The 117933-nt window shown below is 48.6% G+C and overlaps 1 protein-coding gene across 1 annotated transcript; it reads left to right on the top strand.

Annotated features, from left to right (window-relative positions):
• The first annotated feature begins 31980 nt into the window (after positions 1-31980).
• Positions 31981-85933, top strand: LOC144269923 (alpha-2-macroglobulin-like protein 1). Its single transcript, XM_077826037.1, has 36 exons — positions 31981-31988; positions 39796-39979; positions 41781-41925; positions 42675-42727; positions 44489-44509; positions 44962-45130; positions 45815-45899; positions 46916-47039; positions 48546-48660; positions 50260-50369; positions 51396-51560; positions 53533-53766; positions 54261-54324; positions 57006-57151; positions 57387-57533; positions 58522-58710; positions 62445-62559; positions 67096-67216; positions 67845-68070; positions 68752-68878; positions 69007-69128; positions 69447-69498; positions 69877-69960; positions 71193-71369; positions 72164-72245; positions 72369-72525; positions 75314-75388; positions 76979-77141; positions 79592-79797; positions 80230-80445; positions 82163-82287; positions 83377-83467; positions 84315-84383; positions 84617-84719; positions 85365-85406; positions 85908-85933. The coding sequence occupies exons 1-36, from the start codon at positions 31981-31983 to the stop codon at positions 85931-85933; spliced, it is 4338 nt and encodes a 1445-aa protein (XP_077682163.1).
• The last annotated feature ends 32000 nt before the right edge of the window (positions 85934-117933 follow it).

Raw genomic sequence — 117933 nt, 5'->3', positions numbered from 1 at the left:
CCAGAATCCCCAGTGCCTGCAGCCAGAGGCGACACTGAAATATTTCTAACGTTGGCGCAGTTCAGCCTTCCCAGTATTGGAGTGACTCACACTGGCCCTGGACAGCTCTGCCTCTGGCTCATCAGAAGGACACTCTGGTCCACGGCACAGACGCTGCACAGGGAGCCCGGGGTGGCCTTCACCTGGAGGCAGACAGCCGATCGTGGGAGAACCATCTTCTCCGAGAAGGATAGCTTCACCTAGAATGGCACAAGGGGGAGGCACTCAGCAAATGGAGAGAGAAAGACCACGGAGGAGAGAGGCTGTATGGATCTTCCCTGTGGTGACCCTCTTTCCCAGGCAGGTGACAGGCAACGAATTGTCCATTCCACGTGCTTCCCTTCCCCATGTTGCACTCCCAACTTACGTTGTTCCTGAAGCACTTGGAGACCTTCACACTGGTGCTGTCGGCAACCACCCGGCCTTGGTTGAAAACAGAGTAAACAAATATGGTAGCTGAGGGCAAGATGGCATTGATAGGAAGGCTGACGTTGAAGGTCCCTTTATATTGAGCTGCATGAAGAAGGAGATCCAAAAGAGAGAGGGAAGTTTAAGGAAACCATTATCCTGCTGGGAAGTCAGTTATGGCTCCAACATTGTTTGTAGCTCAGGTCTCAGTGCATAGCTGGTGCAAATGGTCCTAACACCCCTGGACTTGGTCCATGAAATCTTCAGCCTCATATGCTGCTTACTTGAATACACAGGCAGAAAACTAGGTTGAGGGACCATTAAGTTGACACGAGTGTGCAAAAGTCAGGAAATGCCAGCACTACAGTTGTATGCAGAGAGTTCAAGTTCCTAGAAGGGACAATGAGACCATCCAGTCTGACCTTCTGTATATCATAGGCCACTAAATGCCAGCCAGCACCCACACACCAAGCTCAACAACCGCAATTAAACCAAAGTACCACAGCCCTCAGGAGACTAACTATTGTGTGACAGGCAGAGAATATGAGGGGCTTAGGTGCACCAGGGCCCCGAAATAGTGGAGAAATGATTTAGTGTAATATACCCAGATGATCCTGGCGAGTGACCTGTACCCACACACTGCAGAGGAAGGCAAAAAACCTGAGGGTGACTGCCAATCTGAGCTGGGGGACAATTCCTTCCCAACCCCACATATGGCCATCAGTATGACCCTCAGCATGTGAGCAAGAACCAGCCAAGCACCTATGAGAGAGAGAATGCTCAGTGCCACTCCAAGCACCAGCCCACCCCATCCAGTGTCCCACCTCCAGCTGTGACCATTTCTGATTCTTCAGAGGAAGGAAAATCCCCCTCCCCCAGAATCCATGGGGTTGAAAAGTTCCCTTCCTGACCCCCTCCCTCCAGGTGACTGGCTGAAGCCGGAGATCTGCCTCATTCCACATATATGTTAATGCAGTCTTTACTAACAGAATCATGCATGATTTCCAATACAATATACCATCGCACCATTTTTATTATAAACATAGATACATGTAGAATCTTGTAGGAATTGTTTTAGCTCGTGTATGCTTACTCTGATTTACTTGCCATAATTAGAGCTGAGCAAGGAATTCATAAATAATAATTTATTCAACAAGTGTCACCTTTTTCTGTCCACAGAGAGATCAAAATTTTCTTGATTTTACTTTTACTCCAAATAGCTTCTTGGGAATAACTATTGGCCTGCAGGGCATTTGTGACAACCCACTGGAAATGTTAGACATTCGAAATCGGAGCTATTTTGATTGGACACATAAGTTACATGGTATGTGTCTGTCGCTTGACTGCATGAGTGTAACTCTGCTGGGGCGCAAATGCTTGAAATGACAAATTTTGCTGCATTTGTTTAAAATTTGCTTTTGAAACTCGCTTACTGGGACATTCATGGGACGTGAACACAAACAGGGGCATGTGAACAGCTGAAACTAATTAATTAAAAAAAACACAAGTGAATGTCCCAGCAAGCAAGAAAGTTACAGCACAGTCCATCCTGGTCAGCACTGAGCCCAAAGCCCTGTCCCTGTGACCTCTCTTTGTCCCAGTTCAGTTGTGCCAGGACTGCTTCCCACCGCCAACACTTAACTTCCTCCTTATACCCCCACAGTCCTTTGATCCTGAGCTGGGAGATGCAGCTCAGCCTCCTGGCAGAGAGGTGGGGAATCCATATCCCTCCATGGTGTTGCTTGTTAGGTGTCCATGTCCAGGCAATTGGATTTGCCATTGTCCTCTCAAGAGCGCCACTGATATGGAACCGTAGGCACCATTTACACCTGGCCTTAGCTGCCTTGAGAACAAACAGTCTCTTTTCACCCAGTAGGTGACTGCAGCACATAGGGGAAACTGAGGCACGCATAAGCTTCATAAAAATATTACAGAAAATTCCCACTTTGTCACACAAAGTTGCAGGTTAGCACTGCTCCTGCAGAGCTTAGGATCTCAGCAGGGATCTCCTAACATGCAGTGCTCCTGACTGACCGAACTGCTGTGGAGCTGCAGACGAACTCTGCTCCTGAGGAGATTAGGAACATACTGGCTGGCCCTCCTAGCTACCAGCTACAGGCATGTTTCCCCAGGGCAAAGGGAATGTCTTTAGATGGAGAAACTCACAGGAGGAGAATCCCTGTTGTCCTGCCAAGTTGGGGCAATTCAGGGAGTAGGCTGTTCACTACGCAGCTCAGATTGCTGCATGCAAACGCACACTGGGGTCTTCCTTAAGTGTGAACCCAACTAGGTTAGCAAAAGCATCTGCTGTGCATGTATAATATGCATTTTCCACATGCTAATGATCCAGCCAAACCTAATTCAATTTCCTCCTGTACAAGGCTGTGCACTGCTCCTTGAAGGGCTATTGCTATGCCAAATGGCAAACCACATTTAGGCACTAGAGTCCATACTGACTCAGAGGGGAGAGCTCCCCATATTGAGTCCCCCCACCCTGCAGCACCGCACCCCCTCGCGCCACACTGAGGCATTGGGGTCAGCACAGACTTGATAGGAGAGTGCTCCCTAAGGAGTCACCCTCACTAGTTTCTACATCACCCTGGCTTTCCCCTGGGAGGTCTACCAGCCAAGAACTGACCCAGGCCACGGCTGCTTCGAATGTGCGATCTAACAGGATCAGAGTCCCACAAGTTGGTCGGGGGGGAAGAGAACAAAAGGAAACAAGACAGAATATTTCTGCTGCCCTGGGGCACTGCACGCACCTGTAACTTGCTGTTCACTCCTGTACTTCTATGCCCTCCCTGCTCTCTTTTGTTCCTCTCAGGCTCTCTGATCTCTGCCCTCTCCTTACAAATAACTAAGAAGGCACAGATGGAGAGTTATTTTCTATAAGCTCCCTATTCTGTTACCCAGAAAGTAGCTGGGACTTTACCTAACTGGGCATCAAGAGGGACTGTACTCTGGCCATGAAGAACAAGGGAGCCTCTGGCCAAGACCTGAGAAGAAACATACACAGAAGTGGGCTGAGGGTTTCACGTCTCCATGTTTCGCTGAGGCAGTAGCTGGGAAATCCCCAGGGGAGGGATGTGTTGCCCCCTGTGCTCACTGCCACTCTGTGCGCTCACCAGGTGGTAGAACTTCACCGGGGCAGCCCCCTCTTCCAGCTCCTTTGCCAGGACAGGATAGTGACCGGTGATCTGCTGCATGCCCCCATAAGGCGGCATGCCCTGTGCAGGGTAGATCTTCACTGCGTTATTGGTGGACGAATAGAAGGGCCTCAGTGAGCGGAAGGCCATGCCATAAGATGGGACCACCTTCTTAAAGCTGTACCTTGGATCTCCAGCGTGGACTTCGCCTGGGACAGAGAAAGGGCAGCGGTGTGCTTTGAAGGTCCCTCCCAGTTCTTGCCCAGCCCGGCCTGATGCTGTCCACAGGGTGGACTCTGCACTGTCTCAAGTATTGGGGCTAGATGTCCACCTGACAAGGCTGGATGGAGAGCTGTGGGTCTATCGCCGCCCTTCTGCATAGAGCTGGCATTTCCCACACAACACTGTTCAACAAGACATGAGCTGATCCACATCTGGCTGGTATCTAGCCTACTGCCACAATGGGTTGCACCATGGCAGTGTCCCTCCTCTCACTGGAACAGATCCAGACCTCTGGACTCTGGTATCCTGTCTCCTGAGTTACTAGATAAGACCTCTTGTCCTTCTACTCCCGTCTTGTGTATAGAGGCCAAGGCTAGATGCTTATGGGGAAGGTATAAGCCACCCATAATGCATGTCTCTGTGCAATGCTCTTTCACCTGGACAAACACTGACCTCATCACTCCAGCAGAATCAGCTGGGGATCACTTTACAAACTAAAGCATGAGGAGTGTAGGTAATACCTTACCTTCCTTAACAGGGAGGAGGTAGCAGGTTTAAAACAAACACAAGAAAGTAATTTTTCACGCAATGGCACGTCAACCTCTGGAACTCCTTGCCAGAGGGTGTTGTGAAGGCCAGTACTATAACGGGGTTCAAAAGGGAGCTAGATAGATTCATGGAAGATAGGTCCATCAATGGCTATTAGCCAGGATGGGCAGGAAGGGTGTCCCTAGCCTCTGTTTGCCAGAAGCTTTGATTGGGTGGCAGGGCATGGATCACTTGATGATAACCTGTCTGTTCATTCCCTTCGGGGAAGCTGCCATTGGCCACTGTCAGAGGACAAGAAACTGGGCTTGGAGGACCTTTGGTCTGACCCAGTATGGCTGCTCTTATGTTATTATGAGTGACAGCCCTGGTAGCCTTTGTCCTAGTGGCAGCTCTTCCAATGTTCTTACCTGCTGGAGACTATAAATATTTGTATTACAGTAGCACCTAGCAGGGCCCAAAACCAAGATCAGAGCCCCATTGTGCTGGGCACTGAGCACGCAGAGAATAAGAGACAGTCCCCGCCTTTGAGAGCCTACCATCGAAACAGCCAAAAGATTGGAGAAAGGAAGTATTACCACTTTTTACAGATGGGGAAGCAAGGCACAGAGTGGTTAAGGACCAGATGCCTTGAAGATACTTAGGCTCAGAACCTTGAAAGTATTTAGATGCCTTAGTGCCTTCCCCAAAGCCACAGAAGGAGTCTGCAGCAGAGTCAGGAACTGCACCCGTCTCCTGAATCCTGAAACAGAACTGTACCCACAGGGCCACCTTCCCTCTCCTTCACTGATAGCTTCGGAGCTCTTTACCTCAAGTCTACTCTGCAGCAGCAGGTTCCCCAGTCTGACCAGACATTCCAAGAAAAGCATTGTCTCTGCTGTGTTCTACACCTTCTGCTTCTTACGTCTCAAGGGCCTCCTTGTTCTGCTGTTACAAGGACAGCATAGGCTGTACCCCCCCATGGGCCTCCTCTACCCCATTCATCATTTCACACACTTAGAATCATAGAACCATAGAATCTCAGGCTTGGAAGGGCCCTGAGGAGGTCATCTAGTCCCACCCCCTGCTCAAAGCAGGACCAATCCCCAACTAAATCATCCCAGCCAGGGCTTTGTCAAGCCTGACCTTAAAAATATCTAAGGATGGAGATTCCACCACCTACCTAGGTAACCCATTCCAGTGTTTCACCACCCTCTGAGTGAAAACGTTTTTCCTAATATCCAACCTAGACCTCCCCCACTGCAACTTGAGACCATTACTCCTTGTCCTGTCATCAGCTACCCTGTCTCCCCTTCCCATGCAAGATAGTCCGGCTCCCTTTAATCTCGCCAGCTGGCCAAACCCAGAGCCCTTCCATGCCAGCCCAGGAGAAGTCACCACCTGGATGCCCCCAAATCACTGACTTGCAGGAGAGAGGTGTGGTGTCTTCCCCTCCCCCCATGACACATCACCCCAAACCCTAGTTTTAGTGATGCCTTCCCATTTAGAGACAGCTTGGCCTATGGCACTACACATGGAACTAGAGACCAGGAATTACTCAGTGCCATGGACTGGCTCTGTAGCCTCCAGCAAGTCACTCCACCGCTCTGCCCTGCAGTTTCCTCCTCTGTATAAAGGGGCTAATGACACTGGCCTGCCTCACTGTGTGGATCACTGGTTAATGCTTGCACAGCCCAATATAAATGCAAAACATTATTCTTCAAAAGTCGGGCTTCACCTGTAGTGAGACCTTGTCGCTGTCCTTCCACGGCGAAGTGTCCAAGTGAAAGAGGCCACCCCTGTGTCATCCGTGAGGTAGGTCTCAGTCTGCATTTTGCTCCTGTGGTATACAGTGAGAAAAACCTCTGCGTTCTTCAAGGGCATCCCAGTGGCACTGCTGAGCTTCAGCTGCAAGAAGAGAGAAAGGAGGCAGGACATATAAATGCATAGATTTGACCAGCCATCCCCTCCCAGCTAAAGAATCACCCTGCAACAAGCCCCATAACCCTTCCCAACGACTGATCTCTCCCTCTCCCCCCATATCCCCCGCCAGGCTGACAACCCCACGTGCTACTCCATGAACAAATCCCCTAACCCACCCCCACCAGTTCTGAACAGTGTGACCAGCCTTAACATCCTCACAGAGGGACAGAGTAAGATATAAAGAGAAAAGCTACACACAAGGCGGCTGTGGCAGCTCAGAGCAAGGTCACCCCCTTTAAGGGCCTCACGACAACTGCATTCCCTTAGCCCCTGAGGTTGGACTTTCCCCTTCTTTCCTAGTATCTTCCCAGCTCACTTACCCTCCCATGGTATGGCACTCCTGGCAGGTAGTAGATGTTATTATCCAAAACCTGGAGCATAGTGATGGATGAAGTTACCCTGCAGCTCTGAGTGGCATTGAACTCCAACCCTGAGAACAGAGAATGTGGGGGTGTGCATCATGTGACTGAGAGAAGGCAGTCAGATTAGATGCACACGGTCTCATGGTTTATGAGATGGTCTGTGGGCTTCTCCGTTCGCACCTGAGAGCCATTTTCACAAGGCAGCAGAGCTAGAGCCTGCTCTATGTAGAGCCGGGATAGTGACATGGATCTGTAGGGTGTAAGCCTCGAGGAGGACGGGGAGTTCATCAGTGGGGCTCAAAGCAGGGGAGTTAGATGGAATGTGATGAAATTGAGCAAATGGGGAAGATTCTAGGCTGGATAATCAGGAAACATTTTTGATCAGTGAGGGAGTCTATGAGGTGGAGAAAGAGCCTCCCCAAGGGAAGGGGTGGACACCCCATTGCTAGGGACATGTAGAACTAGCACACAAAGCCCCGGAGAACAGCCGGTATGGAACAATCCTGCATTGTTTGTGTTGGGGGAGGGGAGGGAGGGACAGACAAAATGCAAGCTCCCAAATAACGCACAGCCAATGCCTGCGGAGTTTGTGGGACTGCTGAAAGTATCATGGGTCTCCTGACCTATTCCCTCCCTCTCCCATGCCGAATGTCCTTTCCCAGATTACAGTAAAGAACAAAAGAATCCAGTCAGGTGTGACCTAGCTTCCTGTACATTTCTAATGCACCCAAAGTAAAAGAACCAACACCTCTGTCCAAGCAGAAACATCCTCTCGATTTGCAGGCTTTGATCCAGTCTGACTCACCAGGGAGTCAATGGCAAAACTCCCATTGGCTTTAATGGGAACAAGCTTGGTTCCCTGGGGAGCCTTGTGGGAGAATATGCAGCGCAAGGAAAAACATTAGGTGAAGAGACCCTCAGTGGAGAATCAGAGCCCTTCCTCCGAGTCTGGAATCCTTCTCGTACCTGTTCCACTTTCTTCCAGGGAAGCCACAGCATCTAGACTGAACTGGTAACTGTTCTGAAGAGTCAGGTTATAGACTTCAGTGTCCACCACCGTAGCAAGGCAGCCATCCCTGTTCATCTGGGAGACAGGAGAGTGCCCTAATGAACCAGCCACGAGTGCAACAATCCCAGAATGGCTCACCAGCTGTGATTGAATCCAGGGGCTAGAGTACCAAAAGCCCAAGCCTTAGCCCCAACCACTTGAGTTATTGCAGAGACACTTTCATTTTTTGAAACTAACACACTCTTATAAGAGCATAAAAATGGCCATATTGGGTCAGACCAAAGGTCCATCTAGCCCAGTATCCTGTCTTCCAACAGTGGCCAATGCCAGGTGCCCCAGAGGGAATGAACAGAACAGGTAATCATCAAGTGATCCATCCCATCACCCATTCCCAGCTTCTGGCAAACAGAGGCTAGTGACACTATCCCTGCCCATCCTGGCTAATAGCCATTGATGGGCCTATCCTCCATGAATGTATCTAGTTCTTTTTTTAACCCTGTTATATTCTTGGCCTTCACAACATCCTCTGGCAAGGAGCTCCACCAGTTGACTGTGCATTGTGTGAAAAAAATACTTCCTTTTGTTTGTTCTGAACCTGCTGCCTATTAATGTCATTGGGAGACCCCTAGTTCTGTGTTATGAGAAGGAGTAAATAACACTTCCTTATTTACTTTACTTCCACACCAGTCATGATTTTATAGACCTCTATCATATCCCCCCCCTTTGTCATCTTTTTTCCTAGATGAAAAGTCCCAGTCTTCTTAATCTCTCCTAATATGGCAGATGCTCCATTACCCTAATCATTTTTGTTGCCCCTTTTCTGAACCTTTTCCAATATATCTTTTTTGAGATGGGGCGATCACATCTTCACACAGTATTCAAGATGTGGGTGAACCATGGATTTATATAGAGGCAACGTGATATTTTCTGTCTTATTATCTATCCCTTTCTTAATGATTCCCAACATTCTGTTCGCTTTCTTGACTGCCGCTGCATATTGAGTGGATGTTTTCAGAGAACTATCCACAACAACTCCAAGATCTCTTTCTTGAGTGATAACGGCTAATTTACACCTCATCATTTTATACGTATAGTTGGGATTATGTTTTCCAATGTGCATTACTTTGCATTTATCAACACTAAATTTCATGTGCCATTTTGTTGCCCAGTCACCCAGTTTTGAGAGATCCTTTTATAGCTCTTTGCAGTCTGCCTGGGACTTAACTATTGTGACAAAGCTCTGTCCTTGCCTCCGTGGGTCCCGCATTTCCTGGCAGATTTTGCTAGCCTCAGAGGTTCACTGTGACCCTCCACGTAACCCTTTTTTCCCCTAGAGACAAGGGTCACAGTCTACTGAGCCATTTTCATCATAAGCCAGTGAGGGAGGTGAGGAGAAGTTATCCTTCCTTGCACAGTCTCTGTTGTCTCCCAGTCTCTGTGATTAATCAGGGGCAAAGGTGGGATGGGGAGGAGCCCGGGCCCACCCTCTACTCCGGGCTCCAGCCCAGGGACCCTAATTGTATCAGCTATGATAGCTGACCTTTTAGAAACATGACATGTACAATTCCCTGGGCTACTTCCCCCACAGCAGCCCTCACTTCCTGAAGCTCCACTTCACCCTCACCTCAGGGCCTCCTTCCTTGTACCTGATATGGTGTGTACTCCTCAGTCTCTCCAACACCACAACTTCCTTCCACAGCTCCTGACATGCACACCCACCTGACTGGCTGGGAGGCTTTTAATTAGTTTCAGCCAGCCCCTGATTGGCTTCAGGTGTCCCAATCAACCTAGCCTTCTCCCTGGCTTCTGGAAAGTTCTTAATTGGCCCCAGGTGTCTTAATTGACCTGGAGCAGCTTCCATTTCACTTAACCTGGTACCAGGGATTTGTTTAGCCTGGAGCTAATATATCTATCTCCCACTACTTTTCTATAGCCATCTGGCCTTGCCCTGTCACACTATCTTGAGCAGTTTTGTATCATCTGCAAATTTTGCCACCACACTGTTTACCCCCTTTTCCAGATCATTTATGAATATGTCAAATAGAACTGGGCCCAGTATAGACCCATGGGGGACACCACTATTTGCCTCACTCCATTCTGAAAACTGACCATTTATTCCCATTTATTCCCTGTGTTTCCTATCTGTGAGAGGACCTTCCCTCTTATCCCATGACAGCTTACTTTGCTTAAGAGCCTTTTGTGAGGGACATTGTCAAAGGCTTTCTGAAATACACTATCTCCACTGGATCCCCCTTGGCCACATGCTCTATCTGGTCCAGTCACTAGTGGGAGACACAATCCCACATGCTTAGCTCATGTCTTACATGTTCACTGAGATGCCGCTAGTCAGACATTGGGTACCAGCCCTCTGAGGGTGGAGGAGTCTGTAAGAAACACACTCATTCCCTACTCCCTTCAAATACCTGCCACAATGGCCCTTACCATATTCCTCTACATTGAAGGTGTTCTTGAGGCCAGGCATATTGATGGTGTATTCTCCTAAAGGTGCTTCTGCAGCCAATGGGAAGGATAGATCCACAATGCCTCAATATGGGGTCACGTTCAACCACTGACCAACGTGATTCCCTTTGGGGTCCTGCAGAGATGGGAATAAGGGATGGTTATTGCCAATAACAGTCATCATTATGATGTACACCAGGGCCCTTGGAACTTCACAGAAGCATCAGGGATAGAAATCATATTCTCCTGCTCCAATATGAGCTAAAGGAAAATCTCCATTAGCTGCTAGCAGTGCAGGGCCTATGACACAAATGAGTTCTTGTTCCATCCAACAGAAGGTAGGATTCTCTCTCTCCAGCTCACTCCCACACACATACATAGAGCCAGTTTATTACACCATTGTTCTCTGTATTACATGCTTCGTGCAATAACGTAGTCCAGCAACTAAGGGGCTACCAGGTTCTGGTTTGGAAGCACATGGACTAAACTGGAAGCAGCTGTGTTCCAGATTCCCATGCTTACTGAAAGGGCAAAGTTAGTTACAACTCCACGTCTGTAGAAATTGCTCTAAAATGTTCGAACAGGTTTCAGAAGAAACTGTTTCTGTAGCATAATAAACTGTCTAGTGGGTGCTGATATGGGTGTAATATGCAAAATGCACACACTCTACGACCCTCAACTGGCTGGAGTTAGAATTACTCTAAATTGGTATCATGAGCCTTTTGTTGCTAACAGCGATTCTCCTTTAGCTCAAGTGGTCAGGCCCCATACTTTGTCCATACTCTGAAAAAGAAAGATAATATAAGGAGAAGAGCTGGGAGCTGCTAAAGGGAGCTTCTATTGTTTGTCTTATTGAAGTATTAATCTCTCAAACTCTTTCACTGTTTCTGTGTTAAATAAAGTTCACCATTTTCTTAAGGAAACTCAAGTGCGGGAGGGGTTCATGATTCCCCACTTCACAACATACTCCAGGATAAAATGTACATGATACTCTTGAAATGCTTGCCAACCAATTGGCTGCCGTGCAGTGAGACTCACCAGTCATTGACATGGTTCACGAAGAGATGCCTGAATGACAGAGATCAAGAAGAGATGCCTCAATGGATACCAGACCCTCCCTGCAAAGTTGTGGGTGACAAGGGGAGGAACTGAAAGAAATCAGGGGCTGTCACTGTGCATCTTGGCATAAGTGGCTGTCCCCATGTAGCTCCTTCCTTCCCTCCTCACCAAAACACCTGTTTCCTCAAGGTAAAATGTGATCATTAAAATCTTTCAGAATAACATAGCTTACCTGCAGCTCCACCAGGTGGTGCTATGGAAAGGAAACAACAAAGCAATTGATTAGATGCTTCTGAAATAAATTCCCATCCCCAAATTTTCAGATCTACTGAACATCCAGAAGTCTCCCTTGAATTCTTTCTGGTTCTGAGCAACTCAGCTTCGTGGCTGAACTGGGCATGCCTGATGAGGGGTTGGAATCACTGAACTATGAGCAAGGGACTGGAGCTACTGAGCTCTCCTGGCAGTGCAGAACACTAACCCCTGGGGTCCTGGACCTGGCCTCTGGTCAGTTTCATGCTTCTAAAGGTTCTTTCCTCCCAGTCTTGCCGATTCATTGCTGGCAATAAAGTTCTGATCCAAGGTTATAATTCATGCCTTGACTGCAAATCAAAGGAAAAAAAGAGGGATTGGGTGAAATTTCGTCAAGCAAATTATTAATAATAGTTATTAATGACTAATAAAGAAGGATCCTGAACATCAAGATGCATGCCTGGCTTATCGAAGAGGGAGTGGCAGAGCCAAGGCCCACCTCACCTGCTCTCCGGCGTGCATGCAGGTAACCTGACAGGTGACAGAGCCAGTGCTCTGAGCTGTCCAAGCTGCTCTGGCAGGACTAATTGCATCTGCTAGGCCACCACTTGCTGTTCATGCTGGCACTGCAATGCTGCAGAGTAACACAACAGTTAGCTTGCTCAGAGCAAAGGCAATCCCAATATTGGGATGACCGACTTTGCCCCATTGACGGCAGTTGCGGGTGGGGCTGCGGAATGGGTTAGAGGTGTGCTGAGAGCTGCGACGGTGGGGGTTGCAATGCCATAATTCTTTGTTGCAGAGAGAGTCATTTGGATCTTGCCTCCACTGAGCGCCTTAGGGAAACCTTGCGCTGTGGCTCAAGCCCTGGTGCAGCTCTGCCAGTGCTAGCAATTATGCAGCTCGAGTATAGACAGACCACTTACATTGCTATCACCATGTCATCTGTCCTGACACATCAGTAGAGACACCCAAGCCCTGTCCACACTAGCACTCTTATCATTGCTAGCACTGATGGAGCCGAACAAGTGCTACAGCAACAGTGGGGGTGGGGAGCAGAGGGAGTTCCCAAATATCCTCAGAGCAGATATGGCATTGGAGGACCTGAGGGAGACATCTCTGTTGTAGCCTGTGCTGACAGCACGTCAGCCTGGCCTGTGACCCAGGCCCATCTTAGCTGCATGTCCAGGGAGATGGTGGATATGCCATGATGGTAGGGTGAATTTCCTGCTTTCTTTCCCAGGCCCCTGGCCACACCTGTCCTTACCTATCCGTCCAGGTTTGTACACAGGTTTGTCCGTCTGTACAAAGGTCCTCTTCACCACAGGCTTGATCAGGACATTCTGTCTCTCCTGAAACTCTGAGCCAGCCCCGAAGCCTGTGACCTCAACAAAGGTCACTTCCTCTGAACTACCCACAGGAGAAGGGACCTGCAGACAGAGTCACAAACCAATCATAGCTAATGGGCAGAACTCTAGGGGTTTCGGTAATAAACATAATAATAATGAGGAAGAGGACTTTTTTTGCTCCAGCTGGTCTCATCCTGGAGCTCAACACTCGTTATGTAAGGGGACTGTTGCCCCTTTACTAATGTTGGGGACACTGGGGCATGGCCACTAGGTAACTGGAGGGGATGGAAGACCACGAGTGTCGATGAAGCCCCCTCGCACTAGGCCCAAGTGTCCTTGCCCCCTCCCCCCCCGAGCCTGGAGGCACTCGCAGCAGCTCTGCGTACTAGGTCCAAGTGTCCTTGGCCCTCCCGCCTGGAGGCACTCACAGCAGCTCTGCGTACTAGGTCCAAGTGTCCTTGGCCCCCTGCCTGGAGGCGCTCACAGCAGTTATGCTGAGGATCTGCAACAATATGTTGCAGAGTCAGACTGCCTGAAACTAAGAAAGGCCAAACAGGGCAGATATGGAAGAACAATGCTGAATAAAGCAGCTTTATGTATGGTTTAAGAAATAATACAGAGCACAAGGGCACTAGCTGGGAACTGGATTGGCTGGCTATATGGATACTTAGGGCAGCTTGCAATTAAATAAGTATGCTAAAAAAAAAAAATGTATAAAAGCCTGTGTAAGTTCCTGCTCTGTGTGCAGGATTTGAGATTTTATTCTCCCTGTACCTTTTCGCAGCTGCAAATAAACTTTTCTGCTTCTCCACCCTGTTGTAATTATTGGGTGTAGCATACCAGGTAGCGAACCAACCCCTGCTGTTGTTTAGCCTCTCGGCACTGGGTGCCGGCAACAGCTTTTGGCGTCCCTGGGTGGGCCACAAGGCTGCAATTTAGCCTTGCCCGGACCCCTCCTGGAGGTCGAGGATTGCGGCAAGAACCAATGCCCAGCGCGCACCGGTGAGTTCATCGGGGCCTCGGAGGAGACGCAATTTGATCGACCCCAGAGGGCACAACGGTGCAACGCACTCATATAGTGGAGAAGCAGTTGTGGACGACGGTGAAGAACCGGTCCCTTAGACATAGGGGAGGAGCAGTTGTGGACGAAGGTGAGGAACAAGTCCCTTGGATAAGGTAGGAACCTTTTGAAATCCGGATTGTATGCTCTGTTGGAACCTGGGGACGCCCAGAGTTACCCTGTAGGTATGGGACAGGGACAGAGCTCGGGGGTTAGGGCACAGTGTACGCCCCTAGAGTGCATTCTAGCAAACTGGAAGGTATTTGGTGCGAATTCGATAACTAAGAGCCAATTAAAACAATTCTGTACAGTTGACTGGCCTCAATATCAAGTAGAGGACCAGGAGTGGTGGCCACAGGGAGGGTCAATTAATTACAACACGATCCTCCAATTAGTTTTGTTTTGTCAGTAATGGGTAAATGGAATAAACATTTGTATGCACAAGCATTTATAGCTTTAAAAAATAGAACAGAGCTGTAATTCTGCAGAGTTGTAATTTGACTCCGACTGGTTCGGTAGCAGGTGTTAGTCCCCAGACCCCCACCCCCACTGTAATGGCAGAGCCGGTGTCCCCTTCGGCCCCCACCTTATAAGGGTAGTATGCCTCGGGTTACAGAGATTGCCCCCTCGGTGGGACTCTATCCTTTGATTACCGAGACTGTTGTGGCTTGCCCAGGGACAGACGGACGTCAGGCTACCACTATGCAAGTTTTCACCCATGTGCCATTCAATCCAATAGACTTAGTAGCTTTTAAAACACAGGCTGGGGAATTCTCAACAAACCCAAGCAGGTTTATTTCAGTCTTTGAGGGGTGCCTCAGTAGTCACAAGCCAGATTGAGATGACTAATATCCTCCTGAGAACCCTGTTGTCTGAGGTGGAGAGGGATCAGGTTACAGCTAAGGCAAGGGGAACGTCAGCGTTCAAGCAAAAAAAAAAAAAAAGAAAGCTATCTGTCAAGTTCCTACCCCAAGTAATTGTAAGCAGCTCAGGGCATTTCTGGGTATGGCAGGCTTTTGCAGGATATGGATCCCAGAGTTTGAACTGTGGGCTAAACTCCTGTACGACTGTGTAAAAGGAGCAGATCATGACCCCTTCTATTGGACCCCAGAGGCTGACAGGGCATTTAAAATCCTAAAAAAAAAAATTAATGGAAGTCCAGGCTCTGGGCCTGCCGGATCTCTCTAAGCCATTTCAGTTGTATGTACATGAACGAAGGAGGGTGGCCCTAGGAGTGCTCACACAGCTGTTAGGAGCATGGAGACGTCCAGTGGCTTATTTTTCTAAGCAACTGGATCAGGTTGCAAAGGGTTGGCCGGCACGTTTACAGGCGGTCGCAGCTACTGCCCTAGTGCTTGAGGAAGCCGAGAAGCTAACGTTGGGAGGGGTTATGCAAATCTATACTCCCCGTATGGTCCGAGCCTTACTGGATGCAAAGGGAGGGCTTTGGCTCACCCAGGCTCGGATTGCTCGATACCAGGCTAAGCTCTTAGAGAACTCTGAAGTCACCTTACAGCCTTGCCCCTCCCTTAACCCAGCCACCCTCTTGCCAGAAACAGAGGAACAAAAACATGACTGTTTAGAGATCATAGATGCCCAATACTCCAGCCGTCCGGATTTAAAGGATGTACCCCTCCCAAATGCAGATTATAAATGGTACACTGATGGTAGCAGTACTGTAATAGATGGGCAAAGGAGGGCGGGTTATGCTGTTGTGACCCTCCATGACACTGTGGAAGCTGAAGGTTTGCCTGCTGGGACCTCTGCCCAGCTTGCCGAACTAATAGCCCTGACCCGTGCACTTAAACTGTCAAAAGGAAAGCGGGTCAACATTTTTACTGATTCAAAGTATGCTTTTGGTGTGCTACATGCTCATGCTGGCCTATGGAAGCAAAGGGGAATGCTGACAGCCCAAGGCTCCCCAGTCAAGTACGGGCCCCAAATCCTCCGGCTCCTAGATGTCATACAACTTCCCTTGGGAGTGGCGGTGGTACACTGTAAAGCCCATCAAAGGGAGGATCAAAATGTGGCCAAAGGTAATGCCCGGACAGATAGAGAGGCTAAGCATGCTGCCACCCTGCCATCCCCTCAGACTAAGAACGCCCATATGCATGCCCTTATCCCATCAGTAGGGGAGCTTCCAACCCCTCAGTACTCTGGGGAGGAGAAACAGCTAACTGACAAACTCGGTCTCCGGGAAAAGGAGGGATGGCTCCATTCCCCGGAAGGGAAGGTCCTCTTACCAAAGGGCCTGATCCGGCCAGTGCTGCAGAAACTACATCAAACCACTCATGCTGGCAGGGAAGCACTTATCCAGCTAATGGGAAAATACTTTATCACTTCCGGACTCTGACCCCTGGCTGCCCAGGTACAAGTGAACTGCTTAGTCTGCCAAAAAAATAACCCCCGACCAGGACATCCTGTGCCACCAGCTGCCCTAGAACCCACTCCGGGCCCCAGACAAGTGTGGCAAATAGACTTTACTAAGTTTCCCCGGACCCAAGGGTTCAAATATCTCCTTGTCATAGTGGATCGGTTCAGCGGATGGCCAGAAGCCTTCCCATACCGTAATTGCACTGCCAGAACAGTGGCCCTCAAGTTTGTTAAGGAGATCATTCCTCGCTTTGGACTCCCCCTGTGAATGGAATCTGACAACGGGACACATTTCATGTCAAAAATCATTCAAAGCATCTCACATGCCTTACAGATCCCCTGGAAACTCCATACACCCTGGAGACCACAAGCCAGTGGGGTAGTGAAGCGTGCCAATCAGACCCTTAAACGGCATCTCTCAAAAATGTGCCAAGAAGCCTCACTGCGATGGCCTGATGCTCTGCCCCTCGTCCTACTCCGTATCCACGTTCTCCCTAAGGGTAGATTAGGGCTTAGTCCCTTTAAAATTATGTTTGAAAGGGCATGGCCTATGAATGGCACCCCAGTTCTGTCAGGGGAATAAAAGTTGTGTAATGTTTTTTTATCACAGTATATGTGTTCCCTGTCTGCTGTTCTCTTGTCTCTTCACAGGTATACCAAGGATTCCCAGCCTCTCCCCTTGGACTCTCCCGTCCACTCCTTACAGCCCAGTGACTCTGTGCTTGTTCATACCTGGAAAAACAAGCCTCTCCAAAAAAAAGTGGAAAGGACCCTATACCGTCCTGCTAATCTCCCATACAGCGGCAAAAATCAAGGAACACAAGAACTGAATCCATCACTCTCGTCTGAAGGCAGTACCCGCCCCCTCGTCAGCAGAACAGTGGACCGTCCAAGCTGCTGACTCCTCATCTAGTGACGATCTTGGGCTAAAGCTACTATTTAAAAAACACAAATAGTGGGCACCTTAACGCTAAAATGAGCCCACCCAGGTACTAAAGACCCTGGGTTAAAAAAACTCTGGTAATAATTAATTGGGTAACGTTATTCTCTGTATTGGTATTTCCAAACTGTGCATATCGGGAGCATAACTCCTTTGTTTTGCTTGCGTACCATGTTGCTACTTTAACAAACCAGACTGATTGCTGAGTATGTGCTCCTACTCCACTGTCCCCCAAAATGGGAATGCCCCTTGACATGCTGCCCTTGACCCTAGCAGAATTAGCCGCCACCAAAAAGCAAAAAAAAAAAAAAAAAAACAGACTCGCCGTTCTGAAATAAGACCTCTTTACAGCAAGCCACCTATCAGGACCAGGAGTATTCAGTTGCAGTACTCACTGAGGGAGTATTATGTTTTACCCGAAACCAATCTAATCACTATGGGCGTCCTGAGGGAAAAAGCTCCTGTGTTATTACACAATAGGCTAATAAATATTAAATAAAGACCAAAAGGGGAGGCCAACAGCATGGGTGTAATGGTTCCTCCCCTTTTAAGGAAACTCTTGCAAATACTCCTACCACAAAAAAAGGGTTTGAAAATATAACTTGGCGTCCAGTTAATATCTCCAATGTAGCAAGCCAATGGTGGGTTTCTAGTGGTCCCTATGGTGAGTGTAATTTAAACGGCACAATTAGAAACGCCCCCACTTGTACCCAATCAGGAAAATAAAATGCCCCCTTAGAGGCATATGAACTGTTTAAAAAAAACAGCCTTAAATATCCCAGGAATCCCCTTAAGAAACAGTCCTTACTGGGCCCTACAGGGTCACTATTTTGTATGTGGCCGAAAGGCTTACAAGGTGCTGCCAGCCAACTGGACAGGTAGCTGTTATATAGCTCATGGAGTTCGTCATCTGTCAATAACTGCCACACTGCCCAAAGGAAAGATTAGAAATGCCCGAGACACCTCTGTTGAGTCACAAAAAAAAAAAACAAAAACTCTGTGGCAACCGACTACAGCATTGGAGGGCAATATAAAAAATTCCCTCACAACCGAGAAGCTTGTAAGGTGCTCTGTACTGGGAATAGCGCCACTGTTTACCGGGCCAGCCATGGCATGCATAGGCCTCTATGCTGTAAGGCTGCAAATGATACTTAAAAAAATTGCCTTAAAGTTAAAAAACTCGGTTAGTAATTTAAAATCAGCAATAAAAACATTAAATAAAAAGGTACAGCAGCTCAGGATGTTTTCCCTCCAAAACAGGCTGGCTTTGGACTATCTCTTGGCATCACAAGGAGGGGTTTGTGCCCTTGTCGGGCCCCAATATTGTATATATATATAAATAATAGCAGTTATAAAATCTATAAAAAAGTGGTACAGGCTAAGGCCCATGCCCAAGCCGAAGCACAGGTTGCCTATACTGCCCCAGAGAGCGATTGGTTGCAAACCTTGTTTTCTGGCTGGAGTTTGTCGTTTTGGCTTGGTGGTTTATTTAGCCTGTTATTAAAACTTCTTTTTCCTGTATTGCTTGTATTACTGGTATTATGCTGTGCAGTATCATGTGTCAGGGCCCTTTTGCAAAAGTTAATAAGTCATTCTCTTCAGGGCTATCACAAAGTGCTTATGCAAAGTCCTATTATAAAAAAATAAATAGCCCAAGTAAAAAAAACTCAGAGCCAAGGTTGTTAAGTTTCAGAGTAACAGCCGTGTTAGTCTGTATTCGCAAAAAGAAAAGGAGTACTTGTGGCACCTTAGAGACTAACCAATTTATTTGAGCATAAGCTTTCGTGAGCTACAGCTCACTTCATCTCAAAGAAGGGAGTTGTTGGGGACACTGGGGCATGGCCACTAGGTAACTCGAGGGAATGGAAGACCACGAGTGTCGATGAAGCCCCCTCGCACTAGGCCCAAGTGTCCTTGGCCCCCCCTCCCGCCTGGAGGCACTCGCAGCAGCTCTGCATACTAGGCCCAAGTGTCCTTGGTCCCCTGCCTGGAGGCGCTCACAGCAGTTATGCTGAGGATCTGCAACAATATGTTGCAGAGTCAGACTACCTGAAACTAAGAAAGGCCAAACAGGGCAGATATGGAAGAACAATGCTGAATAAAGCAGCTTTATGTATGGTTTAAGAAATAATACAGAGCACAAGGGCACTAGCTGGGAACTGGATTGGCTGGCTATATGGATACTTAGGGCAGCTTGCTATTAAATAAGTACGCTAAAAAAAAAATCTATAAAAGCCTGTGTAACTTGCTGCTCTGTGTGCAGGATTTGAGATTTTATTCTCCCTGTACCTTTTTGCAGTTGCAAATAAACTTTTCTGCTTCTCCACCCCGTTGTAATTATTGGGTGTAGCACACCGGGTAGCGAACCAACTCCAGCTGTTGTTTAGCCTCTCGGCACTGGGTGCCAGCAACACTAACATTCAGTGGGGGTTTTAGTTGCTAGCTCCCAGTACCAAAAAGGGGGAAGGGTCGATGGGGAATCAGGACCCTGAGACTGACAGCCCCCAGGAACAATGGGGAGAGGCCAATGCTCCAGGTCAGCCTGAATGACAGGGTGGGCAGGCTAATCAGGGAGTTAGGAGGCCAGGGAGGTCCCGTCCTCCGTGATAGCTGGATTTGCCTGGGTCAGACAGAGTGGGGCCAAGCTAAGGAGAAAGCAGGGGCCCGAGCTAAACTGAGGAGCAGAGCTGTGCCAGATCCAGAGGGACCAGAAAAGCAGGCCAGAGAGAGCAGACCCTGTCTTGGGAGCAGAGCTGCACCCCCAAGGCCAGAGGCACAGCACAGACAGAGCAGACCTGTCCTGGGAGCAGGGCTGCAGCAACCGGAGCCAGAGGGGCCAGAAAAGCAGCCCACGAAGCACGTCAGTGCTGGGAGCAGAGTCACAGAAGCAGCCTGCAGAGCAGACCTGTCCTGGGAGCAGAGCTGCAGCAACCAGAGGCAGAGGGGCCAAAGAAGCAGCCCAGGGAGCTGGAGGCAGCAGCAGTGCAGAGACCGAGTGGTGCAGCTGGGGCTGGAGCAGTCCGGAGCTGGGTGCAGTGAGCAGCTGGGGAGAGCGAGGGGGACCCTGGGCAGCGGGCCCAGCACAGGGAGACGCCTCAGCCAAGAGGCTCTGCAGGCCATGCTTGGATCATAACCCTGACAGGGCGGGGGCGACACTGGGAAGAAGGGTCCTACCACTTAGAGCCTGAGAGCATGTGGCCACCACCAGAGCAAGTGTCCAATCCACAGCATCCCTGCAGCACAGCCAGGGCCTGAGAAGAAGGCCTGGGACTTACAAGGAACAGTCTGTGAACTGTCCTGACATTCCAGAGACACTGTTTGTGATGTTCCCTGCCACAGAGCGGGTTGATGTGTTTCCTTTCACCTTTCCCATTTTCCCTTATTCTTTTTAAAGTTAATTGTTGATTAAATAACTTGCATTTGCTTTAACTTGTGTGTAATGGTCAGTGGGTCAGAGAAGTGCCCAGTGCAGAGAGTACCCCGGAGTGGGGACACCCTAGCCCCTGTCCTAGGTGACCACAGCAGGATTGGGGGTCGAGCCCCCCAGGAATCCTGGGCCCAGCCTTGTTGGGGTTACGAGGACTCTGCCAGACAGGAGAGTGGAAGGGGAGTCCTCAAGGGCAGGGAGGCCACTGGGTAAAGGAAGTGGGAGCAAGGACTCAGATCCTTTCACTAGCCCACTTCACCGAGGTAGTGCAGAAACCAGGAAAGTTCCCCACAAGAGTGGGACTGTTCCCCCGTTTACATTTACAAAGTCTTTTATTAAGAAGAGAAGAAAAATAAGGAAGTGCTTGTAGGTAGCATCCCTCCGACCCAGAGGGGGAGGGGCTGCCCCTTGTGGCTGGAGCCAGACCAGACTCGCCCTCCTACTGGAAGTGGGCTGGGAGAACAGACAGTATAAAAGGTGAAGCCTCCGTCTCAGTTGGGGCTGAGACAATGAGGGAGACAGATGCATCCTGCTCGCTGCTGACCTCATTGCTGAGCCAAGGGACACCCTGCCGCAGAGGAGCCTGCGTTCCCAGGTGAGCTGCTTGGACTGCTGTTGCCTACCTACCCCGAGGAGGCAGAGGACATCCACGGAGCTGAGTACCAAATGCCAGGGTAGTAGGAAGTAGCCCAGGGACAGCCGACTCTAGTCTGGCTGCATTGCTGCCTGAATCCAAGTTAGCATGTTGTGGCTAAATTCCCCGCTGACCCAGTGGTAGAACACGCCTCCACTGTTTGGGCCCTGGGCTGGGACCTGGTGGAGTCAGGGGGGCCCAGGTCCCCCTACGCTGCTGCTGCCAACCCCACCCTTGGGCTGGCAGCCTCCCCACAAAAGGCCAAAGGCCTGCCTTGATCTGCTGTCCGCCAAAGCTATGATGCCGGACAATGTGGTGCTCTTCCCTGCCTGAGGGCCTGAGCCCCTAGACTGCTCCTTAACTCTGCCCTGCCTGAGGGCCAGAGTCTATAGACTGTTTGGGATTTCACCCCATTAGGATTGTTGGGGTGGGATACTAACACCTGGTGTTCTAATTTCCCTTATACAAGGCAGTGATCCCAGCGACCTCATGAGGCGGTGTGGTCTCCCTCTGACCTGGGGGGAGGGACGGCCGCTACACCACTACAGCGCTTCAGAGCAGGATCAAGGGGTGTTGGCAGTGGTGGGTCGGGAGCTCAGGACTGTAATAGCAGGGGACTGCAGTGCAGGACTGATGTGCATTTGTACAGCTGTCAAGAGGAGCTGGGAGGCTCAGTACTTGAAAAGCAGGAGTGCAAAAGCAGGGGAAGGCTGAGGTATCTGCATACACAATCCTTGTCTACCTGCTTCAGCAATAGGAGAACCTAGTAGGTGTTCTCCCAACCCCATGTTACTGTGTTTGCAGCTCCAGTACATGGTCTCTCTGTTGCTCACTTGGAAGCTGGTGCAGTCAAAGAAGCTGGGCTGGTAGACAGAGCGTGTGATCAGTGTCTGATTCCCGTTTTGGTTTGTAGAGTTACAGTCACCTGGACTGGGACCCCTTGACCTCTGCTGACCTGGATGCAGACTGTCTCTGAGGAGGGGTAGAAGAGTTGAGCTGGTATCGCCACTGCATAGTTTCTATCAGAGAGAAAGGCCCTACCTGTGATTAGCTTTCATAAGAACAGTCATACTGGGTCAGATCAAAGGTCTGACTAGCCCAGTATCCTGTCTTCTGACAGTGATCAATGCTAGGTGCCCCAGAGGGAATGAACAGAACAGATAATCGTCAAATGATCCATCCCCTGTCGCCCATTCCCAGCTTCTGGCAAACAGAGGCTAGGGACACCATCCCTACCCATCCTGGCTAATAGCAACTGATGGACCTATCCTCCATGAACTTAGCTAGTTATTTATTGAATCATGTTATAGTCTTGGCCTTCACAACATCCTCTGGCAAGGAGTTCCACCAGTTGACTGCGTTGTATGAAAAAAATACTTCCTTTTGTTTGTTTAAACCTGCTGCCTATTAATTTCATTGGGTGACCCCTAGTTCTTGTGTTATGAGAAGGAATAAATAACACTTTCTGATTTACTTTCTCCTCGCCAGTCATGATTTTATAGACCTCTGTCATATCCTCCCTTAGTCATCTCTTTTCCAAGCTGAAAAGTCCCAGTCTTCTTAATATCTCCTCATATGGCAGCCGTTCAATATCCCTAATAATTTTTGTTGCCCTTTTCTGAACCTTTTTCAACTCCAGTATATCTTTTTTGAGATGGGACAACCACATCTACACACAGTAGTCAAGATGTGGGCATACCATGGATTTATATAGAGGCAACGTGATATTTTCTGTCTTATTATCTATCCCTTTCTTAATGAGTCCCAACATTGTTTGCTTTGGTGACTGCCGCTGCACGTTGAGTGGATGTTTTCAGAGAACTATCCACAATGACACCAAGATCTCTTTCTTGAATGGTAACAGCTAATTTAGACCCCATCATTTTATATGTATAGTTGGGATTATGCTTTCCAATATACATTACTTTACATATATCAACATTGAATTTCATCTACCATTTTGTTACCCAGTCACCCAGTTCTGAGAGATTCTTTTGTAGCTCTTCGCAGTCTGCCTGGGACTTAACTATCTTGAATAAAAAGAAAAGGAGTACTTGTGGCACCTTAGAGACTAACCAATTTATTTGAGCATAAGCTTTCGTGAGCTACAGCTCACTTCATCGGATGCATACTGTGGAAACTGCAGAAGACATATACACAGAGACCATGAACCTCCCATCCCACTCTCCTGCTGGTAATAGCTTATCTAAAGTGATCACTCTCCTTACAATGTGTATGATAATCAAGTTGGGCCATTTCCAGCACAAATCCAGGTTCTCTCACCCTCCGCCCCCCGCCCCCCAAACTCACTCTGCTGCTGGTAATAGCCCATCCAAAGTGACCACTCTCTTTACAATGTGTATGATAATCAAGGTGGGCCATTTTCAGCACAAATTCAGGTTTTCTCACCCCCCACCCCCCCTCCAAAAACCCCACACACAAACTCACTCTCCTACTGGTAACCTGAAGCAAATACTCACCAACAACCACATACCACACAACAGAACCACTAACCCAGGAACCTATCCTTGCAACAAAGCCCGTTGCTAACTGTGCCCACATATCTATTCAGGGGACACCATCACAGGGCCTAATAACATCAGCCACACTATCAGAGGCTCGTTCACCTGCAAATCCACCAATGTGATATATGCCATCATGTGTCAGCAATGTCCCTCTGCCATGTACATTGGTCAAACTGGACAGTCTCTACGTAAAAGAATAAATGGACACAAATCAGATGTCAAGAATTATAACATTCATAAACCAGTCGGAGAACACTTCAATCTCTCTGGTCACGCAATTACAGACATGAAGGTCGCTATCTTAAAACAAAAAAACTTCAAATCCAGAGTCCAGCGAGAAACTGCTGAATTGGAATTCATTTGCAAATTGGATACTATTAATTTAGGCTTAAATAGAGACTGGGAGTGGCTAAGTCATTATGCAAGGTAGCCTATTTCCCCTTGTTTTTTCCTACCCCCCCCGAGACGTTCTGGTTAAACTTGGATTTATGCTGGAAATGGCCCACCTTGATAATCATACACATTGTAAGGAGAGTGGTCAGTTTGGATAGCAGGAGAGTGAGTTTGTGTGTGTGGGGGGGGGGGGGTGAGAAAACCTGGATTTGTGCTGGAAATGGCCCACCTTGATTATCATGCACATTGTAGGGAGAGTGGTCACTTTGGATGAGCTATTACCAGCAGGAGAGTGAGTTTGTGTGTGGGGTTTTTGGACGGGGGGTGGGGGGTGAGAAAACCTGGATTTGTGCTGGAAATGGCCCACCTTGATTATCATACACGTTGTAAAGAGAGTGATCACTTTAGATAAGCTATTACCAGCAGGAGAGTGGGATGGGAGGAGGTATTGTTTCATGGTCTTTGTGTATATAATGTCTTCTGCAGTTTCCACAGTATGCATCCGATGAAGTGAGCTGTAGCTCACGAAAGCTTATGCTCAAATAAATTGGTTAGTCTCTAAGGTGCCACAAGTACTCCTTTTCTTTTTGCAAATACAGACTAACACGGCTGTTACTCTGAAAACTATCTTGAGTAGTTTTGTATCATCTGCAAATTTTGCCACCACACTGTTTACCCCTTTTTCCAGATCAATTATGAATATGTTGAATAGGACTCGGCCCAGTGCAGGCCCATGGAGGAAACCACTATTTACCTCTCTTCATTCTGAAAACTGACCATTTATTCCTACTCTTTGTTTTCTACCTTTTGACTAGTTACCGATCCATGAGAGCACCTTCCCTCTTATCCCATGACAGCTTACTTTAAGAGCCTTTCGTGAGGGACACTGTCAAAGGCTTTCTGAAAATCTAAGTACACTATTTCCCTTGGATCCCCCTTGTCTACATGCTTGTTGACCCCCTCAAAGAATTTGAGTAGACTGGCGATGCATGATTTCCCTTTACAAAAACCATGTTGACTCTTCCCCAACAAATTATGTTCATCTATGTGTCTGACAATTTTGTTCTTTACTCAGAGCCGGCTCCAACTTTTTTGCTGCCCCATGCAGTGAAGGGAAAAAAAACAAAAAACCAAGCCTGGTTGAGCTGCCGCCGAAGAGGAAGAGAGGGACTGCAGGGCTTGTCGCCGAATTGCCGCCGAAGAACCGGACGTGCCACCCCAATGACGGACGGAGTGCCGTCCCTTACTATTGGCCGCCCCAGGCACCTGCTTCCTTCGCTGGTGCCTGGAGCCGGCCCTGTCTTTACTATATGTTTCAACCAGTTTGACTAGTACTGAAGGCAGGCTCTCCAGCCTGTAAGCGCTGGGATCACTTCGGGAGCCCTTTTTAAAAATTGGTGTCACATTAGCTATCTTCCAGTCATTTGGTACAGAAGCTGATTTAAATGATAGGTTACAAAATACAGTTAGTAGCTCTGTAATTTCACATTTGAGTTCCTTCAGAATCTCTTGGGTGAATACTCTCTGGTCCGGGTGACTTATTACTGTTTAGTTTATTAATTTGTTCCAAAACGTCCTCTAATGAGAGCTCAATCTGGGAAAGTTCCTTAGATTTGTCACCTAAAAAGAATGGCTCAGGTTTGGGAATCTCCCTCACATCCTCAGCCGTGAAGACCGATGCAAAGAATTAGTTTAGTTTCTCTGCAATGGCCTTATCATCCTTGAGTTCTCCTTTAGCATCTCAATCATCTAGTGGCCCCACTGGTTGTTTAGCAGGCTTCCTGCTTCTGATGTACTTAAAAGAATTATTACTTTTTGAGTCTTTGTTGTTCTTCAAATTCTTTTTTGGCCTTCCTAATTGTATTTTTATACTTCATTTGCCAGAGTTTATGCTCCGTTCTATTTTCCTCACTAGGATTTAATTTCCACTTTTTAAAGGATGCCTTTTTGCCTCTCACTGCTTCTTTTACTTTGTTTAGCCACGGTGGCACTTTTTTGTTCTTACTATGTTATTTTTTAATTTGGGGTATACATTTAAGTTGAGCCTATGTTATGGTGTCTTTAAAAAGTTTCCATGCAGCTTGCAGGGATTTCATTTTTGGCGCTGTACCTTTTAATTTCTGATTAACTAACTTCATTTTTGTGTAGTCCCCCTTTCTGAAATTAAATGTTAAGGTGTTGGGCCACTGTGGTGTTTTCCCCGCCACAGGGATGTTAAATTTAATTATATTATGGTCACTATTACCAAGCGGTCCAGCTATAATCACTTCTTGGACCAGATCTGGTGCTCCAATTAGGACTAAATGAAGAATTGCCTCTCCTATTGTGGATTCCAGGACTAGCTGCTCCAAGAAGCAGTCATTTAAGGTGCCAAGAAACTTTATCTCTGCATCCCGTTCTACGGTTTCTAGTTGAAATCCCCCATTATTATTGAGTTTTTTATTTTTATAGCCTCTCTAATCTCCCTGAGCATTTCACAGTCACTATCACCATCCTGGTCAGGTGATCGGTAATATATCCCTACTGTTATATTCTTCTTATTAGAGCATGGAATTACTATCCATAGAGCTTCTATGGTACTGTTTGGTTCATTTAAGATTTTTCATTTGATTCTATGTTTTCTTTCATATATAGTGCCACTCCCCTACCAGCATGACCTGTTCTGTCCTTCTGATATATTTTGTACCTTGGTATTACTGTGTCCCATTGAGTATTCCAACAAGTTTCTGTGATGCCTATTATATCAATCTCCTCATTTAATATGAGGCACTCTAGTTCACCTATCTTATTATTTAGACTTCTAGCATTTGTATATAAGCACTTTAAAAACTTGTCACTTTGTAGCTGTCTGCCATTACACGATGTAATTGAATGGGTCTTTTTTTCATTTGACTGTTTCTCATCAGATCCTACCCGTATTTTATCACCGTCCATCCTCTCCTCCTTACTAGGACATAGAGAATCTCCATTAATAGATCCTCCCCTAAGGGATGTCTCTGTCCGAACCACGTGCTCCTCTGCACCTGTCGGCTTTCCCCCCAGCCCTTAGTTTAAAAACTGCTCAACAACCTTTTTACTTTTAAATGCCAGCAATCTGGTTCCATTTTCGTTTAGTGGAGCCCATCCTTCCTGTATAGGCTCCCCCTTTCCCAAAAGTTTCCCCTAGCTCCTAATAAACCTAAACCCCTGCTCTTAATTATTATTTTATTTATCTGTACTATAGTAGTAGTGCCTAGAAGGCCCCAGTCAGTGGGGGGCATTGTGCTAGGCCCTGCACAAACTTATAGTAAGAGACAATCCCTACCCCAAAAAGCTTACCATCTGAACAGACAAGACAGGCACAGGGTGGGAGGGCAAACAGAAACTGACCGAGGGGAAGAGACTTGTCCAAGGTCACACAGCAGGTCGGTGGCAAAGCTTGGAATACAACACAGGTCTGCAGAGTCCCAGTCCAGTGCCTTATCCTCTGGACCATGCTTGCCTTTCATCACTGGCTTGTTTGGTTTGGTGTCTGGCCTCCTGTCACACTGAGAAAACTCAGAAACAATCAAAGTTCCTATAGACATGATAACAGCTCACCAGAGGTCACTCATCAGCCTTATGGGGCACTAATAGGCAACAGTCTTTCCAACCCTTCCCCGTGGACAGAAGGCCCTGTTTGCTGGACTGGAAAGAAGGTCCAAGCTCATTTCAAGCTCATTCTCTTATACCAAAAGGCCCTTCTTTGTCTCTAGTCTCTGGAAAACACAGCCTGAACCAGTCTATGCAAACCACTTTAGGGAGTGGCAACTCTCTTGCAGTGATTTGCCTTAATCACCTCCCACTGTTTTTAGTTCTTGGAGGAGCTGTGGTAACCCTCCCCATGGCGTAGGACGCAATCCTGCATAAACTATCATAGGTTTAATTCAACCAGTATTGAATGCCATTGTTAGATCTGTCGTACCTAAAACTGGGCCACATTTCACAAAAAGAATCAGATTTGATGACGCTTCTCTTAGCCTTAATGCCTCCCAGTTACCTCTATCAGACTAGATGGGCCAATAGATAGATTTGGGGCAGTAGGAGAGATACTGGCCCCAGCTTGTACTAGAGAAGGCCAGGTATATGAGAAGGTGGACCATTGGTCAGTTTGAATATGGCAGCTTTTACGTTGTGGCTTAATACCCAAGCAGGAGTGAGCTGGTATCCTGTGTGGCATCAGCCTCAGGAACTGGCATCCAGTTATTACCAGTATCTACAGAGATGAACTGAGAATGGCTTTCTCTGTTTGTGATGGGTTGTTTTTTTTTTGTTCTGCTACAGTGGTGGCATTCATGGTCCTCTTCTCTCTGGGCTGTGGGAAGCAGATGGGCAAACAGGAGCTATTGCATTGATTTACTGGATCATGTAATCCCTTTGTGACCTCTGTTTATTGGAATCTCCCCCTCCCCCGCCCCCAATCATTACTGAATCAGTCCTTAGCATGAGATGTAAAACCAAAGTCCTACTCTTGGCTACCTAGGTCATTCAAAGATTGCATGGCATTTTCCCCAAGAGAATTATAAATCCATGGTACACCCACATCTTGAATACTGCATGCAGATGTGGTTGTCCCATCTCAAAAAAGATATATTGGAATTGGAAAAGGTTCAGAAAAGGGAAACAAAAATGATTAGGGATATGGAGCAGCTTCCATATGAGGAGAGATTAATAAGACTGGGACTTCATCTTGGAAAAGAGACGACTAAGGGGGGATATGATTGCAGTCTGTAAAATCATGACTGGTGTGGAGAAAGTAAATAAGGAAGTGTTATTTACTCCTTCTCATAACACATGAACTCGGGGTCACCCAATGAAATTAATAGGCAGCAGGTTTTAAACAAAAGGAAGTATTTCTCCACACAACACATAGTCTGTGGAACTCTTTGCCAGAGGATGTTGTGAAGGCCAAGACATTAACAGGGTTCAAAAAAGAACTAGATACATTCATGGAGGATAGGCCCATCAATGTCTATTAGCCAGGATGGGCAGGGACGGTGTCCCTAGCCTCTGTTTGCCAGAAGATGGGAATGGGTGACAGGGGATGGATCACTGGATGATTACCTGTTCTGTTCATTCCCTCTGGGGCACCTGGTATTGGCCACTGTTGGAAGAGAGGATACGGGGCTAGATGGACCTTTGGTCTGACCCAGTATGGCTGTTCTTATGTTCTTAGTAAGCGTGTTTCACCAGTCAATCTGAATCCTGCTTTGATGAAGCGAGCATTAGCACTCATAAAGGACAGCTGGCAACTTGTCAAAGCTAAGAGTATTAGAAGCATGCAAGACTCTATTAAAGGAGATTTTAGACTGAATGACAGCAGAATCTTATCGAACAGTGAGGTACAGCAGGTTGTGGGGTAGTCTCCCAGGGGAAGGGATAGCAGTGCTTGGAACATTTAATACTAAACTGGCCAATATACCAGATGACGCACAGTAGGAAATGATCCTGCACTGGCTGAGACCCAATGTGTTTTTTTTCTTCTGTAATGCAAGCAGAGCTGTGTTTCTGTTCAGATTTACACAAAAGTCTCCCTCTCAGGGCTCTCCAGAGGGTGACCTCAGCTACACAAAGCCAATCAATTATAGCAGGACCATGAAAAGCAGGCAGAATTAAGCTTTGTGTTCCCATTGAAGTTGGCTAAGAGACTTGCTGAGCTGCGACATCTAAGTGTCCCGGTTGGAGATTTAAATGGTGACTTGTGGCTCTGGGAAGAATAGCACAACCCAGAATAAAATGTTTCCTGGACCACAGTAAAGTGTGTGGAATGTTGGCAGGTCTGAGTGAAACAGACACCTGACAGGACAGGCGCTGACTTGGATCTTCCCGCAGAACTGCTGTCTATGCGAGGTTTCCCAGGACACAGGAAGCCAAAGAAACTCCAGTGAGCCAGAGCAATGCAGCAAACGGAGGCCCAGGACTGAATGAAACAGAGTAGATCAAACACCCTATGGAAATACCCCTTTGGTCCCACGAATCCCATAACAAGCATTTGCCACTATAGAATCCCCCCGCTCTGACGCATTCCCCACTAATCAGCATATAGACATGAAACAACCAGGGCTCTTACGTCATTGCAGAGGTTCCAGCTGTGAGAGGCAGGAGGAGGACACAGCTCCACAGGAGAGCTGTGCTTTTCATATCTGAGTTCTGGAGGAATCAGACTACAGGGATGTGTTCCTGCTCTACACCTCTCCTTCTCTGGCTCTTCTACTTCTTCCCCTGCTCTCAGTCTATACTGAAGCACCACCCATGTCCCTCCCTGTTATGGTATCTGTATCTGGCTCTTTGCTTTTAATCCAAAGGGTAGAAATCAGGTGGCATATGACTGCCACTGGGAAGTGGCCAGGTGAACACTGCTAGGACAATATTTACAAACCCACATCCTAGGCTCACTCACTTCAAGGCTTTTGCTGGGTTTGCTAGTGCTTCTGTGGGAAGATGTCTGCTCTGTTCTTTACTTCCTTGCACCATTAAAGGCAGCTGGAGACCACAGCAGGAGCTCCACTAGTGTTATTAAAGGGTGTATTTATTAAAAGAACAGTGGGGAAAATTCATCCAGAGCTGAATTGGTTCAGTACTATTTTTCTTTCTAAAGAAAATTAACACAAGTGAAAGCTCAGACAAATGGAAATAAAGGGGTAAAGTTTTTATGTCTTAATGAAACCCCAATCCTGCCCTTCAGCCCCCCAGCTATTCCAGTCCTGGCTCCCTACACAGCTCTGCTGACACCCCTCAGTCCTGACCAGAAGGAAGAAGGGAGTTTACCTTCTTATTATACTTCCTTTCTTTATCCCCCAGTGTGATGGTGCTGCCTGTGGGAGCCAGCTGAGATCACTCAATTAGGGTGAGCTGTAGACAAAATGGTGCAGACAAATCCCAAACGCTGATGGATATTCCAATACTTAGATCTACCAAGCCAGCACAAAACAACTTCTGTATTATCTCACTGGTTACTCAGAAGTCCAAATAATGCAGTTCCCTTAAAGTACCCAGCCTCAGGCCTCCATCCAGACACACATGTCAAACATATGATGATAAATTCTGAAAATCTTATTTCATCATATAAAAGAAAAGGTTCTCCTGACCCCAAAGGACCAAGCCCCAGACCCAGGTCAAATAATAACTTAGATCTTACCCCAAATACATGCTTATAGTCAATCCTTATTAACTAAACTAAAATTTATTAGAAAAGAGAGAGTGTGCTGGTTAAAAGATCAGTATCCAGACAGACTTGAATTCAATTCTTGAGGTTCAGGTACATAGCAGAGAGGAGCCTGTATTTGCCAGAAGTCCTTTTAGAAATAGTCCATAGGTTACAGTCCAATGTCCATATTCAGGTGACTCCAGTCAGTGACTGGGGATCTCAATCTTTATGGCTTAAGGTTTCCCCTTCTTGAAACCCAAAGCAGATCTGAGATGAAGAAGGATAGTATCCCAAGGTTTTTATACATTTCCAGCAGCCTTTTGGCTTGAGAAAACAATAGGCTTAACTTTCCTTCTCCCAAACATCATGGCAATTAGCACAGGATAATTTATCCATTAAACAGTTCTGATACAGGTTATCACAACCTTCAAAGAGACATAGACAATAATACTATTTCACTCAAGTGTCTTCTTAAATGTTAATATTCCTTTTTTGATCTTTGAATCAAAGCTATAGCCATAGACAAGACTTGTTTGCTTACATCACAAGACCTGAGCAAACAGCTACTCTTCTATCTCTAACAATACAGGCTGCATTTCAAAGCTCTATTCATTTACATCTCTTCCTAACCAGTCTCAGAAGTTCGGCCATGGGTGGGTGAGTTAATTAACTCTTTCTGGCCCTGTCACCTTTCAATGTGATATATTACACTCCTAATGTCACACCCTGATAGCAGAGTGACTAACCAGAGAAAGGGAGCCAGGGGGAAGGTTTCTGCAGCAGATCAAGGGCTGATGACTGTCCACCCTATCCCACTAGTTCAGCCACTCATTGAGGGAAGCATGAAGTCTAGAATCATCCGAGTCTGTATAAAATGGTGCCAGGACACTGATATGCCTCAGGGTCACGGACGTACAGTGCTTTGAGCCCATATATTGATCTGCCCTTCTGAGCTGGTTTAAACATCAGTGTGGGTCTGCTATATCAGGCCATGGGTACAGGGAGTGGTTACTACACGCACACACACACTGTGTCAGAGTAAAGCCTAGACACTGATTTAACCAGGAGTAAATAGAAGGCAGAGAACTAAGTCCCTCAGTCTCTTAGAGTGGGGTTGGTGGAAAGGCCCTGCAGTGCAGTTGAAAGTTTGACTGATATGGAAGGATAGGCAGGCCACACCATGGGAGTGGCTCTTGTGGATGGGCAGAGGGAGGCAGCAGTGAAGCTAGTCTAGGTGGACGAGCGGTGATGAGTTGGTGTGATGATTTGGGGAATCTGTATGACATATGAATTATTCTTTTTGGAACCATTCTGCCAGACGCAGTCCGCAGCAACAAGGGCTGGGTTCCTCTTTCCAACACAAACCAGAACCGGCTCGAGCCCCACCCAGTACCCTGGGGAAACTAAACAGCATTCCCGGGCACCTCTAAGAGGCAATACTTCCCCTCTCACAAGCACTGAGTCTGTGTAACGAAAGAAAACTTTGATTAAAAGGGAAAAGGGGAGCCAGCATTAATCTGGGAAAACACCACAACAATCATTCAAAAGCATGTGACCATAAGCAACATCCATCCCACCGTACACTGGGCAGTGTCCTTTGCCTCAGTTTCTCACCTTGTGGTGTGAAAGTCCAAGGAACAAAGGTTCCTTTAACATGCCACTCCCTGCACTATGCCCCACTCCCAGTTGTCTGTCCTTGGTCAGCGAAGACCCAGAGTTCAGAGATGTGTTCCCCTGGATTCACCTCCCACCCCTGAGGGGGCAGGGATCAAGTAATGCCGTCTGCAAATGGCTCGCAACTACTGCTATTTTCTCGGTGGCCACTGGCGCGGTCTCTCTGCCATTATTATCACTACTGCTTGCTTCTACTTCTGCAGCGCCCAGCCTGAGGTTCTACCAATTAACCCCACTGCTCGTGAGCTCAGCAGATAACAGGAAACCTCACCACTCATACAGGCTCTGCAGTGCCTTTCACTGCAACAGTGTCTCCAGACCTGGCCTGAGGCTTAACCCTGCTAGACTTGCTCACCAGGACTATCAGCTCTAGTAATCACTAAACAGCAACAAGGACTCACAAGTGAGTCTGATCAGCTGTCTTTAAACACTAAAGAGAGGTGTGTGTCAAATAGTATCCCCAAAACTCATTCAGCAACACCACGCCCAGCCTCACTGGGCTTTGGCACCCCTACCCCCTCCTTACCAAGTAAGGGTCAGTGTAAGGTGACCCCCTTCCATCCATATATGCTAAGTGTAGTTCCACTGTCCTTTACTCATACAATAAGGATAACAACATTTCATTACCTCTGCATTCAAATGCTTCAGTGATTTGTAACCCATAACCAGCCAAAATTGATCACTTTGGCAAAGCAGCTTCCTCTGCTGCACATCTAGGCAGAGTAAGTGTGTCTATGCAAATACAGTCTGCTCTTGAAGTCTTTCCTCTCAGCTTATCACTAGGTGTCAGGGGAGAGCCCACCTAGACCCTGGTATCTGTGACAGATGGCAGAACTCCATTTTGGATGTGCGGTTCTTTATCCACTCTGTTGCCTCTTCACCTCCATTTTAGACTAATGTCCCAACAGGGCAGTGGCATAGGGCTGAGAAAAGAGGGTCATTAAGTCCATTGAAATACAAACAGGCTAGATAAGGGACTCACTCGCTTCACGGGGAGAGGTCACCTAGTAACAAAGCTACTGGTAGGAGACTTGTCGAGGCTGATCAAGAAGTGGTCTGACAGAGGAGACTGGAAGGTTATAAAGGATTGGAGCAGCCTTGTGCATGGGGGGGATGTGACGGGTTGGATCACAGAAACCCTCTTGGAAACTGCCAACTGATGTGCCAAGACTACTTCTGCTCTGGCTTTCCCTGCCAATTTGGAACTCCAGAGCCCTGCCTGGTTGTGCCAGACATGCTTGCCGGCTACAAACACAGACCCAGGTCTGAACCACATCCCACAAACTGCAGGCTTTACTGAAAGCAGCGTAAGAAGTGTTCCTGTCTCCAAGACTCAGATGCCCAACTCCCAATGGGGTCCAAACCCCAAATAAATCCATTTTACCCTGTATAAAGCTTATACAGGGTAAACTTATAAAATGTTTGCCCTCTATAACATTGATAGAGAGATATGCACAGCTGTTGCCCCCCTCCCCGGTATTAATACATACTCTGGGTTAATTAATAAGTAAAAAGTGATTTTATTAAATACAAAAAGTAGGATTTAAGTGGTTTCAAGTGATAGAGAGAACAAAGTGAATTACCAAGCAAAACAAAATAAAACACACAAGTCTATGCCTAATACAGTAAGAAAACTGAATACAGATAAAACCTCACCTTCAGAGGTGTTCCAGTAAGCTTCCTTTTACAGACTAGTCTCCCTCTTGTCCGGGTCCAGCAATCAGTCACACCCCCGTGGTTACTGTCCTTTGTTCCAGTTTCCTTCAGGTATCCTTTGGCGGTGGAGAGGCTATCTCTTGAGCCAGCTGAAGACAAAATGGAGGGGTCTCTCAGAGATTTAAATAGACTTTCTCTTGTGGGTGGACACCCCTCCCTCCCCCTGTGTATAATCCCAGCTACAATATGGAGTTTTGGAGTCACATGGGCGAGTCACATGTCCATGCATGACTCAGAACTTACAGGTAGCAGCCATGGTTCACATGCTACCTTGAACGTCCTCAAGCAGACTTCTTATGTAGATTGGAGCCTTCCAAGATCCATTGTCCATTAAGTGTTTCTTGATTGGGCACTTAACTTGCAAATTCCTTTCTAAAGAAGCTGCCCAAGGCTACTTAAAATCAAACCAGTACTCAGCCAATATTCATAACTTCAAATACAAAAATGATACATGCATACAAATAGGATGAATAGATCCAGTAGATTACAACCTTTACAAAGATATGTTACATGGTATATGTAGCATAAAACATATCCCAGGTATGTTATATATACATTCATAAGCATATTTCCATAAAGCCTTATGGGGTGCAACGTCACAGGATAGTGACAATTTGGCCATTTTCCACCAGTTTAAGTTGAGGGAAGCAGGTGCAGGAACCAGATGAGGCCGGGGGTACCCCGCCTACCTGAATACAGGGAGTTCCCCAAGGACTCCCCAGGGAAGGGTGAGCTAGCGAGGGACACTGTCTTCAGTGTGTGTGTTGTTTTCTAAGTGATCTCTGCTCTCATGCTTTATTGCAGAAGTGAAGAGCAACGGTGTTAGAACCCGATGTACAGTGTCCATGCGCTATGTGCCACACCTGTGCAATGCCCCCTGAAGAGGTAACACAGAAGGCTCACACCTTTGGGCAAGATTCTGAATGAGGATGCGTTTAAGCTGTGGGGCATCTGAGGAGGCAGCACTGAGCTCAGGGATGGCAGCTGGTCCACGTGTTTCTAGCTCTCAGGATGGGGTGCTAGACAGAGGGCTACTGAGTCACAGAGTTTAAGGCCAGAAGGGACCATTAGATCACTGAGTCTGACCTCCTGCACCACGCAGGCCACTGACACCACACAGCACCCGCACACTAAGCCCCAAAACTGAAATGAGACCCAAATAAATGAGACCCACAGGAGACTAGACTATTATGTGCTACAGGGAGAGAATAGGAGGGACTGAGGCTGTGGCAGGGAAATGACTAAGTGAGATATACCCAAATAATCCCAGCAAGTGACCAGCACTCACGCCCTGCAGAGGAAGGCAAACTTCCTCCCATGCAAGGTCCCCACTAATCTGGGGGGAAATTCCTTCCCAACTCCACACATGGTCAGTGGTTAGACCCTGAGCATGTGAGCAAGACCCAGCCAGCCCAGTACCTGAGAGAGAGAATGCTCGGTGCCACCTCAGAGTCGCTGGCCCACCCTGCCCAGTGTCCCATCACCAGCCATGGCCAGATGCTTCAGAGGAAAGAGATAAAAAACCTCCCAGAATACACTGCAGGAGGGGGAATCCCTTACTGAGAATGTGCCTAGGGACCCAAAACTGCAATAGTGCTTGGGCTTCTGTTCAGCCTCTGGGGGATTAAAACACCCAGGTATGCAGCCACTGTCTCCTCACAGCAACCTGGTGGGCTGCCAACAGAGGCAGCCTGATCAGATCTGTGACAGAGGGGAGTGGCAAGATGGATGACAGCCTGCAGCGGATCTAAAGGTGCTATCTCCCTGAGGTGGGGATGAGGTGGATTGTTGTGGAGGTGAACGGACAGTGGCTGCACTTCCCCCTGTAGAAGAGCTGAGAACAGGGGATAGGGACTGGTGTACAACCTTAACTTTCACTGCATGCTATAGTCACGTGCCGTGCCAGACACATGTGAAGATTCTTACTCCCATTATACCTACTCACTCTGTATTACAGCTCACCAGCTCAGGGATGAGATCCATAAGTCATTATCAAAGACTTTTTACACACTTGGTCACAGACACATTCCAGAATGGGGTAGGAGGAGGTCTGGTCATATGTGGCCTTTGCCAAGTTCCTAGTGGAGGTGGGTAAATATTGTCAATGTAATTAGCCCAGGGGAGATGAGATCCCTATACCCTATGGGTCAAGCACCCTTTGGACTTAGGAGTCTGTGTGGTGATATTTAGAACTCAACCCCTGGAGTCGATAGCCAGCTGCTCTAGATTTAAGTGTGGATCTCACCAGCTGTGCGTCCCAGCCCAAGCAATGCAGGGAGTATCGCTCCTCTGGGCCCTGGCTCTGCTCCCAATTGCAGCTCCAGAAACTCTGAATCCGTAAGGTTTTCCACTTTTGTTTGCTGGGGCTCAGTAGACAAAAAAGTCATTGTGGGGAGAGGAGGAGAGGTGGCTGAATTGGCTAGATTCCAGGTGCTGAGCTACTGGGGGCCTTATTTTCCGAGGTGCCAAGCATCTGCAGCTCCCAGTGACTTTAATAGGAGTTGTGGATGCTTAGCACCTATGAAAATGAGCACAGCTGTAACTAGGCATTTTAGCATCCAGGGCAAGCAAGCATATTTGCGCCACCTTTTGGGGGTTTTGGGGGGTTTTTTTGGTCATTTTTCCACCCCTGCAGCCTTGTACCCTGGGTGGCTGCCCCACTTGCCCCACCCTGGTCATGGCCCTGAAAATGAGATCTTTGGTGTTGGCCTTGTTCCCTTTTTTCACACCATTCATGATTTTATAGACCTCTATCATATCCCCCCTTAGCTGTCTCTTTTCTAAGCTGAAAAGTCCCAGTCTTATTAATCTTTCCTCACATGGAACCAGTTCCATTCCCTTAATCATTTTCATTGTCCTTCTTTGCGCCTTTCCAATTCTAGTTTATCTTTTTTTGAGATGGGGCAACCAGATCTACATGCCGTATTCAAGATGTGGGTGTACCAGGGATTTATATAGTGGCATTATGATATTTTCTGTTTTATTATTTATCCCTTTCCTAATGGTTCCTAACACTGTTAGCTTTTTTTGAATGCTGCTGCACACTGAGTGGATGTTTTCAGGGAACTATCCACAATGATGCCAATCTCTTTCTTGAGTGTTAACAGCTAATTTAGACCCCATTATTTTGTATATATAGTTGGGATTATTTTCCAATGTGCACTACTTTGCACTTATCAATATTTAATTTAATTTGCCATTTTGTCACCTCATCACCCAGCTTACAGTCAGCTTTGAACTTAACTATCTTGAGTAATTTTATATCATCTGAAAATTTTGCCACCTCACAGTTCACCCCTTTTCCAGATCATTTATGAATATGTTGAACAGCACTGGTCCCAGTACAGACCCTTGGGGGACCCAGCTCCATTCCCCTCTCCCTTCTGAAAACTGAGCAATTATTCCTACCCTTTGATTCCTATCTTTTAACCAGCTACTGATCCATGAAATGACCTTCCCTCTTATCCCATGACAGCTTACTTTGCTTAAGAACCTTTGGTTTGGGACCTTGTCAAAATCTTTCTGAAAGTCCAAATACACTATATTGACTGGATCACCCTTGTCCACATGCTTGTTGTCCCTCAAAGCATTCTAATAGATTGATGAGGCATTTTTTCCCTTTACAAAAGCCGTATTGACTCTTCCCCAACATATTGTGTTCATCTATGTGTCTGATAACTTTCTTCTTTACTGCAATTTTAACCAGTTTACCCGGTACTGAAGTTAGGCTTACCAGTCTGTAATTGCCAGGATCACTTCTGGAGCCTTCTTTAAAAATAAGTGTTAATGTATCCTCTAGTCATTTGGTACAGAGGCTGATTTAAGGAATAGGTTACATACCACAGTTAGTAGTTCTGCAATTTCATATTTGAATTCCTTCAGAACTCTTGGGGCTAGCTCAAAGGGACTCAAAGGGAATACCACCTAGTCCTGGTGTCTTATTTCTGTTTAATTTATCAATTTGTTTCAAAACCTCCTCTATCAACACCTCAATCTGGGACAGTTCCTCAGATTTGTCACCTAAAAAGAATGGCTAAGGTGTGGCAATCTCCCTCACATCCTCTGCTGTGAAGACTGATGCAAAAAATTCATTTAGCTTCCCTGCAATGACCTTGTCTTCCTTGAGTGCTCCTTTAGCACCTGTGATCATCCAGTGGCCCCCAGGCTTCCTGCTTCTGATCTACTGAAAAATTGTTTTGCTGTTAGATTTTGTGTTCTTAGCTAGCTGTTCTTCAATTTCTTTCTTGGCTCACCTAATTATACTTTTACACTTGACTTGCCACCGTTCCTTTCTATTTTTCTCATTAGGATTTGATTTCCAATTTTTAAATGATGCATTTTTGCCTCTAATCCCCTCTTTAACTCTGCTGCTTAAGCATGGTAGCATTTTTTGGTCCTCTTACTTTTTTTTTATGAGGACCTAAGGCATGGACTAGAGCAGTGATGTGTAAACTGGGGGAGGAGGGTGGAGTGGCAAGAAGTTCTTGGGGGGTGGGAGGAGGAAGAAACTGGGATCCCGTGGGTCCCACAGGACCCAGTGCCATAATAGCAGGAGCAGGCTAAAATTAGAGTGGGTATTGTGAGGACGGGACGGGAGTGGGATTAAAACAATAGTCCTCCCACACCGCAAACAACGTGAATGCCCTGGCCGGCAGCAGCTGCCCTCCGGTCACCCATATCTGAAGGCAGCACTGCCGCCAGCAGCAGCACAGAAGTAAGGGACTACTTCAAATTACAAGTGGGGGGGGGCATGACAAATTCTGTGAATGGTAAGGGGGGTGCAACTGGAAAAGTCTGCACACACTGGGCTAGACTGCTCCTGCCCTGAATCAGACACCCATCTCCTGGGTATGATAGATCTATGCCAGTGTATTGTGCCATGCTCTGATTGCATACTTGGCACACTGCCTCCTGCTGGGTTGGGAAGGGAAGCATACCACAAGTTCCTCCACTCAGGGTCTATAAAATCTCTCTGATCCATGCTGGAGAAGTAGAGAGGTCCTCCCTTGGCCTGCCCACCTGAGACACTGAATTCCCCATCCCCCATTTCCCCATCTCCTCTCTCTCCTCCTAGTTACTATGTGGTAGTAATCCCAGCCATCATTCACTATCCTGGCCATGAGAAGGTCTGCATCCACCTCAGCTCCCTCCCTGAGACTGTCCACGTGGCTGTCACCTTGGAGATGCAAACCCAGAATCACACCCTGGTGGAGAAGGATGTGGAGAAGCCAGGAATCTTTGAGTGCATCAGCTTCAAGGTGAGCTCAGGTGCTGCTCCTGATTCTATAGGGAGCACTCTTGCCTCCAAGTCAGAAATGAGTCCTCTGCCCCTAGTGCACTCTATGCTACACTCCACTGCTGTGTGCGATGCTACCCTGAGTTCTCTAACCAAGCAGGTTCAGTCCACCCCTACCACCCCTGGGCAGAGCACCCAACAGTCTAACTGACTAGAAAGGATTTCCATTATTTAAACCAAAATTTACTACTTTGCTCAGTTTCATGCCATTTAATCCTAGTTAAACCCTGCAGGAAAACCAGACCTCTTTTTCCTTGGTGTTTACACTGTTCAAGTATTAGTAATTCATTAACCAATCTAATGTATATAGACTAAGTTATTTTCCTCTTTCCTCATAAATCAGTCACTCTAGTTTGTTTAGAGTGTGGTTCTGCCCTAAAATGTGATTAGGTAAAATGGTTCCCTTCCTACCCAGTAACACATGAGCTTCTATGTGCATTCAGGGTCATGGTTCCTGACTCTCCTGACACATTGGTTTTGCTCCCTTTCACACCTGTTCTTCCCACAGAGTCAGCCCAGTGAGAGGGAGCTGGAGTTTGGTCTGATCTGTGTATCAACAAAAGAATTACTAAGTTCTCATTGCAGAGCCTTATTGCAGGTGATGATGTGGGTGAAGGGGAAAAAGCCCAGTATGACTCTCAGAGCCCAGGGGGTGTATGCAATTAGAAAAGACCTTTCTACTTGGAAACTGAGTCCCTTTGAGCTAGCCTGAGAGACAATAAACATGGAGCCCAACAAAGTCATTCTTACAGAGTCATTTTTCAGAGTAGAACTGCTCTTTAACCATTTGTGGTGCTCGTCACTGGATGTCCCTGGGCTTTATTGATATCACCCTGGTGCTGAGGTGCACTGAACTGTGTATAGTATAATGGTCTTTCCAGTGCTGTGTTAGTTGGCTCCACATCAGACTACACAAGGCCTCTCTTAGTCCAAGAATACTGTCTGCAGCGTCCATTTTACAGGTTGGTCTTCAAGTGGTGCAACCCTACAATAACAAATCAAGGATCATCACTGCACCACCTCCCACCATGCCCCCTCCTGCTCCTTATCCTTCCAAATGTTTCCTTTAGGATCAAGTTGGCTAGAAATGGGCTCCAGCCACAGAATTTGGATCCAGATCTCCAATGTCCTGCAGTTTTGGGGTTGTTTAGCTCTGGGGCCATTTACCATCCTGGTGTGTGAGAAATAAAATCTCACTGATGTATTTGTTTTCTTTTTTCCTCTTGCCTCAACTCACCCACCCCACCCCCATTCTGCAGGTGCCAGCCTTCGTTCCTAGGGAAAAACAGTTTAACGAACCAGTAAGTCTCACATCTCCCAACCCCCTTTGTTCCCACAAACCAGAGGGCTCCAATCCACCCCAACACACACACACACTTCCGGGGACTAGCACAGCTAAATGGAGGGAGGAGGAGATATGGAGGCTGGCATGAGACAGGGGAAAAGGAGGAGGAGGGAAAATGGGGACCTTGACAATAGGAGAAGGATGGGCAGAGGAGGGGCAAAGGGGAAGAAGGGGAGCCCAAGAATGGGTATGGGAGGGAGAAGAGGAGGAAAAAGCCTATGGAGGGGGAGGATGAGAGAGATAGGAGGAATGGGGATGCGTTTTAATCCATCATCTCCTGGGAACATAGGAGATGGCAGATAAAGGCCTGTCTCCTAGGACCTACCCTGGGTGGGTAGGCAGAGTAGCTTCCCCACACAAAGTGGCCTCCGGATCTCAGTCCTGCCACTGAGGCACCAGTTTCTTTTGCATCTCTCAGGCAGATGAAGTGGCCTCTGTGCATGCAGTGATCCACAGGGGGGAGAGGGTGAACTACGAGGGCCGCAAGAAGGTGCTGGTGAGAGGACAGAATGCAAGGATTGTCATAGACACAGACAAGCCCTTCTATAAACCTGGAGAGACAGGTACAAACGGCAAGAGGCACATGGAGCTTGGGGGTGGGGACTCGGTGGCTGTCCACAGCAGGGGATGGTGATCTCCTCAGATATAACAAGCTATGCTGGATAGGGCCTGAGGGAAAACAGATCCCTAAGTCACCAGGTGCTGCAGGGAGTGGGGTGGGTGCGTCACTACAAGATGCTGACCCCTCTGAGTCAGCAGTGTCCCAGTGCCCCAGTGTGGTGCTCAGGGGCACCATGGTGGTGGAAGTACTATCTCTCAGGTGGGACCTGAAAGAAAGGCCATGGCTACTCAGGTCATGGGACATCCCCTAGAGCTTTTGCCAGAGTATTATTATGGTCTGTATTAGAGCAGCACCTAGAAACACCACACCAGATGTCATTGTATTGGCTGCTGGGGAAACACACAGTGAGAGACAGTCCCTGCCCTCAAAAGTTTACAGTTTAAATAGACCAGACAGAAAACAGGTGGGAGGGGCCAAGAAGAGTTGCTGTTTTATAATAATAATTAAATAAATTAAATTAAATCATTATTATTATTATGCCAGGACACATGTAATGAGTTTACCAAGCCTCATCTGCGTATAAACCATCATAGGCAGAAGTGTGTTATTGCAGGGGGTCTTCAGGAAAGGGTCAGTAGCTCTGAGGATAAGAACAGGGAGAGGATATCTGAGAATAGGAAGGGAGGTACAGAGCTATCCAGGGGTCTGTTGCACACTGAGTAACTTGCTGTGCTTTCTGTATTTCTTCAGTGAAGTTTCGAATTGTGACCCTTGATGAGGATTTTAAGGCCATAGATAAAGTGGTGAGTATCTCTCTGGCTTTCCAGGAAGTAGGGGCCATCAATGTGCTGAATGTGCCAAGTCTCAGCAGATAAACAGAGTGATACCCACAGGAATTACACTTGTGAGAGACACCTAACCTGCCCCGTGTGCTCGCTATTAACAGAGAACAGGGCTGGAAGAGCTCCTATTGTTTTAATTTAACTGGAATAAAGGGGCCCAGAGAGTCGAAGGTGTTAGTGTAAACAGTGTCAAGCAAGGTTCAGAGTTTGGCATACGGACACCTTGCTTATTACCAAGGCACACACCATTAAAAATCCAGCTAACCTTTCATTAAAGATCCAGAAAAGAAGGAAAGACAGTTAATGCATTTTAAATATAAAGTATTAAGTAAGGCTTTCATTTAAATAATATCCCTTGTTCCCTTTCCCTTTAGCTGTAGAGAGTTTTTAGAAGGAAACCCCCCTTCTGACAGGCTTTTAGGTAGCATCAAAGATGGTAATAGCTGTTCTTTTGGGGGGAAAAGAGAAGTTAGTTGAAATGGGCTGGAGCTGTTGCTGCTGCTGTTGTTAAGAAGAGAAAAGACCAGCAAAGACAGAAAATGCAGCTTCTGTCTCTGAGGTTGACTTTCACTTGCAACCTCACTGCTGGAAAAACACAGGCCTGGCACATGGGTTTGTCAGCCACTCCCAAGACCTGGCAAACTTTTATCAACATCAGGCTTTTAGTTGCCTCTTTCTGGTCACAGGCTTACAGCAGTGCTGCAAAAGATACAGTCTTGGCCAGTTAAGCCAGACTCTGAGGGTGTGTCTATGTTGCAATAAAAGACCCGTGAAACAGCCACAGCTGGCCTGGGTCAGCTGATTCGGGCTCACAGGGCTTGGCCTGTGGGGTCTTAAAACTGCAATGTAGACACTCAGGCTTGGGCTAGAGCCCAGGCTTTGAGACCCTGTGTAGAGGATGAGGCTACAGCCTGAGCTGAATGTCTACATTGCTATTTTTAGCCCATGAGCCGGAGTCTTGCAAGCCTGAGTCAGCTGACCTGTGTTCTGTGACTCAGTGCCATGAGGAGAGGGGTAGGAAAGAGAAGAAATAAGGTAGGCAAGGAAAAGAGCACACAAAGGGGGCGGGGCACTGGGGGTGGGGGTTGTGTGACAAAGTCTCACATCCTAGGTTGTGTTTGGGATTTAGCTGATGCTGGTAGATGTGACAGTGTCATCTGGCTTCCCTTTTTGTCCCAGTCTGGTTAGGACTTCTCTCAGGATTAGAATAAAGAACGTCCAGGGTCCCAGGAGACAGTGAGGATGGCAGCCATGATGGTGAAGCTCACTCCAGTCACCAATTTTTCTCTCCAAAAGGGAGCGAGGGGTAGAATAGCCTCTCCCCTATTATTCTGTCCACCAGTTAGGTCCAATTTCCAACATACCAATTTTGGTTCATTGATTTTCGGTCTCACTGTCTTGTTTACCAAGCATGATCTTAACAAAGTGCCTGAATCACTTCACAGTTGAGCTCACAATTAGGGTACATTTGTCAGTGCAATGACCACAACAGGGCCTGGGACTCCATGGGGAACACACCTCTGGGGGTCACCTCCCCAGCCCCTCCATTCCTGTGGCAAAGGGAGCAGAGACCTTGGTGTGAAATGGGGACTATTTGGGTCTGAGTTTAGGGGCAGGCTCTCCTGAGGTGGGGCCAGTGGCTGGGTGTTAATGATGCTGGGGCACGTGGACGTTGTTGCTCTCTACCTAACAGTGATGTTGTTTCTCTCTTGTGTTTTGCAGTATCCCCTGGTGCTGTTGCAGGTGAGTGACCAGGAGCTGACATCTGGGAGCTTTCTTCTCTGCTCCATCATGCCCTTTGTACTCCAGGAGGGCGCCATGCCCTAAATTGCTATATCAGAGATAAGATATCTGCATCTTGGCTGTACCCTGCCCCAACACCCTGCCCCTGCAGTGTTACCAGCAGTTAATGGCCCAGGGCGAAAGTAGAGGCATGACTTGAAGCAACAGTAAATGAGGGGAATGTCCAGCTATCCAAAAAAAAACCAAAGAGGATGAGGAGACTCAGGGTGGGCTGTGACCGCCTCAGACAGCCTGTGCATCCGGGCAATGCATGGGGCTGTGATCCCTGGTACTGTCCTCACTCATTCTGTGTGTGTGTGACTGTGCTTCTGAGAGGGTGTGCATGCATACGTGACTGTTCGCAGCAGTGCATATCTGAACACATGTGATTATGCATGTGTGTTCCTGCACAGGATCCCAATGGGAACCGGATTAGCCAGTGGGTGGACGTGAAGCCAAGACAAGGCATTGTGGATCTGTCCTTCCCCTTGGCCTCTGAAGCAGCCATGGGGAAATACACCCTCAAAGTGGACGAGGATATGCCTCGAGGGCTTGAGGCAACCTTCAAGGTGGAGGAATATGGTTAGTCTTGGAAGGAAGTGTGAGACAGCATTAGGAGCTGGGGAATGAAGTCTGTAATGGGAGCCTCCCTGCTAGAGTCTATGTTTCTATTCATTGGATTTCTCCACTTAGGTAAACTTCAGTTTTGGGGTACAGAGTCCCCTCCCCTGATCCAGTCCTTAGTGCTTTCCATCCTGTGCTTCACTTACCCAGCCACACACTGCTCCCCTGGTGGCACCCCAGTCCCACCCTGGAGGGAGAGAGTGGAATTCAGCTCCAATGTGCATTCAGTCCTGAGCTCCAACTACACATATGTACCAGTGCACAGACCTTCACCATGGGGCCCTAGCCCTGTACTGACAGCTCCTCCAGCAATTTAGTCTCCATGTTCATTCAGGCCAGGGCTTTGCTTTCATAAAATCGGTGCTCCCCTAGTCTGGAGGGACCCCAGTCTCCTGGGAGTGAGGCAGAATTCAGTCACCATGTTAACTCAGTCCTGACTTCCTGCTCCCTTCCACCCCTCAACTGCTCTCTCCACGGGACCCCTGGCCTGATGGTACCCATTCCCTCCTAAGGGTGAGTTACTCTCCATATCCATCTAGTGCTGGGTCAGTGTTACAGAGATTATGCTGTGGATGCAGAGGGTGAGTTCCCCTATTTGGCTTATGCTCTCAACCTGCCCCCCTTCCCAACTCTCTTCTGCAGAGCTGCCCAAGTTTGAGCTGGTGTTTAACGTTCCGCCACTGGTCACCACTTCAGAAGAGGAATTTCAGTTCACGGTTTGTGGCAGGTGAGTGGCACTGCTCTGTCGCTGTCCCATCCCCCACATCAGAGAGTGGCCTCTTGCTGCCAATGTACTGGCAGCAGCGTAAGGTCCTCCAGTGGTGTCTTCTCTCTCCTAGTGGTGGGGGCCCAAATCACAGCAAAGAAAAGATTCCTCCAACACCCAATCATTAGATATGTCTGAAGAGGCACAAAGTAGAGGTGTTCGGAACCTGGAATTCCTGAATTTAAAAAAAAAAAAACCCACACCATTGTTCCAAAACAGAACAAAACCAATCCTGAATTTACCACAGAACCACAGCTTCCAAATGTGGTTTTGACCATTTTGAAACATTTCCAAGACTCCCCATGCTGCCCTGAGCCCTGACAACCTGCCAGATAGGGAGCCAGACAGCTTGGAGATGCTGGGAGCTTGGAAATTGGGTCTCCCAGGGCTTCTGACAAGCCAGAAGCTTGGAAACCCTGGTAACCCCAGGTCTGCAGCAGTCCACCTAGCAGGTGTCTCTGGAGCTGGGGAGTAGGAGCCTGTAAGGCTGCCCCTGGCAGCTTGCCAGGGGGGCTGCAAAGAAGTGTGGGAGCCAAAATGCTGGGAATGACTTTCCAGTGGAAAAATCAAAATTTTCCTGACAATTGAAAATTTTCCACAGAAAATGCCTTTATTTGCAGAAAGTGAATTTTCCATCAACAAAACATTCTGACAGAACTGCCGACTAGCTCTCCCACAAGGGCTACGTGGGGAAAGCCCAGACCTCAGTGGAGATACTGATTGGGGAGGATCCTTTCATACAGATCCTGTTCCCCATTTAAAGAGGATACAGTGCAAGTGAGGTGACTTCCAGGGGTGTATATCCTGCAGACATCTCAGGCCCTCTTCCTTATTTCAAAGGGGGTGCAGTGGCTGGAGAGGTAGACACTTTTAATATCCATCTTCTCCCTCGGAAGGGGTTGCTAGTGCCCTTCATTCTACTCTTTTTGCTGAACTATCTGATACATCTGTCAGTGTTTTCTGTCCTTCTGATCCAGGTACACCTATGGGAAACCTGTTCAGGGGAAGATAAAGGTCACTTTGATTTGGAGCCTGATGGATCTCCTTAAACAAGAAGAAAACAGGATATTGTCTACGAGAATTGGGGAGTATATGAGCCAGGTGAGCAGATGAGGAAGGAGAGATGACAGTCACCTCCAAGAACAGAATGTCAGTCCATATAATGTATCTAGGCATTTCTAATGTGCCCTGGTCCAGCTAGTCTGATTATTATTTCTCCTGCCTCACCGAAGCAGATCATAAATAGATCTGTCCTGTTATCTTGCCCCCTGAATTACTACATTAAAGCACTGGTCCTGCTCCTCCTGTCTCCCATAACTGACAGAAGCCAATGCTGAATGGTTGGCGGGGGGAAGTATTATACGGCTGGCTTGCCCTGAGTAATTGGACATGGGTGAGGTCTCATTTCTTGGGAGACAGGATTAGGGAAGTAAATGGACCAACAGCCTGGAAACAGAATGTCTGTGTTTGCTAAGCCCTCTAGAATGTGCAGCACTATCCCACAGGAGGAATTTCTTCTTCCAGTACCCTCCGTCATATCCCATGGAAGCAGATCACTGGTCTCTCGCAGCTCATTCCTCATTAAACCAGATCAGACCACCAATTATTCCATGTATTCCGGGGGTCTGTTTCCTCCCATAATCAAACAGATTATTGATCTAATTTCTGCTGTCTGATATCCTGGTTCTGACAGGGCCAGCACTGGATGCTTCACAGCTAACCCCCATACACAATTTGTTCCATATTCTTCTTCTCCCAATGACTCCAGATCCTCCTCACTCAATCTACAAGTCAAACGAGGATTTTCTAAATGTCAGTACTCAAAGCTGAGACCTGAAAGTCCAACTGGGTCTTTGCAGCACTAACAACCCAACCAGCTGTAAAGGCTCTGCAGCTGGAACCCCATCACAATTCTGCCAGTGAGGCACAAGGCAGGTTGGATTCCAGCTCTCTGCTGTATCCGCTCTGCAGGGTTAACAGGAGCAAAACCATGTGTGTTAGACACAGAGCACAATAACAATACTATTACCTCTCTTCTGCATCGGAGGGGCTGAACATACCCTCAGAGAGGGTCAGAGATTTCCAAAGCCGGACGGGATCACCAGATCATTTAGTCTGATGTCCTGTATATCAAAGGCCACCAACACCACCCAGCACACACACACTAAGCTCAACAACTGTACTGGAACCAAAGTATTTTGGCCTTAAAAGACTAAACTATTATGTACAACAGGCAGAGAATAGGAAAGACCCTCTACCAATACTAGCTGGCTGAGCTCGGCCTAGCTCAAGTTGTCAAAGCCTGTGTTTTTACAGCTAAGGTCATGGGGTTTAGTCCCAGTTCTCTCTAGGGATGTGTGTGATTTCTCTAATAAACATACCTTTTGTCTGCAGCCATGGATATATCATTCATCGGTGCCTGTCTAATCAATGTCATTTCTCCTCTCCCTAAGTGAGGAGTCCACCAGGGGGTTGATAAGATGTACGTGGTTTTGAACTTTTAAGCAGTCATGGGACAGGGGGGAGGATTTTTAAGTCTACCCAACATCTATAAACCACAGCCTCACTCATGCGTCTTTCTTTCTCTCTCTCCATCTATGTCCCCAGGCGAACAGGAAAGGCTGTGCCAAGTTTACAGCAGAGATGGACGACCTAGAAGTAAACAGCACTGCCTTCAGGAGCTCTTTTTTCATTGCAGCAGAAGTGGAAGAAGACGGAACAGGTGCGGGGGAGGGGCGGACGCCAGGAGGGGAAGAGGAGAGGGGAGACGCAGCCAGCGGCCTCTGCTACTCTTTTGCCGTGAAACCCTTGACTAACTGCATTTGTGTTTGGTTCCCTCCACACTTCTCCATTTCCAGTACAGATTGTTTTTTTAACCTCGTATCTTTCAGCCAAGCCTCAGCCACTTCCAGTTTCTGGTATCTTCAGGGGGACTGAATTCCATTGTGTCTTGGTTATGTTGTGTATTAGGGCTCACTAGTCTTCTGCCATACCCGTGATTAGAATTCCTCTTTCTAGGCTCCCTGCTCACTAGATTTCTTAGTTCCCCAAATAGTGTCCAACAACAGTCACCAGCCAGTCACTAAAGTAAGCTCCAGCTCCACAAAACGTGACTCTCAATCAGCCACAGAACCATAGCTAGCCGTAGGCTAAGCAGCCTCTTATCCTTATGTCCCCAGTCAGGCATAAGAGTCTTTCCCCCACAATTAGTCCCTCACCACAGTCTCTTTGATAAGTTCCTATGCTAAGGACTAGGTAGTCTTGTTCACATATTCCTGTCCTCCTTCTGCTCTCTGGCATCCCCAATACCAACACTGTTTTCTTCTAATCTGCCCCAAATGCCTCCTCATCCATCAATCAGACCATAGCACGCCACGCTCCAAACCCCCACCAGCTGCCCCTTGCGCACTGTATCAAGCGCTAGCTTTACTCCCCTGCCTTTAGGGCTTGATACAGCTCCACCCCAGCCTACAGCTCTGACATCATCTCCTATTGTGTCCTTCTTTGTTCTGTCTGAGCCCTCCACGTCCCCCCTCTGCCATCTCTATGCCTTTCTCCGTGCTGTCCCCTGTGCTTGGAATAACATCCCATTCCCAGTCTGATTGCCTCCCAACCCTCTCCTCAGTCAGGTCCCTCCTGAAGACTTGCTTCTTCTGCATGGTCTTCAAACACTAACCTTCATCAGTCATAAGTCCTCTCCAGGCCAACTGCACATGGGAGGGAAGACATGGGAGAGTAAACAGAGCTTGACATATTTTACTAAAGTAACACAGTCCCTTGGCTCTCCCAGTGCATCTTATCAGCCAGTAATCAACTGCCTCAGTTGGTGTGACAAAGTCTCCCCATAGTGACTGGCTACAGTAACCAGAGCAGCCTCCTCCCTACCCCCAAGTAACAGAGCTGCTCCTTTGGCTCTAGTAATAGTGGCTGGTGCTGAAAGTTGTGGGTTCAAGTTTCAGTGTCCATATGGATGTGGCTCAGGCTTGTTACGTAGCTAACATTTTGACTGTAAGCTTCATGGGGAGGTTTCAGAGTAACAGCCGTGTTAGTCTGTATTCGCAAAAAGAAAAGGAGGACTTGTGGCACCTTAGAGACTAACCAATTTATTTGAGCATAAGCTTTCATGAGCTGCATCCGATGAAGTGAGCTGTAGCTCACGAAAGCTTATGCTCAAATAAATTGGTTAGTCTCTAAGGTGCCACAAGTCCTCCTTTTCTTTTTGCTTCATGGGGAGGACACTTGCCTTATTTTTTGTCTCCTCTAGTGCGGAGTGCTTAACAAATGAGACATCTGTTAAATGCTGACTCCTCTCTCCACCCAGGAGCCACGAACATGGGAATAGTCTCAGCTGCTATCGCTTCCAAGATGGTGGAGGTGAACTTTGTCAATCTCAACCCCTTTTACAAACTTGGATTTCCATACATGGGAAAGGTAACACACGTTCCCCCCTTCCCTTCCCAAGGCAGTGACCCCTCTTCATACTTGGGAGGCAGGCATGGGGGAGAGGCAAGAATAATATTGCTGGGAATAAACTATGTGGAAAATGCTCAGCTGGTGTAAATTGGTGATGCTCCATTGAAGTCAATGGCGCTATGCTGATTTATGCCAGCTGAGGATTGTCCTCTCTGTCCACCTTTATGAGAAATTCTGACACACACACCCCCCCCCACACACACATTCCCTCCTCTCTCCTAGCAAGTCACCAAGTATGGGGAGTTAACTGTTTGGAAGATGGATTCTGTGGTCTCTGGAGTGCTTGTAGGAGCATTTCTCAACATTCTCCAAGAGTGATGTACTCTTCTGCTCTTAAAGATCTGTCTCTGTAAGGACATGCATGCAGGGGATGGTGTTATCTTTAGAAAGGTCTTTGCACAGTCACGTCAGGCCTAGCATAGACGACTGTGTAGTGATTTGACAGCAATCACGTCTGACCCCAATGCCCTAGTGTGGTGCTAGAGAGCATGGTACTGCAGCAGGTGGCTCAATAGGGGATACTTTCCCCTCTGGGTCAGTACGGACCTAATGCCCCAGTGTGGGCTAGGAAGAATTGCGCTGCTGGAGTTTCAGATGAGATTTAAAATTGAAGTCCTAACCATTTCCAATCTTTAAGGACTAACTCTGTACTATTATGTAAAGGAAAAGATGTGTTAAACTCTGTAGCCAAGATAATTATCTTTCTTGTCCTTAAAATGCCCCCAGTAGTCTCTCCCTTTCCTTCTTGTCCAAAACTCCTGCATATTGTTACTCTGCTGCTGATGTTGTTTCAGCAATGGACATTAGGACCCCTATATTCTGCCTGTAACCTATCAAGCACTTTGAGCCTTTATGTGGAAAGGGTTAGTATTAAGTGCCAGAACTCACCTGATTTCCAGCACGTAGAGGGTATCATGTCTCCCAACCCCCCAAGCACAGCGATTATTGGAACAGGTGGTGTTTATTTCCCTTTCTTCTCTGCAGATGTGCTTTACCATCAATGATGTTCCCGTCAAAAACCACACTGTCTACTTGACTGTGGATGTCAATGATGTGGAGACGCACCTGCCATACATCACAGATGAGAAGGGTGAAGTCCACTTCTCACTAGACACTGCGAAATGGAACAATACTCTGGTTTCTCTGAGGGTGAGTCACAGAGGTGGACAAAGCAGGGTCAGAGCTGCGGGGGGGGGGGGGATCTGAAGAAAGATCAGAGGAAGTGGAAGCAGGCTGTGGAACCTTGGACTCCTGGCTCCCAGTACTGCACATTGCTCTGCCTGCCTTGGCAGCTTTAATGAGCCCTTCCTGTTAGCTGCCTGCCTTGACCAGGAAGACTCATAGCTCCATCGCAACAATTCAGCCCAACGTCCAATGTCCCAACAAAGGAAGTGCTTCCCTTGGGCAGGAGGAGCCTCCTTAAGTACAATTATATCCCTCTGCAGTCTCCCGTTTCCCTCCACTATTTGTAACCTTGGCAATATCTTTTACTCTCATTGCTTCTGAGGCAGATTTTAAGATGTGTTTTAAGAAATGCTATCACCTACATACCTGTCACTGAAGGGGCACCAGTGTCCCAGAGGCATATGTGCCAAAGCCCCTTTCCTGATCCCCCACTGCCATCCATTCCCCACAGCCTGGGAGCTGGATTGGAACCAGTGCTCTACAACTGAAGTGCTCAACATTGTCTTCCCTGACACTCTGGCTCTGTTCTGTTCCCCTGACACTGCAACCAGTGAATGACTTCCCAGTGAAAGTCTCCATAGCCTGTTCCCAGTACCGTGGCTATGTATTCTATGTACAAAGCATCAAGTGCTCTGCAGCAAACTGGGCCTAAATTCTGTGGCAAGGCCCCATTGCTTCCTCCAGCACTTTGAGGCAGACAGCTGGAAATATCAGGGCAGCTGCAGGTCATTTTTAGACATGGAAGCTTTGCTTGACATAAATATTGAGGATGAATAATGCAACCCCTGGAGTAGCCCATGTCATTCATTGTTATAGCCTTGCTGAAACTGGTGAGGTTAACGGACGCCCTTTGTTTGGGTTCAAAGAAGAAACAATAGTGGGCCTAACCCAAAATGCAGGCCCACATCACCCCCAAAACAAAGGCATCTATCACTTTGCCCAGGAATTACAACTATGTGGATGGAGAGCTTTGCTGGGTACGGTTTTGGGGAGACGTGTGTGTGGGAGAGAGAAGCAGGAACAGGAGCCAAGAAACTGATAGAAACAGGCAGAGAAGGAGGCTACAGATGTAGCTTGGACCGATCATGGAGTGGTGGCCCTGGGAGAAGTTTAGAGAAAGGTGTTGGGTTGGATTCTGGCTAAAAGGTTTGGGGCTGTGAGCAAGGAAAGTATCTCCCGTGGTTTGGTTCCTCCTGTGCTCAGAGAAACTGGACTTTGTACATTCCTTGTAAACACAAAACATTGCATCAAAGAAATGCCTGACTCTAGTTTCTGCTCCCCACCGGAATACACTACAAGACTCCACATTTTTGGCTAGCTGCTTGGGTCAAAAGGGGTAACATTGTTTTCATATTAAATTCAATTTATTTTACTCTGGCTCATAACTTTCATTTTTCAATCTGCTGCATATTTTGGTACTGAGGACACATAGTTGCATTATAGATGTTAGAGAAAGCTAGAGGTTTGGGCAGTTGAGCAGGGGATAACTGGGACTTTTGGCACCTGGGGAAGTGCAGAAGGCAGGCTGGGATTCTGGGACAAGTACATTAACTATTTCACTGCAGAAATATCCAGCTAACAATGTTGTCCTGTAACTGTTATCTGTAGGTTTCCAAGTTAACACATTATTGCAATGAATGGGCAGTTCATACCTCTCTGGCTGTCTGCAGACTCAGGCAGGCATTACTGACTGCATGCAGTTCACATTTAAGTTCTCTGAAATCATGAGTGTTCAAAACAGAGTTGAAAAGAAAAAGGAAGCTCATATCCTGGAGTTCAGTTCTGCAGCTGGGGGTAGATTCTGCTGTAATTTCTGCCTCTGTGGATTACATGGGGCCCTGGACATATAACTCTGGTGGTCGCACTGCGTATTTCCCGCATTTGTAGGCGCCTCCATTGGTTAATTGACAGCTTGCCATGCATTTTTGCTCTGAAGGGCAGATACTCCATTGTGAACATAACCGAGGGGGATCTCTACACCATTGCAATAGTGCACCAGGAGGCTTTCAACTGGCTGAAACCTTTCTACTCCGAGAGCAACAGCTTCCTAGAGATCCAGCAGGTGGAGGAGGAGCTGCCCTGTGACCAGGAACAGGAAGTGCGGGTGGATTATATCTTGGACCGGAATGAGCTGGACCCTGGGGCAGATCATGTGGATTTCTATTATTTGGTGAGCAGCCAGGGCAATTGGATCACATGATATTTCTACAACAGTGGCATGCAAGAGGGGTAACTATTTATGGGTCTATAGGCCAATTTGCGGGTTCCATTTTACGCTTGTCTTTGTAGAGGTCTCGCTACCTGGAATACATGTCTCTGAAATTCCCCTCGCCAGCCTCCCAGCATTTTGACAGCCACCCCAGGTAGCTCATCCAGCTAGGAATGTCTTGAGCCAGCCTTGGGGGACAGGCTATTTTCCCCTGTTGCCAATCTGGCCTGACTCTGTGTGTGGTACCGGAAGGCATGGCTGCCAGTGAGCACCTTGGCAGCCTGGCCTTGGATTTCCCACAGGTCCCATTGTTCAGAGGAAATCTGAGGCAGCTGGTCCCTTGTCCATTAACAGTTTAAAGGTAAAGCACCTGTGACTGTCTCTTCCAGTCTCTCTCTGCATTTTCTCTTCTCAGAACCCTGGCCCTCTGACAGGCTGTTGTATCTCCTCCGCAGGTTGTCTCAGGAGGCAGGATCGTTCTCAGTGGACAGACGCAGGTGCCAGTTGGCCAGGATGAGAGTAAGTGGAAAAACCCAAGATGCACATGAAATAAACTCCATGGAAATCATCATAATGGATCAGGCTATTGGGACATCTTAGTATGGTTAGGCAGGCTCCAGCCATGCCAGGCTATGGGCAATCTAGTCCAGCATCCCACCTGCTGCCTTGGTCTTTCTAGTGTAGTATCCTCCCCATTATGGGAGGTTTTTAAGAACAGGTTGGACAAACACCCGTCAGGGATGGTCTAGGTATACTTGGCCCTGCCTTGGTGCAGGGGGATGGACTAAATGACTTCTTGAGGTCCCTTCCCATCCTATGTTTCTATGATTCCTTGACTGGCCCATGGCAGATGCTGTCATAGAAAGGCATAAAACTCACACCTCACCTGTTCAGCAGTCTTCCATGAGGGAGGAAGGTTTACTGACCCTGAGACAATGAGGGGTCAGTATATCGGGGGGGGGGGGGGGAAGGTGTCAATTTTATCCTGGTGAAGGTCTCTGTTCTTATCCACATGTCACACTATCTAGTGTGGCCAGGGCCAGTGCAAGGATGTTTTTGTCCTAGGAGAAACTTCCACCTTGCACCCCCCCTCCCGCCTCGAGGCTCCCCCCCCGCCCCCCGCTCAGCCTGGGGAGCCGTGCAGCAACTCCCCGCCCCAGCTCACCTCTGCTCCACCTCCTCCCCGAGCATGACACTGCTTCTTCCACCTCCCAGGCTTGCAACACCAATCAGCTGTTTGGCACGCAAGCCTGGGAGGGAGAGAAGCAGAGTGGGGCAGCACGCTCAGAGGAGGAGGCAGAGAAGAGGTGAGCTGAGGCAGGGAGTGCCACCCCCAGTTACTTGCTGCAGTGGGCCCTCCCTGCGCCCCTCTGCCCCAGCTCACCTCCGCTCCACCACCTCCCTGGAGCGCACTTTTGGCTGCCCCCAACCACTTGGTGCCCTAGGTGACTGCCTAGTTCACCTAGTGGTTGCACCAGCCCTGAGTGTGGCTCACAACCATGAGTGCCAACCTCAGGGCAGACTGCCAAAAAACAGGGCAAACACCCCAAACTGGTAGTATGTTCTGTGATTAGATTTCACCAAGCCAGTAGCAGGTGTGAACTCCCAAAGCCCTGTAATAGTCTGACCATGGAGTCAGACAGTCCCCTTAGTCCAGCTTGCCTGGGTGGCAAGATAGTCTGTCTGATAGATGGTCACTTTACACCAAAAATCACAATAATATTCAGATTACTCCTAGTCCCAAAGGAGTAGTCACTTACCCCACATCAGTTGTGATCAGATCTCATACCAAAGACAATGTCTATAGCTAATCCTGTCATAAATGAACTTAAATGTATTAAGTAAGAAAAGAAATAGAGTTTACGAGGTTAAAACTGGAAACACACATGAGTTACAATCTTAAGTTTAAAAAGGTAATATCTTCTATAACAAAAAGCTTTAGATGTTCACTAGGGCTGACCCATGCCAAGCAGCATGGGGATCTCTTGCAGATGTTTAGGAATCTTTGCCTCTCTGAACCCAGAGAGCATAAAAGGACTGGTTTCTCCTTGTCAAGGATTTTTATCCCCTTTGTACCAGAATCCAAGCTGATGGGATGAGTTCATATGCAAGCTTCCTCTTCCTGGAGGGAGTAAGAAATGGAATCAACAAGGTCTCTGTCCTTTGGTGCTACACAATGCCTCATTTGACTTCAGTGGGCCATACTGTGTGCAGGACAAGCAGTTTACCTTAATTAGTGCTTCTTTTCCTGTTTGGTGAGTGTGACAGGGTGCAACTCACCACTGCAGTGCCTCCTGCTGGCTCTCTGGGGAACTAGCACTACACTCTCTGCTGGTGGTGTCTCACCCACTGTCATCTCTGTTCCTGGACCCATGTCACTCCCAGGAGTGAGGCATCTTCTTCATAACACTGCCCTCCAGCTGTGTCACACTCCATGTTCCCCCCTTCCAGGGGACCTGCAGTCCACTGTCTAGCCACTTCCTTCAGTGGCCCCAGCACCCTCCTTGCCCTTGTATCAGGGCCTCAGTCTGCAGATCTGTCTTTAGGTTCCTAGGTCTCTGTCTGCAGCACTGCTTTGCCCAGGGTGCTTGCTACCCTTTGCCTGCAAGGCAGTCAGTCCTCTTCCCTTCTCAAGCTCCAGGGAGTAACTGACCCTGTGCTGTTCTGCAGCCCTTCTTATACAGGCCAGCCCGGCCCTGATTGGCTTCTCTTATTAGCCTTTCTATGATTGGCTACCTCCTGCGCAGCCTCCCTAGGGCTGCTTTTAACCCCCTTTCTGCCAATGTGGGGCAGATGCCCCATCACAGTGAGTTACACAATTAGAGAGGTTTATAATGCAAACACTCAATCTAACTTTATACCATGGAATACAGATATTATAAGTAGGATTAATACATGTAGGATCCTACGAACATTCCATAAAATCTAAACACTAAACACATTCTTATAACTCTAGTATCTATTTTAACAATACTAACCCTCAGGTAAGCCAAATTAGTTTCCAGCTGTGCATTTGTCAGTGTTCAGTGAGACCTGTGGCCTTGGCATTAGTTGGCACTGGTCTGCCAGTGTCAAACCACATGCAGGAACCATGAAATCCTCTGCCTCAATAACATCCAGCAACAGTAAGTTCCACCCTTTTTTTATGTTTCACATGGATCTAAATAAGCATTTCCTTTGCTTCCCACTCCTTCATACAGCACTGAAGGGCTCCTTCTCATTGACTCTGCCCATCAGCTCTGAACTTGCACCCTCTGCCAGGCTTTTGCTTTACGCCATATTCGCTGATGGAGAGGTGGCAGCCGATGTGGACGTGTTCACAGTCAGCAAATGCTTCAAACACAAGGTGAGTGTCGCCCAGGAAGTGGGGGAAATGGGATATGTGGCAGAGGGGCGATCTGGCTGGGATGACATACACTCGACAATCCCTGTGCCCTTCTGTCTGTGTTTCTAGCAGGCTCTTTCCACCTCTCCCTCCCTCTCCCAGTCTCTCTCTCCCTCTCTGTCGCTCGTGGCTCATACACCCTCATTGTCTTGTGCCCCTCTTCCATTTGATAAACCCATCCTGTCTCCTCCCATAGGTGACACTGGGTTTCTCGGAGGAGGAGGACCTCCCAGGGTCGAAGGTCAATCTGCATCTGAAGGCCGACCCTGGCTCCCTGTGCTCCATCCGTGCCGTGGACAGGAGCGTCCTCTTGAAGGATGATAGAGTCATGACACCAAAGAGTGTGAGTAAACCTGCTCTGTCCCAGCCACACCCTGGCCAGACTAACCCCGCAGGAGGTACCAGGCCAGAGGAGAACTCTGAGGTACTGGAACAGGGCAGTCACATGAGGTGGGTGCACCCAGCCAGCACCAGCTTCTCCGACCCCTTACATTATGCACTGGTTGCCAACAGACCTTTATCTCACTCTGTCCCCTTGCCAGGCAGGTGGCTGATTCCTCCTTGTTCCCACAATGGCTGCTCCAGGGGCCACCCTTGGAACGAAGGCTGTGGGGGCAGCAGGCAGAGAGATGGAAGGGGTAGCTTCACAGGAGCAGTGGGAGCTCCCTCCAGGGAAGGTGTGGTTTGGCAGTGGGTTTGCTGCTGGCCCTCTGCTTGCCCAATGTGGCATCTCCTGCTATTTCACCTATGCCACATTTCTCTGCCATGAGGGGGTCTGGGCCAATGGTTATATCAAGGGGCTGGGAGCCAGGACTCTTGGGTTCTAGTCCAAGTTCTGCCACTGACTTGCTGGGTGACCTTGGCCCTTGGGTCACTACACCACTCTGTGCCTCAGTTTCACAACCCGCATACCAGATGAAAGGGAGACTTAATTCACTGATGCTCATATGCTTCTGTGAGGCCCATGTGTGAAAAGCTTTGGAGATGGGCAAAATAGTATCCTAGAGTAACAAACCTGTGCTACCCACGACTTTCTTTGGCACTGTGCTGCAGACTGTGGCTACTCAAAACTTCATGCTGATAGCAGGGGTAGAATTTAGATCTCCCTGCTCCAAGAGGTCTTGAGGGAAAAGAGAATCGCCATGAGCTTTTAGTAGTATGGGGCCTATGATGCAAAAGTTGAGCTGTCCTGCTCCTTGCCGGTAAAGGACTATGGTTCTCTCTCTCTCTCTCTCTCTCTCACACACACACACACACACACACACACACACACACACACACACACACACACTAATCAGTTCAGTGCAGTAACCTCTGTTTTCCCATTCCAGGTGTATGAGCTGGGATCTGAAGAGGATTATATGATTGGCGGCCGAGGATTTCCTTATCGTTTGGAAGACTTTGAGCCATATCCTTGTCTGCTCCCTGTCTTTCCCCTCCTCCCTACTCCCCGGAACAGACGCTCCTTGATGGGAGCTCCCTGGTATCAAAGTGAAGCTGATGTCTATAGTCTGTTTAAGGTGGGTACCTTCTTTGCTCCTGCACAAAACTTCTCCTAAGCCTGTATTGGTCACTGGTATGGCGTATTGTACATACATGGGAGTTTGTAAGGAAAACTAGAATTGTGAGATTTGCTAACAATCCTCTGTTCCCAGGACCGAATTAAGTTTGATGGGGGCCCAGGGTTCTTATAGATTGGGGGTCCTTCCCTTTGCTGTTTTACCACTGCTCAAAGCCAAACACTCTATTTTTAAATTCCCGTGGTTATTTCAGGCCCGGTTTTGAAAGGTGGTATACCAGTTGTAAAGCTGAATGAAAGTTAAAACAAACTAAACCATTTTAAGTCCATCACCTATTGGTGATGAATAAATGGACACAAATCAGATGTCAAGAATTATAACATTCAAAAACCAGTTGGAGAACACTTCAATCTCTTTGGTCACTCGATTACAGACCTAAAAGTGGCAGTTCTTCAACAAAAAAACTTCAAAAACAAACTCCAACGAGCGACTGCTGAATTGGAATTAATTTGCAAACTGGATACAATTAACTTAGGCTTGAATAAAGACTGGGAGTGGATGGGTCACTACACAAAGTAAAACTATTTCCCCATGTTTATTCCCCCTTCCAACCCCCCCCCCGCCCCGCACTGTTCCTCACATGTTCTTGTCAACTGCTGGAAATGGCTCATCTTGATTATCACTACGAAAGTTCCCCCCCCCCCCGGCCCCGCTCTCCTGCTGGTAATAGCTCACCTTACCTGATCACTCTTGTTACAGTGTGTATGGTAACACCCATTGTTTCATGTTCTCTATGTATATAAATCTCCCCACTGTATTTTCCACTGAATGCATCCGATGAAGTGAGCTGTAGCCCACGAAAGCTTATGCTCAAATAAATTTGTTAGTCTCTAAGGTGCCGCAAGTCCTGCTTTTCTTTTTGCAGATACAGACTAACATGGCTGCTACTCTGAAACCTGTCACCTATTGGTAGTAATACACATGGTGATGTATGTCTTTAAATAGTGAATTCCCTACAGCAGTGGTATTCACTTACGTTTTCCAGTGGGCCGGATAAGGCTGTGTCCAAATCTTGGCAGGAAAAGGGTGATCTCCAGGGCCAAAGGGCCCGTCAGGTGTTTGCTCTTTAGTGAGCCTGCCACCAGACAGGGGTCGCAACCTTCCAAGAGTGGTGTGCCAGATCGTATTTATTAATCGCAGAATAAAAGGTTAAGAGTGCTAGAAGAAAATATTCCAACACAATATGGCAAACAAATAGCTATACAAATACGCTGTTGTGCTATTAAAACAGCATGCTTTTAATATTAATTCTGTACAAACTATGCCATTAAAATTAGAAGTTAAACTCAAAAGAAATGAACAGCCCTCTAATTTTCCTTTCTCATTGCCAGAAATGTAGTTGACACTCGCTCACACTATTTTTTCCCCCCGGAAAAGTACGGTGCCGCACTCAGTTACTGGATCACTTTATGTTGCATAAGGATCTGATCAAGTGCCTGATTAGAAGTGTACCACTGTACATTGAAATGCATCAATCCAGTCTAGCTCCAGTGTGTTTAAACGTAAATGAAAAGTTTCTAAGCTAAAGACATGGCACAACGGTAAACAGAGGGAAAATAAACTGAAGTGCATCTGCCCAGCCCCCGTCAATTCAGTCCCCCAGTCCTCTTCAGTTCTGCCCTGTAGCCCCCACCTCCCATTGGCTCAGACCTCAAATCAGTTCTGCCTCTTGCTTTCCAATGGCCCATCAGCGGTGCCTCCCCTAGCCTCACCTCTGCTGCTACTGGGGCTCTTCACCCCCAGCCTGGGTTGTGGGGGCTGCAGCAGGGTCCCCCTCTTCCCTTTCAAGTGGTGGGGGAAGCTACAGTGGATCACAAGCTGAATATGAGTCAAAGCTTTGATGCAGTTGCTAAAAAGGCTAATATCATTCTGGGGTGTATCAAGAGCAGTGTGGTAGGTCAGACACAGGAAGCAATTGTCCCGCTCTATGTAGCACTGGTGAGGCTTCAGCTGGAGCACTGTGTTTGATTCTGGGCACCACACTTTAGGAAAGATGTGGACAAATTGGAGGGAGTCCAGAGGAGAGCAGCAAAAATGAGAAAAGGTTTAGAAAACCTGACCTGTGAGAAAAGGTCAAAAGACTTGGGCATGTTTATTGTAGGAACGAGAAGACTGAGACGGGAACTGATCAGTCTTCAAATATGTTAAGGGCTGTTGCAAAGAGAACGGTGATGAGTTGTTCTCCATGTCCCCTTAAGGAAGGGAAAAAAGTAATGGGCTTTCTGCAAACTTCCTAACTCTAAGGATAGTTAAGCCCTGGAATAGGCTTCCAAGGGAGGTTGTGGAATCTCCATCATTGGAGGTTTTTAAGAACAGGTTAGACAAACACGTGTCAGGGATGATCTAGGTTTACTTGGTCCTGCCTCGGCACAGGGGGCTGGACTAGATGACCTTTCAAGGTCCCTTCCAGTCCTACTTTTCTATGATTCTATGACCTCTACAGCCTACGCCACTGTCAGAGGTGAGGTTCGGAACATGAGGAGAGAACAGGGATGGGAATTATGGTTTCATTGCAAGGGATTCTTCTCCCAAATCTTGCTGTGTTTTTCCAGTGATGTGTGAGTGGTCTTTTACAAGGGCAATATGCCCATTGCAGTAAATGAGTTTTGCAGGTGACTTCAGCAAAAGCAGAATCCCACTTGTGATAGTGACTTATACCAAAGACTTCACAGGACAGTCTAAGATTTATAATACTGGAAATGCCTTTGGACTACGCTACCCAGAATCCTCAATAACAAGAAAAAACAAACAACCCAAGAATAATGATCTTTGGGGGAGTAGTGGTGGGAAAATGACCTTTCAAATCGAGGATTTTTCTCTGTTCCCAGTGACCCATAATGAATGATTGTGTACCAAATGGCAAGACTCTAACTCGGCAGGAACGTATATACTCTACAGATGCTTATACCTTACATGAATGGTTAAGGCACTTCTCAAAAGGTTATTACATAACTAGAGGAGTTGTGCAATAACTACTCGGTTTTGTCATGTATAAAAGCGACTGTTACACATAAAGATTGAAATTCATCCCTCCTGAAGGGATGTCACATCCAGTGGAGTCACATCCATGTCCATTGGACTTACACCAGGTGTGCATTCAGCCCAACATTTCATCCTCTCCTGGGGTCAAACCCTGGAATCCTTATTCCAACCATTGCGCCACATGCTTAGTTAAGCCCCTATTCAGATAAGTTGCCAGTAACTTCCATGGGAGTTTTCCATGAGTTAGGACTGAGTAATAAATTGCATTAAAATCCTAGAGTCTGGCCTGGTGTTCCGATACTGCACGGTCCAACTTTTGAACAGATTTATAACATAGTAAAGTTGATTTTGTTCATGAATTGTTTTTTAATAGATTTAGTGGAGCTGATTCTGAGCTCATTGTTATCAGGGTAAAACCTGGGTAATTCCATTGACTTAGGTAGAGCTGAACTTGATTTACTCCCATGAGAGAGAAGAATCAGCTCCAATATTTATCACAAATTTGTCTGCACTTTGTCAAACGTTTTCCTGGGCCTGACCATGTGAAATTTGGATTCTATCTGAACATACAGAATTTTGCAACACTTTGGCTGCCACAGTCTCACTAATTAGAATTTGCTGGGGTGGTTTTTCTTTCATTGTTCCCCCTTCCCTCCTATTGGTCATTTTTTTGTTCTCTCCATTTTCTACAGCAATTGAGAATGAAAATTTTAACCAACACCAAAGTGAAGAAGCCCGTTTCCTGTGAACGGCCAACCTACAAGAGAAGAATTTTGCACACTGCCAGAACCCAGGACAGTGATAATGGTGAGAACTGAGTAGTCTTCTGCCGACTCCCTGCCAGAATGTGTCTGACTGAGGGAGGCTAATCCCCACCTCACACTCCCCTTTCTCCTCTCTGAACCTGCTGCCACAGTCTTCCCTCTTGCATCTTTTGTTCTATACACAAAAAAACATATTATGAAGGACCCATATGGGCAAAGAGGGGTCCAGCTAACTATGTTTATTAAGTATGTGCAACATGCAAGGCCAACTACGTATACACATTGCTGCTCTGCATGGGTTCTTGTGGCTTCTGAATCACACAACACCGTGAACACCACCAGAAGCCTAACAAACTCTATCCAACACAAAAAAGTGGAACCAATTACAACTACTCCACAACACACAGAACACCACCTCCGGGAGAAACCATGGCACCAGTACCCACCACATGAACTCTACCTGAATATCATCAATTTATCAAGACGGCCCTTAACTAAAGCTGAATTATCTGTTCTCTCTAAGGGACTGAACTTCTGCACCATCACAGAACCTGATACCATACTAACGTGGAGAATTAGAAGACTTCTTCTGCCAACTCCACCTCGAAGAATTCCTTCATAATAATGATGACACAACTCACAATTACTATGTCCCCTCCAACAACTGTAAGAAAAAAGAATCATCTGACTGGACACCACAGAGCAGACAAAACCATACTCTTGATCATGACATTGATTGTTCCAGGAAAAAAATGACTGAAGTACTTAACAAACATCACATCCACCACAATGTCTCTACCATCAAGAGGAAAGCTATACAGTATCTGAAATCTAACCACCAGATAGTGGATGAACAGGCAGACAAAGAGGAAGCCAGCATAGGCCTTAACCATGTTGATTATTAGGGCCCTATCAAATTCACGGTCCATTTTGGTCAATTTCACAGTCATAGGATTTTAAACATCGTAAATGTCATGGTTCAGATATTGAAATCTGAAATTTCATGGTGGAGTAATTGTGGGGGCCTGACCCAGAAAGGAGTTGGAGGAGTAGCAAGGTTCGGGGGGGGTTTGCAAGTGCTGCTACCCTTACTTCTGCGCTGCTGCTGGTGTCGGTGCTGCCTTCAGAGCTGGGCAGCTGAAGAACGGCAGTTGCTGGCCGGGAGCCCAGCTCTGAAGGCAGAGCTGTCACCAGTAGCAGGGCAGAAGTAAGGACGTCATGAGGTGGTTTTGCCACCCTTACTTCTGCACTGCTGCCTGCAGAGCTGGGCCCTCAGTCAGCAGCCACCACTCTCCGGCCGCCCAGCTCTGAAGGCAGCAGCGCAGAAGTAAGGGTGGCCTGGTCTGGTATTGCCACCCTTACTTCTGTGCTGCTGCTGGTGGGGTGCCGCCTTCAGAGCTGGGTGGCCAGAGAGCAGCAGCTGGTGGCCGGGCACTCAGCTCTGAAGGCGGCGCCCCACCACCAGTAGCACAGAAATAAGGGTGGCAATACTGCGGTCCCCCTAAAATAACCTTCTGACCCCTCTTGCAACTCCCTTTTGGGTCAGGATCCCCAAGTTGATAAATGCTGGTCTGCCCCGTGAAATCTGCATAGTACAGGGTAAAAGCACACAAAAAAACCAGATTTCACTGGGGGAGACCAGATTTCATGGTCTGTGATGCATTTTTCATGTCCGTTAATTTGGTAGGGCCCTATTCATTATGTTAACAAGGCCAACCAACAACTCTCTGACACTATCTACTATTATGAACTCAAAGAACACCTCACACCACAATGTACCCATGAATTTAAGGATATCATTAAATCCTTCCCCAGACAACTCCAAGAAAAACTCTACAAACTCCATCCCCGCACAAACCCACCCCAGGGATGTTCTGCGTGCTTCCCAAGGTACACGAACAAGGGAACCAAGGCAGACCCATTATATGTGGCCATGGCACTCTTACTGATGGAATATCGGGACTCATAGAAACCATCCTCAAACCACTCAAAGGGCCACCTTCCTCCAGGACACAACCGACTTAACAGCTGGCTGTATTTTAAAGAATCCTTATTGAGGTTACAGGGACAAACCATCCCTATGTGTAGAAAGAATAGTAAATATGGCAGGCGACCAGCTTGGCTTAACAGTGAAATCCTTGCTGATCTTGAACACAAAAAAGAAGCTTACAAGAAGTGGAAGATTGGACAAATGACCAGGGAAGAGTATAAAAATATTGCTCGGGGATGCAGGACTGAAATCAGGAAGGCCAAATCACACTTGGAGTTGCAGCTAGCAACAGATGTTAAGAATAACAAGAAGGATTTCTTCAGGTATGTTAGCAACAAGAAAATCAAGGAAAGTGTGGGCCCCTTACTGAGTGAGGAAAGCAACTTAGTGACAGAGGATGTGGAAAAAGCGAATGTACTCAATGCTTTTTTTGCCTCCGTCTTCACGAACAAGGTCAGCTCCCAGACTATTGCACTGTGCAGCACAGCATGGGGAGAAGGTGACCAGCCCTCTGTGGAGAAAGAAGTGGTTCGGGATTATTTAGAAAAGCTGGACGAGCACAAGACCATGGGGCTGGATGCGCTGCATCCAAGAGTGCTAAAGGAGTTGGCAGATGTGATTGCAGAGCCATTGGCCATTATCTTTGAAAACTCATGGCGATCGGGGGAGGTCCCGGGCGACTGGAAAAAGGTTAATGTAGTGCCCATCTTTAAAAAAGGGAAGAAGGAGGATCCAGGGAACTACAGGCCAGTCAGCCTCACCTCAGTCCCTGGAAGAATCATGGAGCAGGTCCTCAAGGAATTAATTCTGAAGCACTTACATGAGAGGAAAGTGATCAGGAAGAGTCAGCATGGATTCACCAAGGGCTAGTCATGCCTGACTAATCTAATTGCCTTCTATGACGAGATAACTGGCTCTGTGGATGAGGGGAAAGCAGTGGACATGTTATTCCTTGACTTTAGCAAAGCTTTTGACATGGTCTCCCACAATATTCTTGCCAGCAAGTTAAAGAACTATGGGCCAGGTGAATGGACTATAAGGTGGATAGAAAGCTGGCTAGATTGTCGGGCTCAACAGGTAGTGATCAAAGGCTCCATGTCTAGTTGGCAGCTGGTATCAAGTGTAGTGCCCCAAGGGTCGGTCCTGGGGCCAGTTTTGTTCAGTATCTTCATAAATGATCTGGAGGATGGTGTGGATTGCACTCTCAGCAAGTTTGCAGATGACACTAAACTGAGAGGAGTGGTAGATACACTGGAGGGTAGGGATAGGATACAGAGGGATCTAGACAAATTAGAAGATTGGGCCAAAAGAAATCTGATGAGGTTCAACAAGGACAAGTGCAGAGTCCTGCACTTAGGACGGAAGAATCCCATGCACTGCTACAGACTAGGGACCGAATGGCTAGGCAGCAGTTCTGCAGAAAAGGACCTCGGGGTTACAGAGGATGAGAAGCTGGATCTGAGTCAACAGTGTGCCCTTGTTGCCAAGAAGACCAATGGCGTTTTGGGCTGTATAAGTAGGGGCATTGCCAGCAGATTGAGGGATGTGATCGTGCCCCTCTATTCGACATTGGTGAGGCCTCATCTGGAGTACTGTGTCCAGTTTTGGGCCCCGCACTACAAGAAGGATGTGGAAAAATTGGAAAACGTCCAGCAGAGGGCAACAAAAATGATTAGGGGACTGGAACACATGACTTATGAGGAGAGGCTGAGGGAACTGGGATTGTTTAGTCTGCGGAAGAGAAGAATGAGAGGGGATTTGATAGCTGCTTGCAACTACCTGAAAGGGGGTTCCAAAGAGGATGAATCTAGACTGTTCTCAGTGGTAGCAGATGACAGAACGAGGAGTAATGGTCTCAAGTTGCAGTGGGGGAGGTTTAGGCTGGATATTAGGAAAAACTTTTTCACTAGGAGGGTGGTGAAGCACTGGAATGCGTTACCTAGGGAGGTGATGGAATCTCCTTCCTTTGAAGTTTTTAAGGTCAGGCTTGACAAAGCCTTAGCTGGGATGATTTAGTTGGGGATTGGTCCTGCTTTGAGCAGGGGGTTGGACTAGATGACCTCCTGAGGTCCCTTCCAGCCCTGATATTCTATGATTCTGTGACTTCCTCCAGAAACTCAACAACATTAACTACATCCTTCAGAACAGCATCCTTGTCGCCATGGATGTCACCTCCCTACACACCAGCATTCCTCACAATGACAGCATAGCAGACTTCCTCAAATATTTACAGGACAATGGACACTGCTCAGATATCCACCTCCAACACATCTCCAAACTCATCCATTTCATCCTCACCCATAACAATTTTACATCCAACAACAAACACTTTGTCCAAACCACGCAAACAGCGATAGGTACTAGAATGGCTCCCCGATATGCCAATCTCTTTGTGACCGACCCTTGAAGTCATTGTCCTGGTGTCAGACTGTCCTACTGAGGGGCTGATGCCCTCGCACACCCCTCTCCTCTGCCAGAACTTGATGTCCAAGTGCTGGGCTGTCTGTGACTGAGGAGAAAATCTCCCCCTGAAACACTAAACACAGTAGCCCGTACATCTTTACTGACCCGCCCCTTTACTCTCCACAGTCATTCCCTTGCCTGTTCCTCAGCCACATGCTGGTGTGGCGCCAAGCCCCGAGAAGGAAAAGAAGACAAAACCACGGACACGTTTTCCAGAGACCTGGATCTGGGATCTGGTCCCTGTTGGGTGAGTGACCCCCCACAGGTCCACCTCAGAAGAAAATCACTGGTGATCCCTGAGCATGAAACCCTCTGCCATCTCCAGAGGGTGCTGTGCCTCACTTCGCAGTGCCTCATGGTGGGATTCAAATACTCCTCCAGCATAGGGGCTGAGGAGAAGCCTTTGTTGGAAAATCCCTATCTTCATTATTTGTACGGTGCCACTGTAGGAAGTGGAAGCTTCTGTCTATACCCAGCGGGCTGCTCACGTTTCCCAAGCAATATATCATAGTCACACATACACAATAGGCACCCAAAATTTGACTGAAACATTTAGTGACCTCTTTGAGTCTTCAAAATGGGGGAAACAATTCAGTTCCTCCCCCCCCAGTCTCTGCTCCCTGTCTTTTATTTGGGGGTTTATGAAGAGATCTATGTGAAATAATTTGCATTAAAGAAACTGGTGCCCTAGAGATGAAAGGTTTTGTACCCAATTGCCCTATCCCCCTGAGTCGGCCAATGCCCCTGAGCTGGCACTGGATGGAAACCAGTGCCCTAGAGGTGAAAGGCTCCATGCCCCATTCTCCAGTGCACTGGCTGCCCCAGTCTGGTTTGTGGTGATGCTGAAGGATCTGCTGTCTCTATCTGTTCTGCAGTGAGGAAGGAAAGACATCTCTCCAGGCCACTGCTCCTGACACCATCACAGAGTGGCAAGTCGACATGTTCTGCATTGCGGATAGTGGCTTTGGACTCTCAGAGCCAGCCAAGTTCAGGGTCTTCCAGCCCTTCTTTGTGGATGTGACGCTGCCATACTCTGTGGTCCGGGAAGAGACCTTCACCCTGAAGGCCACCGTCTTCAACTACCTGAAGGACTGTATCCAGGTGAGTGCTCTCCACCCTACGCCACCCCATGTGCCCTGACAAGGACGTACCCACAGCTCTTCGTCCAGAGACTGAGTACACTAGGCTCTGAAGTGCCCTGGTCCTGCACATCTGGTTCACACCATGCAGACTGATGTCTCATAGTACCAGAGGTTCCTTCTCCCTTAAACAGCTGCCAGGTTCCCACAATGGCGCTGGAACGCTTTTTGGAGTGGGGGTGCTGAGATGCACCCCTCTTACCCCTATCCACGCCCTCGCAGCCCCCTAGAGCTGGCACAGGGAGCAAGGCCGTGGCTCTGGGAAGGGGTAAGTCGGCCAGGAGTAAGGCGGCCAGGATCCTGCATGTGGGGCCGGCGGCTGGGGAGCTGTGGCTGAGCAGGACCCTAGGCCAGCAGCAAGCCCCGGGGCATGGGGCTGGCGGCCGAGCGGGACTAGTGGCCGAGCAGGACCCAGGGTTGGCAGTGACCCCCAGGCAGTAGCGGGGCCGGCAGCCAGGATCCCAGGCAGCAGGGGTGCGGGGTCGGTGGCTGGGAACCTGGGCGTCTGGGACACAGGGCCAGCAGCTGGGACCCTGGGCGCAAAATCTGGGGGTGCTGCAGCATCCCCCGCGCCCCTACTTCCTGCACCTATGGGTGCCCAGTACTAACATGCTGCCCGTACGTTTGTTCCCCTCATGCTCAGGTGCACACCAGCCTGGCAGAGTCTCTGGAGCTCCAGGTGGAGTCTTGCACAGGCTGCCCATACACCAGCTGCCTCTGCGCCAATGAAGCTAAGACCTTCTCCTGGAACGTGACAGCCACCAAACTGGGTGAGGCAGTAGAGAGGGCAGTGGGAAATTTGAATGTCCATCTGTTTCTCCATGTATCTCTCCCGCCCCCTCCTCTTTGCCAGTCTCGGCTGTGAGCCCTCAGTGATGCTCTCCTGTCGCCTCCCCAGGCAAGGTGAATGTCACCGTGAGCACCGAGGCACTGGAGTCACATGAGCTGTGCGGCAATGAGATCGCTGTGACCCCCCCACGGGGACGGACCGACACGGTGATACAAGCCCTGCTCGTGAAGGTCAGTCAGGCTTCAAAGGCAACAGGAGGGTCCAGCCCTGGGACAGTATGGTCAGAGAGGCTCCAGGGGGACCTCAGCCCCTCAAGCACAGATAGACCAGCACAGGGCACCATGTTCAGGGAGGAGAAATGAGGCGGTGGGGAGAGATTAGTTCCCCTCTGGCACTGGTACAACGACACTCAGGCAGCGGGATTACGGAGGGGAAATGAGATATCGGGGGTGAGTAGCCCCCCCGCAGGCACAGACAGGCTGGCACTGGGACAGCGGTTTGCCTTTCTATCATCTCCTTTCAGACTCACACTCCTTTTCCTTCCATAGCCGGGTGGTGTCCTCGAAGAAAAGACTCACAATGTCTTCCTGTGTGCTACAGGTATGGATGGACTAGTCCCCTGATTGCTAAGGCTTGTAATGGAGTCTTCTGTATTATTTCAGGGCCCCAAATAGTGGAGACAACTGTTCAGAAAGAAAGCACTGAGAGCACCATCCCTTTCCGAGAGAGAGGCGCTCTCGGGCATGAGTACCATGCCCATGTTGCCATTGCACTCAGTGCTGTGAGGAGCAACTGCCCGGGATGAGAAGCGCATGCTGTTTGTATGGGCAGATCATGCTGCCAGGGTCTTCACTATCACGTTTAGTCTCTTCCTTCTTCACACTCTCTGAGTGGCGCCTCCTTTTGCTGTGTTGGGCCCATGATTCCCACTTTCCCCAATCTCCCACAATGTTAATTCTTGGGTTTTGTCTCTCTCAGAGGATCCAGTTACTGATGAAGTTTCCCTGAAGCTACCGGAAGGAGTCTTGGAAGGATCAGGCCGAGCCACTGTCTCTGTCATTGGTGAAGACCCTTTCCCTATTTCCTCGCTCCCAGGGGGAAGATTTCATGCAGCCTCTGGCACTAATGCTGCACCAGCCCAAGGCCTCTGTCAGACATGGCTGAAGCTTATTGCCCCTGAAAGCTATACAAAAAAACAAAATCCTTTTCTGGAGCCGCCGCCCTCCCAGAAGAACTATTCAGAATGAAAAGAACCCCCAGTGGTTGGACCGGGAAAGGCAGTCTTTTGGAGAGACCATGCCACAGATCTTAACATTAGGAAAGACTTCTTGAAACCAAGCCTGAGAAATCCACCCTTTGCTCAAATTTCATCCCAGTTTCAGTCTCTGGCAATCCCTGCCACAAATAAATCCTCTCACCCTGCAGATAACTGTAGAGGGTTTTCATCTGCCCACTCTCCTTAGTTATTGCTTAGCCAAAGGAAACAGATTTAGTTCTTTTAGTATCTCCTTATAAATAATCCCTCAAGCCCCATAATTAGTGTATTTCTTTCTCCAGGGGCTGCTCTCGTGTGGGTTCATGGGTTCAACTGCACCCACAGAAATCGTGAAAACCAGGGTGGGAAAACAGGCAAACATACACTTCTCCTGGCCTGGTCTGGAGTGGGGGGTCCTGGGGTGGGATGTGGTTTGGAGAGCGAGTTGCCCCACACTCATCCTGCAGTGGTAGCTGCTGTCCCACGAAGCTGGGCCCACTCCCAGGTCACGACACCCCAAGCAGAGAGCTGGGCAAGAGTTGCCGCTGTGGGAGGAGTGCAGGGCTGGCTTGGGCTCCAGCCCCGCTCCCTCTGGGGGCCTCCCCTCTGCACAGGCTGGCATTAGGATTGGGGTGCCAGAGTGGGGTGTTCTGCCTCTCAGCAGTTTAGGACAGTGCATCCCCTCAACCAGAGGCTGCATCCACCCCTGCTTTTCACTGAATTCCCTGCAGAGTATTGGTGTATTATTTGTGCTCTGGGCCCAGATTCTCAAAGGTATTTAGGCCCCTAACTTGCTTCAAAATCAGTGGAAGTTGGGAGCCCATGTACCTCTGAGGACCTGGGCCATGGTGTCCAGAGCTAAACTCAGTATTCCAGGGGAGAGCCGCACCAGGTCCGTAGAGAGAGCAATTATCAACTCCCAGTTCCGTGATGGTATGTCAGGGCATATCCAGATTCCCTTCATGGTTTAGAAGTGTGAGGAACAACACTGGGTGATAGAGCTGATCTCACAGGTTTTCTCTCCATCCTCAACCTCCAGGAGATATCATGGGCACAGCCTTACAGAACTTACACCAGCTACTTCGTTTGCCCTTTGGCTGTGGTGAACAGAACATGGTCATGTTTGCTCCAAACATCTTTGTACTCCAATACTTGGAGAAGACAAAACAGGCTACACCAGAGATCAGAAACAAGGCACTGGAATTCATGAAGACTGGTAAGGAGTGCCCTTCTTTCTCCTCCTCTGGTATAAGGAAGATGCTCTACATCATGGCTGAGGGGCATTGGCTGAGCTGTGTGGGGAGCCCAAGACTGGAATAGCAGGGCTGCAGGGCAGGACTGAGGGGCATTGGGAGAACTGTGGGGATCTGTTCCATGACAAGATGCCACAAGGAATAAGCCTCATGGAAGGAAAGACCATGCTTTCTAACAAGCAGCAGTTATACAGAATGACAAGTCCTCTATAGTTAAAATTAAGGCCAGCTTCCTGCTTAAAGCTTGACTGTTCTAAGTGCTCTAAAATCCATACAGTTAAGCAGATTGCCTTGAAAACTGGTGTACATCTTGGGGATTTGGTGTAAGGGCAGAGATCCAAATTTGGGGCCATTTGACCAAGGGGTTCCTGAGATACAGCCACCAGGAAGAAAATCAGCTTTTCTGAAAATTCACATGTTCTGGCAACATTTTTTTGCTCACAGCTAGAGCTCAAACCAGGGCTTAGATCGTTGCTCCAGAGTCTTCCACACCCAAGGGTTACCTCAACAGTGCATGGTACCGACCAGCCCTTTGTGGGAAATCAGATTTAAATGCGTTTTGAAAAAGAGGTTGCTTCTCCAGTGAGGTGTGCTAAGGCTCAGGCACCTGTTCAAGCTGCCAGGATCTGATAGGGAATGAGCTGCTCGCTGTAGGTGTGGGGCAATCCGGTGCCATTCCACAGCCGGGCTATAATCCAGGGGGTGCTGAAAGAACCTCAGGATTGAGAGACCATCCCCATTTCTCCTGTCTCCCCAGGTTACCAGCACCAGCTGCTCTACAAACACGACAATGGCTCCTACAGTGCCTTTGGGAAGCGCGATGCCAAGGGCAACACCTGGTAAGTGAGCAGAACTGGGGCCATCCAGCCACACCCATGGCCAGGAGTATGAATGGTATGAACCATCCTGCTTCTGAGGCTAATAGATACAAAAATCCTCTCTCCTCTGCTCTCTGTTTGCAGGCTGACGGCTTTTGTGGCCCGGTCCTTCGGCCAGGCCAGCTCCTACCTGTACATCGATGAGCAGCACATACAGGATGCTGTCCGCTGGCTGGGACAGAACCAGCTGCCCAGCGGCTGCTTCCAGAGTGTGGGGAAGCTCTTCAACAATGCCCTGAAGGTATGGACACTGGAGGAGTGGGAGAAGCCCTAGTAGTGGGGAGGAGAGCTGGATCCCCGGCAGTGCCCACAGAACAGCTCTGTGCTCCCACTCGCCACAGGGAAACACTCTCCCACCACATTGCTAGCTAGAATGAATGGTAATTGAAATGAGTGTGTTATAACATCAGTGTCCTCTCCCTTACTGCTTTGATCTCCTCTGGATCTCCTCAGGGATCACCTCTGAATCTGAAAAGTGACTATCAGAATGGCACCATGGGGTACCATGTTCATTGTCTCTGGGAGAATCCACATCAAATGGGCTCTGTTTACAAAATAAAGATACTTTTTCTAACTAATACCTCAGAAAGCCCAACCTAGGCTCAGAGAGTCAATCTGGGCTTTTTTCTTCTCTCACATCATCACCTGCCATAAAGGTTCTGCAGAGCACATTGAATTCTCTTTGACACCTGTGCAGACCCTTTTCATTAAGTTTGCATGGCTGTAAATGATAGAGACTGAGAAAAACCATTCTGCTGATGACACACAGGCAGGAATAGAGCCCAGTTCTCTCTCTGGGCTATGCTAGCTCTGCAGGGCTAGCAGAAGAAGGCATCAAAGCCAGCAGTTCTGACTGAGGACACACAGGAAGCCGGTCGAAGAAAGGGACATTTTTACACAGTCACTTTTCAGAGTAGAACTGCACTTGCAATAGAACAACTGACTGCAAATTGGTGGAGTGAAGCAGCAAATAAACCTTGTGTGAAGTGAGTTTTTCCTCCCTGAGGCAGTACTGCCTGAGCCTTAAACCTGGGTTTTACTCTCGCTTACTCCCGGGTGAGTGTGGAGCCCCTGCATTGACATTAGCGGAGTGAGTTACTGCAGATTCGTGCCGGTCTCACTGAGAGGAGAATCTGGCCCTTACTGTGCGCAGCTTGTAACAAAAGATGCAAAAGTTTTTTCTAATCAGCTAGAGTTCCTTGAGTCTGTCAGAGAGAAAAGGTGCAGCTCAGGCTCCAAGCCAGCTTTCTATCAACAAGATGGGGAGCTCCACTCTCCCTCTCTGAGTACCATGGAGCTGTAACTGTCACATTCCCTGGCTTTCCTCTGAATGCCAGATTGGCCCTGCAGGCTCAGCCCTGCCTTGTTCCTTTACACTGGGAGAGACCTGAGCGGGAAGTTCCCTGTCTGCTGTCTGGTGTTTCAGGTAGGGTGGCTGCACCCAGCCACAAAGAGATCTAAGTCTCCAATCTCCTTTCCCAATATGTCCCCAAGAGGAAGCAGAAACTCCTGTAAGGCATATATTGCTGTGACGCTTCCCAGAGTATACAGGGTTGTGAGACATCTCTCTACCACCTGCCCTTAGTGTGAGGAAGCCTTGTCTGTGCCTGCCAGGGGTCAGCTCCCAACTCCACTGGCAACACGAGTATTCCCCTTTAGGCTTTGCAAGGCTCATTGTCACTCTACAGGTTAGAGATAGGCACACACCAGCCCACCGAGCATAGAATCATAGAATATCAGGGTTGGAAGAGACCTCAGGAGGTCATCTAGTCCAACCCCTGCTCAAAGCAGGACCAATCCCCAACTAAATCATCCCAGCCAGGGCTTTGTCAAGCCTAACCTTAAAAACCTCAAAGGAAGGAGATTCCACCACCTCTCTAGGTAACACATTCCAGTGCTTCACCACCCTCCTAGTGAAAAAGTTTTTCCTAATATCCAACCTAAACTTCCCCCACTGCAACTTGAGACCATTACTCCTCATTCTGTCATCTGCTACCACTGAGAACAGTCTAGATTCATCCTCTTTGGAACCCCCTTTCAGGTAGTTGCAAGCAGCTATCAAATCCCCCCTCATTCTTCTCTTCCGCAGACTAAACAATCCCAGTTCCCTCAGCCTCTCCTCATAAGCCATGTGTTCCAGTCCCTAAACATTTTTGTTGCCCTCCGCTGGATGCTTTCCAACTTGTTCATATCCTTCTTGTAGTGTGGGGCCCAAAACTGGACACAGTACTCCAGATGAGGCCTCACCAATGTCCAATAGAGGGGAATGATAACGTCCCTCGATCTGCTGGCAATGCCCCTACTTATACATCCCAAAATGCCATTGGCCTTCTTGGCAACAACGGCACACTGTTGACTCAGATCCAGCTTCTCATCCACTGTAACCCCTAGGTCCTTTTCTGCAGAACTGCTGCCTAGCCATTCGGTCCCTAGTCTGTAGCGGTGCATGGGATTCTTCCATCCTAAGTGCGAACAGTGAGAAGCAACCTGCACTGTGGCCACATTTTCATGCTCTGCAAATTGGGCTAGAGAAATCTTTAGCCAGAGAGGTTAATGAGAGGGGGTGCAGAGAGGCCTTATCTCAATACTAGGTCCTGATCTCCCTGAATCATGAGCCCTTTGGATTTTCTTGGTCTCTGGGATCCCAGAAAAGATTTGGCTCCAAAGAGTCACACAATGCTCCATCAGTTGCAGCTTGGAGATTTGCTAGGCTCATAAACAATAGAGCTGAGCCTTAAACCTTCTTTCTCCATCTAACTGAGCCTCCCCAACTCCCTCTCCTGGGAAGCAGATCTGAAAGAATTTCCTCCTCCTCTAATATGTGCCTGGGGCTGTCTATGCACCTAGGATGAGTAAAGAAGAAGCCAAAGCTCTGAGACACATCCTCTGCACTACCGTTAATCTGACAGAGCTTTCCCTGTGTCTTACTGAGGAATGTCTGGAAGCACTTTCCACATGGCAAGGAAGTAATGCATGCCCCCTCTGCTCTTGTTTCACCTCTTTCTCCTGCCTCTCTGTGCACCCCACAGGGTGGCGTGGACGATGAGATCTCGCTGACAGCTTACATCACGGCTGCGCTGCTGGAGCTCCACCTGGAGAAGAATGTGAGTAGCTCCTGAACATTCACAGGGGTTGGGGGAACCCTCCACCCGTCCTCCTTCCAGAGCCCCAGAGTACAGGGAATGGTCGGCCTGAGTTAGAAAAATCCACTGCCACTTCATTTCTGCTTTGTACGTCACCAGTATGGAGAAAGCAAAGGGCTGGTGATCCAGACCTGAAGAGCATCTCTTTGGGGAAGAATCTGCCAATCCCCTGCTTGGTGGATTTTGTGTGAAATTCAAAGTCCCAGGTTCTCATTTCCCCTCAAAGCTGCTGATTGTTACCATGGGACTGGAGGACCAAGATAATCTGATCAGAGTCAGGACATGACTGCAATGGCCTTATCTCACAGTCCTGTGCTTTAGCCAAAAGAAATCCCCCTATCCCTAATAAACAGCAGGGCCCTCACTGGAAAGCAGACTCTGTGTGTGAGTCAAACTTCCTTGGGAAATAACATACAAATAGCATCCACCTACCCAATGCAAGATGCAATATCTGAGCCACGCTTCCTTGAGAAATACCTTAATTAAATATGGGAACTGTTAGTATCCTCCATTATTGGGAGGCTGGAATTAATAGGCCATGGGCCAGATTGTCAAGCACTGGCCTTCATTCTCACACCTGTAAATTGTAGTGTAAATAATCAGAAGTATAGTTTTTACCTACAGTTATGTGGGGGTGCGTGTTCGGCTATCATTTAAACATCTAGCTACTGGCTTCAGTCAGGTGCTCAGATCTTCAAATGTGCCCATAAAACTGCAGATACAAAACCTGAAACTCAGTTAATGCTGGCGTGAAAATCTGGCCCTCTGACTCAATATTAAAGAGCCAGCCAACAGAACTTCCAAACCTGGGTGCTGAAAGTTAGGGTCCTTAATAAAAAAAGGCTCAGTTTTCCAAGCTACAGTACTCCCATCACTCCCATTGACTTCAAAGGGAACAGTGAGTGCTCAGTGCCTCTGAAAATAAGATCATTTCTATTTAGGAGCCTCATCTTAGACATGCAGGTTTGAAAACTTTTTTCCAGGAGCATTACTGGGTACATCCACCTGACATGAATGCTGTACAGAAGTGACCACACACGGCTAGAGTCCTGTCCCAGGTTACAGTGCTTCTCGTGGAAAACCCAGGATGATTCTTTGTCTGCAGTGTCTCTGGGTATGTCTACGTGGAGCTGGGGTATGATTCCCAGCTCGAGCAGACATGCCTGGCTGGCTCTGATCAAGCTAGTGCGCTAAAAGTAGAAGTGTTGCCGTGGCGACATGGGCAGCACTCTGCGTATGCTCCACATGTGATCCCACCTGAAACCCAAGATATGGACTTGGACACCACTCATGCCTCTGTGGCTACGACACTGCTATTTTTGGTGTGCTCGCTAAATGAGAGCTAGTAAGAGTATGTCTACCCAAATAGGAAATTACACCTCCAACTCCAACAAAGACATACTCTGCTTCAGTTGTTTCCAAGCTTTACTCAGGGCCGTGAGGGGAGATCCTTCCAGGACATGTTCCTTAGATGTACTAGCGTGACCGGGGGATTGAGAACAATTCCTGGAAGCTATACGTGGCCTAACTGCCTTCATGTTCCTTTCTAAGGGCACCATGGTGGATGACGCTTTACTCTGCCTCAAGAAGGCATCACATGATGTGAACAGCACCTACGCCCAGGCCTTGATGGCTTATGTCTTCACACTGGCCAAGGACATGGAGACAAGGCAGCAGCTCCTGGAACCGTTAGATCAACAGGCTGGCAAACCTGGTATGGTGGCTTCTTTTAGTAGCTACTTGTTCCCAAAGAAAATTACGCTGGCTGTTGGTAACACCTGATCCTGACAAGTTCTGAGCACTGGCAACTTCCTGGGGTGTCCGTTGGCCAAATCCTGAGGTCGTTATTCAGTTTGTTCTGCTATTCGTTGGGCAAACCCCCCATTGAGGTGAAGTCAGTGAGAGTTCCGCCTGAGTAAGGACTAAGACCTGGAGAATTTCAGTTAGACTTCTGTGTTCCTAATTAGGCTCTTCTGAAAATCCCACCCAGTACGAACCAAATAAAGAACTGAATTTACAGGATGTGGCACACTGTAAATATACACCATATAATTAAAGAGCGACAGGCACATTCAGCTTCATTTGGACTGAACTAAATTGGGAGTACCTCCACCGAGAACAATGGAGTTACACTAGAGTCAAACAGATGTGAGAGGAGAAAATCCTAGCTCTCTGACTGTGTATACTGCCTAGTCTATCCAAGCATTTTAGTGCTCCCCGGGTAATTTTCAGAGACCTTAGACTACATTTGAGAGCTGTATCCACTGCTGTCATGAAACCGAACCTTTTTTCTCTTCCTCCCTTGGTTTCACTTGCTGGTGGTTTCTGTTCACTTAATGACTATAATTACAATTGGCACCCAAGTAGTTGAAGCCAGAGCCTCTTACTGAAAGACCTCAGAGATAAACTGTGGGTCAGATGAGTTGTATCGGCTCCAGAAAACCCTTTGCTGCTTCTTGGAAAGACTGTTCTGCTTGTGTCACCTTGGAAGTAACTAATCACTAATCTTTCATGCCAGAACATTATTTGTTGCCATGGTAAATATCCCATATAAATATAATTAAGCAAATTACAGTACCTAGAGTCAGTGGGCCAAACCCTATTGTCTTTACTTGGTTTTTACTTAGTCTTTGCTCCGTCAAATGCTCAGTGAAGCCAGCGGGAGGTTTGCCTGAATGAAAACGTCAGGTTAGAAAGTGGAGATTAGAAGGTAGAGAGGGCCCTCAACTTCCATCAACTTTAATGGTGGCCAGGGTACTCTGCGCATTGCAGGGTCAGCTCCTTAGGATTCTGTCCTTTCCGTGTGAACAAAGACCACATGGAAATCACTCTGGGGATGTGTTGTTATATGGACTACAGGCCGATTAAAATCTCTGGTGGGTTCTGTTAGTTTAAAATCAAATTCCATGTCTTGGCCGAGGTGTGACTATAGTTACTGACCCCAAAGACCCTCCAGTTAACGATGTCCAGATATAGGTGTTACCAGATTCCATATATTCTTACCTTACCCACATGGAGTTCTTGAAGCGTTCCTTAGAAGTGAGGGGAGAGCTGGTAAGAGGGACTTAGGCTACTGGGCTTTACAATAAAACAGCCAGCCTGAGCTCTGGGACCCCACAAGGTGAGAGGGTCCCAGAGCCTGGGCTCCAGCCCAAGCCCAAACATTTACACAATAGTTTTACAGCCCCACACTCTGAGCCCTGCGAGCTCGAGTCAGCTGACCCAGGCAAGCCGCCCATGTTTAATTGTGGTGCAGACGTACCCTGAGACCACAATGTGGCCCAGAGAGCTACCAGCTTCCGCCCTTTCTATCTCTGTTTTCTAGCTTGTCGTCATGAGGTCTGCACAGCCTTCACCTAAACGAGTCACTGTAAAAGCTTTTTTATTCTTTTTTCTCTCTTTCTTAAAGTGCATGGCCTGCTCTGAATAATGACTCTACTGTTCGCCTTGTAGGTTCCCATGTCTGTCTCTCAGTGATTAAGCATTAAATGGGTTCCATGTCAAAGTTTTTGTTTTGAGCTGCCAGCCCTGCAAACACCCTCTTGGCTCTGAGAGTCAAGCTGGGCCCTTTCCTTCTCCCACATCATCATCTGCTACTAAGGTCCAGTGAGACAAACTCTGCCCTCGCTGATGCCAGGGCAGCTCCCTAGTCTTTTGTGGGTTTGCTCTCGTGTCCCTGAAGGGACCTTACTCAATAATTCCATGGCTGCCCGAGAAGGACTGGAATCCTGCTCTCTCTGTCTGAGCCATGCTGGCTCTGCAGGGCCGATGGGGATGAAAACGTGTTGTTGTTACCACTGAAGTCATGGAGCAAAGCTCCTGAGTGAGAAGGGGCCATTTTCACGTAGTCACTGTTCAGAGAACTGCACTTTAAATACAAACCACCCTCTGTTGAAAGGCCACTATCATCTGGATTTGGGTCCAGAGCAGCTACCTGTGTGGCCCTCGAAGTGAAGGGATCGGTGCTCTCAAGGGACAAGTGAAACCAGGCCCAGCAGTGTGCAATGTTATACCAAGAGGTTCAGGAGGAGCTACAGTCACTGCAATAGGAAGTGCCCCAGGCAAGTGGGAAGTGGACTCTCAGCCCCTGGGGGGCTCCAGAACATAGTGAGCTGCTGTTCTGTCAGACGTATGTTCTCTGTCACTCTTTCCCTCCCCCCTCAGGAGGGTACCTGTCCCAGGCAAAAGATGAGGACTCCTCTGAAGAGGTGATGGAAGATTCTTTGTCATCAATTGAGACCATGGCCTACATCCTCCTAGCTCACATTTCCAAACCAGAGGTGTCAGCTGCAGAAATCACAGCTACCTCCCAGATTGTGCGCTGGCTCACCAATCAACGGAACCCCTATGGGGGCTTTATCTCCACTCAGGTACTACCCAGCTCCCTCAGAAATGGAGGGAGAGAGAGACACTGCATGCTTGGAGAATCAGGGTCCATGAGTCTAACCTGGCAATGAAACCCTAAAGGTGGGGGGGTTACAAGTAACTTGCAGTGCTTGGAGGATTGGAGTGTCAATCCCCATGCTGGTGACCTGTGGTGAGGATCACGCTGTAATGAGGGCTGAGGGTGGGAATCTGGCAGCTTGTGGCCTGGATGATGTAGATCTTGTTTGTTTGGGAGCTGAGAGTTGGAATCTTGGTACTGGTGCTGAGAGGGGTGCGGATCTCACCACACGGCAGGGCTGGAGTGTGGATGCTGGTGTGAGTGCCCCACAGCGCACAGACCCCCTCACTCCAAAGCTTTGACTCTTGATTGCAAAGAAGCAACACACACAGCAAGGTGCCTGTCTCTCTTTCCCCAGGACACAGTGGTTGCCCTTCAGGCCTTGGCCAGATATGCAGCCCTGACATACCACGAGGCAGAAGGGGTAAAGGTGACGGTGAAATCCAAGGAGGGCTCCCAGCAGGAGTTCCATGTAGATAAGAATAACCAGCTGGTGCTGCAGCAGGCATCTCTCCAGCAAGTCCCAGGGGAGTACGTGGTGCAGGCAGTCGGGAATGGCTGTGTGTATGTGCAGGTGAGTGATGGCCCATTGGAGTCAATAGGAGTTTTGCCACTGACTCCCAAGGGAGCAGGATTTGGCCCAACTCACTCTGTATATCTCTCGGTCTTTATTCTGTGTCTGGGTCTGCCTTTGAACCTGTCTATGCTAAAGGTTGAGCCTCAGGGGGCTTTGGCATGCTCACTTGAGGTAGTTACAGCGAACATGGCTTGAGTGCCTCCACACGACAGCATTTCCCTGCAGGAGCATGTGTCAGCCCTGCTGGCCTATCCACAACTATTGTGTTGTGCCCTAGTGTGTTCTGGGTGAATATGAGAAGTTATTTGTTCCTCGATTCTATGCAGCTATGATAAACCTCCTGAAGAACACGGGCCATATAATTTCACCCGTGGGTCCTGCATCAAGTCCCAGTAATCCTTGTAACTGCCGATGGGGCTGAGGACTGTGGCTACCTTTCCCATGATGCATGGCCCTTGGGGATGTCATCCCTTACAGAGATGGGGAATGGAGGAATGCTGTCTAACCCTGATACACTGAGAGAGACCAGGTGGGTGAGATAATATCTTTAGTTGTGTAGCACTCCCACAACACACCTTTCAAGATCCTGGGGTCCTACATATGGCTATCACAACACGTTTTGTACCTCATCCAGTGCACTAAATGCCCCAATAACAACTATGTGGGTGAAACCAGTCAATCACTACACTCTCGAATGAACTCGCAAGGAAAACGATAGAAGACAAAATACCCTAACAGTCGTGGGAAACCATTTTTCACAAAGCAGTCACTCCGTATCTGACCTCTCAGTCCTTGTCCTCAAAGGAAACCTGCACAACACGTTCTGAAGATGAGCCTGGGAGCTGAAATTCATAACTTTGCTAGATGCTAAAAAAACAAACATTGAATCCAAATACTAGATTTATGCCTTATTACAACAATCTTAATCCTTAGTTCCTCCCCCCACTCCGTTTTTTTCTTCTCCTTTCCCACCTATGACTGGAGAGGTGTTCACTGGCTGCTTCACCTTGAATGGTCCCTTGAAATATGTGTTAACTACTTATGCTAAACTATCAATTCCTTCTTGTATTTAGCTGACACTATGAGGGCTTGTCTACACTTAAAACACTGCAGCTGCGTTGCTGTAGAGTGTCAGTGAAGACGCTACCTACATGGACAGGAAAGGTTCCCCTGTCAGCGTAGGTACTCCTTCTCCCTGAGATGCAGTACCTATGTCAACAGGAGCATTCTCCCATTGGTGTAGCACTGTCTACACCGGGGCTTAGATCGGTTTACCTGCATTGCTCAGGGGTGTGGATTTTTCACACCCCTGAGCAACCTAATGATACCAACCTAATATCCTATAAAAGATATTACCTCACCCACCTTGTCTCTAATATCCTGGGACCAACATGGCTGCAACAATGCCTGATCCACTAACACAGTTAGTCCTGCCTATCTCCCTCGACCCGGCTACCATCTGACAGCTGTGCAAAGCCAGGCTCATGGGCAGCTTCACCACAGAGTTATCCTTGGTGTAATCATTGAAGTCAAAGGCCTTATGCCAGGGATGTATTTGGCTCCATAGGTTAACCATGTTGTATATGGACACAAACCCTTGTGTGGGGTCAGCCAGGTACCAGCTGGCACAAACCAGTGAGAAGCCTGTGGTGTAGATGGGTCTGTTTACGTAGCGAGCCCCCAGGGCACTACATAGACATATTCTTCCCCCCAGACGACGCTGCGCTATAATGTCCCTCCCCCAGAGAGCAAGGCGACCTTTGTCCTGGATGTGAAGACGGCACCTGAGGAGTGCAACCATGCTGCCAGGAAATACTTTGACCTCAATGTGCAAGTCAGGTATGGGATCCCTGCCTGCACTGCTTCCTGAGGGTCTCTCCCCTGGCTCCCTTTTCTGCAACAGGGCTGGGGCCAGCACATTGGCAACCCTGTGAAAAGCTACCCAATGGAACTCTATGGCAGTGGGGCCTGAGATGCACTGCCTGTCTCCTCTTCCCCTGCTTCTCCCATATCACGTCAGCCCTTGTAATGTGTTCAGAACTGGTGAGGGGGGGGGGGCGTAGGGGACAGCAGCTGCAGATTTCCTTTTACTTAGGAGAAGGTGGCAATTTGCATCATGCTGAGGGTCTCAAGTAACCTCCCAGAGATTTCAGTCAGCATGAAGCAGCTCTTGGGGCCCTGAGCAATGAGCATCACGCTTGTAATGGGCCTCTAGGAGCAGGAGCTCCCCTCCTGCTGCAAGCTTATGGCAGCACGGGCTGGAGCAGCCCAGAGTCTATAGGGAGGACACTGCTGTTCAGGGGAGTCCTTATGCAACCCCGCTGCTGTCTGAGAACCGTGAGAGCGTTGGGGAAGAGAGGAAACACATGGAGGGAGGGGGAAGTCCAGTTCCCCCTGCCCTCAATCTGCTGGACGGGGAGTATCCTGGTCCGTATTTCCCATGCTCCTGAGACTACTGGCTGCTCTGACCTCAAACAGCTTCAACCGTTCTCCCTTCTGAGGCCAGATGGCAAGAGTCAAGGGGCTGGGGACCAGGCCTGTCACCAGCTATGGAGCCTAAGATCTCTTATCACCTCTTGCTTGGTGACCCCGTCCCTGGAAAATGGAGACTGGGACAAGGAAGAGTGAAACACGAACCCTGTCTGACCAATGTTACTTCAAGATGAACAAACCCTCTCCCACACTGATCAGGCAGGGTAGAGAGTAGGAGGGAGGGGTTTCTCGCTCTCTCTTCCATTGGCTGGAGGGGACGATTGGTTGCCATGTCAGGGTGGAACCAGCCTGTGTCTGGTGCAGGGATCCCATTTTTACCCTGTAACCAGACTCACCTTTTCCAGAACTGTGTGATAGGGGATGTTCATCACCCACTCCAAGGACTGCTACACTGACCGTCCTCCTCATTGCACCTTCTCTCCCATCTTCCTTCAGCTACGTCGGAGATCGAGAGAGCAGCAACATGGCCCTGATAGAGGTGACGATGCTCTCGGGGTTTGTCCCCTTGAAGAAGTCCGTGAAGAAGGTGAGATGTCCCTACCCCAACAGTCCTTCCCTGATCATATGAGGACCCTATGTTCCGTGCATGGCTCAGTCAGAAACCACCAGCCCTTCAGGACGGTTTATGGAGAGATTTACACCCATGATATCTACTGTGTATTGAGACCCCACTAAACACAGAGAGGGGCCATATTCTCAGTTACATCATGAGGCAACATTGAGTCCAAAGGAGTTGCAGCATGACACGTCCCAGTGTATCTCCGAAAGTCAGCATTGCCATGCGGTCTGTCACGATGTCTAGGGATTTATCCTAAGGCAACACTGAATCCAAGGCAGTTACACTATACCACAAGGAAACCAGGAAGCTCTGTTGTGTGCTCCTGCTGAAGAGATCGAGCTGGGCTGCATTTATTTATGAGGGTATGTTCTAAACCTGACGGAGGCTCGCACCTTGTATCCTGTGTTCTCCCTGCAAACCCAGTGCTGTCGTAATCAGGGAGGCCACATTCTGCCTTATGGATGGGGGGAGGCAGCAAGTTTTCCAGCACACTCTCCTGTGCTGGAAAACTTGCTGCCCCCTCCCCCATCTATGAGACAAAATTTGTTTATCTAATGGAGCAAAGGGATCTGCGAAATACAGTCATGGGAGGCCGGGGGGGCATGGAGGAGGGAGAGGCTCTAAAGTGTCACACCCTCCATAGGCCAGGACCATGAGATTCATTGTCATTCATTCACTGGCTGTGATGTCACTCATCGCAGTTTTACACATATGTAACACCATGGACACCTCATTCACACTGGCGCGTGTGGGCTCACAATAAAGCCCAATGAGCTGATGCTAAACTGCGCTCATCTCTCCTGCTCCTTGGCAGCTGGAGAAGATGCCCCTGGTGAAGAAGACAGAGGTCCAGCCCGGTGAGGTCACCATCTACCTGGAGGAGGTGAGTGCAGTGCAGGCTCTATCAGTTCAACCTGGAGTCGGCAGGTGCCCATGAGACAACCAGGGTGCACAGGGTGGTGGGTACAGCTTGGTCTAAGGGCGAGCAGGAAAGAATGAATGGGAGACCTGACTCTGCGGAGGGGAATTTCTTGGGGGTGGGAGAGATACAGTTGGGATTGGGGATGGGGTGAGCATGATCATAATCTTCCCATTCCCTTCACTGTCCTTCTGTAGCTGGACAAGTCTCCGCTCAGCTTCACCATCTCAGTGAAACAAGAGATCGAAGTGCAGAACCTGAAGCCAGCAACAGTGACGGTCTATGATTATTACCAACCAGGTAGGATCTTTCTATCAGATATAAGTCACCACCCTTTCCTCTGCCCACACACACAGCTCTGTCCCTTCCTCTCCATCCTGCCTTGCAGCCCCGCTGTTATTCCAGTCCTGGGGCCCTCACATACAACCTCCCAGACTTGACTTGCATAATGCCTTGATCATGTCCTGTTCCTCTCTTGAGCGCAGGCAGGCTGTCACCATGTTGGTTTTGTGATGTGGAGAAAACCAAACTTGATGCAATTGTGGCCTGCTCTGGCTCTTAACTCAGGTCTCTGTACAAATGGAGCTTCTTCGTTAATCTGCTCTGTCACCTCCAGCTCCTCAGGTCTCCTGGCAATATTCAGCTTTTGTTTAATGAGACAGGAATGGGACTTTACATTTAAAGGGGCCTTTAACCTTGCAAACCCTGACCAATCAGGAGGCAGAATTTAAATTTATGCCTCTCATGAGTATTGTCGTCACCCCAGTGATGACTGATTAGTCTCCTTTCCCAAGGGATGTTGGGAAGATGCTTGTCCTGCCATCTAGGCACTGAAGAGAATGTGGCAGGGAACTGAAGTCACTAGGGATTGCTGTCCTAAAGGGGTGCGAGCCTGGGGTCTTGAGCAGTTCTGCATTTCACAGCAAATTATCCTCCCTCGTACAGGTGACAGTGTGATTACAGAATACAACGCCCCCTGCAGCTCAGGTAGGTATGGCATGGATACACCCCCACAGGGGCAGCATATTGAGTGGTTAGAGCAGGGGACCGGAAGTAGAACAGATGTGTACTATTCCTTGCTCTGCCACTGATGCTGGACACATCACTGCACTTCCTTTTGCTCAGTTTCCCCATATGATGTGTACCCTAGTGGTGCAAAGCTCCACATCTCATTCCTGCATGACCCTAGCCATTCAGTCCTCTCTGATGTTGGACTGAATTTCAACCAGTGATGGAGAGGTTGTGGGATCTGTATCCAAGCCCCTGAGACCTGGTTAATGGGCTGGATCTGAACATGCCACCTAGAGATGAAAGACTCTGTCCCCCATTTCCAATCAACTTTAATGATGCAGTCTCACACCATCCCAACTTAGCCCAGGACTGGAACTGACCAGATGGATATTAGTGAAGACAGAGTATTTCATTCCCCGAGTCCTTTAAATTCATTCAGCGTCGTGGATGTTCTTATTCTTTTGTTCTTTTGTTCAGATGTCAAGAAGGAGGATTCCCAGTAAAGCCCTCTGGCTCTGGGCCCTGAATTCCTCAACCTGGGCATCACCGCTGATAGGGGAAGAACTTTTCTGCTTTGGTCTCCTTTTCCTGCGAGGCTCATTTCTGGTCCCTTTTGCTTTCTCTCCTTTTGATCTGCACCCATCTTCTCAAGGGGAAACCTGGCTTGAGGTACAATAGTGTGGAACTGGGCTGTAACCCAGGAGAGCCAAATTAATGGGTCAGGGCATGCGAAGAGGAGAGCAAAGCCATTGGGGGTCACATCCAGGTGGGATCCGTCTGCTGGAAGCAAGGAGATAAGAAAGAAGGAGGGAGAAAACAGTCCCCTCAAGATGCGCTGGGAGTTCTGTGATCTCTTCCTTGCCTTGGTTTCTTCCTTTGAGTGGGAATTCTTTAGGAATCAAGGAAAGGCCTGAGCTGCAGAGTTCAGATTTGGATCCTGATTCCCCCAGAGCAGCAAGGAGTTTGCTTCCATCATTTTGGTTCAGTCCCTACTGTATTAAAATCAAAATGAATAAACTGTATTGTTGTAACCCTTCTGCCCGTCAGAGTTGGCAGCAACAAGGGCTGGGTTCAATATCTAGGGGATCCATTCCAATAACACAATGCAAACCGACTCGAGCCCCCACCCAGTGACCTGGGACAAATATATACCACCCCTGCTGGGCGCCTCCAAGAGGCAATACTTCCCCTCTCGCAAGCACCGAGTGTAGCAAAAAGCCTTTTAATAACAGAGAGAAACAATGTGGCATTATGTTGGGGAAACACCACCAACAGGATTCATAACACAACCCATGAGCAAAAAAACCCACCCCAAGCAAATTGGGGCATGCCCTTTCCCTTTGGTTCTTGAGTCCAGCAACCCCAAATCACCCAAAGTCCCAAAAGTCCAGTGGCCCAAAAGTCTCTGTCCCTGGTCAGGGCAGCCTTAGAGTTCGAAAGTTTATCTGCAGAGCTTTACTTCCCAACCTGGGTGGAGATGGGGCGGGGGGGAGAGAGAGAGGTAAGGGGCACCTTACACGATCTGAAGCTGACCGCCCCACAGCTCCATAGGCCTTCGCTCCGCTCCGCTCCGCTCCACCAGCCGCCCCACGAACTGCTTCGCTCGGCTCGGCTCGGCGGCCCACAAGCAGCTCCTGCTGTCCCACGAACTGCTCCACTCCACGTCCCACAAGCAGCTCCCGCCATCTTATGAACTGCTTCACCAGCCTGTCCACGAGGCACTCCAGCCATCCCACAAATTGCTCCACAATATATCTTAACACAACGCTCAGTGATTTCAGCTCTTAGGTGAATTCAGCTTGTAGTAGGGGAGCCTCAGTGCTGGTGCACCATTAGCCCAAAGTGAGCTCAGCAGCCTCTAACTAGACTCCCAATAGAATCAAAATTAGCTCTGATATTCCACAGTGGAGAGAGAAGGAAATGCAATTAGCATGTAAGGCTCTCACCAAGAGGCCCATGCCACCAAGTATTAATACTTACCCCCAGCCTCTTTCTATTCACAGAGTTTTGGAACCCATGTCCCTTGCCTAGCGAGTGCTACTTAGTTGATGGCGAGTCTCTCCATCATAACAAAAGGCCCAGTACAGTTCCAAGCACAGTTCCCATAGTCAGGGTAATAGCAATTTATTCTTCCTGCCCCAATAACAGAGACACTGGGGATCCCACAGCAGCCAAAGTGACCATTTGGGCAGCTATGGCCTCATGCTAGGCGGGGTGGGTGTGCCTATGCAAATGAGATCGGCCCCTGAAGTTCTTTTCCACAACTTGCCACACCTCACCACCAGATGTCAGGGTGGAGCTCATCCTGACTCTGCTTACATAGTGGATGCCTGTGTGCTGTACACCTGTGGAACTGGGGTCTCCTGGGCTTTGGGGTGTAGGAGGAGGCTCCGGGCTGGGCCAGGAGGGCTGCAGAGCAGGACTGAGGGGCATTGGCAGAGCTGTGTGGGGAGCCCAGGACTGGAATAGAAGGGGGTTGCAGATCAGGATTGAGGGGCATTGGCAGTCAGCTCTATCCGGCCTCTGGGGACCACCTGAAATGGTCACATCATCAACTGCCTCTGCTCAGCCTTCACCCAACAGCAAGGAGATTCTGTTTCAGCAGCATTTTACTGCAATAGCCTTTTCCTGCCCATGGCACCATGTCAGAAAGGGAAATGCAGCCACATCTAATAATGATTGGTAGCTATTGTCATGCAGTACGTTTAGCTATTGGTCTGGCTCTCTTTTCTCTCCTGCTTGGGCCCCATCTCCCTTGAAGCCTATGCAATAGTGCTGCCTCACCTCCCCCCTTGCACCCACATCACTCCAGTCCTGGAGGGAGATGTCTCCTGCTCCTCCTGTAGGTGCTGCCACCCTCAGTCACGCATCCTGGGATCTGCAGCCGGGGCTGCTGCTCCACCACTACAGCGCTCCTAGCACAGCACCCAACGCCTGGGATTTCATGGCCAGTGACACAATCTTAGCCCCAGCTGGAGCCAGTCTGGGAGTGACTCAAGGTTCTAGCTCCCATGAATTTCAAATCCTGCCCAGGGGAAATCCCTCTGATTGGCTGCCTTCCCCACTTGCCCGCCTCCTGGGGAATAGCAGCCAACCAGGGCTGCTACAGACAAAGCTGTCCCCCCTCCCAGGGCCGGTGCAACCACTAGGCAAACTAGGCAGTCGCCTAGGCCGCCAAGTGGATTGGGGGCGGCAATGGAGAGGAGGTGAGCTGGGGCAGGGGGGCGCGGGGAGGGCCGCCTGCAGCAAGTAACGGGGGGTGAGGGGGTGGTGCACCGGGGAACCGCTCCCTGCTCCAGGTCATCTCTGCTCCGCCTCCTCCCCTGAGCACCGCCCCGATCTGCTTCTCTCTGTGCTACAGGGGAGGCTCCCTGGGCTGAGGGGAGGGGAGGGAGGGGGCGGCGGAGAGCTGCCGCAGGGGGTGCTCCCTGGGCCGAGGGGAGACAGGGAGCGAGGGGGCTGCAGGGAGCTGCTGCGGGGGGGCTCCCCGGGCCGAGGGGGGGACGGCGGGGGGGCAGGGAGCTGCTGTGGGGCGGGGGGGGGGGCACAAGGTGGAAGTTTCGCCTAGGGCGTGAAACTTCCTTGCACAGGCCCTGCCCCCTCCCATCAGGGACAGAGCTGTTTTCGGGTAGGGGAGTGGGAGAGGAAGCACTGACACCATCCTCACAGAAGGGGGGTGGGGAAGAGCAGCTCAGGATGAATCTGCTCCCCCTTCTTGTGAACAATGGGTTAGCTTGCTCCCTGCTCCTCCCCTCTGCGTCCCTGCAGCACCCAACACGGGAAGAGTCAGAGGGAAGTGAAGACCCTGTGTTACTGCAGGAGGAGCAGAGGTGCACCGAGGGGCAATGGGTAGAGATGGGGCTGGGTAGGCCATGGCACTAATTCCTGGGACCTGGGTGGCGGGGATGGCCAATGTGGGACCGGGACTGGGAGGCAGAACTGATGTGGGGACTAGGGAGTGCAAAATACAATATAACTTTTAAAAATCTCATGAATTTTGAGCCAATGCCATGAGTTTTGATTGGACTCCTGATTTCTGAACCTTGGGAATTGGCGATTCCACAGCCACTGGAGATGGGCTGGGCCCAGAGGGTTTTATCCTGCCCCTTTGTGCCCTGCCCCTGGTGGTGAAAGCAGGTTTGTTTATTCCAATTCTGAGCAATTCAAACAGGGGTGCTTCCCCCAGCTTCCGTGGGTCTGGGCCCTGTGTCCAAAGAGAGCAGGGGTTGTGCAAATGTTTGCAGAGTTCACCTTTCACTAAGGGCTAGGTAAATCTCTCTAGATGCTTGTGAAGGGGTCTGCTCCCCACAGGTGCCACCTAGTGGTAAGGCAAAGGAGTGGTGGGTGCTCTTCTGTCTTGGCACCCACTGTTGATAGCCATCCCTGTCCTGCAGTGGGCTTTCCTCTTCTGTGACTCGGACCTCCAGCTGGGCCACAAGTTGTTTCCACCCTTCCAGGATATCTAAAGAGTCCAACAAAGGCTGGTTCTGCTGTCCAGCCAGGGGCTTCAGGCCTCACCCAGCCAAAGACCCAGAGTTGGAGTCTCTGGGATATGGGGGCTCCCTAGTGCTGGGTCTCTGGTACCAAGGATAGGCTTTTCACCTCCAGCCCTGGTGAGTAGGGGAACCCAGCCCCACCCTCTCCACCAAGTTCCAATCCAGGGCCCAAAGTTAGGCAGCGAAGTCCTGCCCCCTGGAGTGCTATGTGCTGCCTCCCTGGATCACTTCCTCCCAGCCTACCCACACAAGAAGGAAAAGCAAAAGCCAGTCAATGAAATAAATCAAAGAATAAATCTCCAACGTTACAAATGTCCAGAATTCTTTCCCCTCAGCAGGTCGGCTAAACCATCAATAGTCAGGACCCCAGCCGCTGGGCCTCCCATTGTGCTCCTTTGCAGAGCATGTGTCAGCTCATCTCCCCTGGCTTCCTGCCAATGAGCTACTCTGCTTCCTTCTCTGCCCCTTTTCAGCTCCTGCTTGGCCGTGCACTGCAGGTGGAGTGGGCCCAGAGGTGTTCCTTAACCCCTTCCTCTCCCGTGTAGGGTTTTTACTCCCCATCACAGAGCCATGTACAACACAGTCCCAGAAATGAGCATTTCCCTCTGACTCTCAGCTCCTCAGAGTGGCCCTCCTCTGTTTACAGAGCCCCACTGCTGGGGGAGGGTTCATCTGGCAGGGACTGGTGGAGGAGAAGCCAGGCGATGGTTAGGGTTGCCAACTTTCTAATCACACAAAACCAAACACCCTGCCTGCCCCTTCTCCGAGGCCCCGCCCATGCCCTGCCCCATCCACCCACTCGCTCCATTCCCCCCGTTCTCTGTTACTCAGGGGTGGGGCCAGGGATGAGGGGTTTGGGGTGCAGGAGGGGGCTCCGGGCTGGGCCAGGGTTGGGGTGCTGGGTCCTGGCGGTGCTTACTGCAGCTCTGAGGAAGCAGCCGCCAGGCCCCTGCAGCCTCTAGGCGCATGGGCAGCCAGGTGGCTCTACGTGGTGCATGCTGCCTTCACGCCCACAGGCACCCCTCACCACAGCTCCCATTGGTAGCGGTTCCCAGCCAATGGGAGCTGTGGAGCTGGCACTTGGGGTATGGGCAGTGCGCTGAGCTTCCCAGTCCCTGGCCGCCGCAGTGTCTAGGGGCCACAGGAACCTGGTGGCCGCTTCCGGGAGCAGCACGGGGCCAGGGCAGGTAGGGAGCCTGCCTTAGCCCTGAGTCCCTGCTGTGCCACCAACTGGACTTTTAACGGCCCAGTTGGCGGTGCCAACCGGAGCCGCCAGGGTCCCTTTTCGACTGGGCGTTCTGGTCATAAACCGGACGCCTGGCAACCCTAGCGATGGCATGTGAGCTGCAGAAGGGTTTAAGCACTGCTGGGAGGCAGCAGGGGGAGACAGCTGTCATCCAGGGCTCCTGAGCCTCCTAGGAGCAGGCCTCAGTGGGGCAAGAGCTCTGCATGGAGGGGTCTCTTGGGTCCCACTGGAGCAGAACTCGGGAATGGAGATGAGAACTGAAAAGGGGCCTGACACTGTCTGTGGGCACCGCACTGGTCACTGCCCAGCATGGGCCCTACCGTTTCCTAGTGGCAGTGTCATCAGGCAGCAGATGATGTCAGAGGGAGCAACGAAGCCCTGGACGAGCAGCAGCTGAGAGGGGCAAGAAGCAGCAGGACTCCAGGACAGCTGGGAGGAGTCGGAGGGTGGGGCTCTAGGTGTAGTGTGTGTGTGGGGGGGGAGCCTTTGTGGAGGGACTAAGGACTGTGTTGGCCTGGGTGTGGGGATGTGCAATCCTGGGGAAAGGGCTGTGATGGATGCTGCTAGACTGGGGCTGCGGACCGGGAGTGAACCCTTTGGACTCAGATTCGTTTGTGTCCTGAGGGAAGGCAGAGGCTAGGGAGCAACATACCCCGCTAACCTGGAGTTCTGACTGAGCAGCCAGCAAGCTGCTACCTCGCCAGGCTAGCACATCCAGCTTTATGTGGAGTTAGAGGCTTCAGAGGGCGGGTGAAGGTTTTGGCCACCTCCAGAGATGGAGGGAGGGACTGGGCTATGTTTCACTGTTGCTGTGAATTCCCCGATTGCCGGTTGGCTGGTTGGTGTATTCCCATCCCCCTGACTAATATTTTGTTAGAGCAATGGTCTCAGAACGCCACTGGGTCTTTGTGTGAGGAGTTTCCAGACCCACATAAGCAAAGGGGGTCTCTGCCTGACCCAAAGAGGACTAGCTGCAGCAGCCTCGCCACCCTTGGACAGGTACCAGCAGCTGTGCTGCATACAGTTGTTGGGGACACTGTATGCCTAGTGTTGGCATGACCACTAGGTAACTCGAGGGAATGGAAGACCACGAGTGTTGATGAAGCCCCCTTGCACTAGGCCCAGGTGTTTTTGGCCCCCCTTTTTGCCTGGAGGCACTTGCAGCAGCTCTGTGTACTAGGCCCAAGTGTCCTTGCCCCCCCACTGCCTGGAGGCACTCACAGCAGTTATGCTGAGGATCTGCAACAATATGTTGCAGAGTTAGACTGCCTAAAACTAAGCAAGGCCAAACAGGGCAAATATAAAAAAATAATGCTAAATAAAGCAGCTTTATGTATGGTTTAATAAATAATACAAAAAACAAAAAAACTACCTGGGAACTGGATTGGCTAGCTATATAAATACTTAAGGCAGCTTGCTATTAAATAAGTATGCTAAAAAAAAAGAATGTATAAAAGCCTGTGTAACTTCCTGCCCTGTATGCAGGATTTAAAATTTTATTTTTTTTGTACCTTTTTGCAGCTGCAAATAAACTTTTCTGCTTCTCCACCCCGTTGTAATTATTGGGTGTAGCACACCAGGTAGCAAACCAACCCAAGTTGGTTTTTAGCCTCTCGGCACTGGGTGCCGGCAACAGCTTTTGGCATCCCTGGGTGAGCGACGAGGCTGCAATTTAGCCTTGCCCGGACCCCTCCAGGAGGTCGAGGATTGCGGCGAGAACCAATGCCCAGCGCGCACCGGTGAGTTCATCGGGGGCCTCGGAGGAGACGCGATTTGATCGACCCCGGAGGGCACAACGGTGCAATGCACTCATATAGTGGAGAAGCAGTTGTGGACGACGGTGAGGAACCAGTCCCTTGGACATGGGGGAGGAGCAGCTGCGGATGACGGTGAGGAACCGGTCCCTTGGATAAGGTAGGAACCTTTTGAAATCCGGATTGTATGCTCTGTTGGAACCTGGGGACGCCCAGAGTTACCCTGTAGGTATGGGACAGGGACAGAGCTTGGGGGTTAGGGCACGGTGTACGCCCCTAGAATGCATTCTAGCAAACTGGAAGGTATCTGGTGCAGATCCGATAACTAAGAGCCAATTAAAACGATTCTGTACAGTTGACTGGCCTCAATATCAACTAGAGGACCAGGAGTGGTGGCCACCAGGATGGTCAATTAATTACAACACGATCCTCCAATTAGTTTTGTTTTGTCAGTGAATGGGTAAATGGAATGAATATTTGTATGCACAAGTGTTTATGGCTTTAAGAAATAGACCAGAGCTGTAATTCTGCAGAGCTGTAATCTGACTCCGACTGGTTCGGTAGTAGTTAATGTTAGTCCCCAGACCCCCACCCCCACTGTAATGGCAGAGCCGGTGTCCCCTTCAGCCTCCACACCCCCACCTTATAAGGGTAGGATGCCTCGGGTTACAGAGATTGCCCCTTCGGTGGGACTCTATCCTTTGATTACCGAGACTGTTGTGGCTTGCCCAGGGGCAGATGGACGTCAGGCTACCACTATGCAAGTTTACACCCATGTGCCATTCAATCCCATAGACCTAGCAGCTTTTAAAACACAGGCTGGGGAATTCTCAACGAACCCAAGCAGGTTTATTTCAGTCTTTGAGGGGTGCCTCAGTAGTCACAAGCCGGATTGAGACGACTGTAATATCCTCCTAAGAACTCTGTTGTCTGAGGTAAAGGAATCAGGTTACAGCTAAGGCAAGGAGAGCGTCAGCGTTCAAGCAAAAAAAAAAAAAAGCTATCTATCAAGTTCCTACCTGTTACGAATTACACCTTGTAGGACACGCACACAAGTGCTACGAATTACACCTGGTAGGACACGCACACAAGTGCTACGAATTACACCTTGTAGGACACGCACACAAGTGCTACGAATTACACCTGGTAGGACACGCACACAAGTGCTACGAATTACACCTTGTAGGACACGCACACAATTGCTGCGAATTATACCTGATAGGACACGCACACCAGTGCTGCGAATTATACCTGATAGGTCACGCACAGTTCGAATCTAGGCTGAGGCACAGAAACAAAGTCCACAACTGCAGAGTTCCCAAAAGACACTAAGTTTATTACGCTCGAGCGTGGTGCCCCCCTGCTAGCCAGGAGGGGACCCTGAATGCAGATTATACAAAGGTTATATACCTTTTAGCAAAGCATGTTGCCCTCGTGCATCGGAAACCTTAGCCAATAAACAAACCCTTGTCTTATCTACCACCTATCCCTGCTTGGTGCATTCCTCGTGCTATACCAGTATGTTAATTACACAGCATGGTCCTAAAGCCATGCATCAGTAACTTTTATTATCAGGATGGGAGGCCTCACATCAAGGCCAAGAGACAGGGAGTTAGAGACTGACAAAAACCAGATACTGGGAGTCAAGGCAGGCTGGAGACAAGGAGGAGGATTTTCACAGGGATTCAATATCTAAGGATTACTCCTCCTGGTGTATGATGTGCTGGCATTTAAACAATGGTGGGCCCCAAACCAAAATGGAGTCACATGTGCTAACTTTTCCTTAACACTACCCCAAGTAATTGTAAGCGGCTCAGGGCAGTTCTGGGTATGGCAGGCTTTTGCAGGATATGGATCCCAAAGTTTGGACTGTGGGCTAAACCCCTGTACGACTGTGTAAAAGGAGCAGATCATGACCCCTTCTATTGGACCCCAGAGGCTGACAGGGCATTTAAAATCCTAAAAAGAAAATTGATGGAAGCCCCGGCAGTGGGCCTGCCGGATCTCTCTAAGCCATTTCAGTTGTATGTACATGAACGAAAGGGGGTGGCCCTAGGAGTGCTCAACACAGCTGTTAGGAGCATGGAGACGTCCAGTGGCTTATTTTTCTAAGCAACTGGATCAGGTTGCAAAGGGTTGGCCGGCATGATTACGGGCGGTCGCAGCTACTGCCCTAGTGCTTGAGGAAGCCGAGAAGCTAACGTTGGGAGGGGTTATGCAAATCTATACTCCCCGTATGGTCCGAGCCTTATTGGATGCAAAGGGAGGGCTTTGGCTCACCCAGGTTCGGATTGCTCGGTACCAGGCTAAGCTGTTAGAGAACTCTGAAGTCACCTTACAGCCTTGCGCCTCCCTTAAACCAGCCACTCTCTTGCCAAAAATAAAGGAACAAAAGCATGATTGTTTAGAGATCATAGATGCCCAATACTCCAGCCGTCCGGATTTAAAGGATGTACCCCTCCCAAATGCAGATTATAAATGGTACACTGATGGTAGCAGTACTGTAATAGATGGGCAAAGGAGGGCGGGTTATGCTGTTGTGACCCTCCATGACACTGTGGAAGCTGAAGGTTTGCCTGTGGGACCTCTGCCCAGCTTGCCGAACTAATAGCCCTGACCCGTGCACTTAAACTGTCAAAAGGAAAGCGGGTCAACATTTTTACTGATTCAAAGTATGCTTTTGGTGTGCTACATGCTCATGCTGGCCTATGGAAGCAAAGGGGAATGCTGACAGCCCAAGGCTCCCCAGTCAAGTACGGGCCCCAAATCCTCCAGCTCCTAGAAGCCGTACAACTTCCCTCGGAAGTGGCGGTGGTACACTGTAAAGCCCATCAAAGGGAAAATCAAGATGTGGCCAGAGGTAACGTCCGGGCAGATAGAGAGGCTAAGCGTGCTGCCACCCTGCCATCCCCTCAGACTAAGAACGCCCATATGCATGCCCTTATCCCATCAGTAGGGGAGCTTCCAACCCCTCAGTACTCTGGGGAGAAAAGGCAGATAACTGACAAACTCAGTCTCCGGGAAATGAAGAAATGGCTCCATTCCCCAGAAGGGAAGGTCCTCTTACCAAAGGGCCTAATCTGGCCGGTACTGCAGAAACTACATCAAACCACTCATGCTGGTGGGAAAGCACTTATCCAGCTAATGGAAAAATACTTTATCACTTCCGGAGTCCGACCCCTGGCTGCCCAGGTACAAGCGGACTGCTTAGTCTGCCAAAAAAATAACCCCCGACCAGGACATCCTGTGCCACCAGCTGCCCTAGAACCCACTCCAGGCCCCGGACGAGTGTGGCAAATAGTCTTTACTGAGTTTCCCCGGACCCAAGGGTTCAAATATCTCCTTGTCATAGTGGATCAGTTCAGCAGGTGGCCAGAAGCCTTCCCATGCCGTAATTGCATTTCCAGAACAGTGGCCCTCAAGTTTGTTAAGGAGATCATTCCTCGCTTTGGACTCCCCCTGTGAATGGAATCTGACAACGGGACACATTTCACGTCAAAAATCATTCAAAGCATCTCGCTTGCCTTACAGATCCCCTGGAAACTCCATATGCCCTGGAGACCGTAAGCCAGTGGGGTAGTGAAGCATACCGATCAGACCCTTAAATGGCATCTCTCAAAAGTGTGCCAAGAAGCCTCACTGCGATGGCCTGATGCTTTGCCCCTTGTCCTACTTCGTATCCATGTTCTCACTAAGTGTAAATTAGGGCTTAGTCCCTTTAAAATTATGTTTAAAAGGGCATGGCCTATGAATGGCACCCCAGTTCTGTCAGGGGAATGGGAGCTGGGTAATGGTTTTTTGTCACAGTATATGTGTTCCCTGTCTGCTGTTCTCTTGTCTCTTCACAGGTATACCAAGGATTCCCAGCCTCTCCCCTTGGACTCTCCCATCCACTCCTTACGGCCTCGTGACTCCGTGCTTGTTCGTACCTGGAAAGACAAGCCTCTCCAAAAAAAGTAGAAAAAACCCTATACCATCCTGCTGATCTCCCATACAGCGGCAAAAATCAAGGGACACAAGAACTGGATCCATCACTCTCGTCTGAAGGCAGTACCCGCCCCCTCGTCAGCAGAACAGTGGACCGTCCAAACTGCTGACTCCTCATCTAGTAATGATCTCGGGCTAAAGCTACTGTTTAAAAGACACAAATAGTGGGCACCTTAATGCTAAAATGGGCCCACCCAGGTACTGGAGACCCTGGGTTAAAAAAACTCTGGTAATAATTAATTGGGTAACATTGTTGTTCTCTGTATTGGTATTTCCAAACTGTGCATATCGGGAGCATTACTCCTTTGTTTCACTTGCACACCATGTTGCTACTTTAACAAACCAGACTGATTGCTGGGTATGTGCTCCAACTCCACTGTCCCCCAAAACAGGAATGCCCCTTGACATGCTGCCCTTGACCCTAGCAGAATTAGCCGCCACCAAAGAGCAGGAAAGAACGGACTCGCCGTTCTAAAATAAGACCTCTTTACAGCAAGCCACCTATCAGGACCAGGAGTATTCAGTTGCAGTACTCACTGAGGGAGTGTTATGTTTTACCCAAAACCAATCTAATCACTATGAGCTCCTGTAAAAAAAAGCTCCTGTGTTATTACACAGTGGGCTGATGGGTATTGGATAAAGACCAAAAGGGGAGGCCAGCAGTGTGGGTGTAATGATTCCTCCCCTTTTAAAAAAACTCTTTCAAATAATCTTACCACACAAAAAAGGTCTAAAAATATAACTTGCCGTCCAGTTAATATCTCCAATGTAGCAAGCCAATGGTGGGTTTATAGTGGTCCCTATGGCAAGTGTCATTTAAACGGCACAATTAAAAATGCCCCCACTTGTACCCAATCAAAAAAATGGGATGCCCCCTTAGGGGCATATAAACTGTTTTAAAAAGCAGCCAAATCAGCCTTAAATATCCCAGGAATCCCCTTAAAAAACAGTCCTTACTGGGCCCTACAGGGTCACTATTTTGTATGTGGCCGAAAGGCTTACAAGGTGCTGCCAGCCAACTGGACAGGTAGCTGTTATATAGCTCATGGAGTTCCTCATCTTTCCATAACTGCCACACTGACCAAAAAAAAAAATTAGAAATGCTCAAGACACCTCTGTTACGTCACAAAAAAAACCCCTGCGGCAACTGACTACGGCATTGGAGGGCAATATAAAAAATTCCCTCACAACCAAAAAGCTTGTAGGGTGCTCTGTACTAAAAATAGCGCCACTGTTTACCGGGCCAGCCATGGCATGCATAGGCCGCTATACTGTAAGGCTGCAAATGATACTTAAAAAAATAGCCTTAAAGTTAAAAAACTCAGTTAATAATTTAAAATCAGCAATAAAAACATTAAATAAAAAAGTACAGCAGCTCAGGACGTTTTCCCTCCAAAACAGGCTGGCTTTGAACTATCTCTTGGCATCCCAAGAAGGGGTTTGTGCCCTCGTCGGGCCCCAATATTGTATATATGTAAATAACACCAATTATAAAATCTATAAAAAAGTGGTACAGGCTAAGTCCCATGCCCGAGCTGGAGCACAGGTTGCCTATACTGCCCCAGAGAGCGATTGGTTGCAAACCTTGTTTTCAGGCTGGGGTTTGTCGTCTTGGCTTGGTGGTTTATTTCGCCTGTTATTAAAACTTCTTTTTCCTGTATTGCTTGTATTACTGGTATTATGCTGTGCAGTATCATGTGTCAGGGCCCTTTTGCAAAAGTTAATAAGTCATTCTCTTCAGGGCTATCACAAAGTGCTTATGCAAAATCCTATTATAAAAAAATAAATAGCCCAAATAAAAAAACTCAAAGCCAAGGCTCTTAAGTGTTCTCAAAGAAGGGAGTTGTTGGGGACACTGGGGCATGGCCACTAGGTAACTTGAGGGAATGGAAGACCACGAGTGTCGATGAAGCCCCCTCGCACTAGGCCCAGGTGTCCTTGGCCCCCCCTCCCGCCTGGAGGCACTCACAGCAGTTATGCTAAGAATCTGCAACAATATGTTGCAGAGTCAGACTGCCTAAAACTAAGCGAGGCCAAACAGGGCAAATATAAAAAAACAATGCTAAATAAAGCAGGTTTATGTATGGTTTAACAAATAATACAAAAAACAAAAAAACTAGCTGGGAACTGGATTGGCTAGCTATATAAATACTTAAGGCAGCTTTCTATTAAATAAGTATGCTAAAAAAAAGAATGTATAAAAGCCTGTGTAACTTCCTGCTCTGTATGCATGATTTAAAATTCTATTCTCCCTGTACCTTTTTGCAGCTGCAAATAAACTTTTCTGCTTCTCCACCCTGTTGTGATCATTGGTTGTAGCACACCGGGTAGCGAACCAACCCAAGCTGTTGTTCAGCCTCTCGGCACTGGGTGCTGGCAACACAGTGAAGGAGGAGAGGGTTGGGACAGTACTTTCTCTCTGCTGGCAAGGGGTTGGGCAGTTGCAAGGGATTCTGGGGACACATTCTTGGGCTCTCCAGTGCAGTGGGTCTCACTAGGGGTACATGTACCCTGGGGGTACGCAGAGGTCTTCCACGGGAATACATCAACTCATCTAGATATTTGCCTAGTTTTACAACAGGCTACAAGAAAAGCACTAGCAAAGTCAGTACCAACTAACATTTCATACAGACAATGACTAGTTTATACTGCTCTACATATCATACACTGAAATGTAAGTGCAATATCTATATTCCAGCTGATGTATTTTATAATTACATGGTAAAATGAGACAGTAAGCCGTTTTTCAGTAATAGTGTGCTGTGACACTTCTGTATTTTTATGTCTGATTTTGTAAGCAAGTGAGGTGAAACTTGGAGGTATGGTACGCAAGACAAATCAGACTCCTGAAAGGAGTACAGTAGTCTGGAAAGGTTGAGAGCCACTGCTCTAGGGTGTCCAGGGCTGAAAAGCCAGCTCCAGTCAGGAGGTGATTCAAGGAGATTCTTTGGAGTCCTTGGGGGGGGGGTATGGGGCTATTGGGGCTGCAGTATGACCCCCCTCCTCCTACTGGGAGAGGGATGAGTTGCGGGCTGTCGTTGTGTATTGGAATCTGTTTGCTGTGTGCATAGTATGATTTCAGTCTCTCTACGCAGTGGGGTCTTTGCAGTGTCTATAACCCCTACACAACACCTTTGGAAATCTGCCCCCAGTGATTGTTTTGCAGTTCCAATGTTGGCCACTAGATGCCACTGTAATCCCATAAGAACAGAGCTGCCAATAGTCGGGCTAAGAATGTGATGTCTCTTGGTGCCACCAGGTGCCCATTTCTGCAGGTTCTGGGATGTCATGTGTTAATAATGGAATCTCTTTCCCATTTCTGTGTTTAAAGCTCCAGGATGATTGTACAGTGATGCAGGTGGAAACTAAGAACAAACCATCTCCTCTTCTTTGTGGACAACATAAGTTCAAGGAAAGGTGTGTTTTAGGGATTTTTTTTCTTGATTTTGTACATATTTTTAAAATTTTTCCTGAAGATCAAAAATCCAAATAAAGCAACTGTAAAGCAACCGAGTTAGGTGAACTGGGACTCTCTTGGTGGATTGTGTCAAGGTGGGAGCTCCATGTGTTTGGAATCCACCACTGTGGGTCTTTGGTGGAGAGAAATTGATATTAAAGGAAAATATGACACCTTCCTCTGTCCTGCCATTTCCATGACTCGCAAAAGGAAATCTTTCTCAGGGAGGCTTCAGGTTCTCAAAGGTGTTTGTGAGTTGGGAATATTCTGTAAGGGGGCAGAAGATATTTATGTGGTAGATACAGCAATGGTTTGACTGAATGTGATGTTTGGGTTTCTTCTTTTGAGGACGAGCATGTCTTGAAGAGCACAATACAGCCTGTGGTCAGGCATCCCACCTGAAACCTGCTACAAGTCTCCAGGTGGCGTTACTTGCAAGTGATACGCTATATAAAGGGGAGAATGGCCCTGTTAATGTGGGGAACTTTCCTAGTTTATACACTACCCCGGTGGAATTGGCTAGTGAAAGAATCTGAGTCCTTGCTTGCACTTCCTTTACCCAGAAGCCTGCCTGACCTCGAGGACTCTCCTGTCCTTGTAACTCTGACAAGGCTGGACCCAGGATTCCTGGGGGCTTGAGCCCTGTCATGAACATTGTCATAGATATAAAGGGAAGGGTAAACCCCTTTAAAATCCCTCCTGGCCAGAGGAAAAATCCTCTCACCTGTAAAGGGTTAAGAAGCTAAAGGTAACCTCGCTGGCACCTGACCAAAATGACCAATGAGAAGACAAGATACTTTAAAAGCTGGGAGGAGGGAGAGAAACAAAGGGTCTGTGGCTGTCTGTATGCTGCTTTTGCCGGGGATAGAACAGGAATGGAGTCTTAGAACTTTTAGTAAGTAATCTAGCTAGGTATGTGTTAGATTATGATTTCTTTAAATGGCTGAGAAAAGAACTGTGCTGAATAGAATGACTATTCCTGTCTGTGTGTCTTTTTTGTAACTTAAGATTTTGCCTAGAGGGATTCTCTATGTTTTTAATCTAATTACCCTGTAAGGTATCTACCATCCTGATTTTACAGAGGTGATTCCTTTACTTCTATTAAAAGTCTTCTTGTAAGAAAACTGAATGCTTTTTCATTGTTCTAAGATCCAAAGGTTTGGGTCTGTGGTCACCTATGCAAATTGGTGAGGATTTTTACCAAACCTTCCCCAGGAAGTGGGGTGCAAGGGTTGGGAGGATTTTGGGGGGAAGGACGTGTCCAAACTACATTTCCCAGTAAACCCAGTTAAAGTTTGGTGGTGGCAGTGGAAATTCCAAGGGCAAAGGGTAAAATTAATTTGTACCTTGGGGAAGTTTTAACCTAAGCTGGTAAAAGTAAGCTTAGGAGGTTTTCATGCAGGTCCCCACATCTGTACCCTAGAGTTCAGAGTGGGGAAGGAACCTTGACAAACATACAGCTATGGGTTGCATAAAATCCCTCCTTTACCTGTAAAGGGTTAAGAAGCTCAGATAACCTGGTGGGCACCTGACCAAAAGGACCAATAAGGGGAGAGATACTTTCAAATCTAAAGGGGAAGGTTTTTGCTTTGTGCTGGGGGGGGGGGGGGGGCTCTCTCCGAGACAAAGGGAGAGACCAAGCAAGTAATCCAACTCCTACTGAAATGATACATCTAATATTACAGAAATTGTAAGTAATAGCAAGGAAATGCATTAGAGTATTTTTTGTTTTAGCTTGTGAATTTTCCCTATGCTAAGAGGGAGGTTTATTCCTGTTTTTTATAACTTTAAAGTTTTGTCTAGAGGGGAATCCTCTGTGTTTTGAATCTGAATACCTTGTAAAGTTACCTTCCATCCTGATTTTACAGAGGTGCTTCTTTTACTTTTTTTCTGTATAATAAAGTTTTGTTTTTAAGAACCTGATTGGTTTTTAGTGTCCTAAAAACCCAAGGGTCTGGTCTGTGCTCACCTGGTTTACCTATTTGGTTGGTAGATTATATTCAAGCCGCCCCAGGAAAGGGGGTGAAGGGGCTTGGGGGGGGGATATTTTAGGGAAACAGGAACTCCAAGTGGTCCATTTCCTGAATCTTTGTCTAACTCACTTGGTGGTGGCAGCAGTACCCATCCAAGGACAAGGAAGGATTTGTGCCTTGGGACGTTTTTAACCTAAGCTGGTAGAAATAAGCTTAGGGGGTCTTTCATGTGGGTCCCCACATCTGTACCCCAGAGTTCAGAGTGGGGAGGGAACCCTGACAAGCCCCAACGTTGTCGTGGTCGGTTAGAACACAGACTAGAGTATCCCCACTTGGGGGTACTTTCTCCAATCTGGACACTTCCCTGACCACTGATCATTAGATATACTTAAAAGCAAATACAATTTACAGTACAGACCCGTTTACACACAGATGTCAGGAGTCAAGCCGTCACGACCGCATGTTAATGGACCGCGGGTTAAGAGGGCCATGCTGAAAAAAGTGTCTATGATTCACTTAGAAAAAAACACCCTTATTTTCTGCTCTTTCTGGCTCGCATTTTTTTCTTTCTTATGAAGTCTGTCATTCGCCGCAGATGAACAATTTCAATATCTTCCGCATTTTGCTCCTCCATAAATCTTACAACAGTTTCTACAGCACTAAGGGCTTTGGTGGGCGAAATTTTGACCTTTTCAATGACATCCTCGCCATCACTTTCGTGGTCCGACGTAGGCTCGCAGCCCGTTAATATTTCTTCCTCGGACAGAAATCTGAAGTCGGGCAATCTTCATCCATCTCCAGCCACTCGGTAATGATTTCCAGCGACGTATACAAACTAAAATCTTTTATCATTTGAAAGAGAAGTTTACCGTTATCCTCTTTTGTCTGCGTGCGTGTTTGTAGCGATGTCTTCTTCCGAAAATCCTTCAAAGTCTGTCTCTGAATCAGTGCCACTGCTGGAGTTTTCTGAGCCTGAGCCATCTTTGACAGAAAAGGCATCACCGAGAGCCTTCATCCAGCAGTTTTCAATGGACTTTTGTTTTACTCCGTCCCAAGCTTTTTAAATTAAATAAATAATTTCCTTCATGTTTAACTGTTTCAGGAATTCAGAAATGCCTGAAGATGTGCATGACATGATCACCAAAATCAGCTCCCGTCGATAATTGTTTTTAAAATTCTGAATAATGCCCTTGTCTAAAGGTTGAATTTTTGATGTTGTGTTGAATGGTAGGTATAGCACTCGAATTTTTCCATTGCTTGATACCAGTGATTTGGCTGGAGGATGGGCTGGACAATTGTCAAGTAGCAAAAGTGCTTTGGCTTTGAGGGCTTTGAGTTTCTTTGACCACAGATGCTTACCAACAGCGGGAACAAAGCTGTTGTAGAACCAGTCATCAAAAATGTGTCTCCTCATCCAAGCATTTTTGCTGTTAGCATACATTACTGGCAATTTGGCTCTAATGAGGTGATTAAAGCAGCGAGGGTTATGAAAGCAGCCAACGAGAAGAGGGGCAAGCTTATGGCTGCCCGTCTTATTACTACAAAAAAGAAGAGCCACACGATCTTTTATCTTTATAAATCCAGCTGTTTTCTGTGACTCGTAATTAAAGGTTAAAGTCTTATCAGGTAGCAGTTTTGCAAATAAAGTTGTTTCATCACAATTATAAAGTTGTTCTTCGTGGTAGTCTTCATTTTGTAAAATAGATTTTAACTTGGCGGGAAACGTGTTTGCAGCCGATTCGTCGGCTGATCGGCTTTCTCCAGAAATCGATACCTGCGCTATGCCATGACACTTTTTAAAACGACTTATAAACCTCTTGCTGGCTTGGAATGATTCATCCCCCATTAAATTTCCGAATTTTGTCACTTGGGCTTGAAGAATTGGCCCACTTAGCAGCATTCCTTTCAGCCTTTCCTGAGCAAACCACGTGCGCATGGCTTTGTCTATTGTGGGTTTTGCTGAATAGCGCACATGTTTTCGCTTAAGCCCCGTGGCAGAATCAATATTTTGTACAAAGCCATTCAGTTTAGATTAGTTTTTTAGCCATCCTCGGAGAGTAGATTCGGCAATCCCAATATCTTTTGAAACTTTGGCCTGGGTTTCTCCGCTATTTACTCGATCTATTGCAGCTAGCTTTTCTTCTACAGTGTAGGAATACTGACGCTTGCCCTCTGCCATTATATTAGGCCTACGGTTAAAATTTTCTAATGTAGCATATATATTACTATATAACTACTATGACAGGGTTGGGCCAGATGGCTATAGGAGAGTAATAGAAGGCAGATATATTAGTCCCAGGCTAAGTAGTTCCCTTTTCCCTGGGTAAGGGAACAGGGGCGGTTCCAGAACAATCAGGAACCTTCTGGAGACAATTAAGACAGGCTGACTAGAACACCTGCAGCCAATCAAGAAGCTGCTAGAATTAATTAAGGCAGGCTATTCAGGGCACCTGGGTTTTAAAAAGGAGCTCACTTCAGTTTGTGGTGTGCATTTGAGGAGCTGGGAGCAAGAGGCACTAGGAGCTGAGAGTGAGAACGTGGACTGTTGGAGGACTGAGATGTACAAGCATTATCAGACACCAGGAAGAAGGTCCTATGGTGAGGATAAAGAAGGTGTTGGGAGGAGGCCAGGGGGAAGTAGCCCAGGGAGTTGTAGCTGTCACACAGCTGTTCCAGGAGGCACTCAGACAGCTGCATTCCACAGGGCCCTGCGCTGGAACCCAGAGTAGAGGGCGGGCCCGGGTTCCCCCCAAATCCTCCCAACTCCTGGTCAGACACAGGAGGAGTAGACCTGGACTGTGAATTCAGAAAAACGGCCAAGCTGCGGGCTGCCATGAAGCTCCAAGGTGAGCAAATCCGCCAATAAGCGCAAGACCCACCAAGGTAGAGCAGGAACTTTGTCACAACTGGTGTCGGAAGTGGGATCTGGTGTCCACAGCGTGGCAGAAGAAGGAGGGTGTTTGGAAGGGAAAAAGAAAAAAAAAAAAAAAAAAGGAAGAGGGTCTATTTTTATTTTTTTTCACCACAGTGGAGGAGGTAGTGCGGGCACTGATACAAGCCACGGCTGCCCAGCAGGAGGCTATCCGTGTCCAGGCAGCCGCCCAACAGGAGGCAGTGTGGCTGTAGCAAGAGACTAATCACCTGCTGGTGGACCATGCTGCTCAAGACCAGGCTATGTTGCGGGAACTGTTATACCAGGTAAAGGCCCTTACAGAGCTGAACCGCAGCCATGATGGGACGCAGATCATGCGGGCCAGCAATTGGCTGCAGAAAATGACGTGGGAGGATGATGTAGAGGCATACCTTCTGGCCTTTGAGAGGACAGCCCTGCGGGAGGCTCGGCCCCAAGAACAGTGGTCTGGCATCCTCGCTTCATTCCTGTGTGGGGAGGCCCAGAAGGCCTACTATGATTTGCCTGAAGAGGCTGCAGCAGACTACCCCAGCTGAAAGCAGAGATCCTGGCCAGATCTGGGGTAACGACCGCAGTGCGGGCCCAGCGATATCATGAGTGGAGGTACCAGGAAAACAAAACCTTGCGGTCCCAATTATATGACCTCATCCATCTCGCATGAAAGTGGTTACGAACTGAGTCCCGGAGTCCGGAGGAGATTCTAGAGGTTCTGGTCATCAACCGGTACATGAGAGGACTACCGCCAGACCTTCGCGCCTGAGTAGGCCAGAATGAACCCTCGACCTATGAAGAGGTTGTTGCACTTGTAGAAAGGCAAAGGACGGTGAGGGAGCTGATCCGACCAGTTAAGGAAGAAGCACCCCGGGTTAGACTAGCAGCACCAAGCCCTAGAGCTCGGGTGACTGGGCCACCAGGAAGAACCCAGGTGGAAAAAGAGCGGGGCTGAAGGCCCACCAGAAGCCACAAAGAGTCGGAGCATTGCGGGGGAAGAGGATCGTGATGTTAGACTACCCAAACCAAGAGACCGGGGAATGCCTAGGGCTCCATACAGATGTTACGCCTGCGGGGAGTGGGGACACATAGCTGCACAGTATCCCAATGCCGAGGAGCCTATGCAGTGTAACCTGGGGAACTGGGCAGACCCATGCTCCCTAATCCACCTTGTGGGGGTCTCACTAACCCCACATATGTACACTAGACCAGTGAAGCTAAATGGGGTAGAGACAACAGCACTGGTTGATTCAGGGAGTGCTATCATGCTTGTCTCGGGGAAGCTCGTGAAGCATAGGCAGCTGCTGTGGGCTTAGCATACGGGGATAACGTGTCCATGGGACAGTTGGTTATTACCCCACCATCCCAGTAAAAATCGAGATTCAGGGGAACACTACAGAGGTAGCAGCAGGTGTAGTCCCTAAACTCCCATACCCAGTGCTCATAGGGAGGGACTTCCCAGGGTTTGGAGACTTACTCCCGGTAGGGGAATTGGAGAAAGGGGGAAGCCCTGAAAGTAGTGAGGCATCCACAGTAGACTGTCAACCCCCAACCTTCTCTGAAATATCCCCAGATTTGTTCTCCACTCCCAGACAGTGTAGAAAGACAAAAAGAGAAAGAAGGGCAGCTAAGGCCTTGGGAACCCGAATACTGGCCCAAAGCCAGAGGGTCGCTCTCGTAGGTAGGCGGACCCGAGCAGCTGAAAAGGAGGCCACCCAGGAGGGAGAAGCACCCGAGTCTGACCCACACCCTAACGCCTCTGAACCAGGAGAGGCAACAGAGACTGGCCCCCTAGATCTCGGGCAGATTAGCCCCGGGAAAGGAAATTTTGGACAGGACCAGGCTGAAGACCCAAAGTACGACAACATTAGGAAGGAGGTGACCGAAATAGATGGGGTCCCCGTGGAAGGGAAAACCCAGGGACCAGGACCCTACTTCATAATGAAGAAGAATCTCTTATACCGGGTTGCACCAGTACAGGGGCAGAAGGTACAGCAGATCCGAGTACCTGAAAAACACCAGAATGCTGTATTAAGTCTGGCCCATAGTCATCTTTTTGGGGGGCATTTGGGGGTAGAGAAGACCCTGGCACGGGTCCTGCGATGATTCTTCTGGCCTGGAGTATATGAAGAAGTGCGGAGGTACTGTGCATCCTGCCCGCAGTGTCAGCTGCACAGTCCCTGTCCCCACTTGAGGGCACCTTTAGTACCCCTTCCCATCATAGAGGTCCCCTTCGAGTGAATAGCCATGGATCTACTGGGACCCCTGGAGAAGACAGCCCGGGGCCACCAATATATACTTGTCGTTCTGGATTATGCTACTCACTACCCAGAAGCCGTCCCCCTGCGGAACACGGCCTATAAAATGATAGCGAAAGAGTTGGTGGGGATCTTTTCCCGAGTGGGGCTACCAAAGGAGATATTAACAGACCAAGGTACCCCATTTATGTCGAAGCTAATGAAGGACCTTCTCCTCGGCATCAGCCCCGCCCTTCCCTCTCCCTCCCCGTGAGGGTCACAATCTCCCTCCCAATCCAGCCTGCAAGCCCTCTTGGCTGGTGGCATCTCCCTGTGCTGGGCCCTCTGCCCAGAGCCCGTTCACTCTCCCCAGCTGCTCACTGCACTCAGCTCCCGACTGTTCCAGCTCCACTCTGCCTCAGCACTGCTGCTGCACTGCCTTCAGCGCAGCTCCCTCGGCTGCTTCTCTGGCCCCTCTGGCTGCTGCTGCTCTGCTCAGCTCAGGCTGCTTCTCTGGTTCTCTCTGGCTGGTGCGGCTCTGCTCCCCAGCTCAGCTTGGGTTCCTGCTCTCCCCATCGCTCCGCCCGCTCTGGCCCAGGCAGCTCCTACTCACATAGAGGACAGGACCCCCAGCCTCTTGACTCCCTCAGCAGCCTGCCTGCCCTGTCAATCAGGCTGACCTGGAGCACTGGCTTCTCCCCTTTGGTCTTGGGGACTGTCTCAGGGTCCTGATTTCTCATTGGCCCTTCCCCTTTCTTTCTGTACTGGGAGCTAGCCAACCAATAAACCCCACTAAGTTTCAGTAAGTGGTCAACAGTCCCCTTACATCTACATAGATCGGGGTCTCAAACTCCCAGCCCCTGGGCCATCTGTGGCCTGCGAACCTCCCCAATGTGGCCTGCTGGGCTCCAGCAGTTTTGGGGCCGGGTCTCTCCCTTGGCCCCACCTGCCGCCCCTGGGAGCTCCCACTGCCACCACCTGTGATTTACAATGGTCCGGGGTCCCGGCAGTGCAGCGGAGCTGAGTGGCATCTGCCTGCTTGCTCCACCTGTCTGCTGGTCCCTCCCTGCGGCCCCGGGGTGGGGCTGTTTTTCTGCATGCTGCTCCGAGCGCCCTGCGGCCAATGGGAAGCTGCGGGGTTTGCACCCCTCCACCCCCTCCAAGAACTTGCATCCCCACCCCTTCCCCATGTACCCCCCCGGCCCTCAAACTCCCTCCCAGAGCCTGCACCCCCTCCCCACACACCCCAGCCCCCAAACTCCCTCCCTGAGCCTACACCCCCACCCCCTCCTCCTGCATCCCCACCCCCTGCCTCAGCCCAGAGTCTGCACCCAGCACCCAAATTCCATCCCAGAGCCTGCTCCCCAGACCTCCTCCCCCACCCAAACTCCCTCCCAGAGTCCAACCTCTCACCCCTTCTGCACCCAAACTCCCTCCCAGAGCCTCCACCCCCACCCCCTCCTCCTGAAACCCCACCCCCTGCTTCAGCCCAGAGTCTGCACCCAGCACCCAAACTCCATCCCAGAGCCTGCACCCCAGACCTCCTCCCCCACCCAAACTCCCTCCCAGAGCCTGCACCCCAATCCTCAAATTCCAAGTGCCTGGGCCCTAGTTATCTACACACTTTTTAGCAGCACAAACCTGCAACTGAAGCACATTTATCACTTGTTGACTAAGCAAAGTGGGGCCCTGCACGTAACTCAGTGGCACTTCCCTTTTTGTCTGTAACAGGATAACTTTTGAACACCACAGCTGATCAATTCCAGAACTTCTGGAACTGTTCGAGGCACCAATGAGAAGAGGCCTATTTAATTTTGGTGATACTCAGAAAACCAGAAAATCCTGATTTCCACCAGTGTGTGGGAAAAATCAACTAACAGCACGCCCCATTTGGTGCTGCAGGCAGAGGAATATCTGGAGTGCCCTCTGCTGCATACCCACATCAGAGACAGCAGCTTAATGTGCTGCTCACAGGCTGTCGGCTTATGGTGGCATGTAGAGTACATGCATTGCAAAGGTAGTTGTAATGCTTGTGTGGTGTGACACTCTGCCCCGCTCTAGTGGAGGCTAGACCAGCTAGAGATTGATGAGCCTGCTGAAGCCTTGGCTAAGAGAGCAGTATCTTTTAGCTCAGAAATAGAACCTCATGCATTAAGCTCCAGGGGTCACAGGTTTGATCTGCTGGAGTCTCTTGGCATATACACTGCAGTGAAAGGCCCTGGCAAGCGGGGAAGCAGCAGGAACTATACGACTAAAAGTAGCAGTGTAGACATAGGAGGCACAGCTGGGGTGTGTAGATCTGTGTGGATTATACACCTCGCAGGTTCAGGTACGTAGAGCACTCCACTCTACCCGTCCAAGCCACGCCTCCCTGTGTATGCTGCTGTTTATACCCGTGCTAGCACGGTGTGCACTGTTTGTACTCTGCCCACGGCTGCAAGTGTCGCCATATCTTCAGTGGGTGTACACCTCTGCCTACAAACGCACCAAAACGTGTGACTTCTAGTTAGAGCTAGAGGCCATCTCAAAGAGACAGCAACCCAGGCAGTCACAAAAGGGCAGAAGAGTTGCCCAAGGTTCTTGGGCTGACAGCAATACAACTGACACACCGAAGTGCAAAAATCTGCTAAATTGCTAAATGCACCTGAATCCTGACCTGTAGTCCCCCACCCCCCTTCTATTCCGGTCCTTCCCACGCAGCCCTGCCAATGCCCTTCAGTCCTGCCCTGCACACACCCCCCCTGCTATTCCAGTCCTGGGCTCCTCACACAGCTCTGCCAATGCCACTCAGTCCTGCCCTGCAGCCCCTGCTAGTCCAGTCCCCCCCACAGCTCTGCCCAAAACTTCTTTAGAAGTGCCAAGATGAGGCACTGAGATATGGGCTTGTCCGACTAAAAAGCAGCCGATTTTTTGAGGTTACAGAGGCAGGACAAAACCCACAGGACTATAGAATCCTTCCATGGATTAAATCCACCACTGCCCATGTCCAAAGAACCTTTTCCCTTCCCCTTGTCTCTGAGGTGTCTCTAAAGATCATCACTATCCCTCTTCCACACACTCAGGAGTTAGTCCGGCTTTTCCTTCTCAAAGGTGTAACTGAGCCAGAGCTCTACATGCTAGAGGCATGGCGGAGAGGGCTAACAGGAACCACACTGGCCCTTGCCACCTCCACTAGCAGTATCCGCACTGGGAAATGTAACAGTAGATCATACATCTACTTCTGAGCTTCCTATCCATTAACCCCACTGCCTCACTGGAGGGGACTCTTCTCATCACTACAAACTGCTGCCAGTAACCCAGATTCTGGCCCAAATTCTAATGATGGCTGTAACTACTCTTATTTATACCTTGGTTTGGGCCGTAGGCTTGCATCACGGAGCCCATCCCAGTGTTGTGCAGGATGGAATGTGCTGAGAGCCACATGGTGAGGGACTGGAGTTCTGCGTGGGCCTCTCTTCCTCCCAATGTGGGCACCGGAATGAAAGGGCTGCAGAACCCACTGGCATAATGTCTGGCCCCAGGGAAGCTGGCACAAAGGCAGCCTGCATGTCCTTGCTGAGTCTCCTGGTTGTTTACTCCATGTCCCTCCTGTTAGAACAAAGTCAGGTTATGTGGGCCAGGGCCCTACAGCAAGTCAATGCCTCAGTTGTAAATATGCAGCTGGCTGCTCTGTTGCTTGGCTCAAATCCACTGTGCTCCCCGTGGCCCCTGTTGTAACAAAGCCAAGTAATTAAGTGATGAACCAGCAAATTCTGTCCTGTCCCACTTTCCAAATCCTCTGATATCTGCTCACTGCTTTCCTGTCTTCTCCTAAACTCCCACACCGTCAATATGCTCAACAAGTACAAGGTGTCCAGGTGGACCAGCCAGCTATTGGCTAAAGCTGGTGAAAATCTCCAATGGAACATTTCTCTTGTGATGGCTCTGCTCAGCAGGGGATTGTAACTCCCATCAGCCACCTCCACACTGCACTTCCCCTTCCTCCCGGCCAGGTGCAGGAAAAGGACCAGAATCTGCCTGGGAAGTGGTGGCTGCTTGGCTAGCCAGGAGCTAAAGGAAGCTGGATGCAGAGGGCAGTCCCCAGGAACAGATGCAGAGCTGCATATGGAACAGTCTGTGTTTGCAGGAGGTTACAGATGGGTGCAGGTCTGTGTGGGGCTTATGAGGGAGCAGCAGCAGAGAGCCAGTGCAGAGTGGCCCCAATGAGAGACACTAAGTAAACCTGGCCTGGAAACCTGCTAGGGTTGCTAACCTCCTGACTGAACAAAACCAAACACCCTTGCCCCGCCCCGTCTCCAAGGCCCCACCCCGCTCCCTCCATCGCTTGCTCTCCCCAACCTCACTCACTCACTCATTTTCTTGAATAGAGAATGGACTGAAAGAGGTCACCCCAGGCACTAGGCAAGAAGAGCCCTGACTCTCAACTGGCCAGCCCCAGAGACTCAAACATTTATCACTATTGCTCACTGGGAGCTGTAACTGTTTAAGCATCTGGACCTAGGGCATCTACAATCTTCCCCTTTCCTGCCAGCCCTAGTAAAATACCCTTTCCCTTAGCCACGTGTCTGAGCGGTTAGTGGGACTCACCAGGGCTAGCATGCAAAGGCCTAGCTGCTGAAGCACCTACATGGTTTGCCTCCGAGCTGTGGTACAACTATTAGCACCCTAGGAGTCTGGCATATTCAACGATGGGTTAAAGAATTTTGCGGCCCTGTGCACTATGGAAATTAGACCGTGCATGTGAACCAACATCTGTAAATATGAGAACGCCTTCATTCATTATTATTATTTCTAGATCTTTCTGAGCAGAAAACACAGAAGCTCCACTGGCAGTGAAAAGAGTTTGCTCCTATGGTAACTTGAGCAGTACTGTATTCTGAGTATGAGAAAGAATACAAGCAGAATTTGAATATAAGAATAAAAATTGTATAGTGCCTCACTGAGTGAGAACAAGCATTACAGTGTGTAGAGCTGCACATTCATGAACCAGAAGAAAACATGTATGTTTAATATATTTTAAAATGTTTTGTTTGTTTGGGGGTTTTGTTAACCTTACAATCACAATATAGTTCACTTTGTTACATTTTTTCAACAAATAATTATTTTTATAGGATGCATAGCTTCAGAACATAACATGCACCTAGTGTACTTCATTAAATTGGTTTATTGCAGAGGTTCTCAAACTTCATTGCACCGCGACCCCCTTCTGACAACAACAATTATTACATGACACGAGGAGGGGGGACCGAAGCCTGAGCCCAGCTGCCCCGGGTGGTGAGGCCAAAGCCCAAGCCCGACTGTCCCAGGTGGAGGGGCAAAGCCGAAGCCGAAGGCTAGGGGCTTCAGCCCCAGGCAGGGGGCCTGTAACCTGAGCCCCACCACCCAGGGCTGAAGCCCTTGCACTTTGGCTTCAGTCCCGGGTGATGGGGCTTGGGCTTTGGCCCTGGCCCCTAGCACCAACAAGTCTGAGCCAGCCCTAGCGACCCCATTAAAATGCGGTCCTGCCCCACAGTTTGAGAACTGCTGGTTTATTGAATTCTTAGATCATTAAATCCAAACAACTCAAACTGACTATATAAATGCACAACAGAAACATGGCCTTAACTATAGTACTGCAGAGGCTTCTTCCCAGATCAGTGGCTTGCAAAATTTTCAATTATGTCACTGTAATCCAGGGTTCACGTCACATCACTCTGAACAGACATTAAGGCCAGGGTGTTTATTCTGGCCTGCCCCCATTGTTGCGTGGTCTGAGGTTTTAATTCTCCTCATCCTGGAGAATGACTGTTCCGCTTCAGCATTTGTAACTGGCAATGTGAGGTAAATACGAAGAGTGATGCCCACATTTGGAAAAGTGGATTCTGGGTAGGGAGCCTTCAGCTGCTCTAGTAGGTTAGCTGGCAAGTAACAATCTTCATTGTTTGCAAAAGAACAAAACTGTTCAAACTCATCTTCAAAAGTTGCTTCGGGATCAGATGCATATTTTGCAAACAAAGCTGCAGCTGCAGAAGAAATCTCAGTGTGCGGCATATTGTTGAAGTTGTTTAGGGAGCCAAAATCCTTAAATAAATGAATATAAGTGTGACACTGCACCCCATATTCATCATAGTAATATTATTATAATATGGTTATGGCATAATTATGATGCATTTTGTACAAGATATCGTGTGAGGTGTCATTGGAAAAGTTATGATTTGCTGAATATGATTATCCTATTTGTATGCAGATATAATTTTTATATCTGAAGTTATAAATACTGACTATGTATTGGTACTTCAATTGTTGTTACACTTGGGTAACACCCACTAGACAAGATGCTTTCAGTCTAGATAGCTGGTTGGGAAGGGCCTATTCAGGGCAATGAACCATTATGCAAAACAATAGGCCTTAGGAGAAGCTTATCTCCTACCTGGTATGCCTTCCTGAGAACACTCCAGACAGCCTGTAAGTAATGGCTGCTAAGACTCTACAAGGACATGTGATCAGGTCATATGATTCTGGACTCTATCTTCGGATATCAGTATTTTTCCACAAATCGGTCTGGGAACCAAGTTTTGAAACAAAGGGTTCCCACCATATGCTAAAGTTATATAAAGGAGGGAGTGACATCATCTACGGTCTTCACTCCCCACACAAGAAGACTCCTGTAAACACCTGAGGAAAAAGACTGAATTGGGGGAATTGCTGGACCCAGGCTAAAGGGATTTTTAGCCTGTATATGAAGACCTGAGAAACCCAAGCTGTAAAGCTAATGCAGCTTGTGCCTTAAGAATCTACAAGTCTGCTTGTATCATCTCTTAGGTGAGAATCTGCTATTCATATAAAATCTATATAGTATATTAAGCTTAGTTTTCATTTTTTGTTTATTTACTAGGTAATCTGCTTTGATCTGTTTGCTATCACTTATAATCACTTAAAATCTATCTTTTGTAGTTAATAAACTTGTTTCAATCTAAACCAGTGAGTTTAGAGTGAAGTGCCTGGAAATCTTAGCTCAAGGGGCAAGGGCTGTTGCATTTCCTCTCCACATTGAGCAGGTGGGAAGTGAACTGGATAATAAATTCATACTGTTTGGGGTTTGGACCAGGATAGCATGGTACCGCTCTGGGGTCCTAGGCTGGGGATCTGGGGGTTATTTTGGCGGTAGCCCCTCTATTGTTTGTTCACACACAGTGGCTGGTCAGAGAGCCTGAATGTAACTGCAGCTGGGTGTGTCCCTACCTGTGTGTTTGCTGGTGGAACTGTAAAATCAGGAGCGTGTCTGCAGCTTGTCACAGCAGCACAGTGTGAGAGGGAGCCCCAGCTGGTGTGTCACAGGGCTAAGTGGTACCCCAATTCCAGGTGGCACCCTGGGGGGAAATCCATCACAATAAGCTTCCAGACGACTTTGCAGGGGCATTTTCAATTATGTCAGGGTCAATTATGATGTTAAAAGTTTCTATTCCACATTTTTGTGGCCCCTGCAGCTCTGTATTTGGTGTGTTGGATTCACATGTCTGCTGTTTATGTTTTGGGACTCAAGGAGTGCAAGTGCTTCCCTCAGGTACCGTAAAAAAATCAGCCAATGACTTCAGGAGTTGGATAGTGGAAGCAAGGTCGATCTCACACAAACTGACAGCTGGGGAATTAAAAAATCTCCTTTGAGAGGAAATAGGGTGCAGCAGGGTATTAACCCGCTGTTGACAGGGCACTCTGAGTCCATGCTCCAAGGACTATTCAAGTGCTAACTCTTCACATGTTTTCACTTCCCACGTCTTGGCCAGGACCACAGGGAGGTGAAGGCTGGGTTATCATCCACAGCCAATTGCATAACCTTTTCCAACTGTTTGTACTGGAAGTGACTAGAGCTAGGCCCGTGCAGGTTGGGGTTTACAGCAGAGTGACATTGTTTACACAAAACTCCTTTTTGGTGAAAAATGAAGATTGGGCAACAGCAAAACTTTTGCAAATTATTTTGGTTAAAAAAAACCCTTAAACCAAATTCCAAAAAAACCCCAGAACATTTTGTTCTGACATTTTCAAATAAAATGTTTTGATTTTTTTGGTTCAAAATTGCTTTTCCTTGCAACAGTTCTTTTAATTGTATTTTAAAAATACTCAAATACATTAAAAAAGACTCAAAATCAAAATGAATTTTTTTCTTTCAGGTTGAATGAAATGTTTCAATTGACCCCAATTTTTTTTTCAACCTTTTGATTCACTAAGTGTTTATAAAACTTTTGGTTTTGGTTCAATCCAAACCAATTAAAAAAAATTTGCAATTGTCAGCAAATCAAAAAATTACTTATTCTTCTAGGTCTATTGGTCTAAATAGGATCCATCCTTCTCCTGACTAAGGCTTCCCCTGTATTTCAGATCTCCGTTTCGTGGAAGCAGGGCAGGGGCTTCCCACACTCCTTGAATGACCTTAATTCACTAATGGGGTAAGGGATTAACCATCAGAATGTCTGACTTCTGTTTTCCGATGTGCCACAAAAAGGGCTTCTTCCTTTGCCTTTCTATTGCACCTCCCACCAGAAGATCCTAAACCACTTGACAACCATTAATCAGTTGAGCCCAACACGCCCCTGCCAGGTGGGTCAGGATCATTACCTCCATTTTTCAGATGGGTAAAGTCAGATACAGAGGGGAATAGATGTGCCCAAGGTCAAACAGTAAATCGGTGGCAGGGCTGAGAAATGAACCCACTTCTCCAAACTCCAATGTCTTTGCTCACAAGACTCTCCTTTCTCCATTTAGAGCCCCAGTGTGCCAGTCTTACTGTGTTCCAAAGAGACCATTCACAACTAGCACCAGCTTCCTGGGGAGCTAAAGAAGCAGTCCCACTCCCTTGAACAACTGAGGGCGCTGATATGCACAGAGTTAGTCTGATGTTGCCTCCCACTGGTTGGAATATGGTGCATCCCAGCTCCTACTCTAGAACAGCTGTTCAGCGAGGATAGGCAAGTACTGTGGACGTGAGCAAGTGTGCTCTATGCAGTCCTGCAAGGGCAGTGGCACAAACACACCCCCTCCAGGGACAGCTCCACTCATTCAGCCAGCAAAGGGCACTTTTAAACCCATGGCCAGCTCTGACACTCACCATGCAGCAGGGGGCAATGGTACACAAAATGGTCTCTCACTGTCATTCCCTACAGACAGGACTGACTAGAGGCAGGAAAGACAATTGTACGGAGACAATTGTACGGGGTCCCCAGACTCAGGGGTCCCCAAAACTTTGGTAACATCTGCATAAATAAAGTAAATGGGAGGGGGAGGGGCCCCCACACACATGATGTCCCAGGGCCCCAATTTCTCTCAACGGGCCTGCCTGCATGTGTGCCAGGGGGCTATTATTAGAGGTAACTGGCTAAGCTGCCAGTGGAATGTGATATGCAATATTGCCAACACTTGAGATTTTTTTTGTGAGTGATGAGACTTCGGGGGGGGGGGGAGCAGGGGGAGAGGGGCTGGAGCTCACCTCACACTGACACAAGGCACCCACCTGGGGCCAGAGGTCTGGAGACTCTCCCCTCCCATCGCCATTCTCACAGGAGGGGAGCGGGGAGAGGGGAGCAAAGAGCCCAGCCGCTCCAGATGGCTCCTCTGCTCCTCCCCACTCCCCTCTCCTCCCTTCTGCATCTGGTCTGGGAAGGGGGAGGGGAGAAGAGCCCTGGTACCCCTCCAGCCTGGGAGAAGGGGTGGGGACCCCACTGCAAGCCCCTCCCCCTCAGGCCTTGGAGAAAGAGGGGTGAAGAGACCCAGTAAGAACTGACATGAGGCTGAAGGGGGCTGCTTGGGGAACTGATGGGGGCTGGGGAACAGGATTAATGCCTGGACATGGGACAGGCAGATGTGGGGGTGAGAGCTCCTGCAGCAGGGCCCCAAATCCCCTTAACCCAAACCTCTGGTAGAGTGGGTCAGACTGACAGTTGCACACACACACGGGGGAGGGGCACGGGGAGTTCAAAAGACCAAAACCACAATGGTGTCTTTCTTTATACAGAACCTTAAGATTTTGGGGAGGCCAATCTGATGATGTTGAGGGTCTGACTTGCCCTTTTTGATCTCTTGTGGTTGGTAGTACTGGGAATGGGGACGGAAAAGGTTTCTCTGGAAACGCTGGGCAGGATTTGGGGAGTTTGTTCCAGTCCCCACAGAATGCTGGACTGGCCCAGTAATGAGCTAAAGGGCTTCTCCAACCACCGCAGAGTGCTGCTGGAGTGATACAAAGAGGGGATGGGGGTGAATGGTTCAGACACAGGACAGTGTCTCACATGAACACCTCCAATAAATACTCTTCTCCCCAAAAAAAGAAAAGCAGGACTTGTGGCACCTTAGAGACGAACAAATTTATTTGAGCACAAGCTTTTGTGAGCTACAGCTCACTTCCTCGGATGCATGTAGTGGAAAATGCAGTGGGGAGATTTTATATACACAGAGAACATGAAACAATGGGTGTTACCATACAC

The sequence above is a fragment of the Eretmochelys imbricata genome, chromosome 1 (genome assembly GCF_965152235.1).
Source record: "Eretmochelys imbricata isolate rEreImb1 chromosome 1, rEreImb1.hap1, whole genome shotgun sequence".
In the NCBI taxonomy this organism is placed as follows: Eukaryota; Metazoa; Chordata; order Testudines; family Cheloniidae; genus Eretmochelys; species Eretmochelys imbricata.
Note: the sequence above shows the minus strand (reverse complement) of the source record. Positions and strands in the feature narration are given on the sequence as shown.

Coding starts and splice junctions, on each gene's coding strand:
- LOC144269923 (XM_077826037.1), top strand. Junction 69,129..69,446: donor TACAAGCCCTGCTCGTGAAG/GTCAGTCAGGCT, acceptor TTCCTTCCATAG/CCGGGTGGTGTCCTCGAAGA. Junction 84,384..84,616: donor TCACCATCTACCTGGAGGAG/GTGAGTGCAGTG, acceptor GTCCTTCTGTAG/CTGGACAAGTCTCCGCTCAG.